Below are 117,559 nucleotides of genomic sequence, written 5' to 3' on the forward strand. Positions count from 1 at the left end.
AAGTTTGGAATCGCGGAGTCATCCCTGGTCGCTTTCGTTACCGGCATGGCTGGAGAACGACTCATATTTTGAGAGAATTTTAGGAAAATCAAGGCAAGAATTACAACGCAAGCAGCGGCAGCGTTAAATAAAATTTTGCTGTTGTAATAAATGGTTCTCACTATCTACAGGTTCTCACTTCTGTATGTGTCCCGTATCCGTGTTGTAATTATGAAATAAAAAAAATTGTGAGAACTGCAATGATCGGAAGCTGCGGTCTTACAGAAATAGCCAGCAACAGCAAACCAACAACATTGGCTGAGATAGCCGGCCATAGTATTCCTTCGCAAACAGTTCCCACACTCGTATATGCTTTATACTTTTAGAATGTTGCAGTCATATCGAAAGATTATGCTGACTTATGAGCTGTGTTTAGCTGCGTTTCGCCTGGCAGGATTAGCGTAGGTGACAAACTACGGTAGATATCGTTATTACCCACCGGTTGCATATATACTGTATATCGCCGCTTAGATCTGCGCAAATCAAACAATTTAAATATGTCTGTAGCAGTTTTTGACGGTGGTGGTGACAGCCACCTCTGAGAAGCAAACTGCTCGCTGCTTACTCCACATGAAAGAATTTTTACTGGTGACGGAGAGACAAGAACGATAGATTAATATCGTAATATTATGTCACTAATATCAATCCTACCAGCCTGACTCAACGACAAAGAATGAGCTGGTTATTTCAATGTGGCATAGCTAAATAACATGCTTGAGCTACGATCTACAGTACACGAAGAGAGAATCTGACCACTGCATTTCCGACGATAAATTTACAGTAATACCAAACTCCGATCACTGTCAAACTCAGAATGAGAGAACAACACAACTGAGAATGCCCAAAGTACTGCCACTCACGGCATACATACTTTGTATATAGGGCATAGGCGCATCCGTGTAGAAAAGCCAAAGACACCACACAATAATAGAGTACATTCTAGAAAGTATAAAGGAATACTGAGCAGACAGTGCAGTCGATCCGGATGCGGGCATTCCCTTATCTTATATTTTTAGAGACCCGGCTATCAGTCACGCAATACAGAGTACTCGTAGCGATTAGTAAGTAATTTAATATTGTACGTACTTTAATTTTAATCTCTTTACTCGCACTTGCAAAAAAACTGGCAGCTATGCTATCAACTATCGGCCTCTACGCTGATACGATTTCTGACCTTTATTCCGACATCCCACAGGTACCGGCGGATCTGCAGTCGTTCCCGAAAGCAGATTCTCTTGGGCTGGGATCACGGTACACCTTCGTTTCACCGAGCGGTGTATGCATAAATAAAATTAATTATTCACACAGGCGTCTGTTTTCCGATTTATTGCTGCCTGCATTTATTCCTAAACTAGGTATTTTTGTGTTATTGAGGGATGACCGCCAATGAGAAGGAAATACACGGGAATCAACTACTCAGATGCTGTTTGATATAAGAAAATTAGGAATCCGTTGTATAAAAATTACTCCTACCATTTCGGTCTTACTGCCACCTAGATAAATTATAATCTGAATTTAACTATGAAAACAATTCGGATAAAACTGCTAAAAACTGTACAGTTGTCACAGTCAAAACGATAAAATTCTTCTCTTTCTCTCCAGTTCGAGGCTCCAACGGAACGCCCTGGCCAGTGCCAGCCAGCGATTATTGTCGACGGGAAATCTGAAAAAATAGAAATTGATAGTTTTTTCAATTGAAAAAATTGTTAAAATAGTGCTGCATCGGTGTTAAGCGGAAAATCGAGATTGGCTGGTTGATGTGAAGACAGCGCTGTTGGCCCCGCGTTTGACGAGAGCGGTGGCCATGCGGGTGAAGAAGCGGATGCCGGTCGGCCCGCCGGGAATGTAGCTGAGGGCGTACCTACCGGAAACACGAAAAAATGTCAGAAAACATTAAGAAACACGAGAAAACATACTGTATTAAAACATAAATTATGCTACAGCTAAAAGGTGTGCAGAAAGGCCGAAAAATGACACAGGAACAATCTTAGAAGAAAAAGGTCAAAATAACTGCAGCACAAAGTATAAAAAATCCGAAAACTATGTACTGTAATTCAAATTTTAAGCAAATGTGATGCGGTAAATTTAGAATTATTTGCTCACCTATTACTTCGAATAGCGTGATATTTATGTTCGGTGGTTATAGTGTACGAAGAAAAACTACTTATGGTTAGCACAGTAAAGCGCAAATTTGTACGACGCCGCACAAAACAGTTAAAACGGAACTTTGCATCTGCAGCAGGAAAATAAGTTATGGGAAAATGCGATTTAATTGCAGTTTCTCAGATCACAAAAAAACATTTAGTGTATAACACATCCAAAGCTTACCGATAAAGCAGCAAACAACGCGGCAAAAAACCGAGACGACGTAGATCTTCGTAAAAGGCAGCCGGTCGGCGTTGAGCATGGATCGCAGATGTTGCTGTTGTCCGCGCAATACTGCCAGACTACAAAAAATGATACGGACAAAGTAAGCAGTTGGCGAGTTAGTTCAAAACGCTAATAATATCAGCGGCATGCGCACCTGGCAGTGATGGACACGGAACCAAATGTGAAAAGAATGGCAAACGTCCGGCTTCGTAAAGCTGACACGGGGATGTAGAGACCAGCCTGAAAGAACCAGTAGGAGATCACTCAACCAAAAGCTGACATTTCTTGACTTACAATTAACAAGCAAGCGTCAATGGCGACGAAAAATCCCAACGACCCCAAAAATCTTTGCTGGCGGCTCTACAGTGTGATACCACTGGTCAGTTGTCCAGTAAACTGCTACAATGTTTTTACAGCGGGTTTCTTATAACCGGTTAATGAATTAGAATAGTTAGTTGCTATCTGCGATAGAATTCTCATTTCAGTTACTTTGTACTGCGACACTGTCAGTGATGGTTGCCTGTACACACATATTGTAATTTTGTTAATCGATATCCATGAAGACATAGTATAATCATAACAGAACGAGTAACAAGAAATACTGAAGGAGTAAAATACTCAATAATTATAAAACCAAGAACCCGTAACCTTCGAACAAACAAGCCGAAAATAAAAAAAACGCTGCTGCCACAAGATTCAACAGGCCATCAGAACTATTGTTATATTTGCATTCTGTTTTAAAGCGTTTTGTCCCTCGGACACTTCCCAGATGCCGGTAGAAAAACTGCTTTGAGATAATATGCACCAAAGTAGGTAGTGACTACTAGGTACGGTTTCATAGAGGATAACTGGGATCTGCCATAATCAGTAAAACAAACATTTGAAACTATACTCTAGGCTATTCAGTCAGATCAACCAATGCTTAAGGTTTTTATTCCCTAATTTTGTTGAGGCACAGTCTGAACCGGAGGAAACAGAGCCTGAATCTCTACAGTTAGCGAAAACGAAAAGGCTGTCACCAGCTAATACTGATAAAAAACGTTACTAGTAACAATTCAAAACATAAACGATATGTCAACTAGCCAGTAAAGTAATAAGAAGTAATACATGTAAGCGAAGTAATTTTTGATCAGCATTACTGCGATCACAATCACCACATGCGGTAATCCTAACTCGTTTACTTATGTAGGTGCAGTACCATAATAAATAATTAATAAGAAAAGAATTTACGAGCGACTGCATAATTTGCAGAATGTCGTGGGTGGACGGTTCGGTGAAAGTAATCGGTAGCGCAACAGGATGCAACGAAGGGGCAGGACTTCAGTCATTAACACAGAAGACTTCTTTCCGGCGCAGAAGAACAAAGACCACATATCCCATGCAGATGACCGACCCCTCGGCAAGGTCGCCACACAAGTAGCCTCCCTTCCTGCATAACCGTCCCACCGTATCCGACAGGTGATACACCTCGGCCCGCGCCTCCGCCCACAAAATTCCTCGCAACGGCAGAAGCGTTCGGTTACACCGACGAGCGATACACAGGCCGAACAGCGCTAACCCGACATACGGGAGAGTCACCAGTAACATGACGTATCCCATGGGATCCACGGTGCAGTAATGCCAAAAGCGCATAGGCAGCATGCCAGCAGAGCGCCCAGAAAATTCGTGGATAATATAACTGGGCAATCCCCATTGCGGTGGCCATGCAGACCGTGCCCAGTACGGCGAGTATGACATAGAGATCCAGGTACAGTTTCAGAAGATTGTTTTCATAGCAGCCGACAGACATCCATGAGTCTGCCTGCTTGTTGCCTGCCGACAGGAACCACGGTCCGTACAGCTTTCGCATACTGTACCACAGCCAAACAGCCATGAAGAAATCGTTCAGGGAGAAGGCACAGCCCATTCCGTGAGCGAAAGCAAGCTGCTTCATTGGCAGTGAAGGTCCGGCGGACGGAAAACGAGCTGGGCGATAATTCAGTCAGCACAGCTATGCATAAAACCTATGTATCTAAAGAAAATGCCGGCGTATATTGCTGATTCCGGACATTTTCACAATATTATGGATTCGCGTACCAGACACCACGGATACGGTATTCTTCGCGTTGTTCCCCGTGACAAAAACTTTTCAAAATTCGGATACCGTGGTAATGAATGATTTTACACAAACTTATACAAGAGATGAATAAAATTACCAGATTTTCTCATGGGGAAAAATGCAGAGGACACCCTGTACTTTTGGTGCATGGTACGGAATAACGGAAAAAACGTAAATACCTTTTCGTGGTTTTCACGTACCCGGTTTTCACGCTGACCATGAGATACGTACAGTACTACAGCATACAGGTATATTCGAAAGCCATGGCTGTAATCAAAAGCAGATTGCGGGCCAGAGACAGCCGTGCCAGCTGTCGTATAAGCGGCTTCAGAGTTCAGACGTTTGGCATACGAGTTCTTCTCGAGAACCTTTCTCATAATATCGTCAAAAGCTGAATCAAAGGTCGAAAAATCACCACACGAGCGAGTTCGGATAAGATGCAACTGTTTCTGCACCTTGCGGACCGTGGAATCATCCATGGTGACTGTCGCTACAGGCATGTCTTGAGCTGTACTCTAGTTTCAGAGGAACTCTGTTCTGATAGATACAAATATACAATCGAAAGGAGAATAAAAATACTCACATACGGCAACAGCCACCAGAGCAACAAGAAGGGCTACTCACAATCTAGTTGCAGAATTGTAATGAGTCCAAAACCAAATTACCAAAACCGCCAAAATCTTCATATCGAAATGACATAAAGAACCAAAATTACAAGAAACTAGGCGACACCGTGCCAACGCGGCTTACTACAACAGCCACCAACACCACCAACACCAATCAATAAAACACTGTCGGTGGGAGTGCGGCACATATTCTATTTCCTAGAATACTCGTATAATACCTTTGTATTTACGTACTCGTTGAATTCGGCGCGCATTATGTCGCGTTTGTTCAAGTCGTCAAGCGATAAAGTAAGCTGGCGATTTGTATTGTCCAGGAGAAGGAATTTAACGGGATGACCTTTTACCGCGATTTCGGTCTGATGTAATTTTACCAAGATTTGCTAAACCTTGTAATTCTTGCAAGACTTGTAAGTCGAATGCGCGGTTACCGTTCGCCGAAGTCCGCTAAACCGATCGCAAATTAATTATACAGTCATCCATATACCGATGGATTACTACCGCCAATGAGAAGTGAGGAAACTGCAAGTGAATCGACTCAGGTGCTGTTTGATACGTGAAATTATGAATCCGTTGTAAAGAACAAATTCTCCTCGCATGGAAGTATTGGTTTTATATGCAATGTGCAACTAGCGCAGTCTGCCGATTTTTGAAAAAAACCGCCAACACTTAATGGCGACCATGTTACAGCGATCAACATACTGTATAAATTTATTCTGTGATATGTAAATCGAGCGTTAGATTCCTTACAATGCATGGAAAAACATCCGTAGCGTGCATGTTGTTTGCTCTGCTCGATGGGGCATGCCTACAAGCAGAATCCTCAGTTTCGCGTCCAATTACAGCACTGCGGAACGGAATACCCGGACCGGTCATTTTCTGACTAATTTCAAACGCACAACTGATCTGGGCCGAAATGAGATAAATGTATTTATGTCAACAATTCGGATAAAACTGCTAAAAACTGTACAGTTATCACAGACAAAACGATAAAAAATTATTTTCTTCCTCTCCCGTCGAGGTCCAACGGAGCACGCTGGCCAATGCCCGCCGCGAGCGATTAAAGTCGACGAAAAACTGAGGCGAGCAGAATTTAATGGAGCTTTCCTCTGTGGAAATATACACTTCGACGTATGTTAAAATTGTGCTGTGTCAGTGTTATGCGGTTAATCGAGACTGGCTGGTGGATGCGGAGACGGCGCTGTTGGCGCCGCGTTTGACGAGGGCGGTGGCCATGCGGGCGAAGAAACGCATGCCGGTCGGTCCGCCAGGAATATAGCTGAGGGTGTACCTGCCCGGAAATGCGAAATATTACGCTGCGTATTTAAAATGGTTAACGAGTGTTAATAAGTCCTTCTTACTTATAAAACGTTATAGGTAAAAAGTGTTGTTACTGTAACAAAATTGCTGTGGCAATAAATGCGCAGAAAAGAATAAAGGTGATACCGGAAAAAAACTAACTATTACAAATTAGGAATACCAAAATAATTAATGAATGCAAAATCCGAAGACCAGGCATACATAAAAAGTTTATTTTCAGTGCGATACACATTGCATGAATTTAGAATTATCTGCAGATATTGACTTCCAATAGCGAGATATTATTTTATCGGTAGTCGTCTACGAGAAAAAACATCCTTACCACAGTAAAGCGCAAACTTGCACGACGCCGCACAATACAGTTAAAACAGAGCTCTGCATCTGCAAAAGCAAAATATGTATACTGAAGTATATAAAAAATCGATTTAGCTGCAATTTCTTAGATCACAACAACACAAGTGTTCACCAAAACGTACCGATAAAGCAACATACAGCGTGGCAAAAACCGAGACGACGTAGATCGTCGTAAAGGGCAGCCGGTCGGCATTGAGCATGGATCGTAGATGTTGCTGTGGTCCGCGCAAGACTGCCAAACTACACCAATAATACGGAAAAATGGATGCTAACCGGAAGCGAGAAGGTGGAAAAAGTGCAAAACCAGCACGCACACCTGGCAATAATGAATACGGAGCCAAACGTGAAAAGAATGGCGAACTTCCGGCTTCGTAAAGCTAATACGGGGATGTAGAGACCAGCCTGCAAGAAAACCAGAACGAAAAGAAATCACTAAATAAAACAATGACAGAAAATGCGCAAGCTGACGTGTTGACGACGTACGATTAATAAGCAAGCCACACCGGCAATGAAAAATCCCAGCGCCCCCAAAAATCGCTGCTGGCGGCTCTGCAAAATGATAACACTGGGTAGTTATCCAGAATATGCTGCTACAACTTTTTACATCGGTTTTCTTATAACAAGATAAATACAGTAATTTAAGCAGTTCTACGCTAACAGAACTGATTACATAGAATTTTTCAGCCACACATCAACGCCGCACTGAAGAAATCGTAACTACTGTCCGATAAGCAAGTTTTAATCAGCAAAACCGTTTTAAAGTACGGTATTAACGCGCTATGCGTAGTTTGCGCGTATTACGTACGTGTTATGACGTACGTGTTGTCTGTTCCGTTACGTACGACGTGCTGTTCTTATCTAACGCATTTGGATCGCTAATTGCATCCACGATTCTGGTTTAACTAATCAGTCTGAAGTTTCTAACTTCTACTAAATCTGTGAGCTTGTTTCTAGCTGAAAGGTCGTGTGACTCTAGGTTAGAAGGAAGTTCATATCTCGTTCTGTTCTGTTCTGTTTGTTCGTTCGTTCAGTTTGGTGATTAAACATTTGGGAAGTTCCTGAGTGTTTGGGTTTCGGTAACTTTCGTTAGGCACAGCAATCCGCTCGTACCTAGCGGAAGTAGGCAGTATGTTCACTTACGGAGTCCAGAGCATATTCCCACTCTACCGACTGAGTAGGTTTGGTCATCTAGTGCGGTTGTCGCGGTGCGACTTCCGCATAGCATGTCATGGCGCCCAACGGATTTTAACAACCCCTGGGAATCTGGATCGTCTGGTAAGTGGTATTGGTTTTTGGCGTTTTGTGTGGTTGTGTTGGTTGACCACGTGGATTCTCAGAGAATCCCGTGAGGCAAGGTTCCTAAGTGAGAACCAGGTGCTAGACCGCAGTGTGTACCGCAGTGACCTTAGAGGGTTGCGCGAGGCACGGTTCCTAAGTGCGAGCCAGGTGCTGGACGGGAGTCCGTATACTGTACTCGTACTGGTAAATAGTACTGACTGTACTGCGAAGTGGTGGCGTAAGCCCTGTTATTCGTGTAGCAGACTTACATCCGGGTTCGGTGACCTGGATTACTTGTCTGTTGTTTGTCAAGCAGGTGCAATGGATGGTACAGTGATTGAACCATCAGCATTAACCGCTGGACAGGAGGACGGTGTAGAAGAGCCGTCAACTGGCAAAAGTAAACCGTCCCGTCGAAAAGGGATGATAAATGTTGATGAGTTTGAAGCCATGTTAAAGAAGGCGGATTATTTATCCCCGCCTACTGTGCAGTGGTTTCTACCTGAAGACGAAAAGGTTGGTGATTTCTGTAAGAAGTGGGAAATTGTTCTCCCACGTACTGGAGAATTAAGTCAAGAATGGGTTGAATATGACCTTAATGGTGGTAAAAAACCAGGAGGTTATGATCAGTGGATTCAGGCAGGAAGGAAGATTCCCGCCCGTAGAACGATCCATCTGACCCTGCATGATTACGATCAGCAGTATGGCACTGAACTGCATGAAAAATGGATGCAGTATCTTGCCAACAAAAAGCCTGTTCAGTCAGCAGCATATAGCAGTAAAGCTCGTCCAGGGTCGGATGTGCAGCAAAGCGGTGTGCAAGCTGCCGTCACTGAGGGCAATGCACTGTCAGCTAGTGGTTTGAGTGGTACTGCGAAGGATACCGCGGTAACTCAACATTTGGATTTGACAGAAATGAATAAGGTTTTGGAGCAAATTAATAATGCTCCAGATTATTCAGCTGTTGTTACTGGAGATAATGAAGATAGCGATACGGAACTGGCTGCTATTGATCAGCGTCATAAGGGCGCTGATTTGCATTACAGTCAGAAGCTTGGCAAAGAAAGCGATGAGTCATCAACCGCGGCTGTGGTTGATCAGTTACGTAAAGAGTTGGATGCAGAAAGGGTGCAATATCATGCACTAGCTTTAAAGTATAACGATTTGGTCGAAAAATACGATGATAGTGTTGATCATCGAAAGAAGTTGACGGATGATGTAAAGTTGCTTACTGTTATGCGGACGCGAGACGCAAAGTTGATGCAGGACGCGTTCGAGCATGTTAACAGTGAAAGCGGAAAGTTGCAACTGGAAAAGCAGAAGTTCCAGTTAGAGAAGGCGAAGGCGCAGAAAAGTTTTCAAGAAGGCACAGCTGCCTTGAATAAAAAGTATGCGAGTTTTTTGGCTGAGCAAACAGCATTTAATGTTGCTGTTGATAAGTGGAAAGTTGATCGGAATAATAGACGCCATGCAGTCGATGATGACGTCACTTTTGTTCCGGATGTTGAAACAGGTCGACGCAGCGTAGTAGTACAGGATATGGCTGAACCTGTACGAAAGCTGTACAGTGCTGTTCATAAGCCCGTCTTTGTGGTTAAAGATAACCAGAAGCTGGAAGAATTTCTGGATTTGCGTGAGCGTGCTCATAACATGCAGGAATGCTTGGGTGAGTCGCGTAGTCCCTCACCAACGATTTCTGAAGTTAGCACAATTGCTTTGGCCAAGATGGAAGCCAAGGTTGCTGAACTTGATCGTCGTTTAAAGGAACAGGAGGCCAAGGGCGGTAGTACTGTTTCCGCACCATTTGATATGGATAAGTTTACTGATGCAATGAAAGGCGCATTCAGGACTGACACAATGTATCCTGAGAAGTTTGACGGGAAGACAGATACGAATAAGGTTGAGCAGTTTATCCAGAGTGTGGATAACTGTAAAAACCACAACAGTTGTTTTAGGCGCCATACTGCACCCCCGAAGCCTATCATGGCCGAACCCCCAGATCAGGTGATTAAAGCTTACATGATGAAGAAGTCGATGGGAAAGAATCCCGAAACTAACTGTTTGGGATCGTTCTTGATGCGAAGACCGGAGGTTAATTCTTTCACTGTGCAGGTTAAACATGCACAAGTTGTCGGAAAGGAAGAAACTTTCAGTGGGGGCGGAGCCGCCCAGTTACAGTTCAGCTCGATACGCCGTCCGACGGGGCACTCGCTTCGCAGTGGGGGTGCTCAGGCTCGTGTGGGTTGGCGTCGGAAGCAAAGTGGCAGTGCTTATGTGAAGCGCTTGAAGTATCTGATCGAGAATCCCGAGGCGGAGATGAGTCGAGATGAAAGAGAGAACATGGAAGGATTTCATGTTTATCATGGAATTGTGTACCGTAGCAAGGGCGGTAGGTACGGTAGACACCGAGTAGTCGTACCGGAAGCTAGCCGTCAAGACTTGTTACGAGACTGCTATGAAAGTTTTCATGCTGGTAATTTGCATGTTTACTGGTCAGTCCGTAAGTATGTTTTACGGAGTTATTACTGGCCTGGGATGAATGCTGAATTATGGAGGATGGAAACGGAATGCGAGCATTGTGTTGCTTATGACTGAAGTTCTGACTGCTACGTTGTGAGTCCTCTGTTTTATTGCCAGTGGTGTACTGACAGTGTAACTTGCTTCTACTCATAACCGCAGGATTTATCAGCAAAAAGGGGATGCTGATTGTTGAAATATCAGGAAGTTACAGAAACTGGTTGTGTGGGAAAAATAAGTACTTATCAATCGAGTACTGTGTTATGTGCCGTATCCGCCGGTGTGGTAGTTACGTGTTCGAAGCGCTGTGCTGCGGTGCAGTGTTTGATTTCTGTAAAAATGATTTTAAAAGTCATTTTGATTTTGCAGTTGGAGTAGTAATTACGATTACTGTATGATTTTGATAACTGGATGTTTTATAATCCAGTTAGGATTCGAATCGTTCATCCGGAAATTAATCTTGAATGATACTGGTTATGTTTTGTTAGATCATTGTGAAGAACCATGCTATCGTATCGGTTCTTGTAATCTGGTTGTGATTGACTGTGTCTGATTGTTTGACTGCAAGTGCAAACTTGCAGTGGGGGTAATTGCCAGTTACTAGTGGAAATTAAATATCCACTTTTTGGTGCGCCGAAGATGCTGATAGATGGACGGTATTTATCCGTTCTGATCTGTGTTTTTTGATTTGCTGCGGCCAGTGTTATCAGAATGGTTGACATTTCTGGTGTGCTTGGCCTGTTCGATTCTGGATCCTCGAGCTCTTCGGAGGGAGAGGATAGATGAAAGTCTCACCTGGATACGAAAATTGGATGGATGACGATAACGGACGCGCTTGGAACCAGGAACCTCGGAGGACGTGGACGGAACACCAACTGGACCTGGACCTCCATTCGAGCCCCCGTTACACCCCGGATTTGACACGCGAATGATGAAAAAGATTTCCCAGGATCACGGTACTTTTCCTGGATTTTTGGCGTTTCTTGATTTTGGTTCTGTTTGTTTGTTTGCTTTGATTAACGCGGACGTTAATTCTGTAGCAGTGGGGGTAACGCGCTATGCGTAGTTTGCGCGTATTACGTACGTGTTATGACGTACGTGTTGTCTGTTCCGTTACGTACGACGTGCTGTTCTTATCTAACGCATTTGGATCGCTAATTGCATCCACGATTCTGGTTTAACTAATCAGTCTGAAGTTTCTAACTTCTACTAAATCTGTGAGCTTGTTTCTAGCTGAAAGGTCGTGTGACTCTAGGTTAGAAGGAAGTTCATATCTCGTTCTGTTCTGTTCTGTTTGTTCGTTCGTTCAGTTTGGTGATTAAACATTTGGGAAGTTCCTGAGTGTTTGGGTTTCGGTAACTTTCGTTAGGCACAGCAATCCGCTCGTACCTAGCGGAAGTAGGCAGTAGTACCACTTACGGAGTCCAGAGCATATTCCCACTCTACCGACTGAGTAGGTTTGGTCATCTAGTGCGGTTGTCGCGGTGCGACTTCCGCATAGCATGTCAGTATGGTCTATGGATTGTCTTGCCGGTATGTTAATTTGGGAAAACATGAAACATTAGACGTAACCTTCAGCGATGTGTTTTGAGTGCAAATCTGTTTCATGAATAACGACACACAACTATAATAAACAGAAAAACGAATAAAATAAAAATCTACTGTACATCAAGTCATTACATAGTAAACAGAAAACCACAATAAAAAGAATTTAAAAATCATTCAGCGCAAATCAGCGCTTCGACGTTGTTCGCATGCTTGACACTTCGACATTATGGATTCGCGCACCGGAACCACAAATTTCCGTTTAATCTGCATCATTACACAGTAGAAAACGTGATAACCTTTATTAATCTCGTTATATAAAAACCGTAATTATCAGGTAATCAATTTCCGAAAAGTTCGTTATGTGAACAACGCGGAGACTACCGTGTCTCTGGCGGTCGGCACGCGAATCCATATTGTGAAAGTTCCCGGCATGCGAAAAACCTCAAAATACTAAATACGATGCTCTTAAAGCATCTCAACTCGATTGATTACTAAGCGCTTCGCTGTACAGGTTGGAAAAGGATGCAAGGTCACGAATCAGCTGTGATTACGGTTACCAGAAGCGAGAGAAACCCCATTTCACTGTGCGGCCAGATCGCAGGCCTAATTTATTAGACGTCATCCCGTACGCACGGAAGCAGACCCAAATTAAAATCAAGTTTAGAAATAGAATGGACAGCTTCCGATAAATGTGTCCAGTCATACTACGCGCATGGTGAGCTGGTCAGAACAGGGAGTCACACATGCTGAACCGCTTAGACAACATTCATCCGCTGTAGTATAGTACAACGGGAAGTCTTTAGTCGTTAATACAGAAGACCTCTTTCCGGCGCAGCAGAACAAAGATTACGTGCCCGACCCACACGGTCGAACACCGGACGAGGTCCCCGATCACGTAGCACCCATTCTCGTATAACCATTCTACCGCATCCGACAGCCCAACCTCCAAGTCCTGCAGCTCGGCCCAGTAAAGTCCTCGCAACGGCAGCACCGAGAGGCGACACTTCCACGCGGTAATCAAGCCGCACATGGCTAAACCGACCGACGGGAAAGTCGCCAGGAGTATTTCGTGTTGCGTCACATCCACGGTATAACTATGCCACAGTGTAGAGATGACATGCCGCCCGCGAGCCAAGAAATAGCGCGGATAAAAGAACTGGACCGTTCCCATAACGACCGCCATACCGGTAATGGCCAGGATGGTGCAGATGACATAGAGATCCAGATGCAGTTTCAGGAGGTTGCTTTCATAGCAGCCGACAGACATCCACGTGCCTTCCTGCAGTCTCTCTGCCGACAGGAACCACTGCCCACGCATCTTGCGCATACTGTTCCACAACGTTAACGCCATGCTCAAATCGGCAAGAGAGAATGCATAGCCACATCCAAGAGCGATGGGAAGGTGCTCCAGGAGAAATGGACGTCCGGCTGACTGAAAACGAGCCCTACGCTGATCAAGCCAGCACACTTTCACTACACCACATAAGTACTTCGACCTTTTCCGTACTCCAGACATTTTCGCAGTATGAATTCGCGCACCGGACACACTTGCACAGCCTTCTCGGTGACCCGCCATTTCGTGGACGGAAGTCCGTCGACGTCAACTTCCGTCGACCGTCACTTCGTCGAACAGACACAATGTCTACCCGTCACGACGTCGAACCAACATTTTCTGGTTTTCTTAGGTTTCTTTAGATTTTTAGGTTTCCAAGTTTTCTTAGGTTTTTTGGCTGTCGCCCTCGTGACGGTCGACGAAGTGCGGTCGACGACTTACTAGTCCACGAAATGTCGGTGAGCCTTTGTAAACGAGATTTAGCAGAAATTATCAAGTGTTTTAATGTGTAACAATTAACGCGTATCTCCGGTACACAAATCTGATTTGAGAGAGGGCCCGGAATGGGAAAACGTCCAAGCGCTCACCTTATCGTGGTTTTTACGTTCCTGGTTTTCCCGCTGGACACCGTAAGGGAATCGTATGCGCATACATTCGACGGCCAAAGCGGTAACTAAAAGCACACTGCGGGCGAGGGAGAGTAGTACCAGCTGTCGAATAAGGGGCCTGAGACGCTTGGCATAGGAGTTCTTCTCCACAACCTTTCTCATTACATCGTCAAAGGCCGGATCAAACGTCGACAAATCACCAGACGAACGAGAACGGATAAAATGCAACGGATGCGGCGCATTGCGGACGGCGGAGTCATCCATGCTCACTAGATCGCTACAGGCGTATGGTTCGAGATCTACTCTAATTTTCAAGAAACTTTGGAACAACCGCAACGAGAATCAAAATATTGTGACGGGCAATAACCAGCAGAACACGGCCAAATTACAATAGTTGCAGTTCATTCAAACTTTAAAAAACATGGTGAAATTTAAAATTAAATGTTAGAAATTCAAAAGGACATAATTCAAATACCGTAAAGAAATTCTGTATCATTAATCTGCGGCTTTATACTGCAATCGAAACCAGCAAATCAATAAAACTGGCGGAGCGAGTACGGCACATATCCTCTTTTCTGGGAATACAGATACTGTACAAATAACAGTTGTGTAGAAACACTCGTTGAGCTTCGGCGCACATTTCTCCGCCAAATCTGACGATTTGCATCGTCTAAGAAAACGAATTTTGACGGGAAGGCATTTAATATGATTTCCATTCGGACGTAATCACAAGCGCGGTTAGCATTCTCCAACTGTCCACATATAAAAATACTCATGTGGCATTAATACTCCGCTCGTTCTGGTGACCGGAGATGCTTCGCGAAAGAAGCGGACACGGGACGAGCAGGTACATACTCGGTACTGTGCATCAAATACGAGCGGGTGAAACCACATAACATCAAAATTTCTTACACAAAATGTGACAAAAAATTAATATTAATATTTACGTACCTTTTACTATTTACTTACTTACTTCATCAGCTGATAAATTTACCGAATTTATAGATTTATTTAATTTATTACTTATTTACTGAATTACAATTTTGTTTAATTTAATTTAAATTTTGTTTACTAGTAATTTTTGTACGTTCAGTTAAATGTTTGTTTAAGTTTGTTCGTTTAACCGTCGTAGCATCGATTATACTCTTACTGTCTTACCGAGATAAAGCAATACAACTTAGTACATCATGTAACCATCTGAATTGTGATTTATGAATAAAAGCAAAATAGTTACGAATACCTATACGATCACCAAACAAACCTAAGAAATTCAATAAGAAATCCTTAAAATTTCTTAATCAAGCCCAAGGCATGGGAAATGCCGAAACGGTTAACAATATAATCGTATAAAAGTAGAAAGTAGTTGGTTTTAATAACGCTTTCGCCAAAATCTCCACACTCTACGTAAACAAGCGATACTGAAATGAAATTATTGTAAATTATAAAATTAATACCAATTTCTATCGAATTACAGTTATAACGAGGTATTCCCTATTACATAGAGGCACACTGGCACAGGCAAAACAATGTTCTACGATTTACATGCCATGACAATTTTGTTAATTACGAGAAATTATTACACACCATACAAATATAATATTTCAGAAGAAAACTCAAAACTGGTTTCAAAAGAAATTTTTTCAATTTGTTTGTTGGAGATTCCGTGCTTACCAGCGCAGGCATCCAGGGATCGTTCTGCGCGGCCTCCTGCACCGCCTCCACGCTCTCATCGTTGCGCCAGGGTGCCTTCCAGCGGGACAGTCCGCCCTGCTTCCACCACGCACTGCTCGTCTGCACCCAGGGTAGTCCGGAGAAGAAGGCCTGCGCGCGCTGTCCGTGTGCAGACGCTCCGAAAAGGGTACCTTGCTCTTGCTGCTGGCGCACGTACTCCTCCAGATTAACACTGGCACTCATGGCTGACTCACTGTCCACTCAATAAGAAAAATTCCCCGTTCCACATTTACCCGAAAAATCGTCAAAACGCGGACAATGCGGAGAGAATCAAGCTGTGATGATGCAAATCGACACTATCCAACGTTAAACAGGTTAAACTTCGCTAAAACTGTAAAACAACTGATCACGAAGGAAATGATAGGGCGCATCTGGTTCCACTGCGCTACCGGAGCCGCTTCCCAATCTGATCTGGAAAACTGAGAAAAAAAACATAAATCGCGAAAATCGCCGAAATAATGGCGTACGGGGAGAAATTGTACAAAGACAAAATCGAAAACTCCACAAAACGTAGAAGCTTTGATATCCCATTGACTAAAGCATGTGGGCATGTTAGTGCTTTGTCGTCATGCCAAACTCCCGCGCGACGCAAGTTACCTTATGTGCTATTAGCCAAAACGCAGACACATCAGCTCGTCATTCTACTGGCTCTACTCTAATTCAATTTCAAACTTCGTCTTTCTCTGTTTTTATTTTGGATAGGAATACTGGAATAGCAGCAGGATTTTGGATAGCAGAAGAATGAAGATCAATAAGAAATTGTTGATGTTGAAATGATCGTGTGATCTTTTTCTCGAAACACAGAAAACTCCTGTTTTGATTCTGATGCGCAAATTCGGGGTACGGTAGTACCGTTATCGCTGCCCGCTTGATCATCAGCGAACAGTTTCGCGGAATTCGCGCCAACATGTGGCAGCCTCATCCCAACCGGTCTTCCCACTCCCGCTCCCATCCCGACCCCTCCCACCACCGTCCTGCCGTCACGTCACCCCCTCGCAAGCGCTGCAAACGCGGCAGCCCCGAGGACGGCGAGATTGACGCAGCGGACCACAGCGACAGCGACCTCAGCGCCATCTCCTCGTCCTCCGAGACCAAACGTTCTCCCGCCGCTCCGCCGACATCCACAGGTGGTCCTAGACGCACGCTGCTCGGAGACCCTCCGACGGGGTTGCAGGGTGTGGGGGAAGCGGAGGGCGCCGAGACCATGGGGAACCTCGGGGATCTCTCCATGTCCCCGGGACGGTTGACGGAGGCGCTGGCCGTGCTGGTGGATCCCTATGCCGACCAGCCGATGGGGAATAACGGCGAGGGGATGGAGTTCCCGTCGTTCCTGGGAGGTGACCAGGCGCCGGGGGATTTGTCGTTTGGCGCGATGAATTTCGCTGATGATTTGTTTGATATGGCCAGTCAGGTGCGTGATGACGGTGGCGTGGTCTCTTTATATCAGTTGAATTTGTTTTAAATTAAGTAAAACAAATTAAATGTTATATGTACTCGTATAATGCAGCACATTCGTAGTTTATATTCAAAATGCAAATTTAAAAATTTTGAGGATTGTTTTGTGGATTAAATGTGATAAATTAATGATTACTGCAATTAAATTATTAAATAATTTAAGTGGTGAAGTTTTCTATCCGGATGTTCGTAACTTTCGAAAATCAGTAAAATGAAGAAAGATTATTTTGTGGGCCCGATGATGTAAGTTTTTGAAGATGAATTCTAAAATAAAATAAACATAAAATATGGAAACAATCACAGATATGTGAGGTACTACTGCTCGTTTTTTCTTTGATTCTTTTGAAAAAATTTTGTTTCTAAGATTTTCGCTTGAACTTACAATAATTTTGGATTTATCAAAAATTTGTCGAAACTCGAAAGAGATGTTCAGGAGGAATTCAGTTGGATTTTTTATTCAACTGGAACACACTTCAGTATAGACCAGCAAGATTTTAATGCGCCACATATACAGTATGTCGTACTTTCGCAGTGCCATGGCTTTTGATTGCGTGCTTTGCGTTGTATGTCTCTACGCGCTGCTACGCGAGCACATCGTACAACTTGATCTGAATATTTATTCGTGAAATAACGGTATTGGTTTTAATATTTTTAGTATTCTGGTTTTATGATGTTTCGGTAGGTAAATTTATGATGTTTTTTGAAGTTAGTTGTACATGTGTATGTTATGTCGGCAGGAATCTCTGCTCAACTTCCACTTCCCCGTCCACCCCGACCCCTACCCCGCCTCCCAACCCGCGGAAATCACCCCCTACGACCTCTACGGCTCGCCCCTCTCCTCCGCGGCCCCCTCCCCGGCCACCACCCCGCCGCACCGCATCTTCGCCGCCACCGACCCCGACCTGGACGAGTACCCCTCGGCCTCGGAGTCGGCCTCCTCCGGCGACGAGATGGACGCCTCCCAGGTGGACGCCCTCCTCGACGAGCTGGACCCGGATACGGTGCCCGGTGGGGAGCGCACGCCGCTGGTCAAGACGAAGAACAAGTTCATTATGATTGAGAAGCGGAACCATTTGTTCGAGTTCCTGCCCCAACGGCTGGCTGCAGGTGCTGCACGAGAGCGGCATGCCGGTGTACTGTCATCGCGAGAGTCGGATCTGTACCTTGAGCCGGCCGTACGGGCTGGGGAAGGCGTCGTTGCGGACGCATAAGATCCCGCTGAGCGCCGTGCCCTGTATGGAGTATAAACGGTGTAAGGAGCAAGAAGCCGGTGGTGGTGACGGAGGGAGGTTTGAAGAGGCAGTGAAGCAGGTAGGCTGTAAAAGGTGTCTTGCGATTATTTTAGTTTTTTGAATATTTATTCAAATGCTGTATTATTTTTCTTTATTATATTATTTTATTTTTGAATTAATTCATTCAAATATTGAATAATTACTGTTGTTAATGTTATTTTTTAAATTAATAACGGCACAGTGTCGTTAATTTTTGTATCGGAAATTCTCGCACAATGAAAGTAGCAGTTTTATCGGAAATATTCTTATTTGGCAGTAGCCACCAAATTGTTTGAAAATTTGTTTTCTTTTTTTCCAGTTTGTTGAATAAAATAATTAATGGACGGTCCAAACTGGGCCATTATTTTGTCGTAGTTTCGTAGTGTACGGGCACAGGTCGCAGTGCGACGTGATGTGTGTGTTGCGCTGCCGTTGTTTGAAGATACTTGCCTTTTAATAGTCGCTGTCATGCATGGTTTCAGTTTTTAAATCCTAGTTTTTTATATTGGATGTATTTGTTTATTTTTCTTGTGATTATTTATTTTTAAAGGAAGTTCTGAAAAAGCCCCTGATCAGCTCTAGGACGTCTTGTCTGCTCTGGAAATATTTACTACAATTTTATGATTTGTAATTAGGAGCCGGTATCGGGCAGTGACGCATCGCAGCCGACACCGTCCACATCTGAGCCCGTAACCGCCCGCGTTATGACCGCCGACGAGCACTACCAGACGACGCTCATCTCCCCGGATGAATTCCGCACATACTGCCAGTCGCTCTTCGAATTCCGCATGAAGACCATCCGCCGCTATAAAAACTGGAAGATTGGGCGGGCGCGCCAGCGTCTGGCCAAGAAGCTCAAAGCCTCCAACAGCGAGACGACCGGCGAGCCGGACAAACCGGACACGGAGGTGCGGCGTTCGCTTCTAATCCAGTTCAATATTTTTGTAGGATTTTTCTTCAATTTGTTAATCAATACATGAGGATGCAATAATTATTGGAATTTTTCTAATATTTATTTCGAAAATAATTTTGGTTTTTTTTGTTATTCATAAAGATTTTTTGTGTTGTTTTACCCTCAATTTATTAATTAATTACAAATAATCAAAGATTTTACTTTTAGCGGTCCAAAATTTAAAGAAAAATCTGGAAAAATACGTAAAAATGTGGTAGTTATTTTTATTTAGTTGATATTTTAATTTTGGTGTTATTTCGTAGATCGTTTTTTGATTGTTTTTCATAAAAATTTTTCCATATTTTATTTCTAATTTATTTGATGAACCAGTTTTACTTTAGTTCCTTCGAAATGTACAACGAAAAAAGCCTGGAAAAACACGTTAAAATGCGGTAGTTATTTTTTAAATTTAATGCTTAATTTAAATATTGTTACTAGTTTGTCGAAATATTAGGTGACGACCATGTTGAAAAAGACCAGAGTGGTGACGATCACGCGGCCGGGACCGGATGAGAACGTGCCCATCACCTTCACCTTGAACCCGACGAACAAGACGGTGGTCAGCATCCTGCACGAGTTCGTGCAGCACATGAAGAAGACGCAGCCGCTGTACGAATTCCTGGAAATGCCGGATTCCAATGCGCCTTACCAGGCCGTGGTGTCCATCGACGGGAAGGAGGAGGGCCGCGGACTGGGCGCCAGTAAGAAGCAGGCCAAGATGGCCGCGGCCAAGGAGGCCCTGCTCAGTATGGCGCCGGAGATGCGGGCCATCGTCGGAGGTGGGTCGTGTTTTTGAAAGGACAGACAGTTAATAAAAAATTATACAATATTTCGAGGAATTTTTTTTACGAGTAATATGAAGCACGGAGCCGTGTATTAACACTGGCAGACGGTACAAAACCATAAGCCGATTGTCAGCGTAGTGTAGAACATTGGCGAATCTGTACGGGATGGTGCGGTCCATATTAAAATAAAGTAATAAAAATGTTGAACATTAATAAAATGTATTTCCGGAATTAATTACTTCTGCGGAAATTGTGTATTGTATTTGCCATTGTCCTACATCGCGTTACCATGTTCGTGTATATCATTCTTGGTGGGTATTGCAGAAAATCTTCCCAAATTTTGTTTGCGAATGCTCCGTGATAGTTGTTGTTTTGCAGTTATTAAAAAAATTAGCACCAATAAAAAATAAAAAATACCTGTATAAAAAATGATAAAACTTTCAATTAATTATTATTATTATTAAACGCGTTGTAGTCGGACGGAGTCGTTCGAATTAGCAATATTTATTATTATTTTTACAAAAATCTAAAAAATATAAAACATGAATATCATTCTATTATTCTAAAAAGTATAAGATATGAAAATAGAAAATTCAAGAATTATTCTCCTAACATTTTTCCTGATAATTATGTGATATTTCCTTGTAGTTACGGACGGGGAGGAAGAAGAGGACATCTTCCACGACATCGCCATCGACGACCCGCGCATCTGGGAGATTTCCTTCAAAGCCGGCATCCCGGCGCCGTACGAGATCCTCACCCGCGCCCTGCGCCGCACCCACCGCTCCGAGCCCATCCGTATCGAATCCAAACGCCTCGGGCATCTGAAGAACGAGTACACCATGACCTGCGGCGATCTGACCATCGCCGTCATCAGCCAGAAACGCGACGCGGCACGGCATCTGTGCGCGCAGAAATTACTAAAGAAAATCCACCCGGAGCTGCAGTACTACGGACAGGTGCTGAAGATGTACGGGACGGCGCAGCAGCGCCATCTGCAGAAGAAGAAGGAGGTGCAGCGCACCATCACGGATCTGCAGACCAAAGCGAAGTTGGGGCAACCGAATTGGGAGTTATTGGAGAAATTAAAGACGGAGATGGCCAAGGTCGTCGCGGTGCCGTTGCGTAGCGGAGAAAAAGCCGGATTCGCTATGATTGAAAAACATACAAGGATTTGTTTTCTGCAGGAAAAACGTGGAGTTTACTTCCCTCCGTGAAAATGTCCATTCAGGAAAAATTTATAATTTTACTTTTGATAAGAGAAATTTGTTTTTGTTATTTTACATGTGGTGGGAAAAAATGCCTCGTAGGAAAGGAATCCAGAAATTAATCGCTTTTAATTTGTTACCTGTTATTTTTTTAGTGTTTGTTGTTGAAGGTGGGTGATGATTCGCGTCTTTTCAGAATATTCATTTAAGTTTTTTTCGGGGTTCTGTTTGGTGAAAGAAACCGGCGGTTGTGTGAAATGTGAATGCATGTTGGTTGTTTTTGTTCTGTTAATCAAAAATTAACTTAAGAGATAAATTCCGAAAATACGCCTCGTGCGCACGGTTTAAAATGGCGTTTTTGACGGTTCTGCTGCGTTTTGTATTGCATTTGTGAAAACCCTCCCAGCAACGGATAGTTAACATCGACATCAGTTGCAAGTTATTTCCGACCTATGGCATGTACTGAACGACCTACGGGTCGATCAGTATCTGTGCATCCGTATGAAGTTAACCTTTGGCATGAGCTGACTTTTTGTCAGATGCATGAGACCTGATTGACCTTTGCTACTCGTTTGTACGATCGCGATGCGGTGTGCTGACCAGACTCGTACGTGGCCAAGGGTTTACCTGCACCGGAAAACTTGTTACAGAGTCTACAGAAAGTAGTCGGTACATACGGTACAACTAGTTTATAATAAATTATTATCAGCTTCCGGCATTCTAACAACAAGAACATAAGTACCGATGCCTGACACTTTACTTGTAAATTTTAACGGCATATGCGGAATTCCGAGTCTTTTGTGGTTTTTACTGCTTATGGAAGGGCAGCCATTTCTTCTGGCGACGCGGTATGTGGCACACGTGGGTTTGAGCGTCTGGCTGACCCTTTGCGGACAGCGCTCCTCCTCCGGCTCTTCAGTATCGAGGACGGTGAGGTACGGCCCGCAACCGCTTGATACACGGCTGTCTAGCCCTTCCGGTGCGCCTTGTGCAGCAGCTGGTCGTCGCGCTGAATGCTGGCATTGCACCGGTCTCCTTGAGCGCGTTCTCTATGCGTGCCGCTTCAGCACAGAAGCGCCTGATGGTTTTGCGCCACATTTTGCACTGCTGCGCATGCAGCAGCTGCCATAGCTGCGTCCGTAACGGTCTGTATTTGGGAAGGATGCGGCTAAGCAGGTTCAGGACCACATATTTGACTATAAATTCAGCGGAGTGATCCGCTGGCTCCTTAGTCGGATACGTGGACGCACCCAAAACAGTGAACAGCGAAGCCACCACTTCCAGTGCTGATTCGATCTGGCCCTTCCACAAGACCTCCTGATTGTATGGTCCTTGGCCATGCGATCGGAGGGCCATGCAGGACAACGCAATCAGGATGTCTCCTTGAGTCGAAGAACGAATGACAACCGGCGTTGGTTTTTTGGTATCTCTATTTAACGGCAAAACTCTACGTTATCGAGGGACAAGTCTATAGTGGAGATTCTCCATAATTCAGATGAGAGTATATATTCATTATCTGTATTTATATAGCACTGTATAAGGAACGAATACTTCGATCTCGTGTAACGATTTTTTATATTGTTATATCATGGATTCTGTAGCCAGGAATGGCTTTCGATTTACGAGGATTATAAAGATAAATATTTACTGGAATATAACTATAAACGGTTATGCACAATATGTACAAAGTACAATACATTGAAATCCGAGCCACGGCTTTTTTTAAACAGCCTCTGGGCCTGGTATTTGTTAGAGGAACTGCAGCAGCAGTTTTGGGAACACTGAATACGTGGGAAAAATTTGTCGTACAGCAAGGATTACGGTTGTTTTTTTTTAACGTTGAAATTTCTATCATTTTATTTAGTGTGTACCAGCGCTGGCTTTTTATTCTGTGAAGTGGCCATTGCCGAATAAAGATAATAAAGTATACATGGAGATAAAAGTCTACGAGCATAGATAATCATTCCGTCTGTTCCGTGCAGCCCGATATGGATCTCTAGATTAACCGGTACCATGATCGAACATGCACCGTAAGGTGCATTGGGCATTTTCGATGTAATGAAAAAACCTTTGTATTTTAAGCGTTTGTGGAAATTACCTTGTATGTACAAGTTCGTTCTGCTGGAGCCTTCTCACAATATCAGCCTAATTTTTGTTTAGCCTATTCAAACCGGAAAGTAGTGTGAAACGAAGTAGTTCATGCAACCGGAAGTACTCTGTGAAGTGTGAATGCTTATGAAGATGATGGGTTTTTAATACAGTTGTTTCCCAATCCACATTGAAAGACAAACGGCAGAAAGGCACTTGACGACTGTACACGGTAAAAACACAATAAAATTCCCCCATTTACGCTTTTTTCTCGTTTTTGTCATCCGATCCGTTTTCTTTTGAGGGCGGTGTGGCGTCCTGGGCGGTGGGGAGGTCGGTGGGGGTTTTGATGTCCTTGATGTCCTCGGCGATGAAGTTGTCCCAGTCCGACGGGGAAATCATGGCTTTGGCGCCGAACGGCGGCGGTCCGATCAGTTTCTCCATGTCCTCGTAGTTCATCTGCTCCTTCAACAGCAGATTCTCCGCCACCTGTACCGGAAACAGTGCTTAATGCCAATTTTAAATTATATAATATGATTACTGTTTTCATGAGTATTTACTATTTTAATGATATATATAATTTTTTTAATGTATTAACTGATTTTATAATTTTTTTTTATTTTTAATTCAAGGACTTTATTTTATTGTTATTTGCTGTAATTTCTCCTTATTCTGCTTTTTATAGCAAAAAGGGAACTAAATATAATTACAATCAAATCAACACAATTTTATTATTATCTTAGCATACTGACGTTCGCGGTGACACTACTCTCGAAGTCTATAGTCCATCAAAAAAAGTCTAAATAACATTTTCACCAACCATTTACGAGAGGCTTCAAAATAGTAGGCGCTGCTTACGCATTTCTTACCGGAGCCTTTGCACTACGTTATAGCCATATTTTACAATGGCAACAATTTTCGTCACATTCTAAAGTACAGCAAAGATTTTTTCCACTCTGCTTATACGGTATTAAATTGTTGAACGATTAGACCATCTCGTTAAGCGGTTAAGGTGTAAGAGTACTGCAAGTCGGTAACATAATGCGAGTTAGTGGCAGTTACTGCTTGTACTGATCGCGTTGGTTGTGCACATAACGGCGCGGCGCAATGTCGTCGACTATTTCCTGTACCTTGACCAGTTTATCCTGATTGTCGGTGAGGATCTGCTGGGCGCGGAAGTAGGCCGTGGCCACCAGCTTCCGGGCTTCTTCGTCGATCATCTTGGCCAGCCGCTTGCTGTAGGGCTTGGTGAGGAACTTGGCCTGCTCATCCCCGTCCACTTCCGGGAAGGACACCAGGCCGATGTTGGCGTTCATCCCGTAGGTGCGCACCTGGGCGTACGCCATCTTCGTCACCTATCCAACAGAAAACACCTGTTGCAGCAGTATTTTATATGAGGAAACATTTTTAAAAAAAACATGATCAATACGTCAATGCAATTTCTACGAATTTATTAACGAATACTTTGCCTCATTATACTGCCTACAAGTATAATACTAAAAAAGATAATAAAATACAATATAAAGCGTCAATAAAATTTGTCAGCTAAAGCAGCAACACAAGTTGTGAATATAAAATAAACTGCAGACGATTTAGAACTGGTTCGTACACTGAAAGCGTGAAAATTTTAGAGAATAAAATGACCGCAAATATTCAACGATGGCTTGGTTTTCTGTGTGCACGCACCTTTTCCAGATCATTTTGTGCACCCTGCGTTATGCTGTTGAATCTGTTTAAAGAATGAAGTTGAAGCATTCGTGATAATAGATGTGTTCACAGGTTGCTTTACGTGTACATGGTGATGAGGGTCACTTACATTAGCGCTTCAGCCGCTCGGCCGCCCAAAATCATCGCCATCTTTTCCAGAAACTGCAAGTACAAACACCCAAATTTGCCTTTCATTTAAAAAAGAATGATTCATGGAATTATGTGTCAGACAGTATCCCGAATTTTCTGGTCAAAAAGCCAGTATAAAAACGAAAGAATTAATTATGAATTAACGTTGCTTCATATATCAAATTTTAAAAAAAACTGTGAAAATATATTCGATGTCATCTTCTCTAAAATCCCGTACATCTTCATTGGAGAAGAGCTTGCGCTCGTTGTCCTGATCCCAGGAGAATCCCAGCACCGTCGACGTGCGCGGGCGAATGGACAGCCGCAGCAGGGCGTCGGTGCGTTGCTGCAGCCAGCCGACGAGGGCGTGACCGGCCTCATGATACGCTACAATCTGCATATAATGCGACAATTATCACATGTAGTTAGCAAAGCGTCAGCAGAAAAGGCACACAAAATTTTTGGTGCTAAAAATCAAAATAAATCGAATAAAAAATTATTATTCACCGGTCAGATGAAAACGGCAAATTTCAGTACAAGGCGGCAAAAAAATCAACATTACAGAAATAAATGAAGAAGACAACCGGACACACTTCAGAACCAAGTAATCATAAAAATTAAAATTATAACTAAAATTATAAATAATACAAAGCAAAAATAATAAATAACTACATATGGAAAAATCAATAAATACAGCAAACTAAAAAACTACAAATGGGAAATCACCATTCCCCAGCAATATATGTATAAGCACCACGAAACCATGAAAAATTCAGCGAAACCCAAGCCAGAACGATAAAGCGTCCCAATGAATCCGTTCGACAACCCGCAAGAACAATGAAAACCCCATCCAATTATTTCCTGATTCCTACCCGTTTTTCCTGGGGCGACAGGACGTTGCTGCGCTTCTCCGTCCCGGCCACCACCCGCTCCAGCGCCGCCTCCATGTCTTCCCGGTCGACCATGGTTTTGCTGCGACTGGCTGCATGTATCGCGGATTCGTTGACAACTGCGCATTCAACACCAAATGTTCTTGAAAACAGTGAATTTTACAAATGCCATCACGGTTTACCGTTGGCAATGTCCGCTCCCGTCATGCCGGCGGTCACTTTAGCAAAATGCTTCGCGAACTTCTCCACATTGCCCTTCAGTTTGATCTGGACAAGAGTATCACACGAACATTTACATACAGGAAAAATCGGGCAAATTTATGGTAAAATAGATTCGAGTCTGTACAATAATCGACAAAAAGATTATTAATTAAAAACTTATTACAGACTGGCATCATCTAACTGACTGTACACACGACAAAGCATAAAGAAAAAGAATTAGCAGTTATAAAGAACGCGAAAAAGAAAATAAGTATCGTACGAGAATAAGGAAATAAATGAACCATACCTGTTTCAAGTAAACTTGAAAGATTTCTTCACGATCCAGTGCAGTCGGCAGATCAATGGTAATATGCCTAAAGAAACAACCACATAAACAGCCTTCAAAATAAAATACGGAACAAAATACATAGATCAGTATAAAATAAATAATAAGAAAGCCTATAAAATTGTTCCAAATTGCTTTACCGATCGAAGCGGCCCGGTCGCTGTAGAGCGCGATCCAGTATATCCGGGCGGTTGGTGGAAGCCAGCAGCATGACGCCCTCGGATGACGTCATGCCGTCCATCTCCACCAGCAGCTGGTTCAGCGTTTGCTCCTCTTCGCCGCTCCCGCCGCGTCCTTCCCCGCTCCGCTTCCGGCCAATGGCGTCAATCTAGAGAAAACCAACGAATTAGTAAAAATAAAATAAGAAATAAATACACAAATCAAAACTTAACACATTAAATTAACAGAAACGTAATCAATAATTAGAAAAGATTAGAAGAACAAAATAATAACACCCAAGACAGACGAACCTCGTCGATGTAGATGATACAGGGCGCGCGGCGGCGCGCTTCCTTGAAGAGATCGCGGACCCGCGCGGCACCCAGTCCCCCGATCATCTCCACGAACTCCGTGCCGGCCATCGACAGGAACGGCACGCTGGCCTCGGTGGCGATGGCTTTGGCCAGCAGGGTCTTCCCGCAACCGGGCGGTCCCAACAGGAGAACGCCTAGGTAGTGCAATATCATTTTCAGAGTACTTTGCTACGCACGGCACTACCAAGACAACATTATACTGCTGCGTCACATTAAAACAGCCAAAAATTTCCACATTATAAAAAATTTTTGTTTTTTATAAAGTAAGAAAAGATAGTTTTATGAGACAAAGAAGTTTTATGAGACATACAAAGAAAGTTTTACGAGCTGAGCTAGGCAAACAAACACAGGTCAAACGGATGATAAAGGTTACCACTGCACTACAACATTCATACCAATCACAATCACACGGCTCTGAAACTGCTGATCTAGGAATATTTATACTCCTTATTTCTTGTTACTGCAAGCGCATTGATGCGACCAAAATTTCGGGTAAAACGTACAAGATGCCAACACGATGAAATTCAAACGAATCCCGCAACGTCAGCAAACTCTAAGTACCCCAACCAGCCAACCAAATCCCCAGCCTGCACACACTAGCACCGTTTACGCCAGAGAAAACCGCGACAACTGACCTTTGGGAATTTTGGCGCCCAGATCCCGGTAGATTTTCTGGTCTTTGAGATAACTGACCAGCTCCATCACCTCCTGCTTGGCTTCGCGCAGTCCGGCCACCTGCGCGAACGTCACGCCCTTGCCGCGCGACGTCAGCGGGTCCAGGAGGGTGAATTTAGCGCGGGTCATTCCGGAGAACATATCCGACAACTGCGGCGGCTTAATCTATACAGAAGACATCGTGGAAACTAGGGTGTGAAATTCAAACAGTTTTAATTGTTTTTTAACTGATTTGAAATGAAATCCAATTAAAGGAAATAATCAAATCAAACCAATTATTCATCAGAATTTTAAAAAAATTAATTTCCCGTCAGATTTTCTTTTAAAAACGAGTGTGAATAAAATCATAATACTCATTGATTTATTATTATTTCAACAATTTTCAACAATTTTTACACTGCTAAAAAATCGGAATTTAATTAAAATGAAATTTTAAAAAAAGGTTGTGGAAAAATCAAATCTAATTTTCAAAGTCTCTTCTTTTATTAACAAAGGAATTAAATAAAATAATAATGGTTTATAACAGAGGCAGCCATAAGTCGGCTGTCCGTGATGATCTCAGCGAGGGAGGGCGGTCAGATGAAGATCCTGTCTGTTGAGGAAATTCCGAAAAATGGCGATGGAGCGGAATCGAACCGCTGGCTACCGAGTGAGATCCACGTAGCACAGCCACTGTGCCATCGCCGCTGTTGGCGAAGATCAAGATATTTGTGCTTGAGCTTGAGCCAACCAGGTAGGCGGCGGATGGGCGGCTGCTGTGTGTAAAGAGGATTCTCCTCTTACAGGTTAATGGTACATATCTCACTATTTTCAACAGTTTTTCCATTGTATGTATTCTCGCATGTTATTAAATCGTTTGCAATTGTAACTCTAGTGAAGACGGTGTCATAAGCGTTAATAAAGCGAGAACACAGCCAAAGGGAATCCCGCGCCCGGGCAGTTACAGCCAAGCAAGACCCACACACCGTGCTTACTGTGCCGCTGCGGAACATCCACAGCACCATGATGGAGGCGGCCACCAAGGACAGCAGCAATAACCAGGCCATCTCCTGATCGCGCTCCACAATCACCGGCACCTCGAAGCCGGGCCGGATGCCCAGCTCCTGCTCGGTCTCGCGCAGTTTGTTCTCGAATTTCCCCACATCCGGTAGCATCAGATGGTACGTGCGGTGCTCTGAACCAAACAAATCAATAAAAATAAAATTAAAAAAAATAGTATAAAAATAAAATAAATAAATTTGGTATAAAAAATTTAAAAAATTCGCTAATAAATTACAGATTAAAATAATCATAAGGTAACTAAATTACAAATATCATTTAATTACTGCAGTTTTAAGTTCAACTTTTTAACAAAAAAATAATTATAGTAAAATCGCCCAATTGGTCAAAAGGCAAAGGCCATAAACGAAAATTCTACAGCACACTTTTGGAAGCATTATCCACATTCTACGAAACTGGAAAAAAATGCTCCAGCGACGTCTAAAAAAAGCCGCTATATAAAGCCAGAGATCAAGAAAATTAATGAAAATACCATAAAACATATGAAAAACTGATGCATATTAGCCAAACCAAAACAAGAAACAGAAGAGCCCAAAGAAGTTTAAACGTCACGTTTTAGTAAAGACAAATGAGCGTAGAACTACCAACCTGCCCGTCGTCCTTTGATAATGGCACCATCGAACAGGTGGATGGTGGCGACACTAGCGTCCGGTCGGATTATGATCTGCAGACGCATACGGTTCCCTTATTGTTGAACAAAATTGTCAAAAAATAATACCGACAATAGTTACTTATCATATTCATCACGAGCCCATAAGTATTCCAGCACGAAATTAATCTTTACATACTTTGGACGGCCATCACATGCCACTGCACTACGTATCACATTATTACAGCCTTACGGCCTTACCAATACTGCACTGAAAATATTTGACAGTCAACAAATGCAGCTAGTGCACAATGCAAGAATTCAACACACGCGATAGACTTTTCTAAGGAATGCCATCCCATGAGACACTGACCTGCTGGACTTCGCCGTTCTGCAGCATCTCGTAGACGAATTCATGCCAGGAAATGAAGCGCATCCCTTCACCGCTCTCCGAATTCGGCATGAGCATCGTTAACACTGCCACCTGCACCATCGAAAATTAATCCATGCAGCATATTTTACTGTATTAGTGTAAACGCGTCAGTAATTCACGGTGATTTTGTATACGAGTACCACCAACTTTTTCTGGACAATTTCATCGCGCATTAGGTAATTATTTTCTTACCGTGCAGTACGCCACGGCGGCCCAGGCCAGCAGGCGCGCTCCCATCGACATCCGCGGTTCATCTAGATGCAACAATGAACTTTTAAAAAATAAATCCACAAAAACATTGTAAAAAAATTTAAATATATATAAATAAGAAGGAAACATTACGCATGGGATAGAACGGTCTGTAATTTGCGGTTTCTACAGGCTGAAAAACATCTAAGATAAAAAATGTTTTTCTACCTCTGTGTTCTTGAATTTCTAAGATAAAATTTTTACCTTTCAATATATTTCTGTTAGGAAAAATTATTTTTAAATCCGTGTCGTTACCATTTCCCAGATATCTGTTTGTGGAGGAATTAGCGTTACAGTGGCTAAGTGCAGAGCACGCAAAATTCTAATCTGCAGTACCGAATAGTGCCGCATTTTTATATTCATTTAGAAAAGCCCGCAGATTATCATAGCACAGTAAACAGTTCAGCATGGATCGCGCACGCACCGTCATCATCCTCATCGTTGTCCTGTTTCTTTTCCTGTCCCGAACTATTTTCGGAACTGGGAGGTTTCGGTGGGACCGGCGAAGGCTTGGGTTTGGCATCGTTCTCCGCCAGGAAGGACGAGGATGTCGCGAAGTGTCGCAGGAAGAATGGACAGTCAACAGAGGGTCCGGCAAACGCTGTATGCAGCACTGAAAATTCAACATCACTGTAAAACGAGATATGCCATCACTCCAAGTCCCAATTAATACCGCCCATAGCGCACATCATGCACAGCTGAGCGAAGATGATAAAAAAAAATATCGGAGAAGGCAAAAAATTAATAACAACATAGAAACTTGAAAACACACCTTTGCTGTTCAAGGCAAAGTTGACGGACGGTGAGCACCTGCTGAGAAATGCTCGCGCTCCAACATGACGCACAAGATTTCTACTGAGCTCCGCTGGGACAACAGCAGCGTGTCGGAAGGCGAGATGAAGGTAGATACGGGAAAGAGCCCACGGGCGGACGGCGGGGATCTCGCGCAGAGATACATAAAGCGTTCGACACATCAGAACTTTCGACATCTTCCAGTCAAATGTTAAACCAGTACGCAGCAGTCCTGCAGGCACTGTTTGTCGGTCGTGCGCGTACCGTGATCTTCAACGGAAACTGATTCGTATCCCACAGCGAAGTCAAGGAGATATCAGTTTTAAAAGAGCCTGCGATTAGGCCATTGGAGTTTTCAAAAAACGATCTGAAAGGTAGAAAAGTCAGAGAAGAAAAACTTTTGCGAATTTGTTATTTGTAAATTGTAATCATTTTCGCGATGAATTTGCAAAAGTTCAGACTGCCATATTATGAAAACGCATTCGAAACCGACGACGTGGGCGGTAAGGTAGTGAGACACCACAGTGTCTCGGGGCGGTGAAAACGACGACAGCAAATGTCAGCAATGCCTTTTCCGATCCTGTTTTAAATTTGTCCTGTTATATCTCGTAAATTTATATACGTCACAATACGAGGTATTGTTCAGTTAATCCTGTAGTTTGCTTTTTTAACACCTCGCTTATCCGATAATTTATGCTTAAGTATGCTTAACGGGATTTAAGCATTGCTAAAGGATTTTCGTGCAAAACGCGTGTTGGATGGCGTAAAAATCCAAGCCATCTCTTTTCAGTCAACGTGCATGCGAATTGTGCAACAAAGAGGCAAGTACTCAGCAACTCAGGTATTTAATGGTGTTTACATCATCCCTTTAATTCCTTATGTAAGAAAAATCAAAGAAGTAAGGCAATCATTTCCGTGGGAAATCCAGATCATCGACAGGATGATGCTGGATTTAAAACGGGCGCGATATTTCACAATCATCGAGCGGCTGGGAGAAAGCTCCACCCCTTACAGGCGGTCCGCTTTCTACCATTGGCTGGCTTTAATAATAATATCGGGCGTCGTGACTCATCGCCCACGTTGTGAGTTCGCAGACTGATCTGGATTTCCCCGAAGCCGTGTACGCTGCAGCTGGTAGGCACTGCAACCACGCTCTGGAAATTTCATATTTCATGATTTAGAAAATAATCAGAAATTGTTTGTTTTTTATCTTTGACTTTTAAAAAACTATACGATTGTGAAAAGCCTAGTTTTCTTGTTTCTGACTATACTTACAACTTACCATCTGAAGAAGTCTATTCTGTTGCTAGTGTTCATCAACCTGTACGTATTCGACGCGTTGTAACGTGTTTTCATTTCGGATCGATTTTTCCCTTTTTTGATTTTTAAGAGATTTCGAGGTTTGAGATCACTGGAGTTGTGTGTGCGGATAATTGTTTTTAATTCAGGTGGTTAAAACGCAGTTAAAAGTGAGTAATCGCGCGACCTCCGCCACCGTGCCCGCGCCACTCGCCGGGGTCGCCCACGACCCACTCCTTTCCTGGGAGGTGAGTTAACAGACACACTTTCAGGAAACAAAACCCCCTACGTGACTGACACAAGCATGAATGTCCCTGATCAGAACCCTCTGACGGCCGGTGTCCACATCAAAGAGGAAGACCTCACCCCCCTGGATCTCGGGATAAATGGTAATGAGATGTTATTATGGGAGGCCTATCAGGAGTACAAAGTGCTGGGCTACCTGTCCGAGCTGCACACGGGTGCCCAGTGTACCTCCGGGGACCTCCCCCCAGACACTGAGACTCATGCGGCGTCTTGTACAGCGTTAGACTGGTTAACTCTGCCCGACGACGATCCCTTCATCGTGGAGTACGCGCGCACCACCAGCTGGCCCGACTCCCTGGGCCTGGGCAGTCCCGAGGCGTTGGCCGATGCCGTCGGGCAGGATGACGTCGGCACCACCGACCTCCCGCCCTACCTCATGGCCACCGGGCACCTGGGCTCCCCCCGGCCGGAGGTGGAGTACGGCCAACGGAGTCTGACCAAAGTCAAACAGGAGACGGAGATCCCCACCTTCCCGGCCTTCCCCGATGGGTTTGACGAGCGGAAATCCGTCACCCCTGACGAGAAGATCACTCGTAATCGCACAGCGGAGAAAGGTTTGATACTTGGCACTGGGAGCGAGCGTGTTGCGCATTCTCGTGGTAGGGCAATGAGTAAACGCGGGGTGAATGTTTTAGCAGGGTCCAAGAAGGCGGCGGTGAAGAGTAAGTCCTTCAGTCCTAGTCGGCCGCTGGTGGAACGCCATAAACGCCATTCGGATGATGACGGGGATAGTGTGAGTAGTAATCTGACGGACTACACGGATGGGACGGACGGGTCGGGGACGGATGGGAGTAATCACGCTGCGGATGGGCGGGTGTCCACGGATGGACGACGGAAGATGTCGCGACGCGATGTGGAGGGGATGCTGGCCGCCGCGGAGCACGGGGGTGCTGGGGATGCGGGATTGCCGTCCTTGCCGAAGATTCCTACTGTGCCCTTTGCCGAGAATGCCAAGCGACAGCGCCGTGACGTGTAAGTACACACTACACAGTTACTGTCGATAACATATTTGAAAACACTGTTTTATATGTAGTTTTTATGATTTTTAATCTTTTTGGAATAACTTTTAGTCATTCTGTGTTTTTATTATGTAATAATTTGCTGCGATTTTGGTCATGTTGACTGTTTCAGTTTCCCTGAACTACAGGAAAATTTTTCTTGACTTTTAAATAATTCGACAAAACTTTGTAGGAAATTCCCCAATCAAAGCTACGATTTTCACTTATATTGCACAATAATTGATTGCGGTTATCTTTGCCATCTGTTTCTGTTTTGCAAAATTTGGGAATATTTTCTGTTTACTTTTATTGAGTGTTTTTATTAATGTGCTTATTGAAAGTGTTATCGCGAGCAGTGTTTTGTCAACAAGTACTCTTGTTAGCACTTAGCAGCAGTAAATTTTTCAGTTACAGCGAAATGAATACGCTGTTGAGTATAGACGATTCCGTAGCATAGTGGCTGTGCATACTCATAGCGATATCGTTTAATTCTACAGCAGTGTGTGCAAGCCAATTTAATATAACCTATGCGCAAATATCCAGTTAAATTAATTCTAATTTTTTTTTGCTGCATTGCAGTTCCATGTCCGCACCGGCTGTGGCCGCCCGCGAACTCCGTCTGAAAAAGAAACAACGCGAGGAGCATCTGATCACCGAGTGCATGGACCTGAAAGCGGAAGCGGAGACGATGGAACGCGACATGCGGGAGGCGCGCGCCCAACTGGACCGCCTGCGGGAGGACGCGGCCTACCTGCGCAGTCTGGTCAAGTCGCAGCAGTCCGTGGTGGATCTGCTGCAGTACCTGCAGAACGCCCCCTTCTTCAACAAGGACGGCCACACGGAGCCGGGCCTGCGTCTGGACGGGCGCAGTATCCTGCGGCAGATCAGCGGCAGCGCCCAGGACGAGAAGACGGCCAAGAAGGAGCAGGCCAAGGAGATCGGCGGCATCTGTCTGCACATTAACGGCTCCAGTATCACCCTGCATTTATGCTCGCACTGCAGCAGTGAGGCTGGCTCGAAGTAGTCCGCTGTGATGATGATTGGAGCGCATTGCTGTGTGGATATTTTGTGTATTTATGTAGGTAGTTTTTTTCTCTCGAGGGATGATGCTTTTGATATTAACACTTTTGATTACTGACGCAGGTTGGTAGTATTTTGCGTTAGAGCGTCTTGGGAGATTCCCAAGATGGATTTCGTGTTTTGTTGGGTGTACTTTCTTCTCGCTTGTACATACGCGGAAAATCTGTCCAGAATGATCATATTGAATTATGTCGCTGTTAATGTCATTTCAGGTGCTCTGTAATAGTTCTTTGCCGCAGATTTATTTTGTTCGTGTATTCCATTCCGCTAGTGGATTCTGTTGAGGAGCGAATCATTTTCTCCGATCGCAGTTAATAATAAAATTAGGACGAAAAATTTGTATATCGATTATCGCGTAATCGGAGCGGATTTTGTTCTGCTGCGAAGTGTGATAGAAACAAAGGTATATTTTATTTTCTTTTCATCTTGTGCAACAAAACGGCAGAAACTAGAAAACGCTGATGTAGATCGTAGTGCAATCACCGGCACCAGTTCGCTTCAACAAGTCTGACAACAGGTACCGAATTCCACGTACAGATTAGACAGTTAAGTCTTTAACGAACAACGTTTGCATAAAATTACCTTTAACGTTCTTCGTTTCTGCACCACATAATTACGTCGCAAAATCAAGTCACACTGCAGGCTACAGTTACAAGAATCGCTGAAAATAAATCTACTGAAAGCATCTCGCAGAATCATAACGACAACGAAACTACTTACTTACCATATACACCTGAGTCCTGACACCCTGTAGGTCATGGTAAAAATGAAATTGCTGCAGTTTTTGTTAATGTACTGTACTAATTTTTGTTAATTTAATTAATTTCTTATCAACATCTTGCGTTCGTACTAACAGTAACATCACTTCTATCCATGTTGCGCTAACAAGTAGGAAACACAATCTAAACCAAACAACTGGCTAACAGCTATTTACAAAGAAGCTTCTCTCAAGTTGTTTTATACACAGGTTAGAGATACCAAATCGACGGAACAAGACAACTATTTTTCAGATCCAGGAATGAAATGTTAAAAAACGAGATTATTTCTGTCCCGAGTAACTATGAAACTGGATTGAGTGCACTAATAAGAGAAGTAGGGATACCTTCCAATCACGCACAGCTGTCAGCAACCACGCGCAACAGCAGTTACCCTCTTTACACACACTCCGAACGGTGACGTTCCACCTCCTTCCATTATTTCTTCTCGCCAACGAAACGACCTTGATCATCGCGTGGCATGGTATCCGCGAAGAGCCTACAACCGGAACACACAATACTCACAACAAGATCCAATGGACGCAAAATCAGATAACCGCTTCGATCTTCTTTACTGCATAAACAATAAACTGTGCCAGAAAGTTTTAAACTTAATTTCAAGTTTCAAAGAATCTTATCTGGTTCCCGAATACTACTCACTTGGCAGCTGCGCTCAGCTCTTCACGCGCGGTCTCATGAGTCTTCACGAACTGGCCATCTGCGTCACGCGGATGCTCCTGTCAAAATCAACTTGTCATAAATTAAAAATCGCAATGAAATTATCATCAGTCAAATGGAAATCTAATTATCACTACTTAGTATATGATTTTATAGACCGGCTTGCATACGACACACGATAACACCCCAGTTAAGGAGTTAAGTATAAATAGAATAAAAATTCTGCGCAGTACCGCGGGATCAAATTGATTATCCTTCACGAACTGGCCACTTTTGCCACGCGGATGATCCTGCCGAAATAAAACCAAACCATTATTAATTATGATATTTTATTAAAGCAATAATAGGAATTAGGAAGTATTAATAATAAAGCTACAAGAACGGCTTCCGTGTACATACTCGTACTTACTTTAAGTATGCAATAGTACGTATAATTACTTATATTATAAGTTATAACACCCAATTGACCGCAGCAAAATAAGTACTGTACACAGTAAACAGTGTACACTGTAGTGACTGTACTGAGTGTATATAGATAGTACTGTATACTGTATAGTAGAAAGGATATAAAAGTTAAAACCATTTACCCGGGCCGTTTCCCTGTACTGCTGCCGTCACCCGCCCGGAGTGTGACTTTTACAACATACAACAGTACAGTACATTAAACCTCCAGCCGGGAGACAGCAGCAGCACACCGAGTAGAATGGTTTTCCCCACCATGGTACATGTACATTAAAAAAATAAAAATAATATTACTGCCCACTGCGCAGTACCTCAGGGTTAAAATCGTTTTTCTCCACGAACTGGCCCTCTTCGTCGCGCGGATGATCCTGTCAAAATCGAAACCAAATTATCAGCATCATGTACTCTAAAAATCGTTTAACTTTTCAAACGCAGTTAGCCGAATTGTCGTTAGTAGTCTGTCGTGCCTTAATTAACACAAAATCCGATGTCCTACTGTAATACGGCGCTCTTTAATACAACGAAAATCAGCAAAATCGGCGTCGAATACGACAATCAACAGCGGACGCAGATACACCGGGCACAATTTTATAAGAAAGGTTACGATTGATACGTTTTTAACTTCTAAACATCAGACCTACCTCCTAAGCACTACTGCTCGATCGTACTTATATTCGAAACTGAAAACTAAATCTAAGCCTTTGATTTTCCATTTCTAGCAGTTTAAAAAATTTTAGATTTATACATTTATCCATAAAAGCACATTCGTATCAAGTCGTTTCAGGTAAGTTTTAAAATGCAAAAAAATAAGCCGTAAGAACACTGTAAAATCAGTGTACTTACTAGTTACTACTTACACAAACTTTACTAATCGTGGATTGTAAATTCCACTACCAAGTAGACATTGACTACGTACACAATGCAACCGCGGTTTGTGAGCTTTCTGTGAGTTGCAGTGTGATTGAATTTGAATGTAACTAATTTTGTTTGGTACGATGATGATCATCATATGAACATCCCAGTAGACAATAAATAAAACATAACACAGTACTGCGTAGTACAGCCTGTACCTCAGGATTAAACTGGTTAAAGAGCCGAGCCCCATCATTTCCGGTGGTTTGGCTTTCTTTCTTCGACATGTTGAAACTTCGGATGTTCCGACCTAAATTGTCACAAACCCACGACTGAAAATATCGGAATTAAAATCAAAGGTGATACGGAATATTCCACACGTTTATTTCAGAATGCTGAAATGGAACTGCGCAGACACTTTATTTGCCGATACCGTTGCGCGGGGGGGATTTTATAGTAGATGCCGGGGAAATACATACGGTAGAAGTGACCGTATACCGTATAGGCATATGCGTATGCAAAGTACTTTTGGACGGATTTTCCCTTTAATATGTTTAGTTTATGTCCATACGGAAATCTTACGCTGCTGTGCCTTCCAATAGTCGCTGCGCGCAATGCGGACTGGTCGTGTTCGAGTGGCCAACCACAATTGCGTATGAGACTTAGAAATTTTTGGCGAGCAGAGTTTTGGCTTCATTTTATTTATTTTTTCTTATAATTTCTTATGCTTTTATGTTTTTGTTATGCTTATCCTTACGTTTTTTGTTACAGTATTCTTTTTCCTACCTTCTTGAGTTTTTCAGGTTCAGTCGTTTCTACATAATGCATTATGTAGAAATAAGTATGCGATAGTATACATCCGGTAGTACATGGTGTATTACATCGCTTGCACTTACGTTAATATGCTAGTAAAATTGTAATTGTAATAGGAATAGCGGTCTATGGCAAACCGCCTCGTAGACCTCCATGCTGAACGAAATTCTCTTAAATCGCAAATCAAACGTTTCTTTCAAAACTTTTTGCTTATAGACTTTTCGTTTTCAAATTTAACTTTTTTTTCTGCATTTTTTAAGCTGTGGTACGCACGGATTGTATGAATTTGAACAAATCGAAAAAACACCAAACCTGCAGGGGTTGCCCAATGCGCAGCTGTTTTGGTAATTCCACAAACTGCTTTTCAAAAGCGCCTCCTGGCATACAGTAAGTGGCGTACGTGGAACAGTGCGGAATTTCTATGTGGAATTTCATTTAGTTATTTTTTGTGTTTGAAACAGCTGATGTTTCCGTTTTAATTTATCCAGGAATTGCTGTTTGTTAGATTATACATGCAAACAAACAAAGAACGATTGAATTTATTGAAAACAGAATTGGAAATGAAATTACAAAAACTATGTTTTGGAGATAATGTTAATCCCCCTAATGATGCGAAAACGGTGGGTACTTCCTGTTTTGGTGTAAAATTAAACAGCTTAATCACTTGTAGTCCCATTATACTAACCGTTAGCAGTTAACTGATTTATGGTTTCGGTAAACTCGCTGATTAGTTATTTGTAAGTTGTTGAACGTGGTTCGTGTTAGTGTACCGATAGCGATAGGTATGTAGGTATCTGTACAGAGCGTAATTTCGCAATATACTTTCAGCACGGTCACAAAATTACAGTAATTCTCTCCCTTGTTCTTTCCTTTATTTTTTTCGCTTAAAAATACCTCAATAAATGCTTGATAATTCAACATCAGTTGAACTCTACGAACGAACTAAGTGCACTCAAAAGTGGTTTTAAGGCGCGACACCCAGTTTCCAAAGTACTTAACAAATTTTTAACGAGGAATTCTGCTTGCCACTTTCCTCAATAGGTGAAATTTGGCATAAATCGTCGCAATCGGTGAGGCGTAGCCCCGCGTAGGTGTAGAAAGCAGAATTAATTAAAAGATCAAAACGAATTATGTTTGTTTTCCACATTTATTACCGGGATAATAATGCAGTGCATTCAGTCTCTCCCAGTGTTAGAACCACGGTAGATGTCTCTACGAAAAAAGTCGCTTAAATAGCTTTTCAAGAAAGACAATCTGGATTTGTAGCCCGGGGAGGAATGCAGGGGGAACAGTCACGATGACTCTCTTCCAGTTCTCAAGGGTCACAAAATTTACCAGTGCCTCGAATCTCTCGAAGTCAGGATATTTTCTGAAGGTAATATGACGTTAGAATTCACTTAACCTGGCACCCATAGATTACGGATTGATGGCGATTTTTTAGCAAATTTTTAATGGAAACATCGGACAACGCTTCGCGATTTGTTCAGTGCTGCGCACTGACCCCTGCCGGTTTAAAAAATCCCACCGTATTCCAAATTGTTTTTTGTTTCTTAAGATTAATTTGTGGTGATAGCTGCTAGAAAGGGCTTTCAAACAAAACGGCTCCAGGAATGCAACATGCACGGAAATGATTGCAATAAAAATTTATAAAGAAACTGGAAACAAACTGCAAAATCACCCTCTGTAATATGAAAAAAGTAACCAGTACTTGTATGTTAAATAATATGGGTTTTTTCTTTAATAGCCAGAATATGAGCGAACTTTATTTCGGCGCGAAACCTGAAGATATTTATTTGTAATTATGCTACAGATAATTTGAAAATCGATACAGTGATGGCCAGTTGGCCACCAGGAAAACCTGTGACAGAATTCTGAAGGGTCTGCACCGGAAGAACACACCCTGCCGAAACATGACGAAATATCATGGCACCCATGCGCAGCACCGCGACGTCGCTGCCAGGTACGGCGGTATACAGTGTTTCGACCGAACTTCGTTTGACGTATGCCGCCCAAGTCGTGGAAGGAGCGGGATGAAACAATCCCAAAGAGGTACTGGATTTGGCATTATCTCTGTGCAGCTAGCAACAATATTGTTGCTAGCTGCATAGAGATAATGCCAAATCCAGTACCTCTGTGGGATAAGTGGGATAAAGTGCATTTTGGGATAAAGTGCATTAATGCACTTTAATGTCACGGTGTGGCTTGACTGAATATTATTATCGTAACTCTATAATTTACTGTATACTTAAGCACTGCATATTTTATTTCTGTATTTCGTTAATATCCTACATTATACAGACTAAACTCAGTTTCTGCGCTCGGAACCACGCGTGAATATATTAATGTCGCGAAACTTGCGTGCACCACGAAAGTTAGATAATTGATCGCGTTTTTTTCTACCTTCTGTTTTTGATTTTGAAAATTCGAGCAGATTTTCAGTTACTTCTGTAGATTGCTTTTAAATTTTAATAGTCTGGTTATTGAAGCCGTAATTGCGATTTGCGAGCACTGTTTTGTCGGTAAGCACTCTTTTTAGCAGCAGCAGCAGTAAATTTCAGTCATAGAGGTATGAATACCCTGTTCGGGAAAGAGATTCTGTAGGGTAGAGGCTGTACACGGCGATATTGTTTGAGGTATAATGTGGAAACCATCTTAATAAAATTGCAGACTTATGCAGGGACAAAATAAAATGTGATTTTTTTTGCATTCCAGATCCATGTCCGCACCGGCAGTGGCCGCCCGCGAGCTCCGTCTAAAATAGAAACAACGCGAAGAGCAGCTTATCACCGAGTGCATGGACGGTGGCCCTGAAAACGGAAGCGGAGATGATGGGGCGTGACATGCGGGAGGCGCGCGCCCAGCTGGACCGCCTGCGGGAGGACACGGCGTACCTGCGCAGTCTGATCAAGTCGCAGCAGTCCGTGGTGGATCTGCTGCAGTACCTGCAGAACGCCCCCTTCTTCAACAAGGACGGCCGCCCGGAGCCGGGCCTGCATCTGGACGAGCGCAGTATCCTGCGGCAGATCAGCGGCAGCGCCCAGGACGAGAAGACGGCCAAGAAGGAGCAGGCCAAGGAGATCGGCGGGATTTGTCTGTACATCAACGGCTCCAGTATCACCATGCATTTATGCTCGCACTGCAGCAGTGAGGCCGGCTCGAAGTAGTCAAGTGTGATGTGGAGCGTGTGTGGATAATTGTGTATTTACGTAGGTAGTTTTTTCTGGAGGGATGAACATTTACTTTTGAATTTTGATTACTGACGCCGGTTGGTAGTGTTTTTGGGGATTTCAAGATGGATTTCTTGTTGGCTGGGTTTATTTAATCTCGCTTGTACATTTGCGTGGAAAACTCTGTTCAGAGTATTCATATTGAATAGGTTTGTGTCGCCGCTGTTGTTTCCGATTAGTTTAGATCATTTCTTCGCCACAATTTTATTTTGTTCGTGTGTTCATTCCGCTAGTTCGTTCTGCTGGGGAACAGACCATTTTCTTTGATTAATAAAAAAACCATAGTACGAGGAATTTCCGTATGGAGCATTTAAAATCGATGAGTACTAAATTACTAATCACAACGAGTACGGCAACGAGTGCGAGTTTCCGTAACAGTATGATGCCTAGAGTACTCGTCTCTTAGTAAAAGTACCGAATAAAAATCAGAACATTGTACTCGCACAGGACATATTTATAAGTTGCGCTGTACGGGTACCTTCCAGGCCTGGAGAATGTTGGTGTGGCCGGGAACTCGCCTCGTTGACGTTGAGTATGCAGAGAGCTATAAACTGGAAATCAAAAGGTCATGATCATGGCCTAATGTATTAAGTACTGTAATCAAGGAAACAGTTATACAGATGAATAGATTGATCTGGCGTAGCCCACACTCATTTGATTGAGTCATTTTAACCAATCAACACTTCAGAAACTGTGCAGTTCAATTCAGTTCAAATCAAGGCTTGGAGTCGGATTACCCGTCCGCCCCGTAAGGTTGATAATTAAACAAGGAATAACTACTGTGCGCCTCATTGTATAAAAACACAAAAATACTTTATAAATAGAGCAAGCTTTAACTAGTACACAACTCGGGTTGCACCAAGACGTCCAAGCCGAAGAAACAAAAGAGAGCCCGAAAACACCTTTGGCGCATGTAAAAATAAGATTGTCTCAGCCATCTCGATTCGGTGGGCGGAGCATACGCTCAAAACAGATCCCTCTATTTTGTCAAGTTTCACTATTATGTCATTCTGTAATATATAAGCAACAGTCTTTAAATTTACAGTGTTTACAGCTTTAGTGAGGTGATGGCGTTAAAAGTGTTGCGTTTCGTCTGGGAGCACCTATCGTCGTTCGTTTGTGGCGGTCTGGTCGACAAGCCGGGCCGTCACGGCTCCGTGGTAGACGCTCAGCCGGGAGACTGCCACAGTCCACACTCCACAGCACGATGGAATCACTAGGGTAGAATTCACTTGTGCCTTAAAGACTGCAGTTACTTGTATGTGATACGAGACTTACTAAAATTATGAAAAGTCATAAGCCTGAAAAGGTACCACAAAGAAAAAGTAGCTACAAATGTACAGAATGTCGTTTGGAGATATGTTAGCCGCGCTGACTGATTTAGGATTTGATTTACAGCGTGAAGGAAGTAGGAAATAAATGGATGTTAATAATAATAAATGCACCGATGTATAAAATCAATTTCATATATTTTTATATAACAAGCGGCAGGTATCGTACTGCTCCGTTTTAATAAATGGTACTTCCCCGGATCTGTGCGAATACAAATTGGCTTCGTGGTATGTTAAGCCGAGGTGGCACAAGCATCCCAACAGAAAGTGGAATTTACAGACCTGCTCGTCGCAGAAGTTCTGCATCCAGTGCATTATCTGGCCATGCTGCGTCTGCATAAACGTGATGATCTGACACAGTTGCGTCTCCACGATACCCATCCGCTTCTCCAAGTTGGTCATCTGCGTCTCGAGACGCAGATGACCAACTTGGAGATGCGGATGGGTGATGGAGCTCCATCACACCCATCTGAGTACTGATGGTGGTCATCCATTCCGCCAGCACCTGGAGGGGCGCCTCTTTCCCTTTCAGCACGCCATGGAGGAGAACGAGGCGCACTTCCAGGCGCTGGCGCACCGTTTCTTCCAGGACCTTCTCGATCTTCCCCAGGCGCTTCCACAGCTGGCAGTACGCCTTGTTGTAGTCCTGCGGGAACTCATTCGTCTCGCGAAACGCCTTGTAAAAGCAATGGCGCGCTAGAGCGCGCCACTGCTTTTATAAGGAGTTTGCTAGCCGCTTGTTGATGCAGCACTTCCAGCCGCGCACGTTGCGTCTTCAGTTACCATTGCACGTCGTCCACAGCCGGTGCGGCCTGGGCCGGCTCCATCTTCGATAGCTCCTCCGACTTGTTTTTCGAAGCGTCAGCGGCACTCGCTGCCTTCGGCAGGTCCACCTCCAGCTGCCGCTGCTGCAGCTGGAGGTGGACCTGACGAAGGCCGCCATGCTGGATAAACGTTGGCCTTCGTCCGCTACGCATACTACGCAACAGGTTCTCGCGCACATGCTCCTAACTCTAACTGTTTCCGCGCAAATTTTGTGGGAAGTTGAGACGAACCGCAGTGCGATTTAATTTTTAAAGTAAATATATACTTCTATACCAGGAACAGTTTCATACGTTGATGAAGATTTTTTCGCAAGTAAAGCGTATACAAGCCAGAAAGAAATGTATGTAGTATACCAGTAAATTAAGCAGTAATCACAAAAATTTCTGCCAAATAAAACATCAACTGCCAATACTCTCGGCAAAACGGTCAAGAAATTCCTTTTTAAATAATTTCTAATTAACCGTGTACCTCGTCTGGATTAGTATTCGCTGACCGAAGAAGTACGAATAACCGGGGATCCGAAATTACAAACGGGATCGACGGTTCCCCGGCGGTTTTCCGATACTGTGCAAGAAAAACCGATTATGATGCGGGATTTTTCATAGTCATGCTTAGATTTCGTAATATTAAGTTTACTTGGCTGTTTCATCCTTTACCTTTTACCAATGTATTAGACTTCAAGCGTAGGTAATTAACGCGAACGACAAATTGTCGCATAATGTAAAATCGCGGTATAAAAAATTGCGAGGATTTCAGCAAGTCAACGATTACGCAAATGAAGCTAATCGTCGCAAATGAAGCTAATCGTTGCGACTTTTCGCCGTCACAGTGACACTTTGCGTCTTCCACCAGCGCATTGAAAACTGAAAAGCAACGTTGCACCGACGGGCGCATTCCTGCGCCGGATCTAACAATGCCCAACGTACGACGATGTACGACCTCGCACCGCCCCGGTGTTTCCGTTCGGCCTATCAGGACACCGGTTGCCCCGTTGTAAACTCGAACCGGCGTTGTACGTACAACTGCGCAATGCGCCACCGGGAGGATCATAATTTTATCGGAGAATTATTTATTAAACCTGCGTTTTTCCGGAGAAAGCTGGTAAACACACATACCAATCAAGCAGCAAAATTATGGAAATTGGCATACAAAAAATGGCAGACATAGCGATGGTGACCTCTTATCGCGTAATAAAATCGAATACGAGTACAAAACGTATAATTTTGTAATTCTGTAATTTTAACAAAAATTAGTCGGCTGGTAATTAAATCACAAGTACTAGTAATAATATCCGCAAAAATTGTAAATCCGTGTAAATATGCATTGCCCGCCAGTAACCATATACCGCGCGGTGGGAGACCGAAATTGAGACTAGATGTTGCAGTAAACGAGTCGTATACGAAACATCGAGCGCTCGCGCTTCCCCGACCTGGTTCACCCAAGTTTAATATTATGACAACAACGTCCCGCATAACCGGCACAGTCGGTCCAAAAACACGCCTCGCTGTCTGTTACCAGTTACAGTACGCGTTAGTCACCGGCTGTTGGCATTCTTGGTTTTCTTATCAGTTGGAGCAAGAGTCAAAAAACGTGCCGGCTTATCTGTGTACGTAAACCTGTGGTGTTGAGCGTTGACTTATGATCGAACATGCCGGTCTGGATTATCTTTTCGTCGAGCTGGAGTTTGTACTTGATGTTGAGTAACTACAGAGTACGAGCAGCATTTGCTGACCTTTTCACCTGTACTTACATAAATTCACAAACTCATATCCTCACGCCGATGCGCTCCACATCATCACAGCGGATTATTTCGAGCCGGCTTCACCATGCTGCAGTGCGAGCATAAATGCAGGGTGATACTGGAGCCGTTGATGTACAGACAAATCCCGCCGATCTCCTTGGCCTGCTCCTTCTTGGCCGTCTTCTCGTCCTGGGCGCTGCCGCTGATCTGCCGCAGGATACTGCGCCCGTCCAGACGCAGGCCCTGCTCGGCGCGGCCGTCCTTGTTGAAGAAGGGGGCGTTCTGCAGGTACTGCAGCAAATCCACCACGGACTGCTGCGACTTGACCAGACTGCGCAGGTAGGCCGCGTCCTCCCGCAGGCGGTCCAGTTGGGCGCGCGCCTCCCGCATGTCGCGCTCCATCGTCTCCGCTTCCGCTTTCAGGTCCATGCACTCGGTGATGAGAGTCTCTTCGCGCTGCTTCTTCTTCCGACGGAGCTCGCGGGCGGCCACCGCCGATGTGGACACGGATCTGCAATGCAGAAAAAAATTACGATTAATTTACTGTGCATTTATGCATATTCCGCTTGCACATGCAACAGCAAATGGCATTACCATCGTAACATGCAGCCACAACTCTACAGTTTCCCTCTTAAAATGCGTGCGTGTTCATGTGGCTGTTGCTGTAACGGTCCCGAAAACGAAGTATTTACAAAACAACTTCCGAAATTGTGATTACGATCTTTTCAGCCATGAAAAAACCGCGGTAAATTATTGGACAATAAGTGAAAACGCGGAACTGATTGGGAAGTTTTCTACACATGCAGCTTCGTTGAATTACTCGAAAATTAACACGTTTTCTCCAGGTTTTGGAAGCTTAAGCAGCAGATATAAGAAAAACCCCGGCAAATTATTACGCAATTAGCATAAAAATTATTCACCAAAATTACTCACTATATTAAAAATTATTTACTAAATTGCTCACTAAAAGTTAGGAAATCTTGAAAAATTTTGCACAAAAGTTTCGAATATTTTCAAGACAGTAAGCAGCATTTAAGGACTTACACGTCGCGGCGCTGTCGCTTGGCATCTTCGAGATCGGCAAACGGCACGGTAGGAATCTTCGGCAAGGACGGCAATCCGGCATCCTCTCCACATCGCGTCGCGTCATCTTCCGTCGTACAATATCCGTCGGCCCGACTCGGCACCCGGTTATCCGCGGCATGATCACTCTCATCCGTCCCCGACCGACTAGCCGGTCGGGGTCAAAGAAAAGCCGGTCGGACAGCGTGGAAAATTATTATTGTGGCTTTCTTTGCTATTAATGCACCAATTCAAGTAGGTGCACTTTATATTAGTAATTTGCTCGTGTTAAATGTTAATTCGAGCGAATCTTTCAGTTGAATTGCTGACGTTTATGCAGGAGTTGCCCGCGAGTTGCTTTAAGTGTCGCAACACACATTTTTGAACCTTGATTTTATAATTTCTTTATATTTTCTGTTCACTTAATTAAAAAGAATATCTTCGTAAATCTGTTAGCAGCACCGACTGATTTAAGATTTGCCTCGCAGCGTGAAGGAGGCAGGAATTAAATGCATATACAATAAGGACGCCGACGTGTAGAATTGATTTTCATATTTTTATATAACAAGCTCCAGATAATATCGTACTGCTTCGTTTTATTAGTCGTACATCAGCGCATCAGTGCGCGGTACAAATCGGCTTCGTAGTGAAGCTACCAACGGGACGTTACAAACCGTTAATGCAGAAAACGTGGGTGTGTCGTCAAAATCGTCAAGCATTCTCGAAGCAACGCAAGGAGGTGAAGCCGACCAGGAAACAATAACAATGGAAAAGATATGCCGGTAATCGTACAAAAAAACAACACAAAAAAAAACAGTGTAAATGTCAACAAATACAGTTTCGAAAAGTAACTGCAAAAAAGACAGCTCATCTGGCGCAAAAAAGACAGGGCAATCGTGGTAAGAAAGTAAAAAAATAAAGAGTAAAACAATTACCACACGCCAATTCAAAAATGCCCTTTGTCCGCCATGCCGGTCTACTTCAGTTAACGCCGTGGAGCTGCTTGTAGTACTGCATATCGTTGTATGCCATGCCGAGGTGACCCAAGGAGGCCAGCGTGAAGTCGAATCGGCGGGCTTGCACGGCGGCCATGTTCTGCAGCAACTTCAGAATCTGGTTGTTCTGAGCAATCACCTGGTTGTTCTGGACGATGACCTGGCCCATCTGGGCCTCCACCTGGCCCATGCGGGTCTCCAGGGCCCCCATCCGGTTCTCCACCAGGCCCATCCGGTTCCCGAAGACGCCCATGCGGGTCTCGAACGCCGCCAGCGCCTCTCCCAACGCCTGGAAGTGCTGCTCGTTGCCCTTCAGGGTGCCGACTGCCTCCTCCAGCACCTTCTCAATGGCCTCCATGCGTTCAGACGCCCACTTGTAGTGCTCCGTGTTGCGCTCCTTGGCCTCCGCGAACTCCTTGTAGAAACAGTAACGGGTGATGCCCGCCTCCTGGTGCAGGACCTCCAGCTGAGCCCGTTGCTGCTTCAGCGCCCAGCGAACGCGATCCATTTCCGCCGCGGCCTCCTCCGGCTGCATCCCGTTCAGCGCCGTGAGCTTTCCTCGAGAGCCGTCCAGGGCCTTGGTGGCCTTCGGCAGCTCGACTTCCAGCTGGAAGAAGTGCTGGATCAGCGTCGGCTCGTCCACCACCTGGCAAATTGAGCGAATTCTGGTTAACTCTGCGTATTTAACCCCATTTGAAAAGTAAAGGCAACGTGACACCGGCGCCTTACCATTTCTTCTGTTTCCGGCTGCACTGCCTCCGTCTGACAGGCGTTGTCAATGCGACCGGCCATCTTTGATCCTCACCTAAGCGTATAAACAAGCGGTAGCGTCATTGAAGATCTTTCTCTACGTACAAAAACAGATACCTAACTAAGCAAAACGTATGGGTATGTTTCTTGCGTTATGCATTGCCGCAAGATGATAACAAAATTACGAAGTGCAGAAGCCATAAGTCGGAAGCCATCAGTTATCACACCACTATACCACAGGTCCACAGCATATTATAGCCACGAAATAATCTCAGAGATGGAAGAAAAAAGAAACTGAAACTTCCTCGCTTGTCGTAATATGTGCTCGTTACATCGTTTAAATGACGGTTTTTGAATTACATGTACAAGTGAAAATGTTTGAATTACATGTACAGCTGGTCTCGTATTTGAAATTTAAGAACGTTGACTCCAGTGAATAAACTGGCCGCTTTCACATTAATAAATTGGTCCCTTTTCATTACACCGATCACTGCATCTCCAGACTTACAATACGAATATACAAAGTACCATAGTATTAAACCAGTGATCACGCTGCTTACAACGCCCTCAAATTTTGATTACCAACAAAATACGACTGCCATCAAATACGCTCATATCAAAGAAGCAAATTAAACAAATTTCGATGGATAAAAAAATTTAAAAACTAGCGGCTCATAAAACAGATATTATCGCTAAAACTCTGTTGACCATGGGTACAGTACCGACAGTATGATGCGCTTCACACTCACACTTGATTTCGATCGATCAGAGGAAGGAGCCAATTCAGACCACGTAAGAGCCGATTAAACCTACAAAAACGGACAGCTGCTTGATCTAAAACAGCGAATAAAGGCATCTAGGTACATGTATTTTGCAATCATTTCCGAATGGCTGAACTATCGCCTACTCGCCTATCGTAGATTCTAAATCAATGGTACAGCAACGGCGTAAGTTCGTTCTCAAGATTGACGCGCACTGTGAACACTATAGTGCTGCATCCCTGCGTCAATATCTGACTACTGATTTTATTGTATCATTTCAGCTGTTAACGGGGAAAAACTCAGAAAACGTTAAATCAAAAGCAAAGTCTAAACATTACGCGCTTCCCTTGGGCTCACCCTGCCATCGCTACAGTACAGTACTGGCTAAATTGATGAAGTGATGGCAAAATCAAGTATTATTGCGGACTGAAAACCTTTAATTATCGTAGTGTAGTTAGAAGGTGAAGGGAATCCGCTTGCACGATGACGTCAGAACAGCACGCGCTCCAAGTATCCTGAGGACCTTGAGGAGCCAACGGCGGACCACTGCAAAACGCAAGAAAATGATTAGCTGACAATTAATTTTGGTATTGAAGCAACTTGTACCTTATTCGAACTTATTCCGCGCTTGTAAAAAATTTTTCCCGATATTCGACGCGCGTGATTAGTTGTTAAAAATTAGCGATGCAAGGTGAGACGTTAACGAGAACCCAAAGTGAACGAGCGCGACTGAAATGCGAGGTCGGAATAAAATTAGGAGGACACATTAGCTTCCCTGTACTTTCTCAAATTACGCGGATGTCTTAGAACAGAGTTAGCGCTAATCCTAACAGAATTAGCAGCCAGTACAGGTTTTCAGGCACATGCGCTTAACTGTCCCGCGCAAATTTTACGGGAAAATCAACTGAACGATAACGCGAACGATTCCTATCAGAATCGACGAACTGCGATGTAGTTTCTCAAAGAAAGACAGTTTTATTTTTTATACGTTAATAAACATTTGCACAAAAAAGCGTAAACGATCCAGAATACCAGACCAGTATCACAAAATTTCAGCCAAATAAAACATCGTCTGCCGATATACTATTCTATAGGGAAAACTAGACAAAGTCTGAAAATTTCCTTTTTAATTAATTTCTAATTGACCATCTGTCTCGACAGGATCAGCATCCACTTACCGATGGAATAAAAATACCGGGAATCCGAAATTGCAAACGAGAACGACGGTTCCTCGGCGGTTCTCCGACAACCTGCAAGAAAAACCAATTGTGATGCGGGATTTTCACGGTCACGCTTAGATTACGCAATACAGTATCAAGCTGCTTCACTGTTTCATCCTTTACCTTTTACCAATGTCTGAAGTTTAACTTCAAGCGTAGTTTTCGAAATAGCTAATTAAATAACGACAAAGACAAATTATCGGAAAAGTAAAATGTGGCATAAAATGTGCGGGGAATTCAGCAAGTCGACAACTACACGAATGACGTTATCGTAGCGATTTTCGCCGTCGACCGGTCGCGTCTTCCACCAGCGCATTGAAAGTCAACGTTGCACCGACGGGCGCATTCCTGCGCCGGAATTAACAATGCCCAACGTACGATGGTGTACGACCTCGCACCGCCCCGGTGCTTCCGTCCCACCTATCAGGTCATCCGATGCCCCGTTTTAAACTGGAACCGGTGTTGTACGTACAACTACCCAATGTGCCACCGGACTAATTGTTTACCGGGGAATTATTTTTTAAAATTTCACTTCTCCGGGGAAAGTAAAGGCATAATTAAGCAGCAAAATTAAGAAATTCGACGTACATAATTAGGAAAACATAACGCTTGTGACCTTTATCGCGTGTGGAAAACGACCACAAAATGTATAATTCTGTAAACAATTTAAATAAAATTAGTGGGCTGATAAATAAATTAATTACCTATTGTGTACCCGATATTAGCCAATAGCTTTGTACAAAATTTAACGATTTTGCAGTATTAGTCGGTTTGGATGTACGGTATCTGATTTTTTATTAGTAAATTTAATATTTATTAGTAAATTAAAAAATCGCCAGCGCCTTGTATGCCATTACGAGATTAATTTTACTTTTAATTGCCTTGGAAGGAGCGCTCGAATGTCTGGCAGGTTGTCTGGCGCAATAACGTTGCACTGTAAAATCAGCCAGCGTCGTCTTCGCGCGCGCCGTGACCCAGTTGTTTGGCGTGACGCCAGGAAGAATTCTTCGCTTTTCGAGTTTCGAATGCGGTGCCTGGCCAGATCGCTGCTTGCCATTTCCTTGAAAATGTCGCATTTTTGGATGCCTATGCTAATGCAGGCAGGTCGTTTGTGCATGTAAAAAATAAGAAAACAAGAATAAAAATAAGAAAATGGAAAGAAAACCTAAGAAAAAATAAGAAAAGTGTGCAATTAAAACTGTAACCGCATACAGCCTTAAAAGTCTCCATGTGGAGTTTGGCTACTGTTGGTTCGATAATAATAATAATAATAAATAATAATACAGCATGCTGTACGCTTTACATATGTATAAAGTGATTATTAATACGAGCACTACCACCTTCTTAAATTAAAGTAAAATGTAATAATTTATAAATATCTAACGATTTTATAGCAAGCTATTTTGGAAAACGTACTTAACCGAAATTCGTAAACGTGCTGATTAGTTGACAGTCTAGGAAAAAGTGCCGGACAAAGTTCACAGTAAACACAGAGAAACGTAATTGTACCGTATTTTTGGAGATAATTATTACCATTAAAGTAGAAAGTTTGCAATTAATAAAGCTACATGTACAGCAAGCAATTCCAATAATATGCAAGTATGTATGTACAATATACAGTAAGTTCATCATTAATTGTGGAAACCCACAGCTGCATTGCACACTCCTGCATATACCTCGTATATGCGCGTGCTGTACATCGTGTAATTAATAGCATGATAGGTATTAGGTACAATCTGCGTAATTTTTGAATGGTATTTTGCTTGGAAAAAACCTTATAAATTGAAAAAATTTTAATACATAGATATGAATCTGTTACCATATTAATGATCATATTAATAATCACTGTCTAATGTTTATGTTATTTTTAATTTGTCAGACATTCCAATATTTTAATTGAATATATTGAAATCCGTTGTGTTTGTCAATTATTAAGCACCAAAATTCGTTTAGCAAACATTTATTAATAAAAATAATACTATTGTTGATAAAAATATTTAATGCATTTTGCGACAAATGGATAATTAACGCCCGCATCGAGAATAATTATGAGTAGAGCCCGTCTGTAGACTGTAGAGGTATTTACTTACGAACATTATTATGTGGATCGGCATATAATGTAATATACTGCAAATCCCGGGCCGGACTCCCAGCCCAGCGTCCATCCACAGGTAATAGGTACCCATTCCTCTGGTTACAGTCTTTCCGTAACCACAATAACGTATGCTCGGTGGGGACCAAGTGTGTGGCGATGAACTGATGGGAAAACCGGGACAGAATGGCGGAGGTTCCATGTATTTTGATAACAGACACGGCGCTTCCACGGAAACAGATAACGTAGCATTTTTATTTGATACTGTGATCAACAATATCATAGTGCGTGCAACAAATGATCAACAATATCAAGAATCCGTATTAACTACAAGCATCGCACATATGTACCATGCATTTGGAATCATCAGAAAACGAGGATAATTTCTGCAGTAAGTACGTTAGCGATCTGCGTACAGCAGTACATAAATACTCGTATACAAAAATACTGTAACAGTGGCCTATCTGGCTACTGTTCTAGTGGGGTGGCGATCAGCCTTTACCACGATTAAACGGCTGTTGGTGTGAAAGGTGGCACGGCCGGCAACGATGCTGGCCGAGGACGCTCTTACAGATGTAACGCAATTACACAGGTGGCTCCGATTGGGATGACACAGGTTCATCCCAAGCGGTCAAACACAACAACGTAACTCAAGGCATGTTTAATGACAAGGCGTTCAAGAAACGGAGCAAGGTTGTTAGCAAGGGTTCCAGCAAGAGGAACAATCAAGTAGATGCAAGCTGTAGCAAGCTGAGCACAAGACTGAATTCTAGAAATTCATGAGAAAGGAAACTAGCCGGTAACGGGGACACAAATTCATAACGCGATGGAATGAATCATGACTGGGCGGTCTTATCGTTCGTACAAATACTATCGCTACATCCTCACGGTAGCGATGAGATATGTCTCATCAAGACAACAAAACGAAAAGACGTAGGAAAACAGGAAAACAAAGCGTTAGGAATTAGTAAACAATAGAACACAATGGTCCGGGATGATCCTTAACGTACGGCGTGGTGGTCCCTCGTTGAACTACCACGAGTCCATCCGGCGATCGGAACGATCCTACAGTCAGGTTCCGCTGAGAATGTCCGGGATTGGGAAGGGGTCCCTCACGGTCCGGAAATTTTCCGCGTTCTTCCGGCGGCGTGGGAGGGTTTGGGTGTATCGGCAAAATTTAATGTAGCTGTGGGTATGTTTAGCCTGTGCGGGTTGCTAAACATCATCTGATAGAATGGAGAATTGCTAATATACTCCAGTGTAGAATTAAGACCATCGACTGTAAGTTCGCGTTTAGCCGGTCTGGGCGATAATGTACTCGGAATCTCTGGATCTGTGTGACGTACAGCCACTGAAGCAAGCGTCTGTGAGGATTGTGCGGTTGTTTCATTGTCCTGTCTGCACTGTGTGGGGGCACATAATGTACTCGTACTGTCCGCATTAATATGCGATAATTTTTCCAATAACTGCATTCTGGCTTTTGTTTGCGGTGTAATATTCGTTTCGGAATCAATCGAGCAATTTGGCACAGTTGAAGTCGTAACATCGTTGACACAGTTGTTAATGTAAGGCGTATGAGGCTGAAACAATTTAGCTGTACCCAGATTTTGGCGTTGTTCCGTTAATATTCGTGAACATCGTGCTGCGGAAGCATTCACACGATCAGCGTAAAATGTACTTTCAGTGATAGTGTAAAATACGAGAGGATATACTCATGTCCATAAGGACCTCCTTTTTATACTCGTTCAACCTTTTTCCTTGTTGACTGTTCCAGAAGGAATTTCCCTTCCGCCATACCATCTGTTCTACAAACCCATCGTATTGTTTTTTGAACGTTGGCCTTAATATCGTCAGGGCAAATACGCGTTATAGTATGCTTGTCATCGCAGCTAAAATTCTTACATTCGCCATACGAATGGAAAAAATCATAACATTTCGGGCAAAATAATTTTCCGTTATTCAATCTGTAACTGTCGAAATCTATGTATTTCGGATGTACCTTTTTATTTACGTCGAAAGTTTTGCGATTGTAATATTTCGTGTGGTCACACTTACGCAAATTACAGCGATATCGCAAAGAATAAGGTTCAGTGCTGCGCGCACTATCGGGCGTGTAACTGCGGTACGGCTCACGGTAATATGTCCGATCGCTCTCGGACGAGTGATTGCGAATTTCCCGGTAATGTGAACTCTCCTTTTCATTACTGTAAGTACTTTCACGCGAGTAGGGACGGTGTTGTGAACGATACCGTTCTGTACGTGCACGGTCACGGTCTGCACTGGGCGACCGGTGCTCTCTGTAATGTTCACTGCGTAAGTCATTGCGGCGCGGGCTGGATGACTGGCGGTTATCTGAATCGCTGGAATCACAGTAATATTTGTGGCGATGGTTGCGATAATGTTGTGCATTGTCGGAGGTTGAATTGGGACTGAATGCGCGTCCAGTTTGGTGCGTACGCTCAGTGGCCGCACCTCTTCGCTGTGTATTCCCAAGCATCATGTTCTGTTCTGCAGCTCTCTTTAACTGGGCGTTAGTATCTGTAATTTTGCAGGCCGGTTGGGGAAGGAATACAGGCTGGACAGCAGACGTTGTTCTTGGGCTGTATATGATTAATTTCGGCAGGGAAGACGCGCTGGCAAGCTTATCTTTACAGTGTTATAATATAGACGGCTATGTTAATAAATCTGCTGAGATTCCACTGAACTGTTGGACCGAGACCAGTAATGTTTTCTCTGAGCTCAGGCAGTCTCTTGTGTACTGCAGGGTGCAGACCAGGAAGTTTTGGCGCGAACCAGACCACGGCGGCACAGCGGCGCCGGGTGACAACGGTAATATAACGGTTAGCCAAAGCGGCGAACGGCGAACAAATAATGCAGCAAAAATTATTTTTCTATATTCGCAGTTTTAAGATTTTCTGATAAAATGGCATCGTAACAGGAACAGTGATATTAACTAATTTAGCGTTCGGAAAATTAATATAAAACTTTGATGTTATTAATGTATCAAGACCGAAAAAAACAAATCTCACTGCATCAACGGACACAGTAAACACTCACGAAACGGCGATCCGTTCCGGGACTTCCGCTGGTTGGTGTGGGAAGTGGTGATATTATGGAAATTGCTGGTATATGCAGGCGTCCAGGTGGAATGGTTCTTTACAGGAGCGCCATGTAACAGTGGCCTATCTGGCTACTGTTCTAGTGGGGTGGCGATCAGCCTTTACCACGATTAAACGGCTGTTGGTGTGAAAGGTGGCACGGCCGGCAACGATGCTGGCCGAGGACGCTCTTACAGATGTAACGCAATTACACAGGTGGCTCCGACTGGGATGACACAGGTTCATCCCAAGCGGTCAAACACAACAACGTAACTCAAGGCATGTTTAATGACAAGGCGTTCAAGAAACGGAGCAAGGTTGTTAGCAAGGGTTTCAGCAAGAGGAACAATCAAGTAGATGCAAGCTGTAGCAAGCTGAGCACAAGACTGAATTCTAGAAATTCATGAGAAAGGAAACTAGCCGGTAACGGGGACACAAATTCATAACGCGATGGAATGAATCATAACTGGGCGGTCTTATCGTTCGTACAAATACTATCGCTACAATACTATATAAGCATACTACTATATTGTCTCTAAAATCCCGGTGTGCCAGCAATACGAACAGTTAAGTCCATAAAATCCTGTAATTCGGTTTGGCCGATGTATCAGGAAGATGAAAACCAACAACTCTTGCAGCGCGTCTGATACTTAAATAAATGATGATTGTGGTTATCATTAACCACCACTAGTTATAAAATTAATGTACGTAACTTGCAAGTTGTCCGCCATGTACCGCGCGGTGAAAGTCAGAAACTGAGACTTTTGTGGACTACACGTTGAAGTAAACGAGTCATATTCTACACGTGGAACGCTAGCGCTTCCTCGGCCTGGTTCCAACGTTATGACTACAACATCCCACTCTACCGGCACAGTCGATCCTAAAAACACGCCTCGGTGTCTCTCACTCGTTTGTCATCGGCTGTTGGCATTCTTGGTTTCCTTATTCTTGGTTCTTGGTTTCCTTATTCTTGGTTTCCTTAGCGAAACTGGACATGTGGCGAAATTCTGTAAAATGCCGAATCAACGCACGGTTGTAAGAGAACCCGAAATAGCCGGTTCAAAAAACTTGCAGGAATAAAAAGCGGTAATATGCGTATGCGTATTATGAATGTTAATCCGAAAAATTTTCAAAATATAAAAATTAGATGTTGCAATATTAACAGTATTTTTTCAAAAAAAGAAGAAGTTAGGCAGTTTTGTTCTGAATCTGATGTTAGTGCGTTCACGGAAACGTGGGACCAAGAAATTTATTCCGACAGTTTTTTTGCCGACCTTCGCAAATTTAACGTTTTTCGCCGATGGCGTAAATCGTCGGACAGCCACGGTGGAGTCGCTTTAATTTTATCGAAAAAATTAAAAGGTTTTAGGCGCACAGATCTCGATAGAGATGATCTCGAGATTTTGTTCGTGGAATCGCCTGTTTTGGACTGCTTATTCGGTGTTATCTACATAAGACCATCAAAAAAAGCCTTGCTAATACCTCTACTTGTTGAACATTTACAAGAAAATCTGTCTGTCGAATTACGTAACAAGCTTATTTTGATGGGTGATTTTAATCTACCGGATATCTGTTGGACTAGTATGAAAGCCCTACCACTGCTTCGCAATTGTTGCTTGATTCTTTAAAAGAATTTAACTTTCGCCAGTTAATACATTTCCCCACTAGAGAAAACAACATCCTTGATCTTTGTTTAATTTCTACGAACCGTTTTGTCACTGACGTTGAATGTGTGTCACCTCCATCCGCGTCAAATGACCATTATGCCTTTCAGTTCCGTCTTTATTGTAAACGTCGCAAAGCAGAATTTCAGTCGAGCGGTAAGCACTGGAATATTCTTCCTGATAAAATCGAACCTTTTCGAAATTCATTAATGGCGACAGACTGGCAATTTATTTTAACAAGTAGTGACCCATCCGTTATGGCGATGCAGTTTGAAAATGAGATTTTAAACGTAGCCCAACATTTTTTTGCCTACGGCGAACGTACAGCAAAAAAATTGAAAAAGTATCCCTTAAGTATTCGCAAAGCGATAAATCGTAGAAATAGACTTTTCCGCAAAATGCTGCAAGAAAACAGTATAGCGAATAAAGACAGCTTGAAAGAATCGTGGAAGGCCGAATCTCGGAAAGTCGACGCTGTTCTCAAAGCGCATCGCAGAAACGCGATTTTAGACGTCGCAACAGCAACCCGAAATAATCCGAAAAAGTTTTGGCAGTTTATCAAACAAAGTGTTGATAAGAAGACACTGCCGCCCATCAAAACGCAAGAAGGTACCACCCTTTTTCTGATCACGACAAGGCAAATAGATTTAACGAAACTTTTCTCGAGTCTCAAAACAGCTGCCCTTCCCATTGCGTAGTTGTGTCTCCCAAACCTGAAGACAGGGAAATTGCGTTTAAAATAAGCGATAGCGACGTTCAAACCGCTCTAAACGAAATGAAATTTTCTGCTTCGTCCGGTCAGTTCAAAGTCTCAAATTCTCTGTTAAAAGCTTGCGGAATCTCAATTGTTGCACCGCTTGTAACTTTATTTAATATTTGCGTCAAATTCAGTACATTCCCGTCGCACTGGAAGACGTCATACGTGACTCCTCTTCCAAAAACGTCTGTAGATCAAACATTAATTACCAATTACCGCCCTATTGCAATTCTGCATCCAGTTTCGAAAATCTTTGAAAAGTGCATTGCCAACTATTTACGATGTTTTTTGGAAAGCAATTGCTTGTTAAGTGACAGCCAGTTCGGATTCCGTGCTAAGCGTAACACGGAACTGCAGTGTTTGGTTTTCTCGAAATTTGTTAAAGACTTTATTGAAAACGGAGTTGAAGTTGATGCGGTGATGTTAGACTGCTCCAAAGCCTTTGATCGTGTAGACCACCAGTCCTTGTTGACAACACTGGGCTTGCTTGGTGTTGACCCCGACGTTATTAGTTTGCTGGATGACTACTTAACTGGTAGAGAACAGATTGTGGTCGTGAATGGCGTATTTTCAAAAAGCGGGGTTACAACCAGCGGAGTACCACAAGGTTCAGTATTAGGTCCAATATTGTTTATCTGCGAAATTAATGGGATAGTGTTTGTTCTGCTAAATGGTAGCAGGATTTTTATTTTCGCAGACGATGTGTTCTTATGCAGGCCAATAAGAACGAGCGACGACTGCACGAAATTTCAAGAAGATATCGATGCCGTATTTAAATCAGCGGTTGAAAAACGATTGACCTTTAACCCGAAAAAATCAGTGCACATGCGCTTTTCCAATAAACGAAGTTTAAGTGACGTAAATAAATATTTTTTGAACAACGTCGAGATTGAAAGTCGCCCTGTCGTTAAATATTTGGGGTTAGTGGTCGATCGAAAACTGCGGTGGGGTGAGCATACGAGTAATTTGTGTATCAAGATTAGAAACGTATAGGCTACATCTTATCGCTGTTTAACCATTATGACTCCGCGGCACTTATTTGTTTGTATAAAGCGTTAATTTTTCCACTTTTGATTATTGCAGTCCGTGGTAAAACCATTTCTCAAAACCCATAGAGACGATTTAGATAAATGTGCTTTAAAGTTCCTGAAAAGATTGCGAATGGGCAATGCGCGTACAGATTACAGTGGCAGGCTTCGCGAGATAAATTGGGATTGTGTTGAACTGCGTCGCATTAAAACGTCTTTGTGTGTTGCATATAAACTCGTATTCGGCATGATACCTTTTGGCAGCCATTTTTTTATTTGTTATGAGTCAGTTACTGCCGTCGATACTGTTGCAGGTAACACTCGGAATGCCGATCGGATGTCGCGCCACCCATTCCCGATTCAAGCTGCCAGAACAAGTTTTTGTGGAACGGAAGTGCCAGCCAGCGAAAATTCTTTCTCATGGAGGACTGCTAAACTTTGGAACGACCTCAATTTAGATCCGTCATCGTACTGCTCACTGCAATCATTCCAAAGAGCATTGGAAGACGTCTCTTGGAAGGAGATCGCATCTGCTAACGACCATCTGCCGTCGAATAACCTTGACTTTTGTTAAATCGATGAAATTGATGAAATGTTTTACTGTTTTCTTATATAAGTTTTATTTGTTTTTTTTTGTAATAGATTATGTTGACCTGTCTATAGATCTCGATAAGGAGTGATTCCTTGTATCTGTAGACACTAAGCGATTAAAACCTAAAACCTAAAAACCTATCAGTAAGCAACAACAGTAAACAAAAGTGCCGGTTTAGAGAAGATTGGCATCGCAGTTGCGTGCATATCAGGCTAAATGTGCGCGCGCGGAGGAGTTCATCCAGGACTTCTGATCAATCCTCCCAACCTGCTTCATCGGTTGCTGGACTGCGCGCTGCATGCCCAGCATAAGCGATAATTTTAGTATGTACTCAGTACGGGTGATCTTCCGTATTTTCTCCAGGCGCTTCAGTGTAAAGCGGACGTGCGCGCTTCCAAGATGCTGGAAAGTAGTACTGAATTAATTAATCAAACGCTAATTAGTTAGTTCAGTGATTTGCTTTTTTCTAAAATGTGTAACATTTTGTTGTACCGTACGTCCCCTCGCAGTTCCTTTTGCGGCAAGCCAGCTGCAAGATCTGAGATCCGCAAACTCCTTACAGAAGCAAGGACGCGGTCACTCGCGCCACTGCTTCTACAAGGAATTGGCGGATGTCAGCTACGAACCCTCTGGCACAATATCTGCATCTGCGTAAGCTGCTTTTCCCATCTCCCAACCGAGGTGCTCCGTTGCCACTGCGTCCTAATCCGGTTGCAAGCCTGCCAGACACCAAGCAGCTGTCAGCCATGCAGCTGGACAAGAACTCAACGACAGCTTCCGTTTGTATGCCTCCACGTCGCTCGCGCCTTGTGGTAAGAAAATTCACCTGCAGGACATGCTGGATCAACATGTCCACCACATGTTAACTTTAACGAATTTTGATTTATAATAAACATTTTCAACGGTTTCTATACAAGCTGTACATACATGCAGTATCACATCATTGAATAATTTGACAACTATTGTATTAATAGTCGAAACTAGTACTTACTACTGTATATCGCTGCATTTTTGCAGTCGACTGGTCGCGTCTTCCACCAGCGCTTTCCTGCGCCGGAACAAGCCAGACGTACGACGATGTACGACAACGCGCCGTCCCGGTATTTCCGCTCATCCTATCAGGGCATCGATTGCCCGTTTTACACTCGTACAAGTGATGTACAACTACGGAATGCGCAACCATGATGATAATATTACTTTAACCAGGAATTAGCGCTGTTAAACTTGCGTTTTCCCGGGCCGGGGAAGGTCGAAAACGCACAAGGAATTCAACAGCAAAATTGAAGGTAATGCAAAATATGAAATCATATATATATCTTATAACCTCCATCGTTAAAATGATTACAAAAGTATGCGCATCTGACATGATTGTTTTATGATAACAATTATTATGCTCTTTTGATTGAGCATTAACTGCAGCAATTTGTGTAAGTAAAGTAAGTAAACCCTGGAGGTGAGTGTCGATCGACTTCTAAGCGAACATGCCGGTCTGGATGGTCTTCTCGTCGGGCTGGAGTTTGTACTTGATGTTGAGTAACTACGAGCAGTACTTGCTGACCTTTTCACCTGTACTTACATAAATTCACAAACGCGTACCTCACACCAATGCGCTCCACATCATCACAGCGGATTATTTCGAGCCGGCCTCGCTGCTGCAGTGCGAGCATAAATGCAGGGTGATACTAGAGCCGTTGATGTGCAGACAGATACCGCCGATCTCCTTGGCCTGCTCCTTCTTGGCCGTCTTCTCGTCCTGGGCGCTGCCGCTGATCTGCCGCAGGATACTGCGCCCGTCCAGACGCAGGCCCTGCTCGGCGCGGCCGTCCTTGTTGAAGAAGGGGGCGTTCTGCAGGTACTGCAGCAGATCCACCACGGACTGCTGCGACTTGACCAGACTGCGCAGGTAGGCCGCGTCCTCCCGCAGGCGGTCCAGTTGGGCGCGCGCCTCCCGCATGTCGCGCTCCATCGTCTCCGCTCCCGCTTTCAGCTAGGTCCATGCATGATACATTCGGTCAGCGGGTGCTCTTCGCGCTGCTTCTTCCTCAGACGGAGTTTGCGAGCGGCCACTGCCGGTGTGGACATGGATCTGCAATGCAGAAGAAAAATCAGAATTAATTTAACTGGGTATTTGCGTATAAGCTTTATGAAGTCGGCTTGCACACATTGCTGTAGATTAAGCGATATCGCTATGCACAGTCACTGTTCTACGGAATCTCTCTCTACACCCTACAGCGTATTCATCTCGCTATAACTGAAAAATTTACTGCTGCTAAAAATAGTAAATACTTGTTGACAGAACACTGCTCGCAATTACAGTTGCAATAACCAGATTATTAAAAGCATTCAATGAAAGTAATAGAAAACTTTCCCGAATTTCCCAAAATCAGAATTAGACTGGGGAATTTCCTACAAGGTTTCGTCGAATGTCGAATTACTGAAAAATCAAGAAAAATTTAAGAAAACGTTGTTGTTGTTTAGGAAAACTGTAGGAGTAAATATGGATAAATCACACCAAATTGTTACACAATAAGTGTAAAAAAAATTAAAAAAGCTAAAAGTTATTCCATAAAGGTTAAAAATCAAGAAAACTACAAAATAATGTTTTCAATATTTTCGAGACAGTAATGGTGGACTTGCACGTCACGGCGCTGTCGCTTGGCATTCTCGGCAAACGGCACGGTAGGAATCTTCGGCAAGGGCGGCAATGCGGCATCACCGCAGGCGCAGGCATCCCCTCCACATCGCGTCGCGTCATCTTCCGCCGTCCATCCGTCGACACCCGGCCATCCGCGGCATGATCACTCCCATCCGTCCCCGACAGCCCCATAGAGTAATCTTTGATTGTGCATAGAGTAGTCGGGTAGCGTGGCAAATCATTATTGTGGCTTTCTTTGCTATTAATACACAACTTCAAGAAAGTACCTTTTATTTTAGTAATTTTCTCGTGTTAAAGCGAACGAATCAGCTTTCAGTGAATTGCTGGCGCTTGTGCAGGCGATACCCGCGAGTTGATACTAAACAGTGTCGCATCACCATTTTCGGATCTTGATTTTACAATTATTAACATGTTTTCAAAAACTGATTGTTGTCAGATTTTTTAATGGCTCGGGAAATCACAATACAAATTTTTAGTCGATTTATTGACTCATCCGTAATGTGTAAAATGGACAGGGTAAGTTAATTAGACTCGTTTCAATTAATTTACAGAATATTGCTCGCAGATCTGCTAGCAGGACTGACTGTTTTAGGATCTGCCTTGCAGCGTGAAGAAAGCAGGAAATAAATGAATGTGAAATAAATTCACTGACGTGTAAAATGAATTTTTTATATTTTTATATAACAAGAATACCGTACTGCTTCATTTTATTAATTAGTCGTACATCAGCGCATCCGCGCGGTAGCAAAGCTTACCAACGGGAAGTTACTCGCACAAACAACTGAAACAAGTATTGCAGAAAACGTGGGCGTGCCGCATAATTGTCAACGTCCTCGAAGCAGCGCAGGAAGATGAAGCACCAAGCAAACTCAACAAAAAACAACGGAAAGGGATATGGCACTAATTGTTCAAAAAAGCAACGCCCAAACAGTACAAATGCCAACAAATTTAATTTTGAAAAATCATAGCAACAAAAATGGCGCATTTGGCGCAAAAAAACAGGGCAAAGCGGGGTAAAAAAGTAAGAGAATAAAAAGAGTAAAACAATTACCACACGCCAATTGAAAAATGCCCTTTGTCCGCCATGCCGGCCTACTTCAGTTAATGCCGTACTGCTGCTTGTAGTACTGCATGTCGTTGTAGGCCATGCCGAGGTGGCCCAAGGACGCCAGCGTGAACTCGAACCGGTGCGCTTGTTCGGCGGCCATATTCTGCAACAACTGCAGAATTTGGTTGTTCTGGGCAATCACCTGGTTGTTCTGGACGATGACCTGGCCCATCTGGGCCTCCACCTGGCCCATGCGGGTCTCCAGGGCCCCCATCCGGTTCTCCACCAGGCCCATCCGGTTCCCGAAGACGCCCATGCGGGTCTCGAACGCCGCCAGCGCCTCTCCCAACGCCTGGAAGTGCTGCTCGTTGCCCTTCAGGATGCCGACTGCCTCCTCCAGCACCTTCTCAATGGCCTCCATGCGTTCAGACGCCCACTTGTAGTGCTCCGTGTTGCGCTCCTTGGCCTCCGCGAACTCCTTGTAGAAACAGTAGCGGGTGATGCCCGCCTCCTGGTGCAGAACCTCCAGCTGAGCCCGTTGCTGCTTCAGCGCCCAGCGAACGCGATCCATTTCCGCCGCGGCCTCCTCCGGCTGCATCCCGTTCAGCGCCGTGAGCTTTCCTCGAGAGCCGTCCAGGGCCTTGGTGGCCTTCGGCAGCTCGACTTCCAGCTGGAAGAAGTGCTGGATCAGCGTCGGCTCGTCCACCACCTGGCAAATTGAGCGAATTCTGGATAACTCTGTCATCTGTGTATTCAACCCCTTTTGAACCAAGACTGATACGTGACTTTAGCGCATTACCATTTCTTCAACTTCCGGCTGCATTGCCTCCGTCTGACAGGCGTTGTCAATGCGACTGGCCATCTTTGATGCTGACCTAAACGTACAAACAAGCGGTAGCGTCATGGAAGATCTTTTTCTACGTGCACAAGAAGCAACAAGCCAGAAGCCACAGTTGTCACACCACTACATATACGTATACCACCACTGAAGTTGTTAATTACGTATTAATTATTACTGTATCTGCATTACCCGTTGAAATAAAATATATTATTATGTACGTTAGCACGTACTACGTATTGTACAATATTTTGGTAATGATAGTTATAACTATATTTTTCTTTAATAGAAATTTTAAAATGTACGTCAGCAACTGTACTTCGGCGAACAAACAGCTACACACTCACCGTCAGCATTACCGTACAGGTACACGCCGCCGTGCAGTATGTACTATGTTGTGAAAGTCATGCGTACATATAAAGATAAATCACAATACACCAACGTAATCGCTAAACGTATTTTTGTGTAAACACTTTTTTAGACCTGCAGTGTATTTATTACAGCCACGAAGATTTTTAGAGGTAACTGAAACTGCCTCGCTTGTCGTAATATGTGCTCGTTACATCGTTAAAGTGACGCTTAATTAAGGGAACATTTTTGAAATACATGTACAGTTGATATTGTATTTCAGATTTACTAACATTCACTGCAGTGAATAAAGTGGCCACGACCACATTAAGGAAAATGGCCCGGTACATAGCCCCAAAACTGCCACTAACCGCAAAAACAGTCATTGTCGCGCACTCCCGTATGTGTTTTTTTGTTGTTTTCAACCATCGTATAGAAAAATGATGTGTTTATACTGTTGTGAAAACCGTTTGCACGCGCATCACTGCATCTCTAGATTTGCAATACGAGTACTTATACAAAGTGCCGCAGTACGTAATGATCAAGCTGATTAAGGTCTTCGAATTTCGATAACCAACAAAGTACGACTACCATCAAATGCGTAAATATTAAAAACAAATTAAGAAAATTTTGATGGATAAAAAATTAGAAACCAACAACTCATAGAGCAGATCATTATCGCTACAATCCTGTTGGCCATGGGTACAGTACCGACATTATCATGCGCTTTGCACTCACAATTGATTACGCTCGACGTCGCGAGGAAGGAAGGAACCAATCTGGATCACGTACGAGCCAATTAAACCTACAAAGCGGACAGCTCAATCTAAAACAGCGAACAGCGGCATCTACATGTGTTTACAATCATTTCCGAATGGCTGAAGTACTGGTAATCGCCTATCGGAGATTCTAAATCAACGGTATACCAATGGCGTAAGTTCGTTCCCAAGATTGAGGCGCACTACGAACGCTATACTGTTGCATCCCTGAGTCAATATCTGACCATAAACCTTTACTGTATCATTTCAGTTGTGAGCTGGGATAAGCAAGAAAGCATTTAGCCAAAACTAAACAGTAAGTGCTTCCCTTGGGATTGTACCGCCAGCGCCACAGTAGAAAAAACTCGCATAATGGTAAAGCGATGGGAAAATCTGTTATTGTGTACTGATAATCTTTAACTATCGTAGTTGTAGTTACCTGCCTCGATACTGGCGAAACGTGGAGGGAATCCGCTTGGATGATAACGTCAGACAGCACGCGCTCCAAGTAACTTGAGGAACTCGAAGAGCCAACGGCGGACCACTGCAAGTTACAAGGCTGAATGATTAGCTGACAAATACATAGGTATCGCAAAAACTTGCGCCCTTATTTGAAAATTTATCCCGAGCTTGAAAATTATCCCTGATAGTCGAGGCGCATAAGTAGTTGTTAAAAAATTAGCGATTCACGGTGAAACGATAACGAGAACCTAAAGGTGAACAAGCGCGCCTGAAATGCGAGGTCGGAATAAAATTAGGTGGACACATCAGCTTCGCTGTACCTGTTCAAATGACGCGGATGCCTTAGAATAGAGTCAGCGCTAATCCTAACAGAATTAATAGCCAGTACAGGTTTTCAGGTGCATGCGCCTAACTGTCCCGCGCAAATTTTACGGGAAATTCAGTTGAACGATAACGCGAACGCTTCATATCAGAACCGACGAACTGCGATGTAGTTTCTCAGAGAAGAACAATTTTATTTTTTATACTTCATTAAACAATTCCACAAAAAAAGCGTAAACGATCCAGAAAGCCTGATCAGTATCACACAATTTCTGTCAAATAAAACATCGTCTGCCGATGTACTACGTGTAGGGAAAATTAGACAAATTCTGAAAATTTTCTTTTTAATTAATTTCTAATTAACCATCTGCCTCGACTGGATCAGTATCCACTTACCGAAAAGATAAAAATACCGGGAATCCGAAATTGCCAACGGGAACGATGGTTCTTCGGTGGTTTTCCGACAACCTGCAAGAAAATCCGATTGCTATGCTGGATTTACACGGTCACGCTTAGATTAAGCAATTCAAGCTACTTGACTGTTTCATCCTTTACCTGTACCAATGATTTGCACTTCACGGGAAGTTTTTGAAGTAGGTCTAATTAACGCCGAAGAAAAATTATCGCAAAATGTGAAATGCGGTAATAAAAATTGCGAGATTTCAGCAAGTTAACGATTACGCAAATGAAGCTGCTCGTTGCGACTGTTCGCCGTGGACTGTTCGTGGCTTCCAGCAGCGCATTGAAAAGCAACGTTGCACCGACGGGTGCATTCTTGCACCGGTCGGAACAATGCCCAACTTACGATGGTGTACGACCTCGCGCCGCCCCGGTGCTTCCGTGCCACCTATCAGGTCACCCGTTGCCCCGTTTTAAACTCGAACCGGCGTTGTACGTTCAACTGCGCAATGCGCCACCGGGATAATTATTTACCGGAGAATTAATTATTTCGCTGGCTTTTTTCCGGGTAGAGTTGGAAAGTCATAATTAGATTAGCCAGCGGAATTAAGAAAATCGGCAAACAAAATATGGAAAACATACGACTTCTATCCTTTATCGCGCAATGAAAACGATTGCAAAATGCATATTTTTGTAAACAATTTAAATCAATTTTATTCGACCGATAATTAAATTACAAGTACGTACCTATCGCGTACTCGACATTTATTAATTAATTTTTTGTAAATTTGTGTTTTTTCAGTAATTTTTCGTGGGGATATACAGTATTTAATTTTTTATTATTAAATTAGAAAACAATTGCCAGCGCCTGGTATCGCGTTACGAGATTAATTTTACTTTTAATTTGCCGTTGGAAGAAGCGCTCGAATGTCTGGCATTTTGTCTGGCGCAACAGCGTTGCACTGTAAAATCAGCCAGCGTCATCTTCGCGCGCGGCGTGACCCATTTGTTTGGCGTGACGCCAGGAAGAATTCTTCGCTTTCGAGTTTCGAACGGCAGTGCCTGGTCAGATCGCTGCCTGCCATTTCGTTGAAAATGTTGCGTTTTTGGATGCCTATGCTAACGCAAGCAGGGTGTGTGTACAGTTAAAAAATACCAAAACAAGATGTAGAAGAAAATAAAAAAAATAAGAAATCGGAAATAAAACATAAAAAAATAAGAATATGCAACAAAATCTGTAACCTCGTATAGCAGGATTACGCTTTACACATGTACAGCTGATTAGTACGAGCATTACCACCACGGCAAACAAAGTAAGAAGTGAAAATTTGCAAATACTTAACGATTTTTACAGAAAGCTTTTATTGAAGCGTTCTCATTAGCATCTCGGGACACGAGCTTTTGCAGTACTGATAAGGCGGTTTGTTTGTGTTTTTTCTGTGTTTTGGAAGACGTGCTGAACCGACAACGCGTTATTAATTGGCAGATTAGAAAAAAAGTGCCGGACAAAGTTCACAGCAAACACGGAGAGATGTACGTGCACCGTATTTTCGGAGATATTAAAACTGAGGTAAAAATTTTGCAGTTAACAAAGGTACAGCAAGTAATTTTATATTTTATTATGCGAGTATTTATGTATTGATGTATAAGTAAGTACATCAAGAACTGTAGAAAACTACGTCTGCATTGTATACATCTGCATAATTATGCGTGTGTTATACGCGTATATCGTATACATAAGTATATCTGCGTAATTTTAGAAACATACTTTTTTTGGAAAGAAATTTACAAGCTTTTATACGTCCACGCTACGAGGACAAATTACTACTGTACATGCCTCTCTATGTAACCTACTGTACTGTACTGTACATGCCATTCCTCTATTAATGGTCACTGTTAATGCTATACTTCAAAAGTAGTCAGAAAAGATTAAACATAATAAAATGTGTTATCTGGTCAATTGTTAAGTACCGAAATTAGTCAACACATATTTGTTAATACAAATAATTCTACTGTTAATAAATACCTTAATGCATACATGAAGTAATCAGCACACGCATCAACTACCTACGGGCGGCAGTTGCTGCGGTACTTTATTAAGAATTCTTGCCGTTCTTGCATGCAGCATCGGGATAAATCCGTGTAATTACTTTGCACGAATACAATTATAATAATTATGCGATAATAATTATACAAATAAATACGAAGTGCACAACAATTCTAGAACGAGGGTAAAATTGCACAACAACTCTATGGGTCTGCGCGTAATCCGATCAATGCAGCGACACACAATAAATATGAAATTAATGTCACCCGTATATGTGGTCGTACAAGCAACGCGAATATCTCATTATTTAATAAAACAGAGTTTTTTTTAAACGCTAATAGAAAAACTGCTGCTAGAGGAGTTGATGCATATAATGATTATTAAATGCTAATCCATATTTCACTGTCCTGTTCTTGACTAATATTTTGCATTCAATAGGTTACAAAGTTATTAGTCGGTTTTGTATTATATTTTTCGACAAAAATTGATGTTCGACGTTTCATACAGCATTTTACATGGCTATCACGGAGACCGCGAAGACTTTGCATCGAGAATTGTCAGTACTTGCTTACGTACGTATCTGGATCGGTATATACACTGCATACGTCCTGTTCCAGTATATTCCAGGGACTTCCGGCCCAGCGTCCATCCTTAGATAACAAATACCCATTTTTTGGGCACAGTCCATCCGGTACTACAATAACGTGTGCTTAGATTCCATGACAAAATTATACGGCGCTCCAAGGAAACGCATAACGCATAATTTTTCACTGTTTTCCTCGTGTGATCAACAATATTAAGGTGCGTGGAAGAATCCGTATTACTCGTTACTACGGATCGCACATATGTACCATGCATCCGGAGGCATGAAAAAAGGACAATTTCCACAGTAAGTATCTGTACGTAACCACCTTGACGATTCCCGCATATCACGGTCATATAAAATCTCACTGGCACCCACGGTGTGTGACTAATTAATACGAACAGTAAAATCCATAAAATCATGTAAAATCCATCACCATCATGTAAAATCCATCCATACAGTAAAATCCATAAAATCATTCGGTTGTGGCAGCTCTGGAAGATAAAAACCATCAACGCGGCGCGTAGGTTTTAGTAGGCATCTAATACTGTAAATATCCGTAAAATTAATGCAGACTGTCCGCCATGCACCGCGCGGTGAGAGACGCACGCTGAAACTACAAAGTAGATATGTACTTGTGGATTACACGTTGCAGTAAAAGCGTATAAAGAGAAATAAACGACAGAACGAGCGCTCGCGATTCTCAGCCTGGTTCACCCTTTAAATGACAACAACATCCCGCATAGCCGGCACAGTCAACCCAAAACACGCATCGTTGTCTGTCATTCGTTTGTCATCGACTGTTGGCATTCTTGGTTTCCTTATCAGCAAGCACCAACCGTCAAAAAAAGTGCCGGCTTGGAGGAGATTGGCATCGCAGTTACGTGCTTATCATGCCACTATGCGCGGAAGGCTCCAGCACTGGCGAAATGGATAATCAAAAGGTCATCCTAGATCAGCGGGGCCGGTACATGCTGTTTGGTAGCAAACATGCCGATACTGACCGTTAGACACGCTTACAGGACTTCTCGCGAATCCTTCCAACCTGATTGTTCGATTGTTTGACTTACGCGCTGCAAACATCGATCAGCCCTACGTATAAGCGATAATTATAGTAAATCTAAGTACTGGTGACCTTTGGTGGCGCTTCAGTGTATAGCGGACGTGCGCGGTTCCAGGATGATGCCAGAAAGTAGCGTTGAATTAATTAATCCAACGCTATTTAACTAGTTCACTGATCTGCTTTTTTTAAAACGTGTAGTATTTTATTGTAATAAATCGTATGTGGTGTTTGTTTTATTAATTAATACGCGTGTAGTGTTTGTTTTAATTACAAAATTTCTCCCATTTCTCTCTGTATTGTTTTACTGCGAAAACGGAAACAAACCACTCACGATGTTAGCCTTTTTTTACTGTTTGAATCCGTCGATCAAAGACTTTTGCCTCCAACCAATTTAAAAAACACATCAGCCATCGAATGCAGCATAATCATTAACCGATAGAAAAAAGCACTGCACAGCCAACACAGCGCCCCCCAAATCAAAAAAAGAAGATTAAATTAACCATTTAAGCGCACACTGCATGTAATTCCATGGTAAAAAGCCGTTCGGGGAAAAAATTGAATAAAATTAATTCTTCCAGTTATCAAAAAAACCAACCAACAATCAATCATGTATCGCAACCAGCTCGCAACGCTAAACATGCCGGAGCACCAGAACCGTCGCAACGGGAAAATTACATACAAAAAAAGAAGAAGAAAAAGGAGAGGAAAAAGAAAGAACCAACCCGCGCCGCATCGGCGTTCCGAAAAATCCGGGAGAAAGCGCTCCGTGGAAGAACACACCCACTCACACATTGACACGCATCCAGCCCCCCTTAGTAAGCGGTCCAAACAACAAACACCCTCCCCTGATTTGTATCACATTCAAAGTACTCCTCGCGCCGGCGCCACCACAACACCGCATTTTTCCGGTGTTTTCCGCTTCTGTTCTCGGTTTCTCGCTCGGTCCAATCACAATGCGCACTGGGAGGAATTCAAGCCGATCGGTTGACGGTGGAAAAAGGGAAGGAAGGCGGGCGGGGGGATCAGGTGAGGAAGATATTGCTGGCGCCTGGGATGGCGCTGCCGGAGGGCGTCCCCGGGATGGAGTAGGCCGAGGACAGCGCCGACACGGTGCGGTCCAGGGAGGAGGAGGCGCTGCTGCTGCCCTTGGTCAGTTTGGTGCCCAGCTGCAGGTACTCGTCGTTCACTAGCTGCAGCACGTCGGGGCGCTCTTCTTTCTTCAGTGTTAGACACCGCCGGATGAAATTCTACACACACACACCAAATGTTCCTTACCGAATCAATGCCAGGATGAGGTTACTATTATTCAAAAACTGAACTTCCGTTATGGTGTAACTTGCAGACTTACTTTACCATCCTTCGTAATTTTGACAGAGTTATTAAAATAAAAAAATTTAATATACTTGTACAAAAATAGGGTTTTATTCTCATGCGTTATTACTCCACAATTGTATTCGGCACCAGTACATCGCGGAGACTTTCCAAGCTTCAGATAATTACTTTATTATTTATTAGTAGGTAGTTCCATGCTTTCAAAATTTAATACGCTAATAAGAAATGAATGTCGAATCATTTCAATTAATAATTACATAGTTATTATCAGCGCGCAAACACATTAACAGAGGCGTGCCGAGGATAACGCGTAATAAAAATGAATCCAAATACAGCCATTTCTTCAGCACATAAAAACTATGGTATACCTTGGCTTCCAGGGAGATAGTGGGCTTGGCGGAGAACTCCACCTCCTTGGCGTTCAGTATGATGGAATTTTGGAGGACTTCGCGTTGAGATTGCTTATCACCGTACGGCTACATAATAACACCACCCTTGTTATAACAATTACGCAACATATCCGACCGGATGTGAGGATGCCACAATACCTTCTTGCCGTAGAGCATTTGATAGAAGATGACCCCCACACTCCAGACGTCGACCTTGCTGGAGATCTTGGGGGTGCCGCCGGTCTCGAAGACCTCGGGCGGCAGGTACCAGTAGGTGCCGGCGCCCTGCGAGGTCAGGTCCATGCCGCAGTCGCTGTCGTAGTGCTCGTCGTCGCATACCTTGCTCAGCCCGAAATCCGTCACCTTGATCTCACCGGAGGCGTTCCCGTGGCCCAGCAGAATATTACCTAATAAACAATCAATTCATAATATATCGTTTTTCACATGCTCCACTATACCCGCCATTCACATTATTCCAGAACTCAAGAAGATATAATTAAATTTACAACTCAAACAAATTCCTGCAAAATACATTCCTAACAATTTAATGAAATCCATACTAAATTAAAAAATTTTTAATTTAATAAAATCCGTGCCAAATAAAATTAATAACAATATACCAAATTATATTAACCATAATTTAATAAATTCTGTGCGTAACTGTGTATGCGTGTGCTCGGCTTCATCCAATGCATAATGCACTACGGAGAACTAAGTAGAAAACAAATTTCTTCAACATCCATACCGGGTTTCAGATCGTAGTGGATAATAGGCGGTTTGAGCTCGTTGAAGTACTTCAAGGCGCTGACCACCTGGCCGATGATGGCGCGGGCTTCCCGCTCGGGAATGGTCTTCTGCTGTTTCAGGTAGAAGTCCAGATCGTTGCCTTCCACGTACTCCAACACCGTGGCGAACCTGGTATCAACAAAAATTCCCGTTTGACCGTTAAAATGGCTCACATTCCCCGCTTTTAATGAGGACGACTAACAGCTACACGTGACCGTCGTGATGCACTTACGAATTGTTGTCAATCTCGAAGACGTCGTACAGTTTCACCACGCGCGGATGGGTCAGGTGTTTATGGATCTGATATTCCCGTACCGCATGCCTGCCAAAAGAAACCGCTCGCAATTCTGAACAACAATAAAGCGCGCAGTCATCACTATGACCATATACACCGGTAGAGTTACGATATCATTTGAAGGTTATCGTAGAATAGTGGCAACATCCGGTAAACTCGTATACATTGGGCCATCAAGCACGAGGAAAATCACGTACAGCATGATCGTAAACTTTTTTATTTTTGACTTCGAAGTAGAAAATGTTTCAGTATCCTTAAATTACCCAACAGAGCGGACAATTTCTAACACTGGCTCAACAACCAACATCTTTTCAATGGATAGTCCTGACATTTAACTGATCCTCTACCACTATTTTCCTCGTTCCAATCAGTAGTTTTCGTTAAAAATTTCATAGTTATTTTCATTTATTACAATTTATCAAAATTTTATTACTAATTCGTTAAAAATTTCAGTATTACTAGTAAAAAACGTTTGACACGCATTAGTGAAGTACTGTAGCGGCGGTAGCAAGTTCGACCACAGAGTACGGAAACAACACACACGGCATAATAATTTTATTAGTAGTATTTATTAATTTCATAAGTAATCCTAATAAAATAACGGTACACACCGCTGTTTTAATTTCCTTATCGATTAAAAAAAACAGTAGCAGTAACAAACTGATAACGATAAGGGATATATTGTATTAGTGGGCATCGGCTTATTTTATTCCTACTGCCACGCTAACGGACTACTGCAGCCCCGCTTCTACGATTCTTATGCTTTGGCACGAGCGACGTACTTGATATAGTTGACCTTCTTCTCCTCCTTCCACTCCTTGATCAGCTGGTGGATCTTCACGGCGACGTAGCGCTGCTCGGCCAGATCGAAGGCCTTGTGGACTTCGCTGAAGCCGCCCTTGCCGATGAGGGAGAGGAGGAGGTACTGCTTGTTCAGCACCGGGCAGTGCCGGAACAGCGACTGGTCCTCGTTGTAGATGCGCTTCAGCTCGCGGATGTGGATCAGCCGTTCACGCTCCAGCTTCTCCATCTCCGATTGGCAGTCCTGCTCGTCCTTCTTCAGCTGGGCGGTGCGCAGCTTCAGGATCTCGTCCTCCTGATAGTAATCTGCCCATGTCCAACTGCACAATAATAACATTGATTGCTATATATACGAAAACCGAGTCGGAAAAATTCACAAAAAATATCAAGAAAAAATTGCAAACAAGTTTTCGATGTTTTCAACATTACAAAGAAATCTTAGGTTGAGAAGAAATAAAATTTCTCTAATTTTTCATTCATTTAGACAAGCAGCAGAACGAATATATTTACGACAAACAATATAAGTATCTGGCTCTCATTTTGCTCAGATCTGTCCTGCGTAGCCAAACATGACAAAGTGTAGTGAAAAGGCTCGAGAAAAATTATGGGGCAGCAGAATCCGAGTATAAAAAACCGTTAAACTGTTAAGCTAACAAAATTTCCTTTTATGAAGCTCTAAACGTTTTACTCTAGTCCACTGACTGACAGCCAATCAGATTCATCCTGCACTAACGCAACGGTTAAACTACAGTACTGGCTACACCGAATAAAATATAATATTCATTATAAATGTCAAATACCCGATGGTTAGTAAACAACATACAATTTTAAAGATATTAAAATACATTTTTCTGCCGTAAACGTATAATTCTTAGTGAAAAGCTGCATGTCGTACTCTCTGGCTTCGGGCTGGATTAAATCGATATTCCAGTTGGGTCCGTTGGCCGTGCCGGTGGAGACGGCGGACAGCTGGCTGAAGGGTGGCGGCCCCATGAGCCCGGCGGCCCCGGCCGCGCCGGCGTCGTTATCCTGCACGGCCTGCGCGATGACGACGCTCTGGTTGACGGCGAAGACCGAGGCGTTCTGGTTCTGGGCGCCCTTGCCGCGGCTGGCCTTGTCCGTCGGCTTCCGCTTCTGCAGCGCCTTCCGCCGCCGATCCAGCTCGTCCTTCTCGGCGGCCAGCTCTTCCGTGCGCCTATTTACATAAGAATCCAGATTCATACACAACAATACTGGGCGAAAAGAGGAGCTGGGAAAAAATTCGTTTTTCGTTCCGTATTTTAATGCGAACCTATCATGGACTGATCTCTTTAAAAAATACTTATTTATTTATGATTTGATTTTAGAAAAACAGGCAAAAATAATTCTGGCGACATTGCTAACTTTGATGCGCAAACAGTGATGTAAAGTTTTAACCCATCGTCGTTTTGTTGAAATCCATGCCAAAAAAAAGTATAACCTGGACATGACGAAGTGTACTGAAGTGGCTGATGGGAAAGGAACAAGAACATGAAAAACGTGCATTATCTTGGGCGGTTCAAAACTATTAAGGAAACATTAGCTTTTATATTAAAATCTAAACTTTTTTCGTTTCTTATCAATTTCTGGCAGCATTAAAATTCCCTAATTCCCCGTGTTTTAGACAATGAAGTATCTGCTTTTTCTTTCCCCTTACTTGTGCAGCTCATTGAACGCGTAGCCATCCAGGAATTTCTCCTCGAAATTGGCACCTTCGCGCTGCGTGACGAACTGGCCCAGCTTCATGCGGTTGTGCACGGATTTGGAGCGCGCACTTTTCTTCTCCATGGAACTCTGCAACAAACCATGCGATTGACATGCAAAATTTAACAGGCGCAGCTAACTTCATCAGAGCACATACCTTTTCTATTAGCAGCTTCTTCTCCATTTCCACGCACTTGCTCAGCCGCTCATCGGACGTGTCCAGTTTGTGCTTTAATCGTACGACTTCTTTTTGCAGTTCAGAGATTTTCTAACAAAAATTATGCAACGGTAAAATTTGCTGCCGTTTCCGGTCGAGGATTTTTTTATACCGATCACATCAAACTCATATAAGCGTTTTCCAAAATAAATTTCGTCATGAATGTTTTACCGGCTGCGAAGCAAATCGACAACTAACCAGTTCAAAACTCTGGATGGTCTTGTCCTTATCCGCTTTATCCATGGACTGCCGCGTGAATAACGCACTGATTTCTTTCGTAGTCAAATCGGTCTATAAGGAACAAAAAAAAATTAAAAATTTATCATAAATACAGATTTATTTTTACCATTAGAGTGTTATGATTTCGCTCCAGCGTCAATAAAGTTTTGTGTACAACCAGATACACTGACCGTATTCTACGATTTTACTGTTCAACACCATGTGTAGCTGGCGTACAATAATTCCACATTAAAATAAATTTCTCATAATTAAAAATACCATTTTTGTTCATATTTTTAGTAATTTACCCATTTATTTATTTATTACTGTTTATTTATTAATTCCATTTTTTACTAAATTATTTATCCCGGTTTTGCTACAACATTCCCCTGTGACCTTTACCTGGCAGGCGACGGACGTGGACGCCGATGACGCGGCCGTCGTCCGGTGTGGTCCGCCTGCGGCGCTGCTCATCACAGTGGTGCCCAGCTGGGCGGCGGAGAGGGCGTTCATGTAAGAGTTGGACTGCTGCAGGTGCAGCGGCGACCGCGATCCCGACCCGGTCATCTGCAGCGTCACGCTCTGCGGCCCGCTGGTGCGCGCGTGTCCGATGGACACGGAGATGGGGGCGCCCTGGCTGTTCTTGTAGAACTCCGCCATCTTCCGCCCCACCGGCCCGTTGCTGTTGATGATGGTGGCGGTCAGGCTGGACGCCGTCAGATCCGGCTTCATTCCCTTGTGAGGCGCTAAAGAAAATTTTAAAAAATTAATTATCATATGTACAACAAGCTGCCCTGAAAATAAAATCCCGCCATACAATTTTGTCTGATTTTTTTCAATAATAAAAAAATTAACGCCGTTATCAAAGTGTTCTATTAAAATAATGGTAATTCTAACCACTTAAAATTTTTAAAGAAAAGGTCGCGCCTAAACACGAGATAAGATAAGCACAGAAAGGTCACGAAGAACAAATCCAGAAAACGAAAAAATTACTGTAACGGTAATGAACAGGAAAAATTCCCTGCCGTTATGCGTTCATTTAAATTATTGGCAATTTTAAGAAGAACAAGAACGCAGGCAAAGTAGAGAAAGGTCAAGAAAAGCCAGTTAAAAAACTTGCGGCAAGACATTTCAATAAAAACTGGTGAAAAATGATCGACGAAAAACTGAAATTCGGTTGAAATCGCGCTCTAACCTGGCGTTTCCTTCACTTTGGTCTGCCGTTTCCTCTTCCGCGGCTCCGCTTTGGGCTGCTGCGTACTGACATCCGCCGGGATCTGCGTAACTGAGCTACTGCTGGCGGAGTTCCGATAATCATTGGGTATCTGCAAAAATTAAACGCATCATAAATTCCAGTGAATATTCGAGTAAAAAGATCCGCAATCTGGCGAACTCCGCTGTTTGTACCTCAATAATGACGTCCTTCTCGGCGGAATGCGACGACGTACTCCGCACACTGACATTACTGTCGTCCTTCTGCGTAGTGCTGGTGGGCGTATCCGCCGGGGTGATGGCGCTGCTGGGCAGCTGGGCCTGCTGCTGCGCCTGGTTGAGGGCCGCATTGGCGGCGGCGGCCGTCAGCAGCGGCTGAGCAATGATCTGTACCGGGGAGGATTGCGGGGTTTGCGCCGGCTGCAGGTCTGACAGGCTGAGCGGCAGGTTGTTCAAATTGTTCAACGGCAGATTCAGGACGTAGTGGTTCTTCACCGGCGAGTTGGACACCTCCATAATCGGGATGTACTGCAACCAACCATCCATTTTACACTAAATAAATCCACAGAGAAACAATGATCGAATCGCACAATCAGTAATAAATAAATCTTCCCAGAAAGCAGAAATTAAAGCAGCAAAAACAGATCACAACAACCGTTTCCAAAAAAATTAAACCCATGAAAAAGTTAATCATGGCAGAAAAAATTAATCACTAAACCACTGGTTGTACAAAATCACTTATAAATCAGAAAATAAACAGACAACAAACCAAAAAATAAGGTGCATGTGCGACACATGAAAAACATATGATATACATAAAAAACATGAACAAAATGCTAAAAAAAGTTGTTGAAATGATTGAAAAAATTCAGATTTTGCTTTTATGCTTCAGTTCCGAAGCGGAAATACATTGTTTTCGAATAAAAATTATCAAGCAGCAAGTCTTGAATTAATATTTTTTACCGTGGTGGTCCCGGCCGCGACGGCATGGAGACCGGTGGGTGTCAGCGCCCCCGCGATGGTGATGGCGTTGTGCGGGGGCGGCGGCTGCGGGGTGGAGGGCTGCGAGAGCGCCCCATTACTGGTGGAGCCCTGCTGCAGCTGTTGTTGGAGCTGCTGCTGATGCTGCTGCTGGGCACCGGCCAGACGGGCCTCCAGCAGCTCCTGCTTGCGGGCGTCGATGGTGGCGGCGGTGGGCGTGGCTGAGACGGTGGGCAGTGTCCCCTGCGGAGGCGGCAGACTGCCGGACATGGACAGCGACATCCCGGTGCTGACCATGCGACGGGCAACACGAGCGATTCACGTCTAACCGGACAAATTAAAATTTCAAAAGAAATCAAATTCCTCCGAAAAATAAACGCAAAAACGAAACAGGAAGCCGGAAATAAGTATTTTTAAAAAAATTGCCTCGAGGCATTTAATGACGCAGTGGATTCTATTTATCAGAAAACATAAACAAATTACTCTGAGTTTCTGCCCATAAAGAACTTGATAAGATTGGATAAAAATTTTTAAAAATCTCAAAAAAAAGTTCTAAAAAAATCCAAATAATTATACTTGATTGCACTATCATCGACAAATTTATTAAACAATTATCGTAAAAATTCTTTTTAAGCAGTACAAAATTTAACCGAAAATCAGCTTACCTTAAAGATGAAGAACCATAAAGGTTGCTTCAAGAAAAATAATCAACGAGCGAAATCCCAGATTTTTCAGCGTAAAACGTGGATTCCACAACACACAGATTTCGATTGCAGTTTGTCAGTGTTTAATCATAACACCACGGCATTGGACAACAGATCAACAAATTCGAATCACTTCGCAATATTTTCGCTGGTATCGACATGGAAAAGTCGCCAGGTAACTCAGCACAAGGCAGCCTGCAAACGCAACACCGCGAAACGTCAACAAAACGTCCGAGAAAATCACCACAATCGACAGAAAAAATTTCCAAAACCATTTCCATCCGAAAAACGCGCGATTTCTATAAAATTTAGGGAAGAAGATTTTGTGTATAGCTCTGGAGAATTTTTAAAAAATTTCAAAAGGTGAAAAATATCGCAGAATACGGAATGTTTGATTGGTAGTAGTGAGGTCGCGGTTGCTGCCTCCCTCATTTTCCACAATGAATTTCCATCAGATTTCTCCGGAGAAGCAGCGTTTCTTACCAGTTTCGAACGTAGAAAATGTCACAGATGCTTTGTATCACAAGATTCCCAGGTGCACAGTCAACGGCGGCGGAATGCTGGCCGAATGCGTTCAACCTTGAAAAACGCTCACTGACAGACACAACTCAAAGGCTCATGATCATCACACGGAAACACAGTGGGTCGCCAAAACCCAGCACAGAGCAATCACGTTCCAACAGGAATTTCCTGCACATCCGATCCCTGATAATATTGATATGGCTGAAGAAAATTACTGGTTAGAAAAAGGATGGAGGGAGAGTGATGGAAAAAAATTAAAGGTTGGACAAAAATTGGTATCAAGTTGATATCAAGTTATTCAAGTAGGACGTTTTTCTCACATCATCAGAAAATAAGCATGTTGGCGCTAGACGGAGTCAGATAGACGACGCAGTCAACTCACACTCAGATACACACACACACGCATCATAGCAAAACAAATCGAGCACCTAGCAAAAGATCAAGGAACCTTGAATTTGAACTGAACGGGATTGTTTCACGGCCAGTATTTCTCTGGGGCGACTTGGCTGGAAACTGCAGTACAACGCAGATTGTATGCACTTGTATAGTGGCAGTGTAGCCTTGGGATTACTACGGAAATGTGATGCTTTGCGCAGGGTTTAAGTGAGGGTTGATGAAACATGGCAGACATGTTTTTCGAATCCCACTGCTTCTTCGGAAACCGAGGAGATTTTTGCGTTGCTTGCATTTAGTAAAATTAATCAAAGAACAATCCATTTAAAAATCAATTTAGAATGCGTTGAGGAAATCGGCAGAGGCGGAAGGAAAATTAAAACAAGAAATGGGAAAAAAGGCGATTCGGAAACCGCTCTGTGCACACTTGCAGTTCGAGGCGGTTGGCGCTGCGACAAACGTAACTCTTTTTGAAATTACCGCATTTCACACAGGAAGTGAGAGGAGAATTTTTACAGTCTTTTTTACAGTTTATTTTTCCTTAATAATAGTAAATATTAATTGTTTTGCTTTTTTACGAACTCTATAAAATGATTCATTCGCGTCTTTAAAAAATGCCGATCTCTATTTAAACGACCCATCAAAAAAACATAAAACGAAGCAGAAAAAAACTCAAAAAAATGTCCACCGGAATAAAATCGTAATTTGCTAAAATTCTCGAAACCGCCGTGAGTATTCCCAGCTGATGCAGCAAAAAAAACGAAAAAAACACCCGTGACTAGACTGAAAAATAGTAAGTACAGAGGTACAAGTAACCGTGCCGCTTCAAACCACCATCACAAAAATTGACCAAAAAATATACTTAACACGCAGTTAAAATTCCAAATCCTCCATAGTAAAAACGTGTAAAATTTCGGGGAAGCACCAGCACACAAACCGGCTCAACACGAGAACACACCACCACACAAAAACAATAAATAATCGTGACTGAGAGTGAGTGAGAGAGAGATCCAAATACAAAGTCAAAACACGGAAGCCGAGGAAGATGCACCGCCCAAAAAAGTTCATTCCTTGGGGCACAGCACCTTGAGGATGTAGTCGGTGAGTAGGGTCGGCGTGGTGGGGCTGTCCTCGTTGATGGCCGCCAGGATCTTACTCAGCACCTGCATGTGGCGGGTGGAGATGCCGCCCGGCGTGGAGTCGTACGGGATGATGGTGGTCAAGTATTTTCCTTGATTGTACGTGCCTTTATCGGATGCGCTGCCGATAGAGCCTTTTTTCTTGCGTTCCAACGCCAGTTGGCGGCGTTTGTTCTGCACTTTGATCAGCTCCGAGATGAAACTGTTCTTCACTTCTTTCTCAAACTACGAGAAGATAAAAAAGGTAAAAAAAACAGAAAATTAAACTACTTAATAAAAAGCCGGCAAAGAGAAAATAACAAAACCGCTGCCTTGCCAATAGTAAGAGAAACTACTGCTGGGAAATTTCGGAATCAAATCGTACATGCCAGCAAAATAAAAACAGACCAACTCTGAAAATCGGGTGAAAATAAAAATTTACAAGTTATCAACAAGAAGCATCCTTGACAGACTTTTCATATCCTACACGATGACATCACCAGCTGCTTCTTCAAATCAACGAAGCCGTTGCGGTACGTAACCAACATACGAATCAGCTGCATATAATTCATACGCTCGTGAAATAAATGCAATCTCCCCAAGCAAATTAATTCTGTTTTTTGTTACTCGGCTTCCACGCACGACAACTATGCAAAAAAAACGCTGCATCGTAATTTTCCGGTAACAACACAAATCAGAATACTGGAAATTTAAAAACAGATCAGGGAAAACCAACATTTAGCAATCCGAAAATGATAATTATAGATTAAAAAATTAAAGACATTTTGTATTTAGATCAAACACACAGCTAAATAAAACGCTAACCCAAAAGAAAACCAGAAAAAGAACTTAAAAATATAGTACCTACACGAAAACACGGGACTTTTTCAGTTTCTGCCTCGACAGCTGCAGTCAAAATCTATAGAACTGGACGGTGCTTACTTGCAGCCAGTGCCAGTGCACTACAAAACCTACATATTGTGCATACACACGACTACAATCTTACGAAGCAGCCTGGCAGTGCAATATCAAAACATCGCCAACCTGCATGGTTATTTCCGGGAAGAAAAATTAATACCTATTTACGATCAACCCTCCACAGTCCACGTACCTGTTGTTCATCGCGCTGCGCCAGCTCCTGCACAAGAATCTCCGAGTACTGCTGCGTCAGCCGTTCCAGCTCCGTCTGCAGCTCCAACAGCTCCACCATACTCAACTCCACCAGACGATCCTCGTACAACGGCGAGGGCAGCACCGGCAACGGGGTGGGATGCACCACCTCCAGGCCCTCCAGCTGCTCATCTCCGCGCCGACTGTCCTCACTCCCCACACTGCCGTTCTCCGCGCCATCGCCCTGTCAATACAACACGCCGACTAAACGCACGGTTGACGCTGAATATTCAAAAAAGGTCGTATAATACAGCCACAAGCGTCTGGTCGTTAAAACGCGCCCAGATCGGTTGTATAATGGCATCGTTCCGACATCCTACTGACATTTCATCGTTATTAAGGCCGTGTGTGTGTGTCTGGGACCGGTTGCGGCGCACACGCTGAACTCGGTTGTCAGCGCGAGGGAGTCACCCCGACCCGCAGCACGGTATCCATTTAGCCGCGATTTAACGATGTGCAAAACAGGGCTATAACAACCATTTGCGCCGGCCACATTTCCCCGGCCATTCTGTCAGCCGTCGCTAATGTACCGGCAAACAGCATGCAATAAATACATCAAAGCACAAAAACATGAAAGGATCATTTTAAATCAATCCATCAAGAAAATTCATAATAAAACGGTAAAAAAAGATCCTATGAGCTTTAAAATTAACGAAATAATATTTTAAAAATTTCTTCATCGTGGACTAAACAGAAATGAAACGTTTACTACAGTACAACAAAGTAACGTAAAGAAAGATCCTGCAAAAATGCGCATCACCACAAAATAAAACCAAACGAACGAAGTACATAACTCGTACAGAATTTATTGTGGAATCAAATGTGGATACGGTTTTAAAATGATGGATGGACTTTTTTTAAAAACCAATCATTCATAAGTAAAAACATTTAAAAAATTGCGGACGGAACTTAATTAACCAGTGTGAGAGATTTATTGGGTCATTCAACTTAACATTGGTTAAACTCAAAATTACGCAGTTCTCATCACTTCAACACATAGTAACCAGGTAAGACGAGTACAGAATTTCCTGTGGACAAAGTCCACAAATCGTGGAAGGAATTTTATTTACAGTAATACGAAAATAAATCGATGAATAGGACAAAAAGTCAAAATACTATACATACATAATAAACTTGACCTTTTCTGAATCGCGAATGAGATTTTAACTAATACGAGAATAAATCGTACATAATTTCCCGTTGGCAAATTTCAAAAAATCGTGGATGGAATTTTATTTAACACGAAAATAAATCAATAAAAGGGAAAAAAATTCAAAATATTACAAATAATAAATACAAAATTTTTTTAATCCAAGAAAGCTAATCGAATAATGACCTTAAAAGCATTTTCCAGCAATGACAGGGATCATGAGATTGGGGACTATGTACATGTGCCCGGCGGGCGGATCTTCCCTCCCTGTATCCCATCGTCAGCGATAACCATTTCCCGGTGCTGACATTCCCGCTGCCGACTGCCGCATGTAATACGCGTCTCCCCGCGGCCCACTTCGCCCGCGTATATCAGCCGCAGCGATCGATCGGGTCAGTCTGATAATACACTCTCCCCGGCCATATCGGCAGCGAGCAGCCGGATCACCGTGGCACAGCCACAAATCCCCATTATCCCCACAACAAATATAACGCTTATTTCTCCCATTCCGGCACTGCTTGCGCGTCCCGCATATACACTCTTCACCCTCTTACACTCTCTCGCGCAACCTTTAGCGGAAATTGATGGGAAAACATTGCTGGACGGAAAACGGGCCCACTCGCGGTCGTTGTTTTACGCGCATGGTAATGGGATCGGAGTTTTTTTTTCGTCAGTCTGACTGCGTAATTATGGAATGGGAGTATGGGACTAAGAGTATTAACATGATTTTTCAGCTGTGAGTGGGGACGGATTAAACACGGCTTGCGACTATCATTGAAAAACACTCCATCACCGCGTGCTGGCAGTTCAATGTCAGGCGAGGAGAAAAACACACCAATTACTCTGTGAAAAACGGCATCCATCACGGTGAAATAGACTGTGATTCCGGTTGAAAAATTTTTAAAAAATTACAATTTACGTACATTTTATACAAAAATAACATATACTTTTTCAAAATATTGTTAATCTATTTGAATTTGAACACACACAAGCGGCCAGTGTTAAGGACAGTCAGAAACGATAACAGGACATCCCGTGTCATATCCCACACACTACGATCTCTTTCGCATCTCAAAACACTCGGGCATAATAGTACTTGCTGATAATACGGTAAGTTACTGTGAAAAACGGCATCTTGTCTCTGGGAAACAGATTTTGCTTTCGTCGTAGTATCAGCAGAAAACAATTACTGATCACACGTAACAAAAGCCAAAAATAAATTTTATTAAACCAGCATCTCCGCAAAGTTATCTGTAATGTACAGAAAATCGTTTCCAGTACTTCACAGGTACGATTAAGTGACGATATTACAAAGGTCTCATCCCATACACTACATTCTCTCACACCATTACACCCAGACGGCCAGCCATATTCATGCGAAACTGCTACCCGACGAGCTTGGATCACCAAATTATAATAATAAAAAAACGCAGCTATTTATCTAATAAATGCAGCTATTTCTGACATATGATATATTTCGAAATTTCACTACGAAACATGACCCACGCACCTGCATCATCATGGCATCAATCTCCTTAATGACTTCATCAGCGGTAGCCAGGGCGTTAACGTTGGGATTCTTCCCCCGCGGCAGATCATCATGATCCGCGGCCACAATCGAATGCATGTCCAACTGCTGCATCAACTCATCATCCGACTCCTCCGCCCCAGCGCCACCGCCACCGCCGCGCGGCTGCTTCTCCTTCAATCCCAGCACCGGCAAGAAGAGCTTATTGCGGATGACCGTCTTGGACCAGTCCACCGGCATCACCGTCCCGAAGGAGGAGCACAGATCGTTCCAGAACTGCGACTGCCCCAACAGTTCCTCATGCGTGCAGATCTGCACCGGCGCCAGCTCCGACACGTCGCTGGTCAGATTCCCGTTGCCGAAACAGGCGGAGATCTTCTCGTCCAAGCTGCCGACGAGGTCTTCCAGGGAGCCGCAGCGGCTGCCGGACTCTGTGAAGCCGGAGGTGGAGGCGGCCGCCGAGGGGCCTTCCTCGTCAATGTCTTCCCGTGCTTTGCCTATCGCGCATTTTATTCGTAGAAAACACCCGAGCTAAATAATATTGTACGTGGATAATTTACGGTGACAAACGGCAGCTGTCTATGTGGAAAAACGCTGTTTCAGTGGATCATAAATAAAAAATACAATAAAAATTAAGTACTTATTACCAGGAGTGCAAGCTGAACAAAAATTTTTTACACATCAGTTAAATTATTAATTTAGCAGATACGGAGGCAATAATTAGTATTATGGACACAGGGGCCACCTGACGCGCTTACGCTGACATCCCATACACTACAAAATCTGTCAACCAAACACTGGCAAGTGGCAATACTGATTCGTTACATAACTTTTTCGCATTTTTATTTGGTTATTAAATGCCGCATTCTGCGATAATCAATGCAGAGCAACAGAGTAAACAATAAATAATTACCTGCTACATTAAAATAAATAACTCAAGAGAAAATCTCAAATAAATATGAAATTGTAAAAAATGCTCCATTCAAACGATTTAAGTTATCTAAATCGCTTGCATGGAGCATTAATGCTATTTAACGCTTAAGGCGTTAAATACCGTTAACGCCGGGCGAGTTTGTTTGTCCCTGGAAACACGGTCGTGTCATCCAGAAATGATGTTAACAAATTAACAGAAGGAACATAGTTGTTTTCGATCCAATTTTTAACCATCTGTTCCACAATTTCGCTAAAAACCCGCCCGCCCACCCGGAAATATCCTGTGTCATCAATTTGTCCTGTTGTTCATTCTCCGTTGTTCTATTTGATATCGCCAGCGTCGCTCTGTTGTGTTCAAAGTTTCAATAAAGGGGTGTTCGGCGCGGCTCGTCTCAACGGAAGTCGACGACCAGCGGCGCCGTTCAGTTGCGACCGTTTGGACATCGTCGGCTTTCGAGCACTTGCCCCGACATCCTCAAAGCGGCAACTGATTAAACGAGCCCGAAAGCGTTAACGAACTGAATTATTTTTACGGAGTGAAAAGGAGTGATGTAAATTTTCATGACTTTCGTAACTTCTTTAATAAAGCGGCTCCCAACATAATCTGTGGTATTTTAATTCAGAAAATAATAAAGCACAAAAAATCACTAAACAAATTATAATTAACAAATTATAGTATCGTACTCCGGGAATTAATGGTCACGCCAATAAAATGCGTTTAAGTTTCTTTGCTGCTTGTTAAAACTGGAAAAATTGTACTACTTAACTACTACTTACTAGTTACATACTGGATAGGGACGTCCAGAAATTCTAAAGAATTACATGTTTTTCAAAATCAATTACGCTGTATAACCCAATTGTTCGTGTCACGGAATCAACAACCTCAACACCCTCCACGCATTGTCCCGCTGAATAAAAAATTTAAATCCCCCTATTCACTCCACTAATCACTGGTTACATAAGCGGCCCACGCAGAACGACCAACGTTGAGTACACTCTCTGCCCATTGATTTCCGCTTCCCCCGTTCAACACCACAAAACAATACAAACACACGCTTACCTGCATAAGCGGAAGTGTGGGTGCTGCGCACATACACGCTGAGATTATCGCATGTCCCGGCCAGGGAAGAGTAGCCGCTGCTGGCACTGCCGAACAGCGATTCCGCATTCTGCCCGACCACCACGACAGAGGGGGAGGCCAGGGGGGCGCCCCCGGCCCCGTGAAAATCCTGCCATTCCTCGTCCTCCGTGTCGGAATGCGGCGCAGCCCCCGCCTCCATGTACGACTGTACGGGCGTCAGCGGGGTCTGTACCGGGAACGTGAGGGGATCCGCGGTGTTTAGCGGGCGATGTTGATGCTCAATGGGGTGATCGTCGCCGTCGGTGTCGTCCAGTTCTGACTCGTTTTCCGCGTCGGCTAAGGGGGCGTCCACGAGGTCGGGATCGAGATCGGCCATGTGCTGCTGAGGGAATATGGCAAGAATCAACGGGAAGATCGGGAGGAATGCACTGTATCACGGCTGTGTTAAACGCGTTGCATGCTGTGATTCCAAACAGCTGGAATTGAGCACGTTGACGGTGTGGACAGGACTACGGAGGTTAAAAATGCAGCAGAAGAGGGATTTGAGCATGATGCGTCTGGATGTGGAGCATACTCCCTTTGGATAGCAGGGCTGTGCGCTGAAAAGAGAGAAACTGACAGACAAAATACGGAAAAACAGGAACACATATGACATACGCTAATCAATGCGAGGCAGCCGCGCTACAGCGAACACGGTATCCTGCGCCGCGTTTTTCTTTTCCCCGGAAATCGTCCATCTGGGATAATTTTTCTTGGCGGTGAATGACTGATTCCGTGTGTTCTTATTCCATGTTTGCACTGATTGATCAAACAATTAAAAATGCAAATGCAACCGGGTTTGTTTGGTCAAGCGAAGGACCCAGTTTTTCCCCACGCGAATCTTCATATGCACAGTGCATGCTTGAGTGATTCTCTGTACCACACCGCCGCTCAACTGTACTCTGGCCTGTACAATACGTCTGCCGTTGCTGATAAACCGGAAATGAACTAGAAATTGATCGGTGTCTTTACAGAATCCATACGAGTATTTTACTGCCGGATCGTATGGACACATCCCCTGCCAACTTTCTTCACATCATTGATCGTCTGTGATAGAATATTCGCAATTAATGATTTATGAATGATCTAGGGCCTGTCTGTTTTCCGATGCATCGGATCTTAGTTAATACGGCGGAGCGAAGCCAATGGGAAACTTTGTGTCTGTAACCTACATTCGGCATTCACTTGTAATTTGAGACGTTGAGTCATGCCTGTATTTTAAAATTGGCATTTTCCACGAACTGTTTGTTCATCTGTGTAGCTTCAATTTGTCAGATTAAATAATTCAATCTCTTTTCCACAATTTTGGGAAAATAGCAATTTTTTCTAAGACGTTTTATAATTACTGACCGGAAGTATGCGTACGTACTAATCTTTACGATAAGCATAGACGTTCCGTTCAGTTATGAATAAAACGTTATACAATAAATTGTATACAAAAAATTGTATAACGCAGAACAAATATTTGATTAACGAAGAACAAATATTCAGATTAATGATTTATTTAACTATATAGATTGTGGTTTTGCACAACCATCATAACCGCATTTTGTGAAATAAAAATTAGCGGCGAATACTAAAAAAAAACCATCATAAACAGTTTCAGTAATGCTACAGTATTAATTAGAGACGCTTGCTGAAGTGGTTGACCACAATCGCCCATACACTACGATGCTGCTGCAATTTCTATCACGGTATTACACTATGTTGTAAAACGTAACATATTGACACTAAAGTACTAAAGAGTTGCCATCAAGATCGAAGCATGGCAGTTCTCTGTACCATCAACTGCAGCAAAATTTAAACAAATGATCTTTAATTAAATTTTTAAAAAGAATTTTTAGACGATAGTGCATATATGATAGCAACTCATATAAATAGTTACTTGCACTTTCCGAAAATCGATCCTTCTAATCCTTAAAGAAATTGTAAGATTATCTGCAACGTAAACGAGCAAAATAATAATAATTCGTCTGATGTTGATATGGCTTATCTATGCTCTTGCATAAGCAGGATTTATTCAGTAATCTGCTGAGCGAATTAATACCCCCACCGAAATGGCAGTACAAACCGATGACCTTTCCGTCCACATAACCATAACCCACCCGAATTCTTTCATTTGACTAAAGCGACATACTCGTAACTTCAAAAATTGCAAAGTTTGAAAAAAACTTAAACCAAATAATGCAAGAAAATAAATTAAACCCACGCACCGTTAAATCGAAAGAAATCTTCAGTTTATCGAGAAAGCATGAAGCATGCGAGTATCGCCTGAACAGGGAGTACCAACACAGGGGATAAAATTACGCGTCAAGCATTTTTATTTCTCATTCTGCAGCGCATGCAACGCCTCCACGATGCTGGCCTTACTTCAGGCCTGGGCGTGGCAGCTGTGGGGGCAGTGCGCCCCTCAGGCGTTGGTCAGTTCCGGCAGACCGCGCCAGTCGGCGCTCCGCACATCACACATGTAACCAGTGCCGGCCCAGAACCGTCTTCACAAACGACCGTGTTTTGCTTAAAATCTCCGCGTTCTGATGTTGGCCCGCGATGGAAGATTAATTTGGCGCGCAGGAAGTGGCCTATCAACCACAGCCCCTCTTGAAACAGGGGCATTGTTTTGATTTTTTGTAAAAATGAAAACATTTGCTGCTGCTTAAGATTATTATGGCTCCGTTGCCCAAACATATTCACTAGGAAAAGAGGCAAAGACGGTGCTAGGAACGGTATCGCCCCTACACTACAATGAGTCCATAAAGGGGTACAGTGTTTCGATCACCAAAAGTATCACAAACCACGTACATGCCGAAGCAAAGTATTGGCATTTACCAAACAGATGACCGTAATTTTGGTTAACCGCACAGCATACATGAATATACGCGCGTAACAATAAATTGCGCGGTACATTTATTATTAGGTAAATTCTCGCCAGCCAGTAGTACGTGGACAATTTTTCATCACGATATAGTAGGCCCCGTCATCTTTCCCATCGTCCTGCTTTTCGTCATTCGTGCGAAAGAGAACCCGCTTAAATTCTGTTAAGGATATGTTGCTGACAAATCTCTCCCAGTTTTCCGGATTGCGCATCAGATGACCCGGCGTTTTTAATTTGGGCGATGGTTGCGGTCCGAGATCCCACAGACAATTGAGAAAAGGAAAGTTTTGATAAATATAAAAATACGCAGAGTTGTTAAAAAGCCGGTAGAAGCGTACACGCTATTCGGAAACCAAGGTGCACAAATAAATTAAAGCAGATACAAGTTACAGATAGTACTTAACGCCATAAAAATAGCAAAACATACTCAGACGTCAGAACAACTGCGAAGCAATCAAGACAGTTTATATTGTTGCAAAAATACTTGCCAAGAACATCACAATTAACCAAACTGCCATTACTCTACAACATTTCTGCTAGACGCCTTGACAATAAGTCATTAACAACCAAAACTTAAAAACCTACGGTAGTGCTGTATAAGTCGCTATATATGCTTCTTTACAACCGTTTCCACTGTCAATAAAAACTTATGCTCATGGTACTTCATGCTCAAATACAAATCAAAGTGAATAAAATAATTTTAAAAAATAATGCTAAAACAAAAATCTTAATGGTGAGTACCACAGCAAATCCTGTTAAACAAAAAGCCAGATCGTCACTCCTGCACTATTCTACATAGTACAACAGCATTCCCATTTAAAAATGCAACATCAACAACGAGCAGCCTCGGAGCAGATAAAACTAAACTTATTCGTTATGTTTTTATCAATTTGTTAATCCCATTGACAACAACTGTAATTCTTAAAGAGTAATACCAGCATTCAACAGTAAAGAATTAAAATTTCCATCATATATAAAAAGAAGCAGGTAAGTTTTATAAAAACATTTACATTCACATTTTGACAGTACAACAGAAAATCTGTACTTATAATTAGAAATTGGTCAAGCAATTACGGACGCTTTCGTGCTGCTGTTCTACAACACCGACTTTTATTGATTTTTAATTTTACAATTTTACAATTGCAATTTTACAACACTTTTACTTAGTGTTTGTTTCGGTCCATAAAGCTGAACCAGAACGCTAAAGACCCTGAACATACGCTGCAATTTTTGAAAATGCTGGGAAAATCAAAAACTTTTCTATAAATCTTCTGGAAGGTGTAACTTGCGGCGCGCTTCTTCCAGAATCAGCTAGCAGTTGCGCAGTTACCAGGTGGTTGGTACAGTGGAGTGGAGGGTTAAGCAATAGTTACAAGGAAGGCGTCGAAAGGTCACCTTTGGTTGGCATGTTAAAACGGCGTCGCACGGATGTTTCCCGTTGGTGCTCATCTCCGCCAACCAGCTGATGAAGTACAGCCACCGCCAGACGGCATCACGGACGCTGCAGCGGGCGCCAGTGCCATCCGACAGGAGACTGGGGATCAGCCCGTGCCGGAGACAGGCTACGGAGGCCAGGATGAGGAATCTGCACCGAGTACAGTGTAAAAGCAGCGGTAAAAGAATTCTGTAGGCGTTTGTGGACGCGGTGCACCGAGAAGAACGTTCAGCCAGATGGCATTAATTTGGTATACTGTAGTGATTTGGTTAAATAGTACCTGGAGCTGAATAATCGCAAGAAAAATATTTCTAGTACGTAATTTTTAATAGTGTATGCGGATTTCATTAACACAGTACACATTCGTTTGACTAAAGCAAGATGGCTCCGAAAATTGCAAACGTTGAAAAGGCAAAAGCACAAGCCAAATAACAGACAAAATAAATTAAACCCACGCGCCATTAAATCAAAAAAATCTGCAGTTTATGGCTATGGGCGCAGTGCGCCCCTCCGGCGTTGGTCAATTCCGGCAGACCGCGCCAGTCGGAGGTGGCACTGGTTGCGAATATGCAACCAGTGCCGACCCAGCACCGTCTTCACAAACGACCGCGTTTTGCTGTTTATCCACGAAAATAATTAGGCACCCAGGAAGTATAGCCCATCAATCACACCCAATCCTTCAAAAGACGTCGATCGCTTGTTTTGATTTAAGTAAAAAAAGAAACCATTTCGATTTTAGCAGAACACAGACGACGTACTATTGTCAACAGTTTTGCATCCACGCAAATACTAAAGAGTACAATAGGAAGCAACTGCTCGGAAAATATCGCCCATGCTCTACGACGTCTGTCGAAATTTGCACCAGGTTTTGATTATTATGGCGATTTACGAACGAAGCTAATTACTTCCATTATCTAACACATGACGTGATTTCGGTAAAAACATACAACTTCACCGAAATGGATGGATTGTTTAATAAGATATTCTCTCGCAATGAATAGTGTACATTAATAATTATTTTTTAAACAAAGTTTTCAATTTTGTTTGTAAAAAACGTTCTCAAGTATTTTTCAGTTTTCTTAATTTAAGAATTGCTTTTGAATAACGCGCGGACACTTCCTTTTATCATATCAATGTACGTTTTTACTGCTACCGTTAACGAAACAAATTTTAACGATGTACCACTCAGCACAAAAAGTGCACATGCGATGCATGAAAGTGCATCGACGAAAGGTCGTATCATACAGATATGTATGACACAATTCATTGAAAATCGCTATGTGCTATGTACTGAAAACGTACCGGTACTTGGTGGTAGACTGGTAGTAGGAGCCGTGCGCTCGTTTCGCGTTGCTACTGTGGTCGTCATTGTCGTAGTCACGACATCGTACGCGCGGTCTCTAAAAAGTTCAAAAAAATAATGGAACCGTATGAAAAACCAAATAAACAGTAAAAAACCCGCGCGCTTACTCAGGTGAGAGATCTTCAAGCCAAGCGGACCCAGAAGGTGCTCTTCGACGATATCTAACGTACTCGTACACTTGCCAAGCACCGACCCGCATCCAGCATCTCTGGCGATTACAAATCGCAGTGCCAATTAAATTGAGGAGCTTGAAAATACAAACATGCGGATTTCTGATGCGCAGAGTGTTTTTGATGCGTGTCATGCGTTAACAAATAAAATAGAAGATAACAAAAAACAGTAACGCTATTTTTCTGTGGAAACGTTTACAAAAAAGGTTTCCGGTAGACGACAGAAATGTCAAGCCTGTAGATTTTCATTAGTTATTATTATAAAAACACAACTTTAAGAAATGTATAATATGTAAATTAAAAATAAAAACAGCAAAGCAAAAACGCAACCGAATTTTTTCAAAATGTTTAAAATACTCAAAAAGTTCCTTCTTTTAAATGCTCAAAAGGTTCCTTTTTCACTTTTGAAAGAGACTGACTGTAAATTAAGTCTGTAATCTTTACCGCGGCTCCAGACATATGCCAGTGTACTACGATATCAAGCTGATAATGTGCACATTACAAACAAACTAGAGTAACCTACGAAGATAAATTCGAAATAACCAAGAGAAGAATTAATTCTTCGAACGGCCATTGGCCACGTACAAACTGTAGAAGGATATAACATATCAGCTATTCCAAAGAGACAAAAAATTTAAATAGCCAAAAACATAGGAAACACCGAAACAGAGGAAAGCTCATGCAGAAAAACGAACAACACCTGCACATTACAACCGCATATACATAGGATGCCTTAACCCAGGAAAACCGGGTACTAGAAGGGATGGGGCTACAGTTTTAAAAATTGGCAGTCTGGGACAGAAAAATTCAATTAAGAGAAAAATATTTTTTCCAAAATTTTAGCGACCATAGGTCAAGCAGGAGATGACCATGTCGGGTTGACACGCATGGTAACCATGTTGCACCGACATGTTATCCATTGCCGTTCATAACAGTTGATAGAAAAATCGCACAGAATGTGCCAGTAGCTCAAACGATAGATCTCGACGAGTACTTTAAGAAGGATGCATTGCTATGGTCATCAAGATGACCACTGGTCAAGGAAAATTTTAAAAACGAAAAACCACTCATATGTACCATTGCTTAAGTGCTGCCTTGATAATTCGCAACAGTTGGTCACTTCAGCTCTACGTTTTGGACAGTTGGTCATCGGCTTTATTATGACCCACAATTCGAGTGACGTGCACAGTTAACGTAGTACGATGTCCGGTTGCGCAACTGAAACGGGGTAGTTGAGATGAAGAGCAGGAAGCATGGCTAACAGGGTTACCATCGTTATGGACCGGTGGTTAATTCTTCCAAGTGTCGTATAAGTGACCAGTTGCTGCAAAATATGGAAGTTTCGCACATAAGGTTCTGTAACGTTGTGTCAAAAAAAGCCTATTACTTACTGTACAGGAGAACGACTTATTTTTTAGACATTAATTGTCCAAAATGTGTAAGGTAGTGCATATACTATGCGCTACCTCAGACGCCACCGCTGCTGAATAATGCCTACACTGCCTAGACGTTGTCTATACTCAGCACTGCATTGTAAAATACTCCTTGGGATATAATCTCCGTTTTGCACAGATCTGTGCTAAAGGTTACGAGCGCCCGTGAACCGGAAGGTTCGAATGACATGTTTAATTGAAGGACAGAAGTTTAATTATCAAAGTACCAATGCGAAATTAGCAACTTTTACAGCCTTATTTACTCGTTGCTGTTGTTGAACTCATGTAAAACTTGAAAAGAATAAATTATAAGAATTGGAATGGACAATGGATTAGCTAGGTTGCCGAATACCATCCGTATATGGTGGTAATAATAGCGTTCGAAGCACATTGAGATGCATCAGGCCATCTCCTGAGCGTTATGGTGACTTCAGCGCCATTGAGAGGTGCTATTATAAAATTGGTTTGCAATTAATTCACACTAATTTTAGAAGCGTTCAGTCAAAAATTTTATTTTTCGTATTTCCGGTCAGTGTTGACCAGTGGTCACTTTACTCTGACCACTATGTTCAGGCCATTATTTTAAGGTTTTTATGAGCTTTCTTTTGATTGTTTGTGCTATCGTGTACGATTTTTCTATCAATTGATCTGGATTTTTGAAGATTATTATTAAATTAGTATCATGCCCAACCGTGTCAAATTCGACATGGTATTTTCAGTTGACCAGAATTGACCAGCGGGCGTTTTTTCTTTGAACTTTGTTTCACTCTTCCACAAAGCTTGACAATAACTTCTTTTCCAATTTTTGTGGTAATTATATGATGTGAAGGTGAGTGTAGAGACAAGCTGGACCTCCGGGAGCCCAGTTTGGTCAATTTTGACCATGTTTGGTCACCCTCCAGACTTCACGGACATGTTGCAGCTAACGGTTACATAGTTTAAACTGTAGTCTGACATCTCTTCTTTGAAATAAAACCATTTAAAGCAGTCTATGACCACAACAACGGACTACAGAAAAGAAGTCCTCTACCATGTCGATCTAACACGCATGGTGTGGAACGGGTTAAGTTCTGTACCTGGGCGTGGCCGGTTTGCCGCGCGTGCCGGCCTGTTCGGAGCTGCCCATCTTGTCCATCCAGGTCCGGCAATTCTGCGGATTGCCCCCGAGCACGAAACCCGTCTGCAGCTGCAGGTCCAGCCCGATGTTATTGTTGAAGCCCTCCGAGCAGATGTCCCGGTCCAGATTCCACCCGGCATTCCGCTCGCGGAAGTTCAGGCCTTTAATTAACATGCTCGCTCAGGGCTTGCACCACCTCCGCCAACGACTGATCCTGCAGGTAAAACAACAGCCGTCAGTCATGCAGTTATTTTATTACAACATATTTAATTTTATTTTAATTCAGTCATTTTAGTTCCGTTGTTTTAATTCAGTTTGGCCTGATTTAATTTAATTTATTTTCTAGATTTAGCTCAATCATTTTGGTGTGATTTAGCTTAGTTTGATTTAAATAATTTTCCTTACGTCAGTTCAATGCCAGACGGCATCGCGGGCGTTGTTGCGGGCGCCGATGCCTTCCGACAGGAGATTGGGGATCACTCCGTGCCGGAGACAGGCCGTGTAGGCCAGGATGATGTAACTACAGATACAACGAGTGCAGTGTATTGTACGTGTTCAGCGATAAAAAATTGCGGATGTATTGCTGTGCATCACCGATTAAAAATCTTCGAATTCGAAGGTCGTATTTTAAGGAATGACAGCGCACGCATCACAAACAAATACCGTTCAAACCGAAAATCATAACTTAAAATACATAATTTAAAATTTAGCGAAGTTCGGCATTCCTTTAAGAAGACATGGACATGGAGGGATTATCTCGCTTCGTGAACTGTTCTGTTAACAGGAGCAAGCGCAATGAAGGCGTCGCGGCCCCGCTTACGCGTCCAGCCGACGGCGAAATGCGGCAAAACGGCCGCCAGACTGGCCGCCCCATCCACATCTTGACCGTTGGCCGGATTCTTGATTTTCTTAGGCGCCGGTGGAGCGAATGAGGGAGAAGGAGCCGGCAACTTGCTGGCCATAACGATGCCGCACATCTGTTACGTCCTCAACGACATTAATCTGCAAAGGATTAGCAGAATAACATCCCAAACATTTGTTGTACAGTATAATGCGGTTTGAATTATGGTACGCAAAAACCAAGAAACTGTCGTATGTACGGGTACATACAGTATTATTACATAACGCCTAACGCCATAAAATAGCAAAACATACTGAAAAGCAACTGCGAAACAAACAAGACATTCGCATGGCAGAGGGGGATGTGTCTGGCTTGGGATGTCACATGCGTCGATACCGTTGCCGCTTCCCATATCAAAGCTACTTCGGTAAACGCAGGATCGGCCGCCATCCAGGCAGAAGAAAAGAAGACGAGGTTATACCTTACTTAAACGGTCGGTACATCTTCGCACCTGTTGCTTTTGAGACTATGGGCCCGTGGGGACCTTCGGCCATCGCCATCATTAAAGAATTGGGAAAGCGTCTACGGACTCGTTCAGGAGAAGCCCGCTCACACGAATTTCTTCGGCAGCGACTGTCTCTAGAGATACAGCGGGGTAATGCCGCTTCCGTTACGGGTACCGTTGAAAGAGCGGAAATGTTTAATGAACTCTTTTTTCTTTAAATGTTCTTCAAACGTGTTCAGGTGAAGTTTTGAAATAAAAACGCGGAATATAGCAAGACATTTTATATTGTTGCGTAAGCATTTGCCAAAGGCCGCAGTCGCCAGGACTCGTGCCATTACTCTACAACACTTTCGCTAGGTTCGAACATTAACAACCAGAAATAGTCGCTCAGCTTTTCTAAAATTGTTTCCATCGTCAGTAAACAATTTTCAAAGACCATGTTCATGGCACTTCATGCTCACATAATCACATTGAAATCGAAATGAATAAGCTATTTTTAAAAAAATTAACAGTAAGATAAAAATCTCGACAAATGGTGAGCACAAGTTGTACAACAGAAAATCGTATAGATAATTAGGTAACGAGCAAGCAACCAGACCGCGAGATCGTTACTCCTGGACTATTCTTACCCAAGTTGGGTAATCCAACCGCTGGGGGCCATAATGAACTTACAGCGGCTAGGATCCAAGGAAGAGGCTTTCGATGTCTTTGGACGTCTGCATTTCGAAGACATCAAAAAAACGTAACTTCAGCTTGTGAAATTAAATCATCCAAAACTTATATTCCACAATTTTTTGTAAAACAGCAATATTTCCTAAACGGCTTTAATCATCAAGTATACTGACGTACCGGAAGTGTGTATTTATACACATGCGAAGCAGGCATATTTAAAACATATTATTAAAAAATAAAAAAAATCCTAATTCTGTTCATGCTAATTGCTACTGTAGTCTGCTACTGATACGGACAATCACGGCAGCAATCAGGTGACACGAGTTGACCACACTTGAATCGCCTGTACAGTACACTACGGTAACTGTGGGGAACATTGTGTAAGCAATTCATTGGAAATGGCTTCAGTTTTAGTAAAAATGGATAATCGAATATGGTAAGATGTGCCTACCTGGTACGTAGGTCCCTATTTGAGAATAAGTTGACTGTCGCCAATGAAGAATAGAAGTTGTATTTTTTAATACACGACATAAAGCGCCGATAAACTCTGAAAATTGCAAACTAGGAAAAGGCAAAAATCACATTACAAGACAAACTTGGAAAATACAATTTTTGGTTAAACAGCATTTTTTCTAAAACGTTTTATTCATCACTGACCGGAAATATGTACGTCCGTCACTTGCTACTGCTACAGTGAGGGATAATCGTCAGGTATCGCGTGCAACAGCCCAGAAATTTTTATCGCCCACACTCTACGACGACTGTACGACATCCTCACATGATATATCATGCTGACAAGTGAGCGGTGAACATTGTTGCTGGCGGATAATGACAGCAGCAATTCAATTACTTAACTTAATTTCAACAAAACATGAGCTTAATCGAATACGCTAATCCTTTAATTTAAAAGAATTCTCACACGAGAGTGCATCTGATCGCAGATCAGTTGGAAAAATGCTTGTACTGTTCGATAACTCAGAATCCTGATTACTGTAAAAGAAACTGCAAGATATTCTGAAAAGTCCAGAAAGCAATAAATTCTGCTGCAATAATGACAGTTTATTCGCGTTTTTGCGTTATCAGGATTTACGTAGTAAGCAATCTGCACTAATAGCGCACCGACACCATAGCACAACAGACTGGTGACCTTTCCATCCACAAACCATAACCCATCCGAAGTTATCATAAACAAATCAAACCCACGCACCGACCAACCTAAAGAAATCTGCAGTTTATCGAGAAAGCGTGCGAGTACCTCCAATCCTGAAGAGGGAGTTGAAACGCGGGGGATAAAATCACACAGAGAGCATTTTATTTCTCATTCTGCCGCGCATGCAACGCCTGGAGGATGCTGGTCATACTTCCGGCCTGGGTGTGGCAGCTGTGGGGGCAATACCGGTAATTCCCTCGGACTTGGTCAGTTCCGGCAGACCGCGTCAGTCGGAGCTCCGTATATGCAGCCAGTGCCGGCCCAACACCGTCTCCACAAACGGCCGGTTTTTGATGGAAAACCCCGCGTTCCGCTGTTTGACGGTGAAGATTAATTTGGCTGGCAAGAAGCAGCCCATAAACCATGCATGCACCCGGTCCTTGATGGTAATTGAAACCGTGCGCCTGTTTCGCATTGCCGCTGTGATCGTCGTTAACGTTGTCGTAGTCACCATCGTACGCCCAGCTCTAAGTTAAGTGTGGGAAAAAAAGAATATCGTAAAGAAAATAATCGAACAAAAACGTTGTAAATAATAAGGAATCCCAGCGCGTACTGTTGTGTGAGAGTTTTCAAGCCAGGCGGACATCGCAGATATATATCTGTATATGCTCTTCGATGACATCTAGCACTTGCCAAGCGTGATCATGACCCGCATCGAACATCTCCGGCGTCTGCAAATAACACTTTGCCAGCTAAAATCGTAGATTTCGAAAAAGCAAATCAAGTAATTTTTTTATTCGCAAAAAAAATTATACGAGTGCCGGGTATTACACGAGTAGAGAGGGGAAAACATGAAAATTTTCCTTGAAAACTTACAGAAAAGCTTCCAGTAGAAAGGTTTAAAGATTGGTGAAGCCTAAGGATTTTCATTTACTGAAACTAAAAAAATGAAAGGACCTAAAAAATCTAAATTAAAAACAAACGAAAAATTATAAATTAAACACAAACGGAAGCGAAAACGCGGTCGGAATGTTTTCTAAATTTTGTTAAATACGTATTTATGTAGATAAACGTAATTTCGTTTTTTGAAAGAAAATTTTAAAAACATTCAGGTAGTTTAAAAATTTTGATAAATATTTTATTTGTAATATGTTTAATTACCACCGCCACGGCGACGCATAAATTTGACCGCAGCTGATAACCCGCCCAGAAACGAACAGATCCTTACATGTCCTTGTAGACCGATGCAATATTCACCAAATCCGGCGAATAAATTCGCCCGCTCGACCCCACCGAAGAAAAATCTCTCTTCAAAGTGATTCTTAATCATATGGAGAGAGTCGAGAAAACTTATCGTTTTCGTTTGTACGCCTGCAACGAAAACACGATAGCTCAATGCTCATTGAGCAATGGCAAGAACAAGCCAACCGTCGAAAGGTCACCTTAGGTTAGCGTTTTAACGCCATCGTACGGGTATTTCCCATTGGCGCTCGGCCCGCGCTCCTCTCCGCCAATATATAATCCGCAAATATATATCATCCGCAAAGCAGCATTCGATAGCTGCTCCATCTCTGAGAGGAAGAATACAGCAGTGTTATTTAGATAACGATTGGTGTTTAAATTAGCGTATGAAAAGACATATCAGCGACATGAAATTTTACTAAACCAACCAGAAACGTCTGTTAAAAAAAGGCAAACATCACTCAAGCTCAGTTAACCAACCAGTTCGTGAATTAGGTAAAAAGAAACGTTTTAATAAGACAAAAAATAATGATTTAATCGCTGTGAATAATGTTCACATACCGTGACATACGTAATTTCAGAGATTATTTGTCAAATCTCGCAGCCTGATTATGCGCTATACTGCAATTTCCCACCAGCCTTCGTCAGCCATTCATCTACGATGTCTACTACTGTGATATTACTCATAACTATCACAATATTACTAACTTATAATAAAATATTATCTGCTTAGTAATATCATGATTTCAACGAGGACGCCATAAAAAAAGGTACTCGGTGCAACTCTTAAAATTTATATTCTTATCATGATCAGCCACGTTTAGTTTATACGAGTGACTAAACAGTCTTCACTGTGCACTCACGGATCGACAAATTATCCTATCGCGAACACACCCACTTGAAAACCACTATCGCACCCGGTGGGAAATGCACAAAGCGCACATCCCGTTCAGCATGGCTTTTCTGCATATCGGCATCTCTCTCCAGATACCGGCTCTTCTCTAACCCGATATTTTCTTGCCTGAACACTTCCTTCAGCCCGGTGAACCTTGATAACCTTCCTTCAGCCCGGTGATGTATTTGGCATCGTCCCCGAACTTGTTTTCCCCGGTGTATTCCAGTCCGGCCTCCAAGATAACACTCTCCACGATTCCTTCGATGCTCAGAGGACGGAGAGGAGGAGCATGGTAGAAAGCGTCCATTTTGGGGCGACCAGAAGGCGTTGCGCAATAGGGCCACGTAGGCGGAATGATCCGTGGGATTGTGCCGGGTGATGGGCATCATGTCACTGTCCATTCGATCCACGAAAGCCTTCGTAATCAACCAGAACTGACCAGCGATGCGGTAGACAGCGAAAATTCAATGCACTTATCGGACTAGGAAATTTCTTGTTATATATTTATTGAATGATTATTACAAATAAAAAAAATTTATAACAGTAAAAAATCAATGCAAAGAATGCGTACGATTAGTATTATAAAAATATTGATATTAAATAAATGAAACGCATAATCACTAATATCTATATATCAAGGCGTGAAAAGATGCGTTGATGTACTGTGAAATACTGACAGTCTTTTAGTATCGCCGGATTATTTTCATATAAGCAACCAGTCAATTTAAATTTACACCAGCCGTGCCACTGCACTACAAGACGGACTGCACAACACACGGCGATTGCACTAGTTCTAGATGCACTATCTAGGGAAGTGCTAACGCAAAATACAACGCTTAACACCATGACCAGATATCACTATCTGTATTTGCCCAACTCTTGAAAACGCTGCGAAAAGGTTTAAACTGTAATTCGTAAGGCTGGTACATGTAGTCAACGGCCCGCTTCTTCCTGAATCCGCTAACACCTTGGCAAGTACCTGTTGGCTATTGGTAATCTTTCTGGGCCATTTTAAATTTGAGCCAGTTCAATCGGCGCCGGATGGCCAACAGACCGTTGGAGAGATCGACTTGACTATGGTCCGTGACTTTGACAGCGAAGGAGTGGTAATACCGCTTCGCCGCAACCACGTCCGTTTAAAATACCGCAAAACAATATTCTGCAACTAAACGAACCGAAAAATATTGCTAAAATTCCGTGATCCAGATTTATGATCGCAAACATTCACTATTTTTATGATCACTATTGTTTTTAGTGGCACAGGTTGCCGATATCCACCAATGGTTGGTTTGTGGGAACTCTAGCAGCCACTTAACTATAGATATTCGTACTGGTGCAAGTACGTAATAAAACAACCAAGAAAGCATACGAAGCACAAAATTCTGAACATCGTTTCCTTTAAAAACTGTAATTCACGCGTTACCTAGTCACGACATTCAGCCACGTAAAGACGGGTATAGTTAATAAAGTAAAGTTTCTACTGTACAAGGTAGCCTCGCGCATCCGCGCTCGGCACTTAAGTACTGGATAGTATTGGCTTTGTTTTGGAAAGGTCATTATAAATTTACAAATGCTGACGTTCTGACAATTTTTATTTTTCACGTTCTGAAGTTCTGATATTCTAACGTTGTTATTACTTTATGACTTTATGACGTTTTGACGTTCTAACGTTCTGACGTTCTGACGTTCTAACGTTCTAACGCTCTGATGTTCTTATTTTATGACGTTCTGACGTTCTGAAGTTATGACGTTATGACGTTATGACGTTCTTACGTTCTGATGTTCTTACTTTATGACGTTCTAACGTTCTGACGCTCTAACGTTCTAACGTCCTAACGTTTTGACGTTCTAACGTTGTTACATTCTGACGTTTTAACGTTCTGACGTTCTAACGTTCTGCCGTTCTAACGTTCTGCCGTTCGAACGTTCTGACGTTCTAACGTTTTGACTTATGACGCTTTGACGTTCTTACGGTGTTACGTTCTGACGTTCTCAAGTTTTGAATTTCTGACGTTTTGACGCTTTGAAATACGTATGGACTTTTGCCAGACATATAATATTTTACCTAAAGAGCAACTATTTATGTATCTGCTATACAGTAGTCTCCGTGGTTACAGTCATTATGTTAATCGGAAGTACTTTTTATTGCTGTGTAGTGAATACTTCTTCGAGTGCTCTTTACGTTTCCTATACTTAAGACCTGGTGAAACCATCTTCTGACCAATGGTTATTAAAAACAAACAAAAATCTATTGGCACACCTATGGAAAATATGGAATTTTTTAAGACCAAGCTGGACTTAAACTGACCACGAGTTATCGAGGAGTTAAAAACGGCGCATAAATACGCTTTGGTCGGTAAGCTTGTATGAATATAGAGACAAGGTATGCCTCGCGCTCCGCGCTCGGCAAAACCATTTTGGACGGAAACTAATATTTGACCATTCCTCTTTTTTTTCCTTGATCCTATGACCACAGGCTATATTTTTACTTTTTTTACATTAAATGGTTCGTGCAGTTCTGATTGTTTTCTGCATTAGTGCGTTGAAGGCTGCCTCCGTGGTAACAATTTGTTTTGCTCGTAGGAATGTACTGCAGTAGCTAAGTATCACTGTACCAGTAAGTATCTAAAGAACGTCATTATAATATTAAGTACTGTACTCTATTTTCTATACTTAAGAACCTGTCAAAATTCTTCTGACCAACGCTTTCAAAACAAAAATCAAAATTCAGAAGACACACCTATGGAAAATTAGGAATTTTTCAAGACTAAGCTTGACCACGGTCGATTTATCCATAAAAACCCAGGAAAAATACGTTTTGAACGGTAATTTTGAACGGTAAGGTATGCCTCGCGCTCCGCGCTCGGCAAAACCATCTTGGACGGAAACTAATATTTGACCATTCCTTGTTTTTTCCTTGATCCTATGACCACAGGCTATATTTTTACTTTTTTTCCCTTAAATGTTTCGTGCAGTTCTGATTTTTTTCTGCATTAGTGCGTTGAAGGCTGCCTAGGCTGTTTTGCTCGTAGGAATGTACAATACATACTGTAGTACCCCACTACCACCCGTCATTATAATATTACTTCATTTTCGATGTATACTTAAGAACCTGTCCACATCTCTCCTGACCAAAGATTTCTTTAAAAAATCAAAATTCAGAAGGCACTCCTATGGAAAATAAGGAATTTTCCAAGACTAAGCTGTTGCCACACTATTATTGTTAGAACGTTCTGACGTTCTAACGTTCTTACGTCCTTAATTTTTTACGTTCTGAATTTCTAACATTCTGAAGTTTGGACGTTCTGACGTAACTAATATTTAACCACGGACCACCCCACGATTTTTTCCTGAACCTGTAACCACAGGCTGTTTTTTCACTTTTTTCAATAAATGGTCTATGCAATTCCGATTTTTCTTTATATTATTGCACTAATAGCTGCCTCCGTGGCAACAATTTGTTTTACTCGTAAGAACGTACTGCAGTACCACACTATCACTGTACCAATATCTAAAGAACGTCATTATATTGCTCCATTTTCTATACTTAAGAACCTGTCGAACTGTCTTCTCACAGACGCTTTCTAAACGAAATCAAAATTCAGAAGGCACACCTATGGAAAATTAGGAATTTTTCAATACTAAGCTTGACTTGTACTGACCACGCCTCGATTTATCCATAAAAACCCAGGAAAAATACGTTTTGAACGGTAAGCTTGTATGAATATAGAGATAAAGATAAAGATAAAGAAAAGGCAGTGCACTGTACTGAAGCAGAAATTAGATCAGTACGAGATACAGCGAAGAAAGCCCAGATCAGACAGGTATGACTAAATCTTACAACGTGATCTAATTAACATATTTTAATTTAACATAATGTCGGAAACTTTACAGTAAACGGCACGTACCAGCACATCCTATTCCCGCGTTCTTCCCGTGACGGCGTCCGCCAAACTGAGCGCGGCCGCTGTCGGACCCATTGACCGGCAGTACACCGGTCAATGGGTGTTTCTGGAAATTAAACACCTAAATTTAAAATTGCAGTTCATGATAAAGCTAAAACAGCTCACCTTGATGATACTGGGATTATCGTGTGTCTGATCGTACAGCAGAGCATGCGCCACCGAGGGGCGCATCTTAGCGGATGTCAGCGGGAGGATGGCGGCCACTGTCTCAACCCCGTACCGGTGCACCTCTCGGCCCAGGTCATGCGAGTTCACAGACAGGACTTTCCGCTTCTAAACAGCCAATAAAAAAGCACTGTCTAACAAAGCCAGGAATAACTGTTTTGTTTTAAATCACGGTACTGCGACACAGAAAAACACGCAAAAAGCTTAGGTTGAAATTCCAGTGTAACTGCAAATACAGAAAAGCCCGGTCCGCACACAGTCCGCTTATTAAGCCCTCACACTACGAAGTCGTTGCAATTTTTTGCTGCTACTTCACGGTATAGGCGGCTAACGCATCAGGCATGGACACTGGCGCCAAACAAACTTCTATAGCGCTGCAATTGCAAATAAACTTTTATCGCGGATCAAAAAGCTCAAACCCAGCCGAATTACGAAAACATTGTCCCGCCCTTTACTCGCGGTAAAGAATTCCGCGATGACGTCAAGACTGGGGTTAACGCTCATGTGGTCGGGCCGCGTCTAACATGAACTACAGTCAAAACAGCCAGGTCAACTAGTCAGATAAAACTTTATTGAATAATAATAATTTAAATAAAAATAATTCTAATGAATAAAAAGATCGAAATGGCTATGCGCCCCGACAAACGGTGCGCATAGAATTTGACTTTGCGCCCTGAATTTCCGGCATGTGAATTTTGGATTGGGCAATTCTACAGAGTACATCTACCCACGAATGTTTTACACTTTATTGATCGAAGCACAAGCAGCAGCCGACCAAGAAGAAGTTGATAAAACAAAAAATACAACGTGCTGTCTGGGCGATGCGAGTTCAGCCTTGTCAGAAAAAAGTGCCCTTTTAGAGTACAAGAAGCAACAATTAAGTCTCAGAAAAGGCAACCTGGCCGCGTTTAAAAGGTTTTTCGTGGCCCTCCTCTTTCTCTGTTCGCTTGACGGTATAGCGTAAATACCGGCAAGCCTTTCCTCGGGTTTTTTATGCCGACCTTTTCTTGGCGTTCATGCTCGTCGTCGTCGTTCGCTTTATTGACGCGGTTATTCAGCACGTGGAAGTACCACCAGAGGATGATCAGTTAGGCAGGCCACACTGTTTGTCGCGTCCACTGAATTCACCACAAATAAATAGACCTGATCCAGCAAGTCAGTGCTTTGTGTAACTGTTAAATTGTGAACAGGTATCTTTCGGTATTTTGAGCCGATAATTATAACACTGATGCCAAATCTTGTGCAAGTGCCTTGAAGGAGTCATTGAATTTGGACATGAAGTAAAGATTTACGCGAGGCTGGCAGCTTGCTGCATTTTCGTCAGAGTCTTCCGGTTCGTTTTCCTCGATGACACCATCCAGAGCATCCTGTACGCCGGCAAACGCAAGCTGCGCTTGACGGGTGCATAGGCCATGGCGACAAGGAAGTCCAAACGACTGCGACTTTCACGACGACTGCAGTCGGTAAAAATTTAAACTTGAATACTCGTACTATTGCATATTATGCGTACAATCGCGGCCTAAGTCATGAGTCCTATCACTCCGGCCGGCAGACGCTATCAAAAATTAGAAAATTAACCAAATAATAAATCCTGAAAAATAGCCGTACGAGAACAATTGGGTGCTGTGAACATACCCTGCACGATTAGGCTGCGATGAACCGCTGGTTAGCCGTAGCTCGCAACGCTACTGATATCACAGTCTGAATGCAAACGCCTTTAACTTAGCCGGCTGTTCATCGCAGCCTAATCGTGCAGGGTATGTTCACAGCACCCAATTGTCCTCGTAGCGCTTAACTGCATCCGCACTAAATATCGTGAATTCGAATTCCTTGGAGACGAATTTTCCCGTGCGATTCAGCGCCACATCGACGATCTGTCGGGACGTTTGCCGAAGACCAGGTCGAATCACTGTGGAACCACGTAGCGCGGGAGTCCCTTGACATGCTCGAAAACGACGCCAAACCAATCGGCCAGCTGAACAGCCAGATTTAGGTTTTACCTACGCAAAACCAGCATACGTAACGTACCGGAACAGTCGACTCATAATTGCGCAGCCGGTCAGTGATATAATCCATCATCCAATTTCGGGCACGGAGACTGGAGCAGAACGGATAACCGAGGTCCTGGTGTGCAGGCGGACGCTCCAGAACGGTGATGACCGCTGAAAAAGTATTCAACAGCAAAATAAGTAAATAAACAATTAAACTTCAAATTTTAAACATAGACATACATGATTCCGTTCAGCTATGAATAAAACGTTATAAAAAACATGGTATACAGAAGATTGTATAACGTTAAAAAAATATTTAACTAAGATTAATGATTTGTCTAGTTATGCTTCAAGTACAGTTTGCAATTTTGCACTACCATAATTATAATAAATAGTTTCGAGTTTCGTTGAAGCTATTTGCGATGAAGGACGTACAGCATGATGGCAATCGCCCATACACTACGATACTGCTGCAAGCACTATTTCGATATTACGCTGCGCTGTGAGTGAACATTCTGCGTATTAATTGCTGCCCATCATAACCGAAGCACGGCAGTTATCTGTACTTCTAAGTACTAACTGCAGCACTTTCTAAAAATTTTGCTTGCAATTTCCGAAAATCGATCTTCATTTATAACCGCTAAAGAAATTGTAAGATTATCTGCAACGTAAAAGAGTAACATAATAAATTAAATCGGCTGTTGATAGCTTATTTATAATCGTGCGTAACGGCGACACCAATGCGATGTTGTAGGATAAATCTGTGCAAATCAGCAAAAACAGACTTACCGACAGTGATCATGAAGATAGTTGAAGCCGTGCGCCCGTTTCGCATGGCTGCTATAATGGTCGTTGTTGTAGTCACCATCATACACCCAAGCGAGTGCGCTTACTTTGGTGTAAGAGTTTTGTCACGTCTTGGCACAGATGTTTATTGTGCCACTCTGGCCGGATAGATACTGAATAATGAAATACTCGTAGTACCAAATAAAATGCGTCCTCTACAGGTCAACACAGCCATGCGGGTTGCTACGCGCTAATATGGCGCGTAGCCACTACACTACACCTTCACCCTTAAAATGAAGTGAAAAAGCAGAACATTATGGCAAAATGTCGAAATAGTCTTCTTCGACATTGTAGACGGTATCGACCTTTTCCTTCTTCTTGTTGTCCTTCTGCTGGCATGCCCTCTCTATGTGGCCTTTCATGCCGCAAGCATTGCACCTGGTGCTTTTATACCAGCATTCCTCGGGCGTATGCCGCCAGGATCCGCATCTTTTACACTTCCGCCGGGACGGCATCTCTTCGTCACTTCCACTTTCTTCTTCATTCTCTTCTTGTCTCTTCTCTCTCCTGCTCTTATCCTCTTATCCTCTTTCTTCACTCTTGTTTCTCGCTTCTTAATACTGTTCACCACATTCTCTTCCACGTTAGTTTTTCTCGCCTCTTTCACGCTTGTTTCATATTTGATAGCAATTTGGAGGGCGGCGTCGAACGTCTTCAGCTCTTGCAGCATTAGGTAGCGTCTTGTTGCGTCGCTTTTGACGCCTGCCACGAGCACAGCACTTAAATTCTTCTCCAGCACTGTTGCCGGAAAATCGCATAGGATTGTTTTGTCACGTAAACGCGTCGCGAAGTCCACCAGGCTTTCTTTTTCGTCCTGCCGAAGACTGAAGAACAGCGCCCACTCGGTTATTTGGTTCGTGTACGGGGCGTAGGCCGTTTCCAGCTTCGTGACCAGTTCACCCAGTGTGAAGTCGGACGGCATCTTGGGTTTGCACATCGAAACTAAAAGCTGCAGGGCCTTCGTGTCCAGACTGTTTATTAGCAAGGCACGGTGCTTGTCCGTATGAAGGTCGGTCAGCACAGTATAGTTATCATACAAAAACTTCCACGCCTTCCAGTCCATGGTTTCCGGATTGAACTTGGTCAGTTGATCGGTTGTGGTCGTCATTTTCGATCTCTTATTATATAGCGCTCGCTTTCCTCTTCTCCTTTCCCGCTTAAGAGTTCAGAGAATACTACACTTCACGCCAATTGTCACGTCTTGGCACAGATGTTTATTGTGCCACTCTGGCCGGATAGATACTGAATAATGAAATACTCGTAGTACCAAATAAAATGCGTCCTCTACAGGTCAACACAGCCATGCGGGTTGCTACGCGCTAATATGGCGCGTAGCCACTACACTACAAGTTTGCAACCCAGCGTTCCCAAAACATGCTCATCAACGATGTCCAACACCTGCCAAGCATCACCCGCATCGAGCATCTGCGGTGCCTGCAAATCACAATAGTTATGTCAACTTCATAAATCGAAGGTTTTGAAAAACAAAGAAATGGAGTTTGTTATTCGCAAAAAACATACTGAAATTTTAACGAAATCGTGGAAAATTGCAGTTTCTCTCGTGAAAAACTTGTACAAAAACGTTTTCATTACAAGGGTCATACGACGGTGAGACCTGTTGTTTTTGTCTCTACTTCTATTTAATTATAAAACTGAAAGACCTCGAAAGCATAAGAAAACACAACGAAAAATGTCCAACCAAAACACGACAAAATTTTTTATAATATCTGTTCCTTAAATATCCTTAAATCCTTAAATATCCCCAAAAAATTCCTTCTAGTTTAAATTTTCCATCGATCTTTTATTTTTCAAGTGTTTCCCTTACCACCCCCAGGGCCACGCATAAATTTGGTCGCAGCTGATAATCCGCCCAGAAATGGAAGGATTGGTGGGTGTCCTTGTAAGATGGGCGCGATATTCACTAAATCCCGGCGAATAAATTCGCCCGCGCGATCCGCACCGAAGAAAAATCTCTCCTCAAAGTGATTCTAAATCATCTGACACCAGTACTAGTCGAGAAAACTGATGGTCTCCGCTTGTCCGCCTGCAAGAAAAACACAAAACTCATTGAGCAATTCTAAATACAGGTAAATCGTCGAAAGGTCATGGTCTGTGTTTTAACGCCGTCGAACGGATATTTCCCGCTGGTGTTCATCTCCGCCCACCAATCCACCGTGGAGTAGCATAAAGCCACCAATTCGATGGCCGATCCGTCTCTGACAGGAAGAATACTTAGAAAATTCTGACTAGGACTTACAAAAGCAGGACATCAACACAGTAATAAAAATCGTTGCGAATATGCTTACACAATCTTAATTAACACCTTGATTCTCAAGGCTGACAGTGCGCCATTGCTTTGCCCCAAATGCAGTTTAGCCATTCAGCTACGATATCCAACTAATAAACGAAGCAAAAAAAAGCACTGAAGTCAAACCATGAACCGAAATCAAATTCGAAATTAACGAAGAAACTACCGACAGAGAAAAGTTTTAAATGTTCTTATCGTATTTGCCATGTATCCAAAAATAATCTTTGCAATTATTTCAAAACACACTCGGCCACAAAAACGTGGGAATGCAAAAACGTTCCTGGATTTCGTTACCTGGGCGTGGCCGGTTTGCCCCGCGTGCCAGCCTGTTCGGAACTGCCCATTTTATCCATCCACGTGCCGCAGTTGTGGGGATTGCCCCGTGCACGAAGCCTGTCTACAGATCTACACCGATGCCGTTGTTGAAGCCCTCCGAGCACATGTCCCGGTCCAGATTCCAACCGCGCCGGCATTCCGCTCGCGGAGGTTGAGGCCCTGAACATGCTTCGTCAAAGCTTCCTGTATAACTTCCGCCAACGGCTGATCCTGCAGATAAACCATGCCGCCGTCATCCACTTATTTTAGATCAACAGATTTGCTGTGGATTTTAATTCAGAATTTAGCGCAATTGCTGTAATTTAATTTAGCCTGCGACTTATTTAGCTCCAGTACCTGGACCTGTATAAGTCGCAGGAAAAACAACGTATTTATTAAACGTTTAAGCGGATTTCTTTTGACGCAGTAAAGACAACTAGAAGTACAGTAAGTGCAACTAACTACATTTTAAAGGCCCTTCCTAGTACCACCGTACTACGTCATTCACCTTCACCCATGGCTGTGCGCCCTGATTAAAAATCTTTGAAGGTCGCACTTTAAGGGAAAACAACGCATGCATCACACGCGATTAATTAAGCGCCAAAACTCTGTAAGGCTGCATGTACTGTACTTTGCATTCAGAGTGAGAAAATGCGTAAAAATCACTCTGATGTGACAGAAGTGATTATTCTCTGCAAATTCCTATAAGCCATAAAGAAACATTAACTAGATAACTGCCTAAGAACAGAGTAATTTTAATGCAGATAACGTCTTTTGAACAAATTTAAGAAAACCAAACTTCATCTAAACTTTATTCATCTAAACTTCGAATTTCAAGACTCCCGAAAGGCAGAAATCCCGGTTCATCCTCGTGACAGCCTTGATAGGGACCGTCTTTACGGTTCCATCTACAGTACAGGACGAGCATAATTAGCCTGCTACCCCAACACATACTTTAAAAACCCACGATTTTATTAAACTTTTTTAACAATAACTCCAACTATTTTTAACTATATCGACGACCTGCCGATACGCTTGGCCGGGTGATGACCAGGTCGAAGCACCGCGGGAGTCCTTTGACGCGTGGTGGTCGAACACGGCGCCAAAGCAATCATCCAGCTGAAACAGCCTGATTGTACATATTTTTGTGAAGTACGTAATAATAATAAGTAACTTTAATATTACATGTTCGCTGCAGCTGTCCAAGAGGATGACCGAATGAGAAACAGATACATCACTTTTTTTTCCCCTTATTTTAAACTTGTACAAGCAAATGCCATTTACACTTAAACTCAAATATCGAATAGCTAGAACAAGTAAAACAACTCTTCAAGCTCTTTTGAACAACCAACAGTTCCAAGGACAGAAGCGGCATTTCCACGCTGAATTTCAACACTAATACGCTGCCACAAAAAATCAGTAGCGCGCACTTCTCCTGTTTGATCTTTTATACGTCGACCAACTTCATTTATGAACTGACGGAGTGACGGGTACTGGCGCCGCAACTTCCCATAGTCTCCAAGGACACCGGTTGGAAAAAATAACGATCAGTCAATTACATCACTAGGTTACAGTAGTAGTACAGCAGAAAATTGCTACAATGTAAAAAATAATATTGTACGAAGTGTGCCGGTATCAGAAACCACGAGATTCGTAAGTACACCACAAATTTTCATCTCTATAAAACCATCATGTACGAAACGTACGGTAACGATCGACTCATAATTGCGCAGCCGTTCAGCAGTGTAACCCATCATCCAATTTCCGATGCGTAAAATAATAGACAAGATAAATTAAACCCACATACCGTAAATCGACGAAATCTCCAACATGTCGAGAAAGCATGCGAGTACGGAGTACCTCCCAACAGAGAACAGCAACAGGCCGGGGTGATAAAATCACACGTCAAGCATTTTTATTTGTCATTCGGCAGCGCATAAAACGCTTCCAGGATGCAGGCCATACTCCAGGCCTGGGTGTGTCAGCTACGGGGGCAGTCCGCCCCTCAGGCGCTGCTCAGTTCCGGTAGACCGCGCCAGTCGGAGCACAGCACAAACCAGTGCCGGCCCAGCTCCGTCTCCGCAGGCGATCGGGTTTTGCTAGAAACTTCCTTGTTCTGATTTACCGCGCAAGAACTATCCCATCAGCCACACCCACTCCTGAAACAGGGGCATTTTGGTGTGATTTCTGTATAAAAAATCTACTGCTACTTAAAGATCATTGTTTTTGCTACGTTGCGCAAACACACTTCCTATAGAAGAAAACGAACAGGTGGAATGAACAGTGGCGCCCTTACACTACGATAATTCCGTAAATCCGCAGTGCGTTTCCATTGTACTGCTGAGTAGGATCTGACGAATCATGAGCCGAAGCAAATCCATGCCCGTAATTTTCGTTAACCATACAGCGCCAGGCGAGTAGCAATATTGTGCGGTACATTAGCTATTGAATAATTTTCACCGGTCAGTAGTACGTGGACAATTCTTTATTAATATGCCTTAATGCCGTTAACGAAAACAAAATGTAACGGAATTATTCAGCACAAAAAAGATTATGCAGCATGATCGTAGTACAGTAGTACTTAACGGCGACTCCGATACAAAAGAGGCTTTGAGCAGAAAACACCATAACCATACCTTAACCATTCCTTATCGTGTAGTTGGACGACCGCCATCGAGGTAGCAGTGTACAAAGTACTCAGCGAAGGCGCATAGCTGACTCTGGGACCCTTCAGATTTAATTTGTTTTCTCGCACTGCGTGAAACGATCTCTTTCCAAAAAATTACATTTACATTCAAAAATGTTTTCTCTATTCAAAAAGTGTATATCTGGGGAAGTTAAATTGGGCAGGTGGTAAGAGGAGCCTTTGAAAGTCCATCACCATACGACGCGTTTGTATGGTATTCACACTTACCATACGCTCGCACTTAACCATATAGTATGGTTAAGTGTATGGCTATGGTTAAGTGGAGCAGTTGCTCAAAGCTTCTAAAGTTTTACGATAAATCGGTAAAAATACTTACCGGTCCTTGATGATAGCTAGCGCCGTGCGCTCGTTTGGCATATTGCTGCTGTGATCGTCACCGTCGTACGCTCAATCCGTAAGTGCGGAAAAAAAGAAAATCGCATAAAAAAATTGTGCACAAATGTTCAAAGAAATAAATCATCCCAGCGCTTACTTTGGTGTGAGAATTTTCAAGCCAAGCGGACCCAACAGATGCTCTTGGTCGATATTCGACACTTGCCATGCGTCACCCGCACCGAACACCTCCAGCGCTGCAAATCACAATTTCCCAACTAGACCGCAGATTCTGAAACTGGCAATGAAACGGAATCTGTCATTCGCAAAACTAAGATACTACATACAAAATCAACCTTTGTATTTGGATCAATTAGAACGGCATGTTCATAACCAATGCCGAACAATTCGATACGCACAATACCACACAATGGATCAATATCGGTACTTAATATCATTTGCCGCAGTATTTAATGTTACATCTGCTACATGTGCTGGGCATTTTAAAATGCTTATATTCAACTTTTCCGCTATGTGCATAGGCATAATGGAGATGCTTGCGCCAGTATCCACCAACGTTTTTACTTCGTCGTTGTCATTCATAGACAACAACACGTATACAGCCTGTGCATCCAGTGTTGGTAATGCGACATCAAACCCTTTCGACACAGCATCCGGAAACTGTGACAGCTGCTGTATTCGCTCGACGGATAGTGCATTTACTTGCACATCCTTGCCAAGTTTACAAACTTCCATTGCGCGTGCTTCCGCTCTTCTGCTATTGTGCCGGGCTAACACGTCCGCGGGCGGTTCACGCGTCGCCTCTTTAAATTTGCCTTTAAAAGTACAAAACTTTGCTGGGTGCAGCTCGTGGCACTCAAAGCAAATCAGCTGACCGGCATCATTTTTCCACTTATTTAAGTCAATTTCAACGTTGCCGATCATGAACGGCCGTCGGCCGCTATTCTGGGGATTTTCACTTTTTGCGTTTTCGCCTTTCTCGTATGTACTTCCAGATTGTTCATACGAACTGGGTCGGTAATTACCGTATCCGCTTCGGCCACCACGGCCACGATTATTATTACCGCGGTATCCACCGCGTCCACGGTTACCATTATTACCGTAATAATTGTTGTTATTATTTTGATTTTTGGTGTTGTCAAACTGTTCTTGATCTATTATCTATCTTGATCTATCTTGATCTGTTCTCAAACTGTCAAACTGTTCTTGATCAAACTGTTCTTGAGTATTGTCAAACTGTTCTTGATCTAAAGTAAACTGCCTTACAGCGGCATGTAACGGATGGATCACGTCCATCGGTTTATTCAACTCATCGTAATTGCCAGTAGCCACTGTACTACGCTGAAAGAACGGCTCTGCTGCCAGCGGTTCAACCCCACCGGCTGGCACCTCATCATCGATAATGCTCATATTTAAATCTTTTTCGGTATTTGTTGCAGTTTGGTTATCCGAATTCTGCTCCTTATTGTGCAGTGCAAAAGCAAAAGGGGAAACAACCTTTTCCACTCTTTCACCAGCATTTTCATATGCATCTGCAGCTGCTGTTTGAACAGCCTGCACTTGCGCAGTGAACTTCTGCATTGCAGCTTTGTAAGCTTCAACAGTAAACAGTTTCGTGATGTTTTGTGGCAGCTCTCTGTGCTCCAACCACACTCGCCAACCTGTCGGCGGCTTTCCCATTTTAGCTTCGTCGTTATCATACGTAACGAAGTCTTTGCCACAAATTCCTGATTTAGGAACTGCAACATTCAATTCGTTTAAGAATGCTTCGATTTTAACGCCAATCGGCACAATAAATTTATCCGGTATCAGCTCTGCTGCACCTTGCTTTACTGCTTGCCTCGTAAACTTTGGTTGCACTACCGGCTGTGACGCGTGCTTTTCGAATTTTCCATTCTTCAGCTTTTTCACTTCAGTTCTTTGTTCAGCGCTCGTTGCACTGACTTCTTTTGTTTAAATGCTAGAAACGTCTTTTGTTTAACCCGGATACGTTAGCTACGCCTTTTGTTCTCCGTGTTCGTTAACACTCACTTTTTACAGCTCAAGCACTGCTTTGGCTGTCTACGCTTTAGCTACGCTCAAGATTTTGTGTGCACACTTGTATGCTTCGGCACTGCTCTCAGCATACGTACTTTAGCTTAAGAATTCTGCTTTCGACTCTGTCTACTCGCAGTTTTGTTGCGCAACTTCCACTTCAGATTTCCAGGAACACGTCTGTTCGCTGGCTAAGAATTATTCGGGAACATCAATCTCTGGCCAGGAGAATTGAGCCCCTACAGTAATTAGAGTATACCCAGTTTTGTGCTCAGGATCGATATACAGGTTAACCCTGCATCGATCAGCTGGCAGGACAAACTGCACAGCGTCCAGACAGAGCAGAGCTCCCGGACAATTAGGTTTTCGTCGTGGGTCGCAGGCACAGGCAGAATTGGCTCACCACCAACCCACCTGTCGCCAGTACCCGGACTACTCAATTAAGGCGTCCAGTCGGCAGTTACTGCCCGGACATCCGTCCAGTCGGTACCGAAGTACCCGGACTGAGCACCTGGGAATGTACAATTCACACACTTCACATATTACTTAGCTTGGCCTAGGAAAGGTTCGAACTGACGGTGGGCGCCATGACGGAGAGAGGAGTACGATAGGGATAATACCGTAATATCAATCCTACCGACCTGACTCAACGACAGAGAATGAGCTGATAATTTCAATGTGGCATAGCCAAGAAATATGTGTAAGCTACGAACTACGCGAAGCGAGAATCTCACACTGCATTCCGACGATATATTTTAATAGAAAAACTCCGACGCTGCCAAACTTCGAATGCCAACCAACTGATGATCAAAATACTGCAACTCTCGGACTTATATACGCGCGAAGCGCGTCCGGTTAGAAAAGCCAAAAGTATCAACCGAAACAAAAGAGAAACTGCTCGAATGCACAAAATATAGCCGTAAAACACGAGTACAGATATATAGAAATACGTACTATACTAAGCCGCTACTGTACACCATATTCCGTCACGTCGTCCGCCTCTTCACAGTTCGTAGTTCGTGCGGAAGACAACCCGGTTAAAATCTGTCACAGTGAGTTTCTGACAAATCTTTTGCAATTTCCCAGACGGTACGTCAAACACTGCGTTTTTAATCTGGGTGATGCCTTCGGGTCGGAGATCCCACAGCTATAACCTGCGACGAGGATTTTCCGTAAATATGCGCATAAAACCATAAAGCGCTTGGTATCCGATTGTATACGCCAAGATGTAAAAGCACAACGCAATAAAAAACATCGACACACTTTCAAAACATACTATACAAGATGATGTCAAGATCTGAATACCAACAAGCGTCTTAAATGAACGTGTGAACACTGTGGCCAACCATGGGCGGACAGCAACAGACCTCGTGCCATTATTCTACAACGCTCCTGCCCGATGAACTAATATGAACAACCAAGTGCTACGAATCGCAAGCTTTTTAAATGTCATTTCTGCAATCAAGACCCAAATCGTTTTTAAAGACCACGTTCATAGCCTTAACAATATTTAATGTTACCGCTTGCGGAATCCACTGGGGGTGCTGGAGCCCCGGCTGCTGGGAGGCTGGTGCTCTCGGTGATCGGCTGCGTGCCGTGACCGTGGGTCACCGAGAAGCCGGCCGACCGGGTCGGCGGAAGAGAGCGAACAGTGCCCTGCGCAACCGAAGGCCCCCTTATTGAGCAAGTGCGAAATAACAGCAGAAGAAAACAGCAGGGTGTGGCGGGTGGTAAAAGAACAGATCACTCGCGCGCACACGATCGAAGGAGCAAAACAGACAGCAATGAGAACTGCAGAAACATGCAGTGCGAGCGTACGAGCAGTGCCAAGTGCAAACGGCGTGCCCGTGCATGACGGCGGTCGCTTTGATCCAAGCGCCACGGCGGCGCGCAGCGCCACCAACAGACTCACGTAACACGCCACACATGGCGAAAGGAGAAAGAGCGGGAGCGCATGTCCTCCAGCTAACATTAACATCAATTAACTCGTTAATTGTCATTTAACCTTAATAAAGGTTAAATAAATAAAAATCACAACAAAATGAATAAAATTAATAATAAAAATATGGACGAACTTTCAATGCCGCATAGAAAGCGGTAAATAAACAAGCAATATCATATTTTTCGTAATATCTTAAAAATTACTGACACCAGCAAACAACAATGTACCATTCTTGGTTGAGGATTAGGTTCATATTCGGTAAAATTAATTTACTTCGTAATTATGAAGCTCACAGTCTTCGTCGAAATAGCATGCCTTTTATAGTTTTGTTCCGAGTGCACGCACTGAAAACCACCACCGCGCCCGGAGCTCGAGGGAAAAGCACAAAGCGCACATCCCGTTTAGCCTGGCTCTTCTGCATCTCCGGATCCTTTCGATCCAAATAGCTGCCCTTATCGAACCTAATGACCTAATGTTCTTCTGCATGTACACTTGGTAGCCCGGTGGTGGTATTTAGTAGCATCACCCTCGAACTTCGTTTCCCCGGTATACTCCAGTCCGGCCTCCAAGGCGATA

The 117,559-nt window shown here is 43.1% G+C and overlaps 11 protein-coding genes across 22 annotated transcripts; 3 read left to right on the forward strand and 8 right to left on the reverse strand.

The window, feature by feature from the left end:
* Positions 1–5,854: 5,854 nt before the first annotated feature.
* On the reverse strand, positions 5,855–16,323 carry LOC129590823 (uncharacterized). Of its 2 annotated transcripts, XM_055486233.1 has the most exons (6): positions 15,760–16,323; positions 7,288–7,353; positions 7,121–7,206; positions 6,927–7,044; positions 6,773–6,831; positions 5,855–6,421 (listed from the first exon to the last, which is right to left on the reverse strand). In XM_055486233.1, the coding sequence occupies exons 1-6, from the start codon at positions 16,000–16,002 to the stop codon at positions 6,289–6,291; spliced, it is 705 nt and encodes a 234-aa protein (XP_055342208.1). In that variant the 5' UTR covers positions 16,003–16,323; the 3' UTR covers positions 5,855–6,288. The 2 variants fall into 2 exon arrangements, with proteins under 2 accessions (XP_055342208.1, XP_055342207.1); XM_055486232.1 differs by lacking the exons at positions 5,855–6,421; positions 6,773–6,831; positions 6,927–7,044; positions 7,121–7,206; positions 7,288–7,353 and adding exons at positions 11,583–13,579; positions 14,068–14,949 and having other exon boundaries at positions 15,760–15,894.
* Positions 16,324–16,478: 155 nt separating this feature from the next.
* On the forward strand, positions 16,479–21,731 carry LOC129590794 (microprocessor complex subunit DGCR8-like). The gene is given in 6 exon segments (XM_055486171.1): positions 16,479–17,230; positions 18,012–18,368; positions 18,370–18,585; positions 19,181–19,453; positions 19,952–20,276; positions 20,931–21,731. Coding segments are annotated over 6 exon segments (2,244 nt in total). The 5' UTR covers positions 16,479–16,726; the 3' UTR covers positions 21,500–21,731.
* Positions 21,732–23,744: 2,013 nt separating this feature from the next.
* On the reverse strand, positions 23,745–31,629 carry LOC129590751 (paraplegin-like). 2 transcript variants are annotated; one of them, XM_055486121.1, is made up of 17 exons: positions 31,162–31,629; positions 30,814–31,002; positions 30,333–30,394; positions 30,081–30,191; positions 29,707–29,782; positions 29,034–29,233; positions 28,020–28,224; positions 27,322–27,518; positions 26,992–27,179; positions 26,813–26,879; positions 26,487–26,571; positions 26,287–26,423; positions 25,653–25,808; positions 25,395–25,447; positions 25,265–25,307; positions 24,709–24,933; positions 23,745–24,067 (listed from the first exon to the last, which is right to left on the reverse strand). In XM_055486121.1, exons 1-17 carry the CDS (start codon positions 31,376–31,378, stop codon positions 23,837–23,839), a joined length of 2,442 nt encoding a protein of 813 aa, XP_055342096.1. In that variant the 5' UTR covers positions 31,379–31,629; the 3' UTR covers positions 23,745–23,836. The 2 variants fall into 2 exon arrangements, with proteins under 2 accessions (XP_055342096.1, XP_055342095.1); XM_055486120.1 differs by having other exon boundaries at positions 29,025–29,233.
* A 684-nt stretch (positions 31,630–32,313) lies between these two features.
* LOC129590768 (CREB/ATF bZIP transcription factor-like) lies at positions 32,314–35,200 on the forward strand. Of its 2 annotated transcripts, none has more exons than XM_055486140.1 (6): positions 32,314–32,504; positions 32,630–32,728; positions 32,803–32,869; positions 33,005–33,340; positions 33,425–33,758; positions 34,364–35,200. In XM_055486140.1, the coding sequence occupies exons 4-6, from the start codon at positions 33,163–33,165 to the stop codon at positions 34,806–34,808; spliced, it is 957 nt and encodes a 318-aa protein (XP_055342115.1). In that variant the 5' UTR covers positions 32,314–32,504; positions 32,630–32,728; positions 32,803–32,869; positions 33,005–33,162; the 3' UTR covers positions 34,809–35,200. The 2 variants fall into 2 exon arrangements, with proteins under 2 accessions (XP_055342115.1, XP_055342114.1); XM_055486139.1 differs by having other exon boundaries at positions 32,315–32,504; positions 33,422–33,758.
* Positions 35,201–35,483: 283 nt separating this feature from the next.
* Positions 35,484–38,057, reverse strand: LOC129590825 (uncharacterized). 2 transcript variants are annotated; one of them, XM_055486238.1, is made up of 5 exons: positions 37,830–38,050; positions 37,071–37,127; positions 36,531–36,587; positions 36,280–36,356; positions 35,486–36,118 (listed from the first exon to the last, which is right to left on the reverse strand). In XM_055486238.1, the coding sequence occupies exons 1-5, from the start codon at positions 37,896–37,898 to the stop codon at positions 36,058–36,060; spliced, it is 321 nt and encodes a 106-aa protein (XP_055342213.1). In that variant the 5' UTR covers positions 37,899–38,050; the 3' UTR covers positions 35,486–36,057. The 2 variants fall into 2 exon arrangements, with proteins under 2 accessions (XP_055342214.1, XP_055342213.1); XM_055486239.1 differs by lacking the exon at positions 37,071–37,127 and having other exon boundaries at positions 35,484–36,118; positions 37,830–38,057.
* A 747-nt stretch (positions 38,058–38,804) lies between these two features.
* On the forward strand, positions 38,805–41,925 carry LOC129590824 (uncharacterized). 4 transcript variants are annotated; one of them, XM_055486234.1, is made up of 3 exons: positions 38,805–39,044; positions 40,235–40,473; positions 41,137–41,925. In XM_055486234.1, the coding sequence occupies exon 3, from the start codon at positions 41,250–41,252 to the stop codon at positions 41,586–41,588; it is 339 nt and encodes a 112-aa protein (XP_055342209.1). In that variant the 5' UTR covers positions 38,805–39,044; positions 40,235–40,473; positions 41,137–41,249; the 3' UTR covers positions 41,589–41,925. The 4 variants fall into 4 exon arrangements, with proteins under 4 accessions (XP_055342209.1, XP_055342211.1, XP_055342210.1 ...); XM_055486236.1 differs by lacking the exon at positions 40,235–40,473; XM_055486235.1 differs by lacking the exon at positions 38,805–39,044 and having other exon boundaries at positions 39,055–40,384.
* A 3,677-nt stretch (positions 41,926–45,602) lies between these two features.
* On the reverse strand, positions 45,603–47,329 carry LOC129590772 (CREB/ATF bZIP transcription factor-like). The gene is made up of 3 exons (XM_055486145.1): positions 47,271–47,329; positions 46,593–46,778; positions 45,603–46,059 (listed from the first exon to the last, which is right to left on the reverse strand). Exons 1-3 carry the CDS (start codon positions 47,327–47,329, stop codon positions 45,603–45,605), a joined length of 702 nt encoding a protein of 233 aa, XP_055342120.1.
* Positions 47,203–51,538, reverse strand: LOC129590816 (uncharacterized). 4 transcript variants are annotated; one of them, XM_055486219.1, is made up of 7 exons: positions 50,460–50,620; positions 50,295–50,366; positions 49,723–49,845; positions 49,551–49,662; positions 49,105–49,164; positions 48,335–48,410; positions 47,203–48,251 (listed from the first exon to the last, which is right to left on the reverse strand). In XM_055486219.1, exons 6-7 carry the CDS (start codon positions 48,395–48,397, stop codon positions 47,592–47,594), a joined length of 723 nt encoding a protein of 240 aa, XP_055342194.1. In that variant the 5' UTR covers positions 48,398–48,410; positions 49,105–49,164; positions 49,551–49,662; positions 49,723–49,845; positions 50,295–50,366; positions 50,460–50,620; the 3' UTR covers positions 47,203–47,591. The 4 variants fall into 4 exon arrangements, with proteins under 4 accessions (XP_055342194.1, XP_055342195.1, XP_055342192.1 ...); XM_055486220.1 differs by lacking the exons at positions 49,723–49,845; positions 50,460–50,620 and adding an exon at positions 51,208–51,538; XM_055486217.1 differs by lacking the exon at positions 49,723–49,845.
* Positions 51,539–62,938: 11,400 nt separating this feature from the next.
* LOC129590812 (uncharacterized) lies at positions 62,939–69,149 on the reverse strand. The gene is made up of 6 exons (XM_055486205.1): positions 69,021–69,149; positions 66,395–66,466; positions 65,659–65,759; positions 65,196–65,262; positions 64,071–64,146; positions 62,939–63,980 (listed from the first exon to the last, which is right to left on the reverse strand). The coding sequence occupies exons 5-6, from the start codon at positions 64,131–64,133 to the stop codon at positions 63,321–63,323; spliced, it is 723 nt and encodes a 240-aa protein (XP_055342180.1). The 5' UTR covers positions 64,134–64,146; positions 65,196–65,262; positions 65,659–65,759; positions 66,395–66,466; positions 69,021–69,149; the 3' UTR covers positions 62,939–63,320.
* Positions 69,150–70,417: 1,268 nt separating this feature from the next.
* On the reverse strand, positions 70,418–79,625 carry LOC129590737 (serine/threonine-protein kinase tousled-like 2). 2 transcript variants are annotated; one of them, XM_055486090.1, is made up of 16 exons: positions 79,232–79,625; positions 78,710–78,943; positions 78,027–78,368; positions 77,259–77,591; positions 77,047–77,176; positions 76,254–76,597; positions 75,831–75,923; positions 75,573–75,683; positions 75,369–75,505; positions 74,589–74,888; positions 73,675–74,013; positions 72,830–72,919; positions 72,557–72,726; positions 71,971–72,218; positions 71,791–71,898; positions 70,418–71,337 (listed from the first exon to the last, which is right to left on the reverse strand). In XM_055486090.1, the coding sequence occupies exons 3-16, from the start codon at positions 78,339–78,341 to the stop codon at positions 71,113–71,115; spliced, it is 2,943 nt and encodes a 980-aa protein (XP_055342065.1). In that variant the 5' UTR covers positions 78,342–78,368; positions 78,710–78,943; positions 79,232–79,625; the 3' UTR covers positions 70,418–71,112. The 2 variants fall into 2 exon arrangements, with proteins under 2 accessions (XP_055342065.1, XP_055342064.1); XM_055486089.1 differs by having other exon boundaries at positions 77,259–77,615.
* Positions 79,626–80,249: 624 nt separating this feature from the next.
* LOC129590760 (fasciculation and elongation protein zeta-2-like) lies at positions 80,250–87,502 on the reverse strand. Its single transcript, XM_055486131.1, has 5 exons — positions 87,301–87,502; positions 86,623–87,242; positions 84,612–85,126; positions 81,893–82,135; positions 80,250–81,027 (listed from the first exon to the last, which is right to left on the reverse strand). Exons 2-5 carry the CDS (start codon positions 87,017–87,019, stop codon positions 80,728–80,730), a joined length of 1,455 nt encoding a protein of 484 aa, XP_055342106.1. The 5' UTR covers positions 87,020–87,242; positions 87,301–87,502; the 3' UTR covers positions 80,250–80,727.
* Positions 87,503–117,559: the final 30,057 nt, after the last annotated feature.

This window comes from Paramacrobiotus metropolitanus, unplaced genomic scaffold (genome assembly GCF_019649055.1).
Source record: "Paramacrobiotus metropolitanus isolate TYO unplaced genomic scaffold, Prichtersi_v1.0 Parri_scaffold0000042, whole genome shotgun sequence".
Taxonomy (NCBI): domain Eukaryota; kingdom Metazoa; phylum Tardigrada; class Eutardigrada; order Parachela; family Macrobiotidae; genus Paramacrobiotus; species Paramacrobiotus metropolitanus.

What these genes read in the sequence shown, in the direction of transcription:
- LOC129590823 (XM_055486232.1), bottom strand. Translation starts at nt 14,352, where the DNA reads ATGGATGACTCCGCCGTCCGCAATGCGCCGCATCCGTTGCATTTTATC. An exon ending in AACGTAAAAACCACGATAAG is followed by an intron (nt 13,580 to 14,067) that starts GTGAGCGCTTGG and finishes GCTCGTTTTCAG; the next exon opens with TCAGCCGGACGTCCATTTCT.
- LOC129590751 (XM_055486120.1), bottom strand. Translation starts at nt 31,378, where the DNA reads ATGTCGAAAGTTCTGATGTGTCGAACGCTTTATGTATCTCTGCGCGAG. An exon ending in CAACGATGAGGATGATGACG is followed by an intron (nt 30,395 to 30,813) that starts GTGCGTGCGCGA and finishes TGTTGCATCTAG; the next exon opens with ATGAACCGCGGATGTCGATG. An exon ending in CGACCGGGCCGCTTCGATCG is followed by an intron (nt 26,880 to 26,991) that starts GTAAAGCAATTT and finishes TTGTTTCTTTAG; the next exon opens with GCATATTACCATTGATCTGC.
- LOC129590768 (XM_055486139.1), top strand. Translation starts at nt 33,163, where the DNA reads ATGGCCACCGGGCACCTGGGCTCCCCCCGGCCGGAGGTGGAGTACGGC. An exon ending in TAATCGCACAGCGGAGAAAG is followed by an intron (nt 33,341 to 33,421) that starts GTTTGATACTTG and finishes TGAATGTTTTAG; the next exon opens with CAGGGTCCAAGAAGGCGGCG. An exon ending in AAGCGACAGCGCCGTGACGT is followed by an intron (nt 33,759 to 34,363) that starts GTAAGTACACAC and finishes GCTGCATTGCAG; the next exon opens with TTCCATGTCCGCACCGGCTG.
- LOC129590825 (XM_055486238.1), bottom strand. Translation starts at nt 37,898, where the DNA reads ATGTCGAAGAAAGAAAGCCAAACCACCGGAAATGATGGGGCTCGGCTC. An exon ending in TTAACCAGTTTAATCCTGAG is followed by an intron (nt 37,128 to 37,829) that starts GTACAGGCTGTA and finishes CGATTTTGACAG; the next exon opens with GATCATCCGCGCGACGAAGA. An exon ending in ATAATCAATTTGATCCCGCG is followed by an intron (nt 36,357 to 36,530) that starts GTACTGCGCAGA and finishes TGATTTTGACAG; the next exon opens with GAGCATCCGCGTGACGCAGA.
- LOC129590824 (XM_055486234.1), top strand. Translation starts at nt 41,250, where the DNA reads ATGATGGGGCGTGACATGCGGGAGGCGCGCGCCCAGCTGGACCGCCTG.
- LOC129590772 (XM_055486145.1), bottom strand. Translation starts at nt 47,329, where the DNA reads ATGCTTGACGATTTTGACGACACACCCACGTTTTCTGCATTAACGGTT. An exon ending in TTAACGGTTTGTAACGTCCC is followed by an intron (nt 46,779 to 47,270) that starts GTTGGTAGCTTC and finishes CCGACCGGCTAG; the next exon opens with TCGGTCGGGGACGGATGAGA. An exon ending in AAGCGACAGCGCCGCGACGT is followed by an intron (nt 46,060 to 46,592) that starts GTAAGTCCTTAA and finishes TCTGCATTGCAG; the next exon opens with ATCCGTGTCCACATCGGCGG.
- LOC129590816 (XM_055486220.1), bottom strand. Translation starts at nt 48,397, where the DNA reads ATGGCCGGTCGCATTGACAACGCCTGTCAGACGGAGGCAGTGCAGCCG. An exon ending in AGCCGGAAACAGAAGAAATG is followed by an intron (nt 48,252 to 48,334) that starts GTAAGGCGCCGG and finishes TCAATTTGCCAG; the next exon opens with GTGGTGGACGAGCCGACGCT.
- LOC129590812 (XM_055486205.1), bottom strand. Translation starts at nt 64,133, where the DNA reads ATGGCCAGTCGCATTGACAACGCCTGTCAGACGGAGGCAATGCAGCCG. An exon ending in AGCCGGAAGTTGAAGAAATG is followed by an intron (nt 63,981 to 64,070) that starts GTAATGCGCTAA and finishes TCAATTTGCCAG; the next exon opens with GTGGTGGACGAGCCGACGCT.
- LOC129590737 (XM_055486089.1), bottom strand. Translation starts at nt 78,341, where the DNA reads ATGGTCAGCACCGGGATGTCGCTGTCCATGTCCGGCAGTCTGCCGCCT. An exon ending in ATCCAGCCCGAAGCCAGAGA is followed by an intron (nt 74,014 to 74,588) that starts GTACGACATGCA and finishes ATTATTGTGCAG; the next exon opens with TTGGACATGGGCAGATTACT. An exon ending in CTATCTCCCTGGAAGCCAAG is followed by an intron (nt 71,338 to 71,790) that starts GTATACCATAGT and finishes GTGTGTGTGTAG; the next exon opens with AATTTCATCCGGCGGTGTCT.
- LOC129590760 (XM_055486131.1), bottom strand. Translation starts at nt 87,019, where the DNA reads ATGGCCGATCTCGATCCCGACCTCGTGGACGCCCCCTTAGCCGACGCG. An exon ending in TTGATGCCATGATGATGCAG is followed by an intron (nt 82,136 to 84,611) that starts GTGCGTGGGTCA and finishes TTGTATTGACAG; the next exon opens with GGCGATGGCGCGGAGAACGG. An exon ending in CGCAGCGCGATGAACAACAG is followed by an intron (nt 81,028 to 81,892) that starts GTACGTGGACTG and finishes ATCTTCTCGTAG; the next exon opens with TTTGAGAAAGAAGTGAAGAA.